At 45.5% G+C, this 144,179-nt stretch overlaps 1 protein-coding gene across 2 annotated transcripts; it reads right to left on the bottom strand.

Annotated features, from left to right (window-relative positions):
• Nucleotides 1–1,547: 1,547 nt before the first annotated feature.
• LOC138261693 (cathelicidin-related peptide Pt_CRAMP2-like) lies at nucleotides 1,548–119,931 on the bottom strand. Of its 2 annotated transcripts, none has more exons than XM_069210953.1 (4): nucleotides 119,730–119,931; nucleotides 79,283–79,405; nucleotides 76,985–77,068; nucleotides 1,548–4,085 (listed from the first exon to the last, which is right to left on the bottom strand). In XM_069210953.1, the coding sequence occupies exons 1-4, from the start codon at nucleotides 119,907–119,909 to the stop codon at nucleotides 3,915–3,917; spliced, it is 558 nt and encodes a 185-aa protein (XP_069067054.1). In that variant the 5' UTR covers nucleotides 119,910–119,931; the 3' UTR covers nucleotides 1,548–3,914. The 2 variants fall into 2 exon arrangements, with proteins under 2 accessions (XP_069067054.1, XP_069067055.1); XM_069210954.1 differs by lacking the exon at nucleotides 1,548–4,085 and adding an exon at nucleotides 45,588–45,817 and having other exon boundaries at nucleotides 119,730–119,920.
• Between the last annotated feature and the right edge of the window lie 24,248 nt (nucleotides 119,932–144,179).

Genomic DNA, 144,179 nt, shown 5'->3' on the forward strand with positions numbered 1-144,179 from the left:
GCCCGTTTGCAAATGCAAAAAGCCATGTCCGAATGTATGAAAGGCATTCTGAACGCAATTTTAAAGAATCGCTAAAATAGCGATTCTTTAAAATTGTGACCCTGTTTAGAGAGTCGCAAATTGCAACTCTCTAAATAAGAAATCGTAAATAAGGATTCCTCATTTGCTATTTCTAAGCACATCTAAGAAGCAATTCCTAAATGAGATTTGGGCATTTTGGAATCGCTATTTACCACCAGGTTGAACCTGGTGGAAACCATGTGCAAATTTTAAAAATGCATTTAATAATGCATTTTTAAAATTTACATGTAAAGCACACATGCACTTTTGGCATGTGTGCACCTTACATGTTGCAAAAAATTATTTTGGGGTGCAGCAAAGGGGGCCTTAGGCCCCCAGCACCCTGGGGTTTTGCATTTCTAAAATTGCGATTTCTGGTTAAGAAATCGCAATTTAGGAAATGCAATAAATTTGCAGATATGTGCCTACAGGCCCATAGGTGCGAATGGGCCCGGTATCGCAATTTGCGATTCGGTAATAGCATTTGCGATTTTTAAGAAATCGCTATTACCGATTCGCAAATGTGATACATGTCATTTTGCGAATCAGAAATAGCGATTTCCTAAAAATCCGACTCGCAAAAGGCCTCCTTGATACATCTGGCCCTCAGTCTCAAAATAAGAATATAGTTGGGAACTGAGAACTTTAGAGAGGTATTGTGTTCAAGGTGTCATTTTGCTCATGTGAAGATTTGCAATAGATACCATTCGTGACAGAACCTCAGTGATACGGGTGATATAAGCAGAATAAAAAATGTTGCACCCTCGGCTGGCTCTCTGTCTTACCTCTCTCTCTTCTTGAAGATGGACATGGGTGGAACCTCCTTCTCTGGTCTAATAGCAAAATTCTGGAACTTTCTTGCAGAGTTAAGGTACATCAAGATCATCTGGAATTCAGTCAGGCAGCAAAGATCTGACGATTCTCCAGCAGATCACACTCTACAGAAAGGAAATACCACGCCCACCCTATTCATCCACACACTGATGATAGGCCTGAAATTCTAAAAATGAATATCTCGCTTCTCTTAGCTCAACTTCATAATTAAGCCCAGAAATAAGAGCACCACCTCTTTATATCGGCATCCTTCCGGTCATTATGAAGGACACCAAAGTACTTCCTGCACAGTTCCACTTTATAACTCATGTTCTTGAACCCAAAACAAACTACCAGCATTTTGTGCTGCCTGTCCACTGAAATGTGCCCCAAGGCCTCTTTTTGGCTATGGTGTATGGATGCAGGGGTAACCACATTACAGTACGATATAAAAATTGAAAACCTGTGTTGTGTTTCTGGCCATTCTCTAAAGTTTTCCCTTTTCAGGACCTGGCCACCACATCCTTAGCGCTAGCAATTCTATTGGTGCACCCTCAGTGTATTATATTTCTTGGAGGCTTAGCAGTTAGGACAACACATTGGAAAGTGTTTTTCAAACAATTGAAAGAACACCTAACACCTTGCAAAAAAATGCTTCATTCAATTCCTTTCAATCAAAATAACTTTATTGGGAAGACAGATCCAACAGTGTAACCACATTTAGTATATGTCATTTAGCTAGGCATCAAAACAGCAAGATGAGCACAATGTTACATTTCTGTTTAATACAAAACAGACCTACAAGAAATTGGGCAGGGGTGCGTAAGACTGCATTTCCTGGGTAGCCTGGCACAGATATAATAAATGCTAGTAGCCATTATATTTCACTCTCTTATCTCCTACAACTTTGGACATTTTTTCTTCACTTTTTCTTGGGCACATTATTCTCAGACATATTTATCAGATACGTCTCTGATATCCATGTACCTTACCATGCAGGAGAAAATTAATCACAATTTATATTTCTCACATGTCAGACTCAGTGACTAGCACTGGGTTTCCACTTTTGTATGTGTCAAATTGTTGTGATATATGTTTTATTGTACCTTAACTCAAACCTAGTGAATGTCTATCATTCTTGCGTATCCCTGACAGAGATAAGGAGGTGTACAGGGCTGAAGATTCTGTGCTTTGATCTATAACTGCACATCCATGAGCTGACCAGAGAATAGTTTATTAACCTTCTAGTTCTTGCTCTAATTTCTTGAGTTTGGTTACCTCCTGTGCAGGCGTACTGATCTGATGGCACTGACTAGACATGTATTGTGACCTGCTTCCTAGTATATATGTCTCTAAATTGCTGATGTGAGTGTTTCTGTTTTAGTTCATTGAGTCCCTCTTTTTCTGTTGAGTTTATGTAATTTTACCTACATGGAACCAATATGTAATTGTCCACTTTCAGGATGTCTAACAAAAGGGGGTATGTCCCTAGTTCTGCACCATTTTTGGGCAAGTTCTAAAACACTTTCCTATGCTTTTGTAGAACTGCAGCTAAAATATTACAGTGGGTGTAGTCTATGTCTGGGTCTTTTTGGAAATGTAAGCATACATCAGGATTAACCAACTACAGAAAATTACTGCAAAGCTGAGGCTTTCTAAATGCAGATTTCACCAGGAAAAAAATTATTGCAGTTGCACTGTGAAAATTGATTTGAGAGTGCAAAACTGGCGATTGGATGCGCAAAACCTAATGCAATTAGCAGTACCTCATTTTAAGCTGTTAAACACAGAATGGGGTGATAATTCCAACACAAGGAAATAGCGTGCAGTGCATTATGAGTAATTTCCACAACAAAATTACCGACTGGAAAGTCCAGCAAAGTGAGGGTGATCCCTGTGCTAGGAGGCTGAGGTGTGCACTCTTTATATTGTGCTTAGGGCACAAGTCCTAAAAAAAGAAGTGGGGGGCTAATCAAGTTAGGGAGTACTCAAGTGGCATTATGGTACATGACTTCATGGCATGTGACATTGCATGTGGGATCACAAGAAGAGACATTACAGGAAGTAGCATTACAACCCATGACTTCACCGGAAGTGACAAGACAGAAAATGACATTAGATCTTAAGATCTCATACATATGTTTAGCAGGTCTATCATGATTACATCGTGAATACATTTAAGTGAATTATGAGATTTAGCATATAAGATTTTGTGTCAGGGTGGTGCCTGAAACGTGATACAACACAAAATCTAGGCCTCAGCACATATGGGTTGCTGGCCTCACAAAGATCTCTGCATTTGGTCCCTTAAAATCAAAAGATATTTTAAAATGCAAACTTTTCAACCAATTGATCAGAACAAATTTAGTGCCACGTTTCTACGTGTTGCAAATGACTTTGTGTCACAGTTTTTAAAATATATATACATACATGTAATATATATATTTTAAAAGCTGTGACACCTAGAAATTTGCAACAAGTAGAAACGTGGCACTAAATTGTACCATTGCAATTGCAAATAGGTGTGACCATCCAGAAAGCCAGGATACTCGAACAAAAGGAGGCGTGGGATAGCCCCTTAACCCCAACCTTTGTTTTGGGCCCAGGAGGAATTTAAATTAATAAAGACCCCCCTGGGTGCCTGCATGTTGATGCTCTGAATTAAAGCAGGCAAGGTTACACTGGGACGAATTCAGCATGTCAGTGAAGCCCAAATTCTTGGCAGGATGGACGGTGTCCACCGTGTGAACATAGTGGGTGGCCGACGTCTACCTTTGCATTATACCCCCAACTTGTGCCCTGACTGTGCTCTTTTTCTCCAGCAGGGAGTAAAAAATCGATTTTTTTTCTTTCATTTTGTTGCAAACTGACTTGTAAAACCCTTTTTTTTACAATCTAGGACAAGAAAATGGGGTATTTGTTTGAACTGAAATAGGACCAAAGGTCCGTGAAATGTCTGGAAAATTAGGTTAAAGCTGCTAAACCAAAGGAAAGTATAGCTTGAGAAAGGATGAGTCACTGCTAACGGCAACATTTTCATTTTAAATGATTCCAACGGAAGAACAAGCACCTGGCAGACGGCAACCTTTGTTACCACAGTTACCTCGTCCACCTTTTCCTTTGCAATTTCCTCTCCCACCACCTCTACCATTGCCACTCTTGCCCCCTCTTTGTACTTCTGCTTTGTTTCCAGACCGCTTCACACGTGATTGCTGAAGAAAAAAGTAAAAGAATACCTATTAGCAAATATCCCTTCCTTTTTGAGCATATATTTGTAATAATTTAATATACCAGAAGAAAGATTAAGGAAAACTGACACAATGAATTATCATTGCTGCTGGTCTTTAGGCTTTAAAAAATGTTTATTTTGTCAATGTTATTTTTCTTCTGAAGGCAGGCACTGAATGAAAGCAAACATTGCATAAAAGCCAAAATGTTCACCTTTTTTAAAGTAACCCAAAAGTTCCTAGCACTGAAGAGGACTACCTATTCTCTGCAAGTTCACATTGTGCAAGAGAAGAATGCCAGCACTCACAGTCACTTGAGAGATTAGCTGAAGTTTGGCGACGCTGTTTCCCATGTTATGCTGTTGTGGGTGGTAACACAATGTATATGACAATACAGCAGACCAATGGATGAAGAGGACTGGCTGAAATGTGGCAGTCCAAGTTGGGTTTTGGTCCCCCATATAATCTCACTTAAATTCCTCAAGCATCTCCAAGGAAGCCTTGTACAGTTCTGGATTCAATTAAGCACACTTTATTGGTAACACTCTGTGACAGAGTAAACCCTTGCGCCATTTTACGCCTGCACAAGGGCGGCGTTCCCATGCAGGGAGGCCTTTAAAAACGGAGCAGTGAAATTTACAAAATTTCACAGCAACATTTGTAGCGCCATTTGTAATGCCTGCTCAGAGAGGGCGCTAAAATGACGCGCATATTACATTCAATGGGCCTCTCTTTACCTTGCAGGATTTGCAGCACAAATTGGAGCTAATTCATAAATTATGACAATATTGTCCTAACGTGCACCATGATGCACCATATTGTAAATACAGTGCACACATGGTGTCATTAGGGGGCACAGAGGGGTGCAAGAAAAGTGGCTTATTACAGCTCATGCGTCACTTTTTTGTAAATCTGGCCCTACATGAGAACGTATACCAACCACATTTTGAAAAAACAAATCTTTTAATAAGCACACCCTGAAATTAGACAAATGTAGCACAGCTATAGTATTTAGCATGCAAACAAAGCAAAGGATTACCAAAAGCCCAATCTACTCCAATTAATTAATTGGAGGACATAAAAAGCACTTGAACCAGCATTTGGTCTTTTAGCAAGTGAAAATGGTTAAACCATCTCAATCCCATAAAATCCACTAACTGACATTAAGGGTTGTGATTGCTTTTGTGCTGGCAAAATGGCCTAGGGAGTTAAAAGCTTATGAGTCTCCTAGTAAGAGGGCTTTCAGGGCAACCATAGGTTTCCTGTGCTCCAATTGGGAGAACTGAGTCATTTAACAGTTGTGTTCTGTGGCTAGTGATAGAGATCACATTTTACTAACACATTAGTGGCATAGAAGTTAGCATATGGTGACTTACAGGTTTCATTTAAAAGCCTAACAGAGAAATTAACATGAAATGTAAAAATGTGCACGTTTGAAACAGGGTGGACATTGTGACCTCCATTCATTTTCGACATCACGTGTTGTCATGATAAATGATTTGCGTTTATATTTAACAGACTAATGATTAAAGTTTCTTTAATGGGTATAATATTTTATGAGAGGAAAAATATTTTATGAGTATTAAATGACCATGAATTAATCATACTTATATTAATTTAAATGAATTTATTCACAAGAGGTATATGTGTGCAGAAAAATAAATGCACATTGAAACTGTTCTAATGGTAGGCATAAATAATAATTACAACTGAATAACTTGCTTTGAATAATTCATTTAAATTGTAAGGTGTGCAATAGGATTTATATGTATTATTTTTCACTAATATGTATTTAGGCTGTCTTAGCTAGACTAGGCCTGAAAATTCATTTCTGCAACAGTAGTGGAAAAGTGCTAATTCATTATGCTTCCTTTGACCTGAATTATTTCCTAGGTTGCGGATGTGTTAGAGAGTGTCCTATTGTATTGACGACAGGAATGTTTTAACTAATAACAACTGTAACAGCATTTGTTCTAGCTGTCGAACAAGGTAGGAAGCATTATTTTATTTAGATGAGAGGTGTTAGAATCATCCTGTAAAAGCCTGGTAAAGGGATCCTATGTTTCAAAATCCTATAAATTGTTATACTGTGGGAATTCATCAAGATGACTTTTTATCTTCCCTGAGAAAATCCGAATAGTTGCTAACCTGATGGGCGTATATCATTCTCATTGGATATTGGTCAAGATGAGTCCACACAGATGACCAGTCAGACTTAAATGGACTTTTCCACATTAGGAAGAGAATTTTGAAACTTGTAGTGGAGTCGAGTCTTGCTTATGACCATTGCTGTGATGCTACTCTCTCTTTTCATGAATTTCTATGATCCTTAGATGTCTTCTGAAGAATTAAAGTCATCCTTTCTAATTGCCCCATTTGCTTATGCTGTTCAGTTCCAAAATGCCCAATACATTTCTGAACTGCTGACCTGCCCTATGTGCACTGCCCCTGATGCTGCTGTCTACTGATACTGAGAAACCGTGAGCGCTCTGGACCAAAAAATCTTTCATGTCTACTGTCCCATGAGGAGAGGTATATAGTTTGTAATGTGGTTTCTTGTTTCCTTTTCAGTTTAGATGATTACACCAGTGTACTTTTATAGTAACATACCCTAGTTAGATGATTTTACAAATTATGTTTGTCTTCTGTTTATGTTTTGCCCGGTCCCACACATGCAGGCCCAAATTTGTATTAGGGATAATGATGGCCCAGCCCAAAAACTGATTGTGATTAATTGAGTTTGATGATTTACTGATTACACCACCATCTGCTTTGAAATGTGGTTTTGATATAGATAATACAGTTCTGTTAATCAGTGTTATTCTTTTGGAGTGGTTAATCTTATTGATGTTTAGTAGGCTGGTTGTGTAGCCATTTTAGTCATAGCTCCATGCACGTTATTTTAGCAAAACTAGGCATGCAGCTGTGCACTTTAACTCAGATTTATTTTATTCAGCTTAGTTTATTATTTTAACAACAGCCACATTTGCGGTCTTGTTTTATTTCTCTCTATCTAGCTGTTCTTTGCCTAGACATTTCTTCACTCAGTGCCTTTCTCAAGGCTGCAGTAAGATAGGTTGCCGGTAAACGTGGTAACACTTTGTCCCTGGTATTCATAGAAACATACACATCCTTACGTAGGGATAGTTTCTCAGACCATCAGCTGTTTTATTATAAAAACACTTCCCTGTCCCATACATGTTAGAGGGAGATTCCATCCAGATGACCATGACTGTATGCTGATTGCTGAACGCTTCGCTACAGCTGCTTATGCGGACTTCAGGCCTTTGCTCAGTTATGGGGGATGATGTCTTCCCAGGGGAGACTGAAGGGCAGAACAAGAGCTTAACCTGCTGTGCTCTAATATAGCCTAGGTAGGAGTTAGTCTATTTGATTCTAGTGACAATATGGTAGCCTTATTTCTATGCTTTACTCTCCTTGTCACAATTTTATTCGTGTCATGCTTTATCATCCTGGTTATTGCAGTACATGCTTTATTATCTAAGATGCAGTTGCTTCATTAAAACCTTATTGAAACATATACTGCCTCTGCTGGTCCTTGTAGGAGTCAATTGTGGCATGCACTCGGCTGCCCAATCATCCCTGCTCTTGGGTACAGATGAGGCACTGCTAGTTAGCCGGTGCAAAAAACCCAGATTGGGCCGACGGGTGTCACCTGCAGTGGGTTAAACTCAGTCCCCCACACCGCAGGCTCAAATCCAGTAGTCTCATTAGAATAATGAGAGCCTACGAGACAGGCTAAATCGTTCTAGATGTTTTGGTCAGCCTTTGATTTTCATGTATGTTTATAACTTAGTTTCTAGGCACCATTTATATTATTTTGGCTTTGTGGTTGTAATAAAGCTTTGTAACTTTATTCAGTTTGGAGTCTTGTTTCCATTGTCAAATTAGTCATGATGGTTAAAATTATTTATGTTTCTCATGTTATTGGTTTATGTTGAATTAATCGGATTACCACATTCCTCACTGAATCAAAAGATTTCGTCAACCTCTAGTGCAGTTGGGACGAGTTGTGGTGTCTCACTAGAGCGCATGCAGTTTCTGATCCCTAGACAGGAAAACGACCTCTGTGTGTGCTCCAGCACTATCTTACTACGGGAAGCCAACTGTTATACTAAGTATTCCCTTCTAGCCCTTGCCTCTCTCTGGATATCAATGAAGTGCAGTCCAAGGCTTAGACATGGAGGTGGTGGGGCTATAAACACAAAACACAGTAAAACAGCCAAATACTCCTGGATGTAACGATAGCCAATCAGGGCTTTAAATTTTCTTTAAAAAAAAAAGGAACATACTTTTGTTGTAGTAAACTGGCCTGCTGTCTGGTGGGTACCTAAGGTACTTACACCTTATACCAGCTCCAGGTATCCCCTATTAGTGTAGTGTATGCAGTGTCTAGAAGCCAGCCTCTCAAGAGGTAGCTGTGGATAAGCATCCAAGGCTTATCTAGAAGACATGCAAAACTCATGCACTACCACTGTAGTCACACAGCACTTACACACATGAAAGAAAACACTCAGTGTTACAAAAACAAAGGTACTTTATTATGGTAACACAGCACCAACCATACTATATAGGCAATATATATACTAGTAGTCAGAAATAGGCATAAGAACAGTTAGAAAACAGTGCAAAACAGTAGAAAAACAATGGAGAATGGTGACCCTAGGGGGAGCACACCACATTCTAAAAAAATGGAATGCGAGAGTTGGACCCCCACCTAGGTAAGTGGAGTGTGTAGAGGGGCACTGGGGTTACCAGGAAAGCACAAAGGTAAGTGCTACAACACCCCGTGACCAGGAAAGCAGGAGCAAATCATTAAAATTTCCCAAAAACACCCACTAAGAAGAAAAGAAGAGAATTGCAAAACCCAGAGACAACTGCAAGAAGCCAACTGTGGATTCCTGAAGAAGAGGACCTGTGGAAAGAGGGGACCAAGTCCTGAAGACACAGCAGAGTCCAGTGGGGGCAGGAGCCCCTACCCACCAAGCTGAGGATAGAGAAGTTTGTCGACGGTGAGGAAGGAAGGTCAGCAGTGCAGCCCTGGAGTTGAGTTCCTGGAGGTTGCAGGTGATGTCCCACACTGGACGGAAGATTGCAGTCAGGTTTGCATGTTCGGATTCCACCAACAAGCTTTGGCACAGGCAAAACTCGCAGTTGGTGGAAAGTGGTGCTTCGGGGGCCAGAAAGGCCCAGGAGGACTCAACCCAGGAGGGGGATTCAGAGGGTGCACTCAGCTTCACAAAGAGCCCACAGAAGCACAGAGAGCACTCACAGGAGTCCCAAAGGACAGGGACCCAGAAGTTGCAAATGGAGCCCACAGCACTACAAAAAGGAGTCCCTAGCCACAGGAGAGTCACTCAGGGAGCTGTGATTTGCAGGAAGGAGTGCTGTGGGCTGGAGCTACACAATGCCTGAAGATCCCTTGGAAGAAGTGCCAACAGGCCTTGGCAGCTGCAAGGGATGCAGTACAAGGGCTTACCTCCACCTAAGTGGGACAGCTGGTAGAGAGGACCGACGGGATTACTTCTGACCACCACCTGTGATGCAGAATCCATGCAGCTCAGCTGGAGAGGGATTCGGCGCAGCCAGTCGTCATTGCTGTTGGTGCCTGCAGATGCAGGGGAGTGACTCTTCACTCCAAGGGAGATTCCTTCTTCTTTCCTGTGCAGACTAAAGACGGTCCATCCTCAGAGGATGCACAACTGGGGAATTGTTGCAGAAGCTGGAAGGAGCCGTGGAAACAATGTTGAAGGCAAAGTCTTCACCTTTGTTGCAGATTGGTGGGTTTTGGAGAGTCCAGATGCAGTTTCTCCAGTCAGAAGTTGAAGTGGAGATTGCAGAGGAATCCCACTGGAATCTTGCAAGCTGAATCTGAGGAACCACCCAAAAGAGAGACCCTAAATAACCCTGAAAAGGGGATTGGTCACCTAGCAGTGTGAGCACCTATCAGGAAGGGGCTCTTATGTAACCTGCCTGCCCTGGCCACTCAGATGCTCCAGGAGTTCCCTGCCAGCCTTGAATTCAAGATGACAAAACCCAGGGACCCTCTGGAGGAGCTCCGGGCACCACCCCTGTGGTGGTGATGAACAGGGGAGTGTTCACTCCCCTTTCCATTGTCCAGTTTCATGCCAGAGAAGGGATTGAAGGTCCCTGAAATGGTGTTGACTGGTTTATGCACGGAGCACACCGAATGTGCCCTTCAAAGCATACCATTGGCCTGCGGAGGCTACCCCTCCCAGGCCATGTAACACCTATTTCCAAAGGAAGGAAGGGTGTAACACCCCTCTCTCAAAGGAAATCCTTTGTTCTGCCTTCTTGGGCTTCAGCTCCTCAAGCAACAGGAGGGCAGAAGCCTGTCTGTGAGGTGGCAGCAGCTTGGGCTGCCTGGAAAACATCCTAAGGCTGTAGGAGCAATGGTGGGGGTCCTCTAAGGAGCTCCCAGAGTGCACTGGATCATACAACCAATATTGCAAAATTATTGGTGTATGATTTCAACATATTTGATACCAAACATGCCTATGTTCGGAGTTACCATTATGTAGCTGGACATAGGTGGTTGCCTATGTCCAGCACACGCATAAAATGGCATCCCTTCACTCACGAAGTCCTAGAAAATGAAACTGGAATTTGTGGGGGCACCTCTGCTAGTGCAGGGGTGCCCTCACTCACAGGCACTTGCACCCTGCCCTTGGGCTAGGAGGGCCTGCCATAGGGGTGACTTATGGTGACCTGGATGCAGTGATTTGGCAGTGAATGGGTGCATGGACCTTTTCCCGCATGCTGCAATGCCAGCCCTGTAGAACACTTTGTATGGGCTCCCTATGGGTGGCATAATATATTCTGCAGCCCATAGGAATCCCCTGGTACCCCAATGCCCTGGGTACCATATACTAAGGACTTATATGGGGGCACCAGTGTGCCAATTGTGGGATGGAATACAGAGTTTTGGCAGGGAAAGTATGATCACGTGGGTCCTGGTTAGCAGGATCCCAGTGAACACAGTCAAACACACTGGCATCAGGAAGAAACAGGGGTTACAAGGCCAATAAAGAGGGTACTTTCCTACATTTGTGCACACATGTTGCAATGATTATTAACACAGAAGACCAGCACTCTCATGCCACTTTGCGCCCTAATTTTAATGCCAAATGATTCAATCAGAAAAACGAGCTGGGACATAAATGTCACTCTAATGCCTTTACCTCTAAATAAAAAAAGTTTCATCCACACTGGGTTTTCCCTGTGGTCGAAGAAGAATCTGACATTTTAAAGCCACCCCTCCACTCCAATTGAAGCAAGGTGAAAAAGCAGGATTGAGACTCTGTCAAGCGCCATCGAAAGATCTAGCAAAATCAAGATGGCATTATGACCAGAATTAAGATTCAGCTTAATAGAATCTGTTATATCCAGAAGAACCATTTCTGTGCTATGTAATGCCCAAAGCCTGTATGTGTTGGGTGCAGAAGACTGAAAGTGCCCAAGAATTCTGATAGTTGTGTTTTGACAATCTTCTCAAGAAACACTGAGGCAGCTGGTAACAGGGAGATAAGTCTATAGTTTGAAAGAATTTCAGGATCAGCATTTAGCTTTTTAGGAGGGGAATGACATTTGCTCTCTTAGTTTTTTATTGTGGAGCCTCATTTTAACCAATTTGGAAGTATATTGCGAATGTTAGTATGCTTACACAGCTTCAAGTTGATTAAAAAAGGTCCATACCACCAATAGGGAAATATATTTGATGATTTTACAAAGCAATTCAGATTCAGATACCTGCGCTTCATCACAACCTAAAGCAGGCACTGTTTATTCTATCAACATGTCTACATTGATTAGACCCAGATGAAGAGGATAGAAGTAAACTGTGACAGTCCATGTGAAGTCAGAATTGAGCAAGTCACAAAATGAGTGTCTCAAAGTAACAAGGAGCCAGCTCTAACCCCAACCTCTATCACAGCAGAGAAAGGGGTCCAAGAACTGACAGTCACCTCCATGAGGCACCTTGGACAGACTGGACCACACAGTAATCTCCTCTCTCATTCAAACATCCTGCCATGAGACCACACTAGAGGTTTCAACTCCACCTGCTGCTGAACAGCACTGTGAGCTTATCACTAGGCCTGTGCATAATTTGGTTACACTGGAATAATTTGCTGCAATCTCTGTAATTACACATTGTGAACATTGTGCATAATACCAGAGTTTACAGCACTTTGCGGTCTAGCATAAATGAGATATCGTTTGGGGAAAAAACTATTGCAGGACTTAGACTGATGTGAACGTCCCAAGCAAATTGTCTATCAAAGTGGTGGTTACCCACGGCAATGGGAAAATGTTTGGCTCTCCTGGAGACCTTTTTGGGAGGGTTAAACGAGGGGGTATCTGGTGCATCAGAGTGGGGAAAGATCCTACTACTTTGTATTGTGGTAAACCCATGGATGCTGCCCATAAGCATGGAAGCACTGTCTTGAAAATACCAATGATTTCAAGTGTTTGATACTGCTGTAATCTGTTTTGGTCAAATGTATACAAGATGGTAGCTGAAACATGCCAACTTAATCCACTGTATGCTGAGGGTTGTTCAATAAAAATAATTTGTTTTAAATATTGCAGGAGCACAGGAAGAACATCGGTGGTTGCAAACAATGTGAGCGACCCAAATGTGCGAGGTATTTCTTTACTGTGAGTACCAATTAAATAAGACAAAAAGTAGGCCTGGGCAGAGCTCACTGAGTTCATCTCTGCGGAATTCTGTGGAGTGGATTGTAAACTTTGTGGAATTATATGGAGGTGGAGTTCCATGAACCACAGAGTGGCACCCTGTCCTGATCTCGGAAGCACTAAACATGCCCGACCCTGCTTAGTGGTTCCAAGATCAGATAAATCCAGAAGAGGGCTGTAGGCAGTGAAAGCTGCCATTGCAGGCCTCATGTGCACCGGCCTGCACCTTGTGCACTGCACATGGGAAAGGCCAGTGCACAAAAGGCCTGGGCAGATCTGAATTCAAGTCAGGGCCGTAGGCAGCAAATATTGTTGTTTCAGGCCTTTTGTGCACCAGTGTGCACATAAAAGAAAAATGAGGACTCACCTGGGTCCTTGTTGCCAACTGCTCGTACTCTGCCTCCCTCTGCCCCCGGGCCCAGCCTGGGCTGCTGACGGAGGGAGGCCTGCAATGACCAGACAGTCTGCACTTGTGCTGTGTGGCTCATTACTGGGCTGTAGTGCATGCGCAGTGAGCTCTGCTCCACTGGTGGGGCTAGCAGTTTTTGGACGAACTCTATGCTCCAAGCTGAGCGTGGAGTGCCAAAAACAATGGTAGCTCCACCAGCAGAGGGGAGACCGCCACCCACCCCTGACAAAATGTAATTTTGTGCTAATTGTTTTTTTGTTTTTTTTACCTAAGAATGAAATGCAGCTTTTTCTTTTCTTTTTGGTTTATACAGAGGAAGTGCAACTGAGAGTGAGGCTACTCCACATAAAGTATCAACTTCCCCAAATGGTCCCGGAGACCCCTTCCTGTAAATTGTCCAGCATTTAGCCATTTTGAATTTGGATTTTGGAGGGTTGTCATCACTCTTTCTTTTTTCATCAACCTCCCTTGGAAGTTAGAATAGTTCCTGTTTTTTTAAAGTAAAGGAAGTTGAGTGCTGTTCTTCGCAAAATGTTTGCGATGCGTACACCACTATTTTTTTCCTTTTTTCTTTTTGTATACTTATTGCTGATGGTCTGGACTTTAAAATAAGGGAGGGTTAGGGCAGGCCCATGTGAGATTAAGGACTAACATTTTTGTATAGTAGAGCCCTTCAGTTAATAAAATTTTCTCATTTTCCTGTTTTTTATCTTTAGTTTTGCCAAAGTTTGCATCTCTCAGCCCTGCAGTAACTACAGTCACAGATGTGAGCATTGAATCTGAAACTGAATTGTCCCAGCAGCAAATGGAATCTTCACAGAAAACTCAAAACAACCACATTCTGCTATACATGACTTTCAGGTGGGTTGGAGCAGAACAGGAAATTGAGCTTTCTGCTCATCAAGATGTTGTTGTGACTGCTCTTTTGCTGGACATATCAACGTCATGATCTTCTGCAAGCAAAAGAAAGAGCTCTGCCCCATCTTCTATAAACCCCCTTTCTAATGATCTTGAGATGGACTGGACCCCGACAGAGAACTGCCATGAGACAAGGCAAAAGGAAGGATTCCTAAAGCCAAACAAATAAGGAAGTTGATGGTTGTTTGTGTGGAGAGTAGCACAAAGAAAGTACAGTTCATTTGACCATTCTCTGAGTCATGCAGTACCACCAATACCACCTGCTTTCATCTTTTAAAAAATAAAAAAACTACAGCAACCAGCACCAACCCTACAGCAGTCACTGCCCACCCTAGAGAAAAGCCAGCAAAACTGCCTAGCATCACCTCAACAAGTTAAACAGGCATTGTCTCAATAAGAAGGCTCTCTTCCCCAATGTGATCCATAATAACAATTTGAAGAGACCAGTGCAGAATGCTCCCTTTGGCACAAACCAAAGTGTTGTGGTAAGTAACATGGACATTATGGTATCATGGCCCTACTGGCCCATCTGAAAACTCAAAATGCAACTGTATAAGAAGAGTACCACAGAAAGGTAGCTGCTAGTGACCGAAGAGAAGAAGTTGAACTGATGAACGGAGGTGGTGGTGAGGAAACAGATGTTGGTGTTATGTGAAGCAGCCATGTGATTGTTGCTCATAGTGTGCAAATATCAGCCACAGAAACCTTGGCATGGCACAAGTGAATGAGAGATACTGCTACCACAAGGCATCCAAGCAGCTAACCTCTACCCATAGGTACTTGTGGAGGCATCCTCACGAAGAATAAAGACCCTGATTTAGATGGTGACGGAAATGGTTCTCCACCTCAACAGGAATGGAGTACCCTTTCCACCAACCTGAAGATTCGCTGACTACTCCGCCACCGCTTACTACATACCCCCAGACAGCTGGACACTGTAAGATCTGTTGGATGTTAGGCCATGTGTCTGCCAGCCCAATTTAGACTAGTTAGACACAAAGCCTGTTTTTTACTTTTATAAATTGCCACCTAATATGTGGTAATATGTGAAAGTAAAAACGTTTCAATGACCTGAACACCATGGTGACAGTACTAACGCCATTCGTAAATATCTACATCAGCCCCATAGATCTAACTCACTGTCAAATTTATGTTTAGCAAGGAGGGCCTGCACCACTAAAACCATTAAAATGTCTATTGATACCACAGAATGCCTGCCAAAATGCTAGTGATTGGCCTCCTGTTTGGTGAAAGGAGAGAAGTGTCTGGATTTTGTGGAGGCCCACAGTCTAAAATGGAAGGCTTCAAGCTGGACCTATTTTTTTCACTGTTTCTGTGTTAGTTTTGTAGTATCAATTGTAGGGATGTGTTGGTGAAGGAATGAAGACCAGCACTGTATAGTCCATCCATCTCATGACAGACATGTGGACCAATGGCCACATACTACATGTTTATCACTTTACTTTACTTTGGGTATCTTGTAAGGGGGTTAAGCAAAAGCTAGCCCCACCCTCGGTATTAAAGGTACTTTTTGAGCCATTCAGTGGCATGCTACAGTTGTGATGTTCTCCATGGAGAAATCATAACACCTGCCAACAACTTAGAAGATTTTAATACGAAAGTCTGTGAATGGTTATAGCCCAGAGGTCTCAACACTGAATTTGTTACATCTGACAATGGCAGTAATGTGGTCTTAGCCTTAGCTGACAGAGGATACTTGTTAGACATATGTTTACTACACTGTATCTACCTAATTGTGAAGAAGTTCATAAAAAAGACACAGTAGTCAACAACACACTAGTCACCTGTCACCTGATTTTCACTCATTTCAGTTCCTTTTTCAGACTCCAGAAGCAGTTTAGGGTCATACAGCTTGCTAACATAGGGGGTTATTCTAACTTTGGAGGAGGTGTTAATCCGTCCCAAAAGTGACGGAAAAGTGACGGATTTACCACCAGCCGTATTACGAGTCCATTATATCCTATGGAACTCGTAATACGACTGGTGGTATATCCGTCACTTTACCGTCACTTTTGGGACGGATTAACACTCCTCCAAAGTTAGAATAACCCCCATAGTCATTGTAAAAGCCCTTAAACAAGAGGTGCCAACCTATTGGAACTCCACCGTCTTCTTGCTTTAACACCTATTTAAGCAGTAGAGGTCTCTCAGTGATTGTTTACTACAAAGAGGGGATGCAGCTGCCAAAGTTGTGGCAGTGGAGGTAGACAAAGGGGAGATAGTGGAGTGCCCGATCCAAATGTGAGTGCCTTTTGAGAGTTTGATTTGGGAAATCAAGTATAATAAGCCAAGCTTTTCTGTTTTCATATTGCAGGGACATCTGTAAAAGGTCAAACAAAGTTTTACCAATCTCAGTAAAGAAGCAGCTGCTTTAGTCAACTGATTAACTCTTAGTACTGACTGTAGGCATAGCAGTGAGCAATCAATGGTATCTAAGGCAGGAAAGGATGCCATCGGGCCATTGCCCAAAAAACAAGATGCCTACTTTCCATGACTAACCCAGCATTCCTACACTCATCTATAAGTAAACAGATTATGTATATTGCAAAGCATACATAGGTAGATGGGACACCACATTTAGAATAGGCAACTTGCATCAATAAATACCTAATGATGATTCAAGTGATGTGTCTGATGGCCTTAGCTTAGGTAAACTTGGTATTTTATGTTTTTGTGATCATTTGATTTAAGATAAACTCTGGGAGTGTTACGTTATTAGTACTTTGGAAATTTGCACACCAGAATCTCTTCCATGTTCTGAAACTTCTAAATGTACGTATACTTGGCTAAGAATAAAGTTATTTTTATTTTCTCATTTACCAGGCCTATCTGGGTTTGGAAAAAATACAATTTGCAAGCCTCAACTACAGCATACAGAAGAAGGACCAATACCCCTCTACTTCTATGGGCAACAAGAGGACTCGCCTCTGTGAATTAAAATGAGAAAGGGTTGAGTTGTTTATATTAATGTGGACTACTGGCTCAAGTGGCAAGTCCTAAGTGGCTATTAACTTGTGGTAGATATGATAATAAGTGATCAATCATTCAGGACATTTACCACTAGTTGTATGGGATTGTGGTACTCGATTGTCCCTTAAATGTATCCTAGCTTAAGCTTTGCAATCCTACTTTTCATGTGCCATAATTATCTTGACTTTCAAATATTGTCATATTCTTTTCTCATTCTACAGACAGATCTGTTCTGCATAGTGAAACCTGCATATTCATCCTGCTATGCGGTTCAAACCTGCTATTGCTCCATTTGTATTCAGCATCATTTTTATTAATTTTTTAAAACAAAAATGAACTGTGCATATTGTTGCCATTTTGGACTTCAGCCTAGATATCTATGACTAACTTGGGAGTTGGTTGGTCTCTAAAGATTGACTAGGTTAATTTGATTGTCATCTTCCTTTCATGAATCGTTGTGCTCATGAACTTGCTGAATGCTTTGAAAGTCTCTCTAAAGTTTTACATGATTTCCCTAGTTACTTACCTAAACCCAGTAATCCAAATATTTTGGAACTAAAAATGAATTTGTACTGTTTTTATAGATTTTTAACATTAATTTATTTCTATGTGTAAATATTTGATATATTAAAAAAATTAAATGTAATTTAACATTATTTCTTACGGTGTTTTTTTAAAAGTCCTACTTCTGTCATAATCTAGGGAAGGGTGTTGCATTAACAGTGGTTGTCCATGTGTAGTGCTGGACTTACTACTTTGTTTTGTAGGAACTTACACTCTGAGAACCTTTTTCACAAAGGTAAACTTACAATTTTCACAGATGTAATGATACTACACGTAAAACTACATTCATAGTTTGTGAATTGATTTTTTTTTTAAACTTACACCAAAACTGTAAGCTTACCTTTGTGAATAAGGCTCTGTGTTTGTGAATGCACAAAAACTAGTAAAATTACTCAAAAGTGTTAACTTACTCAAAAGTATAAGCTACCTTTCTGTTATATATATATATATATATAAAGAGATATATCACCTAGTGACAATCGCCTAGTTTCTATAGAAATTATTTTTTTTGCTTGCTATACCTTTGTTGCCGCTTGATGAATCCTCATGAAAAATCCCTGAAAAATGTGGCAGTAATGAGCTGCTGTCTGGAAAGTTGCGGGGTGATCCGGGAAGCGGGGCTGAGATTAAGGAGGGGTAGATTTTAGTGTGTTTCTAGTGTTAATTCCCATAGGAAAAAATGAACACCGATTGTGCCAAAACCACTGGATGAAATTACACCAAATTTGGCAGAAAGGTAGCTCTTGGTCCAGAAAGAGCTTTTTTGTTATTTGGTATAAATCTATTCAGTAGTTTTGAAAAATTAAAGGAAATCCAAATGTGTGTGTTTATATATATATATATATATATATATATATATATATATATATATATATATATATAGAGAGAGAGAGAGTACGTAGGATTCACAACCTCTTCCGATATCGTGCTGAGATCTGATTGGCTGCCAACTCTTCAAACAGGAAGCTATAAAACAAAACTAAAAAAAAAAGAAAAGAAAAAAAGAAAAGGGGCCAGGGAAAGGTCACCTTGACCCTTTAGCTCTGGCGATGGGGTGGTGTGGTCCCCCCGGGCCAACAAGCATTTTTTTTAATACATTTACTGCAAGATATATGTAGTGGATCCACAAATCCACTGCATATTTGAAAAAAAAGACAAAGCAGAGGCTCCCACATTTTATCTTTTTTAAGCCCCTGGGTGGGCCAAGTCCCGGGAGTATTTATATCATAATGCGAGGGGGCCACCTGACCCCCTCCCACTGCCCCAGGGACCACCATATTCCTGGGGCATTACACAAATATTATGCAGTGGGGTCGCGTGTCCCACCATACTGTCCTGGGGACCATCACATCCACAGGGCATTGAAGACAGGCAATGCGGGGGGTCGCATGGACCCCCACAGCTTGGGGTACCACCACCGCCCTGGGTCATTAAATAGGTCTGGTGCGTAGGGGTGTGCAGCATTCCCACAGCACGGGGGACCACCACCTCCCCTGGGCAAACAGTAAATAAAGTAGAGACAGACGTTTTGGACCCCCAGGCCATCAGACCACCACCTCCCATGGCTATCACATTGGAGGGGGCCCCGCTCAAGAAGCCACTGATGGCCCTGTTGATCGCCATCCCCCAGGGCTGTCTCTTGCTTTGTCCCAGGGTGCCCACACCCGGGACATAGCTGTTTGCTGTCGCTTGGCTGCAGCTTTGACAGCCAAGTCACAGCAGACACTCCGCATTCAAAGAGCAGAGTTTTCTTCTCTGCACATTGATATGTGCGCAGGGAACAGAGGTGAAAGCTTAGCTCCAGCAACCTGCTACTTAAAGCAGCTTCTTGGATGCTGGAGCAAATGCCAGCTCACGCGGGGAAGCCGTGAGGTATCCCCTTTGGTCCCAGATAGCCCATAATGGGCATATAATAAAATACATTTCAATAAATGTCAGGGACCGCGGGGGAGGACTTGAGGCTCCCCCCACAGTCCCATAAAAGGCTAAAAAATATATATTTTAAAAAAATGAATAGCTCAAGTGTGAAGATCACAGACTCTCACACTGAGGGTTGAGGGTTCGAGTCCGGGTGTATCCCGAGTCATTTCCTTCCTTTAATTTTTTTTGCAATTGCAAATGTTTAAGGATCATACCGAAATGTGCTCTTACTATTTTTAAATGACAAATACATTTTTCTTTTCAAATTGTGCACAAATATCTCATTCTAGGTATATCATACATCAAATCTTAAAAAACTCTCGCTCTATGACAATGTGTTAAAAAAAACATAGAAATTCATTGAAAAAACAACAAAGTTTACAGGGACTTTATAGGTAGGAAATAGCATTTAAAAAACCAGAAATTCACTGAAAAAACAAAGGTTACAGAAATGTTATAGTTAGGCACACATTATAAACATACAAAACCATACAAATTAACCAGTTACAGTTAGAGTTCTCTCAAGTAACTTTAACACTTGCCCTAAGGTAACTATAACTCGCGCCCTAAGGGAAGTCCCTCTGGGATCCCTACCACAACTAGGTCCAGGAGGTCAGGGTATGCCTACCGGGCCAACTTATACTTTATTTTGTTTTTAATTTTCAGGACACGGGGACTGAATCATTGTCTATAAGTAATATCACCTAATCCCAATGGATTAAAATGACAAAAATTGCAGCATTAAGTGCTACATCAGAAAACCTGTTATAATAAATGGATTTATGGAAGATGAAACACCAAAATCAATGGAAATTATTAAATCTATTTTTAACCATTGTGCAGTAGTTAGCTAACACAGATTTGTAAGAAACGTGGTTGTTATTTGAAGGGGTAACAGCCTACTCAAGCATCAGCCACAGTCCTGTCAGAAAGAGTCACCAAAAGTCACTAAATTAACATGTGCTTAACTGTCTGATAACTTGGCACAAAAGCAGTCTGGCTTAACCTATAGGCAATGTGTAAAGTATTTATGCAGCACACAACTAGCAATAAAATGAAAATACAACACAAGAAAAATCCCATAGCAATATACAAACACAGAGTAAAATTTAAAAAATGTATTTGACACCAAATTAACAAAAAGCTAATCAGGAGAACTGGAGATATTTCAACTATTTAATGTAAGTATAGTGCCTAAAAGAACAAAGCTCCACTTGTGGTTATCTGGTTGTGCATGAGAAGGTGAAGTCACAAGATCGTGATTGAATGCAGGCCAGATACAGGGACCACTCAAAAAGTTACCTTGAAAGTACAGTGCAAAGATTTCAGCTTGCGATGGAAATGGTCTCAATGAGCAGGAAGAGCATCCCGGATGGTTATTGCTGAAGTGCAAAGAACAGGCCAGGCATCACGGACGGTCGTCACTGTAGCGCAAAGATTCAGTCAGGTGTTGTGGACTGCCTTTGCTGAATATTTGCACTGGTTGTCACCGCAGACTGTCAATGCTGTAGCACAAAGTGGATAGGTCCCATTGCCAGCTGTCACTGTCGTTCTCAGTCGCACAAGAGTCTTGTTCACTGTAGCTTTGCATTGGCTGTAAGATGTTGGCACGAACATGCCCGTTCATGATCATAAAGAGCCCAAAACTTTAGAGTTTCTCCTTTTCTTCAAAGAGGAGTTCGCCTGACACCCACAATGGATCTAGGAGCTGAGAGGTAACTCTAGGGAATTAGGAAGAAACTCCAGCAGAGGCCAGCAGTGGTCAGACAGGTACACTTGCAGGTCCAGCAGGTCAAATGCAGCAGGTCAGCTAGGCAGTTGTAGGGAGTCATTGGAGCCTGTTGTGCCCCTTTAGCTCAGAAGAGGAGCTCTGTCAAATGACACTTCAAGTCACTTCAGCCTAGGATGAAGTGTGCAGGTCTAGTCTTCCTCCTCAGCAAGTTTGATAGTCCTCAAGGAGCAGGGTAGAAGGGTGTTTTTCTTCTGTAGTATCCACAGGTCCAGATGTCTACTGAAGAGTGAGTCCAATATTTATACCCAGTACCTACTTTGGAGTGGGAGACACTTTTGAAGTTTCCCCCTAGAGAGGTGTCTAGAATTTCCTGTCTCCCTGCCCCAGTCATAGTCAGGAGGAAGAGCAGACTGGTGTCAAGTGATTTGTGCATGAGCTGATCCAGTGCCTTTGAAGTGCAAATGTGATAGGTGACAGATACACCCCCCTAAATTAGAGATGGCCCATCCTGCCAACACCCAAACTGACCTTTGTGATACTGTCTAGGAGGAATACACAAAGGCAAACTGCCAGTTACAACTAATCATGTGACCCAGTAACAGGCTGTAGGCACCAAATAGAACAGGAAAATGCAAACATTCTAAAAGTGGTCTAAAAGTGTTTATAGCACGTCTATGTTGATGCATGGATAGACCTGTTTGATAGGAAATCTAGAAGACAGAACTGTTTTTTCTATCACTCCATATGGTTTGGAGGTTGTTGAACCACGTACTTCATATAGCAGGCACATATTCTAACTATTATTTTGCACTTGCGTATGGGGCATCATGAGTACTGTGTATGCTATCTAGTTGGGTACCCTCATAAATTTTGAATATTTAAAAGATTATGTTTCACATCCTAGGGCTGTACAATGGGCATAGTGAGTCCATGTTAACACATGGATATTCCTGGTCTTTAGACAATCAAGAAAATAGCAAGAAAATAGCACTGATTTCTGTAACGTTTTGCACAAATTAGAGATTGTTACACTGCATACTGCACACAGCAAAGTACATGTTTCTACTAGTATTGAGAACCTATGTGTGGGATATCATGAGCACTGTGTATGCCATCCAAATGGGTATCATGTTAGAAACATTGGATCTTTATGTGGACTCGGGATGTTGGGTATGGTTTACTAAAAGATCAAGATGTTAAGGTCCTGATTATGAGTTTGGCGGGCGGAAAAGCTCGCCCACCAAACTCCCACGGTCTGGTTACTGCCTATGCAGCAGCCCTCCCCGGCCCCTATCACGAGTTTCCCGCTTGCCCAGTGTGAAAGAGCCCACAACATTGACGCAGCTCATAATCGAGCCAGCAGCAATGTTGCGGTGCATCAGGTTCAACAGCACACATCACTCTTTTTACTGTTGGCTAAGCAGACAGTGAAAAGCACGAGGTGGCTGTCCATAGGGGCCCCTGCACTGCCCATGCCATGTAAAAGCCGGTGGGCGGTGAAAAAGTGGCAGTGCCGTCAGTCCGACCGTGGAGGCTGGACGGCCGCTGGTGGGTAGATGTATAAATTTGTACATAACATGGTTTGTAGCCCTGAAGAAGGTCTGTCAAAGGATTGCATGGTATAGGAAGAATTAATGCACCTTAAAGGCTTTTTTTTAAAAAAATTGTGAATTGAATAAAGTATGTATTTTAGTACAAGAAAGAAATGAACTGGAAGATTTTTTATTCTTCATATGACTCAGTTCAAGATTGTCCGTTTATGAAATAATTTTTGCTAAATATGGACTGTATGAACAAAAAAGGCCTTCCAGTGGTGACAAGCAAGTTTGAGAGTTTTTTTAATTAGCAGGATATGTAAAACTTAAATGTTCAACTATTTAAATAGACTGCACCCAGCCCTCTGGGTTGTTTAGACCGTACCCTGGGGATGGCTTATATCTATCGAAAAGGAAGGTTTAGGTCTGGCATAAGGTTTATTTTGACAGGTCAAAATGGCAGTTTAAAACTGTACACACAGGCTGCAATGAAAGGCCTGAGACATGTCTAAAGGGCTATTTAGGTGGGTGGCACAATGAGTGCTGTAGAACCACTAGTAGTATTTTAATTACAGGCCATGCAAACCCATGGTGCCACTTTACTAGGGACTTACAAGTAAACTATATGTGCCAATTGGTGAAAAATAGAAGGGGTATAGGCAAAAGGTTTGAAGGTGACCCTGCAGAGATGGGCAGATCCAACAATATTTAATTGTTATGAACTTCAATATTCCGTCACCTATATTGTCTTTGGAGTTGTTTTATTTTTGCAAAAATCAACATCCCAGCAGATTAAGCACTTGATTTGAAATGGTAAGATTTTTCAGTAGGCATGTATCCACCAGTTTTGCAGTTGTATACCACAATGACAGAGGAAGGTTTTGCCATTTTTAAGAACTGTGGTGGGTTTGGCACATACTTTGGCTTCCAGAGATAGGCCAGGACCCCTGCTCATCTCTTGCTTGGCTCACCTTAAGAACTTTCTGTCTTGCTTACCCCTAGATTTTCACAGTAATTAGACATGACAGACGTCTGCTGTGAGTCGTTTTTTATACAAATAAGTAATTAGTACAAAATACATAGGGCACATTTGGCTGTAACAAAATGCATTAGATCGTTTGATCTCAAGAGTGCCCACATACACTACTGCATACCAAATGAGCATAGATGCCAGGACTACAATCTCTAAAATACTACTGTTGTCTACGTGATGCATTCAGCTCCACATGCACAGTAGTCAAAATCACTTTTTGTGTCTGCATCCTCAAACACAGAGTAATTAATGCAGTCCATACCTTGCTGTGTACTATCCAGACTGCAGTAATCTTGCTTTTACTAAGATTGCAGACTTTACCTTCTCTCAGTACATAAACACTAAAGTGTTCTGGATACACTGTACAATTGTTTCGGGATTAATAAACTCCCTTCTCAGCTTCTCCTCTTCAAATTAGAATTTCCCTTTAGAAAGTAGGAATGATTTACCCACACCTTGGTTTTTTAGCAGTCTGGACCCCTTACGTAATACATCCCTTACATAACATGCACACTAATTGTTCATAATGATGTACATGACTTCCTAGTGTTAACTGATACGCTGCAAACTGCTTTGCCACTTTCATTTTTGTGCTGTGATCAATGGCTTCTTTAGCTATATTTGTACTATATAGCTACTTTCAGTGTCCTCCAAGCAGTACTGCATATAGCTTGGATGCTCAACAGTCTATCAGACATTGTGCTTCTATCTCTATTGGCTGGACTACGGCAGCATAGATGATATGTTGTTCAGTACTACCTTAGGAAACTCACCACTTCTATTTTGCACACTCTTTGCAACACTTTGAGCAGATTTTAGGAAAATGGGTTATTAGTTAGTTGGGGAGGATGTGAGTCCTTTTAGAGTAAAAAGCTCAAAAATCTTTAGGTGTGGGTGGAATTCGTGGAGTCTCATACTGTAGAAAATATTCAAATTCTGTGGAATTCTGCCAAGGGGCATAGTGGGCACCGCAATGTGCAGTGCATTCCCCTCTGTGCCCATACACAACTATATCAGGGGCACCGAGGGGTATACAGTGCACTGTAGTGCAGTGCATACCTCTTGGTGCCTTTACATAAGCGTGTAAGAGCACAAAGAGGTTATCACTCCACTCCACTCCATACATGTAGGTGCCCTTACATACTTATGTAATGATACCAAGAGGTATATGCACTGAACTGGTACTTAAAAAAGGATGGAAAGGGAGCAGTTGCTCTATGTTTAAAAGTCACTGCTGATTAAGGTTTAATCTGAGGTGTTTTTGTATAAATAGTAGGGCTGCTCCCTCTCAGCCCCTGTTTAAGTACCATTACAGTGCTGATTTAATTCTGCAGGTGGAATGGCAGAATTAATTAGCAATTTCAAATAACTCACGTTCCACGGGCAGAATTAAAAATTCCACTCACCCCTAGAAAACATGCCAGGTCCCACACACAAGTTAAATAAGTAAACCTGGGCTCATCCTCTGGAAGCTATGACACAGAGCTGCAAGTCTTCACTTAAAGAAACGTGTGTAAAGTATGTAACAGTGCCAATGTAGTTAAAAAATAAAAACAATACAAAAAAATCCTACAGGCAATTAGAAAAAAGACACTAAAATGAAGAAAATTCAATAAGTGGAAATACAAATATGATTTTTTAAGGTTTTATGCCAAATGATGCCAAGAAAAAGTAAGGCTCCAATCAGAAGTCACTGTTCTTAGTTGATTAAAATCTAGACACAATTTCAGGCTGACCATGACGGAGCACATGTTGGATGTACTTTTACTTTCTGACTTGGGGAGTCATTACGACCCCGGCGGTTGGTGTAATAGTGGCAGTAGTACCGCCAACAGGCTGGCGGTACATACCGCAACTATTATGACATTGGGGGTTTGGCCAAAGCCAAACCGCCAAGTTAATACACCGACCACCATGGGGGTAATGACCGCCGGGCTAGAGACTACAGTCTTCAGCCTGGCTGCTTTACTAGGCCGCTCATGGCATTTTGACCCCGCCAACCGCCATGGCTTCCGTGGTTTCTGTACCACCACGGAAACTATGGCAGTAGGGACTATTGTCGTAGTTTGGACTCTTGCCCTGGGCAAGACTGCTGGTTCAAGAATGACAGTGCTTATGTTTGTAGGTGACTATGCCTATCCTACAATAAATTGCAACTGTAGTCCCAACCCTTCCGGCTCGCTAGCAGTACCTCACCAACAACCCAAACAGTTAAAGGTGATTTGTGGCAGCCTTTGCGCATGGACTCAGAAGTATGACATCTCAGGGAGTGTTGTGGTTAAACGGAGATTACCCCTTTCTCACAGATAGATAATGTCTCAACCAAACACAGGCAATAGCGAAGATGCAGTAATGTTTCAATAGTTTTTAATGCAATGCGGTAAATCGTATTGGATGCAATGATTAAGATAATGAACAATACAAGAGATAGAATTGTAAAGACAGGGTCATGATTATGAAGACCCCCACCATCTTGTATTACCATAGAAAGACATAAAGTGTATCAGATGTCCGTGTACCCTATCATAATAGGCCTAACCTTCTGCCTAGAGGAGAGCTGGGTATGTTAAGCCTAATCTGCCAATGCCATGTCCCTGGAAGGAGCCCCCAACCCTGGTTACCTTGAATGAGGTCTCGAGCTCAGACCTGGGAAGAACACGAAGTCCGGGTCAGCGTCAATGCGACGTGCAGCATTGATAGCAGCGATGGTATCTTGTTGGAATCCCTCTGATTATCTGTCTAAAATGTGATGTATTTATACAGAACTACTTGGACCCCTGACGTAGTTGTTCCAAAACAATAGATTACGCTGCATGCTTGGGACGGTAATTTCTAATGTGAGCACCTACAGTTTGTTTGTCTTTGTTGCATGAGTTGACGCCTTAGCGCGGTGACTCTGATAACATAACTCTAAACAAAAAGGCCTAACTATAAACAAGGCAGCCATCTTAGAAGATTTAATTAAATAAATGGTCTAAGACAGAGCAAGCTAAGTAGGTTAAAAGTCACTAGGTGACGGGGCACGAGTCTGCAAGCCAAAGGCTACGCTAACTCCCGTTATCCCATTAAAACAAACTAGGATTCACTACACTATCAGTGCCATGGAATTCCTTCCCTGGCACTGATAGGGGTCTCCTCTGCCCCAGATTCCTCCCCCACTCTCCCCTTCCCGACCCCACAACATACACACACTTACACGCACATACATACACACTCATACACACATGCATTCCCACATTCACACACGCATGCATACATTCATACACACACACACACAGCAACACTCAATAACATACATCCAGGCACACACGCAATCACACGACACAACATGCATGTACACACACAAACATTACACACACATGGACAGATTCAAACACAGTCACACACACCCCCACACACGCACACAACTCCCACCCCTCTCCCCTGTCGGAGAACCTGACTTACCTACTTGCAGGGGGCCCTCCAGCAGGAGACGTGATGCGGCACTGCTACCAGAAGCAGCGTCCGTCAGCAGAACACCGCCAGGCCGTATGATGGCTCATGATACGGTCGGAGAGGTTTTGCTGGCGCGGCACTGCTGCTGGCAGCAGCGCCACCTTACCACCGTCTGCCGCCATGACCTTGGCCGGAATTCTGCCAGCCTTCTGGCAGAATTCCGGCTATGGTCATAATTCGGTGGATGGTCAGTAGCCACGGCGATGGTATGTTGGCGGCCGTCGCTGTGGCAGTAGGTGGCATTTGCCGCCAATCTTATAATGAGGGCCTTAGTCTCTGAAATGAAAGTCAACATTCTGCAGCAGGGCAAGGTTAAAGGCTATTTTCTGTGAAATCCTCTTGAAGTCAGCTAGGCTTTGTCTGTAGGTGGGGAAAGCTTTCAGCATGAAAATAAAAAATTTGTGTACCAGAAGATCTCTCTTTGGTGAGATACTTTGGTGAGATACTTACACCCTGTCAATATTTATACCTTCAAAATAAGAGCTTAATTTAGAGTTTGGTAGTTGGGATACTCTGTCACAAATGTGATGGCTATACCTTCCACTGTATTTCAAATGCCATAAGATGTAATGTATTTGTAATATGGAGGATCGACTATTTATAATGTTTGTAATGGAATATTCCATCCACCTAGTGCTAAATCAGGCCCTTAGCCTCTTTTTGGGGACTCAAAATCCTCCAGCAGAGTAAGCCTGAAGATGTAGCAGATGACGTCCTCACTAAATTGAAAACCTTTGTGGTGAGGTCCCACTGAAGCTCTGGAGGTCTTAGAAGATTGCAAATATTCCAACGTTTCAGACTTTCTGGAACAGTTTCTCTTGCTCACTCATAAGGCTCTGAGGACCTCAAGGAAAGCTCTTGGGAGCTCGGACTCTTTCCATCAGAGGCCAACAGCAGGAGCCATCCAGGGCCAGGTGCTACTGGTTAGCTGGACATTTTGGGAAAAGGGCCTCTTCAGTTTGTTGGGTCCCTGTAGCTAGAAAGGAGGTCTGCCAACTGATCCTTTCAGTCCACTTTTCAGTCATGGCTACAACTGATAGCAGATCAAGCCACTCAGGTCTTCACATAGTTCATAGACAAAATGTCCATTCCTCTTCTGTTCTTCCGCAAGTTCATAAATTGTTCTGAGAAGCAGGAGTGAGGTGCCATTTCAGTAGGATTTACTTGACAGTGGGTTGGGTAGCTTCTGGCCACTCGCTACAAAAATAGAAAACAGTTCCTTAAGGCAAATTTTCCAACTTGTGCAGCATATCATGTTTGCCTTACAGACACTATTTCACAGTGCACTCTTCTGAGTAAGACCCAACATGGCAGAGCTCTTCAGCCCTTGGAGAGGGCTGGTATTTCAGTTAGCAGTGGGTCTAGGGACATGAGCAGTCTCCTCATGCTCAACTGTACTGAACTTATTTTAGTAACAGCTCCCATCCCACTGGGATGGTGCCAAGCTAGTTACAGATGGCCCTGGGATCAAAAGACCTTTCCTCCCTCAGATCTCACTTTACACTTGAACATGAATGGAAATGCTTTATCCTGGTCCCTTTCAAGTTAATGAAGTTCTTCAAATCTCCCTAACTGCCAAGCTGAGTCACACCCAAGTCTACTTGCTAAAAGTCCCAAGTCCCTATTCCTGCTCTGGGAGAATTTTTCACACCTCATCAAGAGGGAACGCTGAAAGGGGAACATCTGCAGGCAGGTTAATGCCCCCAATGGATTTTCCAGACATGAAAAATTTAACTTTATAAATATTGCTTTTCAGGTATATTCATCAACAATCCCACTTCATCATTCAGTTAGATTTGTAATAAATATTAAAACAGAGGTAGAATTATTCATATAGCTTATCCCACACCAAAGATAGCAAAAATAATATTTATTTGTGTTTTAGTTTTTCTCATAGGATCATCTACAGCACTTTACAGTGAAAATTGCTTTTTCGGGCTAATCACTGTAGAAATTGCCAATATTAACTTTTTACATGTTCTATTTTTAAATACTAGGCACCCTACCTTGTGGGCTATAAGGCTTACTTAGGATGACTTACTTAATATTTAAGAGTAGGGTTCCCTCCTGATAAAAGGGATTATTTTGACAGGTTTGCCTTCAGATTTAAAAGTTGGAAGCTGTCACGCTACAAAGGTAGGCCTGAAGCCATGTTTTCCTTGTCAACCTAGTGAATGTCATAACGTGGTGAATTCTACAGGTGGCATTTAACATTTTGTGCCATTGGTGTATTTTCCTACACCATATACTATTGCTCTACTGGAAAGCTCAATTTGCCAATTGGTGATAAGCCAATTTGACTTTCTTTTATGGGTGACAGTGCATACAGTGGGGATTTGACAGCAGAGACCCAGTGTGCAATCTTCCAAAACCAGCAATATCAGTCATCAAAAAATAAGGGTGATCTCACAAACAGGGATTTTCTCACTCATGTGCAAAGGATTGTTTACCACAATATATTTAGGCATGCCTTATAATCTCACACACCTCACCCAACACTTCAGGCATGGGCCAAACTTCATTCAACACCATATCATCCATGAACCCCAACAGGTTGCCATGAACCCAAAGTAAATTGGAGGGCTTCATGGTCTGTATAAATGCTACGGTATGATAGAATATATTGTATTGCAGCAACCACTGTTCCAAGCCTTGGATTTCATCAGCTGACCTTTTCTGTTTGTTCCCCTAAGCCTAATATCATTCAGATTCTTTGCTAAGCAGAGGCCTAAAGGAATAATGTGCTATAGGGGTATCCATTTTACTTCTGGAACTCAATTTTATTCTCAGTTTGCTCTGACTCTATACATACATAGAAGAAGCAAATACAGAAAAAAATGTGATTGGCTCACTAGTTCGGTAAAGAACATTGCGTGTTACTTCAGGCTGGACCATAAACAATTTTTGACTGGTGCTATTACATGTTCTTTTTGATTTTCATTTTATTGAAATGGGTTGTTTTTATGATGCGTTACTAAATTATGTTATTGTTATTCTGTGATGGAATCATTTTTTTACCCTTTTTTTTGTCTGATGCCCTCTTATGATTTTCTGCTGCTGCTGCTTTCCAATGTGTTATGTTATTGTGTTGTGTTCTGTTGTGCTCTCTGATTATTTCAGAGATGTCAAATGCTTCTACATTTCCAGCCAAATGTATGATGTCCACTGAATGTCCAGTGACAAATAGTCATTTAGCTCTGTCTAATCTGGTAAAATACTGCTTCCCCACCTCTTCAGTTATTTAAGTGCATTATATACCTTTGCAGGCACAAAATCCATAATTAACAAAATCCCAGGGTTTGCAACTACAAAATTACTAATTGCAAACCTATCCAAGGGATGTCCCTCTCCAATTTCTAGTTTGAAGAGGAATGTAAGAATGGTTCTTGACTGCAATTGCAGACACAAGCCATTGATGAGTTATTACCCTTGAATTGGAATGGTAACTGATTACCAAATAGGAAAATCTGTCTTGGGAGTTAATGCCGATGGTACAGTAGATGGCTAGCTGCTTCTCTTTCCAGGAGGTTTCCCTGCCAGCAAAAACCAGCATTTACCTTTGGAAGACCTGGCTGGGGTGGGACTTTGTCCCACAGCTTCCCCTGCGCCTAGGAGGGGCCAGACTAGAACGTCATGCTTGTAAAGCTCAGGTAGCTTTACGCAGCACTGGTTTCTTTCCAGGTGGTATCCCTGACTGCAAGCACCAGCATTTCCCTTTGGAGGCCATGGCTAGGATGGGAATTCATCCCCAACCTCCCCTGCAACTAGGAGGGGCCAGACTAGAACGTTGCACTTGAAAGGTACAGGTGGCTTCCCACAATGTGGGACACACGTGCAAGACTTCCAAGACTTCCAGCCCAGCACCATTGGTGACTCTAAACTCAGATCTGAACCTGGTTTTGGAGTAGGCAGCCTGAGACTCTCTAAAGTCTTCACCATCTCTTGTAGGTGAGGAGGGATCCTCAAATCTGAGCTTGTGCTGTTTGGACCATGATATGGAGGGGTATTTCAAGAGATTTAAGGCACTGCTGAAGGCTGAGATCTCCCCTTTCATTTACCGTCTAGATCCCATCAAAGCCCAACTTGCATCATTGCTACCTCTGCCATCTTTGCCACTCTCAACAATTAACAGCAACGACTCCTGTGGCAGAGAGCCTATACAGTTGGCTGTTTTGCAGTCCTCTAGAATGATTCCCACCCCTGTAACTCACATTTCTCTGCTAGGGCTGGAGTAATGTTCAATCAATCAATTAATCAATCACAGACATTTATAGAGCGCGCTACTTACCCGTTAGGGTTCCAAGGCGCTGAGGGAGGGGGGGAGGGGGAGACTGCTACTGCTCGAAGAGCCAGGTTTTGAGGAGTTTTCTGAAGGCGAGTAGGTCTTGAGTCTGTCGGAGGTAGGTAGGGAGCGTGTTCCAGGTCTTGGCGGCGAGGTAGGTGAAGGATCTGCCGCTGGAGGAGGTTTGTTGGATGCGGGGGACGGTGGCGAGGGCGAGGCTCGCGGATCGCAGTTGGCGGGTCGGGGTGTAGAAGTTGAGTCTGTCATTGAGGTAGGAGGGGCCGGCGTTGTGGAGTGCTTTGTGTGCGTGGGTGAGGAGCTTGAAGGTCACCCTTTTGTCGACGGGGAGCCAGTGGAGTCCTTCGAGGTGAGGGGTGATGTGGCTGTGGCGGGGTGCGTTGGTGATGAGTCGGGCTGAGGCGTTTTAAATGCATTGGAGTCGCTGGAGGTGTTTTGCTGGGATTCCTGCATAGAGTGCCTTGCCGTTGTCCAGTCTGCTGCTGACGAGGGCGTGGGTCACTGTCTTCCTGGTGTCGGTCGGGATCCACTTGTAAATCCTGCGGAGGGTGTTGTAGCAGGAGGAGGTGACGGCACTGACTTGTCTGTCCATGGAGAGTGCGGAGTCGAGGATGAATCCCAAGTTGCGGGCGTGGTCGGTGGGCGTCGGGGCAGTTCCAAGGGTGGTGGGCCACCACGAGTCGTCCCAGGCGGAGGGAGATGTCCTGAGGATGAGGCACAGACACCAACCAACCCAGTCAAGCCACTTTGCAACAATATCCAGACCAGCTACTAGGGTGTCTCTCTGCGCTGCTGGTCTGGAAAATGGCACTGCCACAGGGAATCTATGTAGCAGCAGGCTCCCAATTGGTAACCCACTCCCTACTCACAGTTAGGTTGTAGTCAACCTTCCCCTGGCCGCTTGCCTTATGTGGTAGTTCTTATTGGGGTGCCCCCTGTGCATAGTGGGTTAAACAAATCTAATGATGAGCTATTCAACAAGACCTTAGGCTGCCTTGTCCTTAACAAAGGGATGCCTATTTATAATGCAAAAGATATATTGTTGAATTGGAGATGTGATTGGATCGGTCTGGGCTAGTCAATACCTCAGGAGATTTTATCATAGTGAATTTCAGATTCCCTCTTTTGGTGCATAATTTACTATTTCGATCTGGAAGTTCTACCACAAGGGGGAGTGACATTATATTAGTCCCTGTAGGATATTTACATAAACTTCTTGTTCTCCATCCTCAGAAAAATACCCACTCTTTAGAATTTCAAACAACCCGGTTTAATAATATTCTTGGTGCTTGGCAGCAGTTTCCATCTCATTTGCCTCAAGTCCTGCCAAACATGATGTTTGTTCAAGAGCCGACAGTTCCTCCACCTAGTCAAGAAGCTAATTTTTCTATCCCTACTGGCAATAGATATGAAGCTCTTTCTAGCCCAGATTGACTTTCTGACCAGACTAAACAGGCCACTCCACTTGTCACTAACTTGAAAGCCCTCCCTCCAATAGATGGACTCTGGGGGAATGGTACGCCTTAACACTTCACTGTACTCAGCTGGAACATTGCACGTCTAAAAGACAAAATTAACAACCACGCCTGGCTCACTTTAATTACCAAGTTTGACTTTGTAGCCCCACAAGAAACCAGGAGACCTTCTCTTGCGACTCTTTCACATGTTATTCTTGTCCTGCCATTCCTACCCCCCAGGGCAGAGATGGGAGAGGGCTCTCTATCTGGATTAACCTCAGTCTCCATGTGTAAGTAACTGTTAATGACTCTGGGAGTCCTGCTTTCCTAGTCTTATTGATTCAGGATAAATTATCCTGTTTTTCGTTTTATACAATTAATTTAACTTTCATAATAATGATTTCATTAACAGTGTTTGTGTCCATTTTACTCACTTGTTTAATTTCCTTTTAGGGACAAGCGCTCAAGCGCTCTAGACCATGTTGTAATCTCTCTGTGGGTTTCTAACCACGCCCATGTCACACCCATCACTTTCATTAGTTCATGGGCTTTCCTTTTTAAAAACAATTGATTCTGTTTGTGAAAACTATGCCTACGTCATGCCTTTTCTGGTGTTTAGCCCTCCTCGAGCGCATCGGTAAACTACTGAAAGCATACGAGGCTCCGTGTTTTCAGCTGGTTTCTGGACCACTTCATCTTTTCATTTCCTGCGCAGCGCGATCTCGCTGGGCAGAAGTAGAGCGCTTTGCATGACATCCACCCTGTTGGATTGATAATTGTACTTTTGCTGGTAACATGGATAGTTGCACTTTTGCCGATAAGTTTCCCTTGGAGTGAACTTCTGTTTCCTTTTCTGTGTCTGCTTCAAGCTCATGGTGACCATAGGCTTGCATATGTGAAACTGTTTTACTTGTCATTATTAATCTATGTGGCAAGAAAAGTACGGTTAGGAGTTTACAACGCTAATAGCTCTAACATGAGCAAACGTGAGACCCGTTGCATTGCGAATAGTTTGATTAACCTGCAGGGACCTGTGTAACGTCCCAGCCATTTTACTTTTTGTGTGGGGATTTTTTAACAAAATTAGCAAATCACATGAGGGCAGTAGGGGTTCCATCGGAGGCGCTGTGTGGGGGGATTCTGATAGCAGGAGTGAAGAGCTGACTAGGCATTTAGTTGCACATGACCTGGCTGACCTTGTTGATCTACTTAGTGGAGACGGATGTCCCTGCCATCTTTCAGCGTGTTTGGTCATGCTTCAACCATTGACTATATGTTTTTGACAAAGAACCTCCTGCCCTGGTTTTCTAAGGAGTAGGTTGTGAAGACCGAGTGCAGGGACAATAACGCCCTTTTAGCCACAGGCCACCTGCCGGCGATCAGATATAGCTGTCCTACTAAAGTAAGTTCTATCACCCAACATTCCCCTGAGAGCCTTCGGCTAATTTTGCATCTTAAGGATCCAGGTGATACTTTGCCCCCATTAATGAAGTGACAACTGGGATGGTTCCTTAATTGCTTGGCAGATGTAAGGGGGGATGACATGTTAGCCCACTATTACAGCTTAAGCCAGGGTATTAGGCACTCCTCGTTTAAACTCTCCTCATTACACGTGGGAGGGTCTCAATGGTTTGGTTGACACTTCTCGGCAGCCAATCATAGACTAAGGGTGCCAATGATCACTTGCCCCAGAGACTGCACAGAGATCCAGGCAACTCACATGTTTTATAAATGTACCCTTAAATAAAGGAAGGATGCCTTATATAAGAGGGATTGGGAGTTCTTGGAACATGCTGAGGTAGGGAAAATAGTAAGGTCTTTTGGGACACAGTCAAGAAGATCAGGCATAGGAAAGCACCTGAGAGGCCACTTCTAAATTGTAGTACCTTGGGCATTGCACATTAGTTCCATCTACTCATTGTGGAGAATGTAGATTTGGACAAATGTTTGCAAAGTACCTTATAACACTCAACACCTTTCTTGGTGTCCTTGCCAGAAGTGGAGATGGCGATCTGTCAGAGCTCAGACAGGAAAACCCAGGAACAGAAGGGGTACTGATCGTTCTCATAAAGTATAGAATCAATGAGGGGAGTACTCTGATCACTAATGTTTTCAGTCTTTCACTGTCAACAAACAATCTCTGCTCTTGGACCTTGTCCATTGTCATACACATCTTTAGAAAGGGATACCATATGACTCCAAAATTTTATTAGCTAATTTCCCTCATTGACAATGCATTAAAAATAATAGGCAGGGTGGTTTTCAATTGTCTCACCAAATGGTCCCAGGAACACAATATCCTCTCCCCATTTTAATGTGGCTTCCGTCTTGTGCTGGGTACAGCGGAGCACTGCCTAAATTTCAATTTGAGAGTCAAATTTATTAAGTGATGCTCACTGTTCTTGGCCTTTATGGGCCTCTCACAGCTTCTGACTGTCTTAATTTAACTAAGTTATGGTTAGTGCAATTGGATATTGGAGTGGAAGTGTCTTTAGTGAGCTTTTTGCACTGGTTACATGTTGACCTAGCAGCGAAAGTGCGCTTGTCAAAAATAGGGAAATCTCAACTGAATTCTCCCTTAAGCGAGGTGTCAGCATCTTGGCACCTCTACTCTTTATCATTTATATAAACAGCCTGAGTTTCCACTTGACCTCGACTCCTGTAGACAGCCCGAGGATTGCCAATAACCTGGTGCCGGCATTATTGTATGCTGACGATGCGGTCTTCCTGGTGCAAAGTCTTAACACTCTACGTGTGCTTGTGTACCACTTTGGAAAGTCACACATCATGGCATGTGGGCCTGGCAAAATTAACATTTTCAGGTTTTCAATCACTCAGAAGTGTGAATGATTTCTGCTACTTTTAGTTTTCATTCCATGGGTTCATGGCAACTGCAGCTAAGTAGTTCACGGCGTGGGCTTAGCAGAGCAGCTGGTGCAGTTTTTAATTTACGAAGAGCCATGGGGAAATGGACTATCTCTCCTCTTTTAAATGTTTATAATGCTCAGTTCATACCTGCAGCCCTATATGGTTCTCGGGTTATCATACCATTTCCCTCCTTCCTCCACCTTCAAGCTGAGGAAAATCGTGTATGTCATAGGCTTCTGTATCTCCCTTTAGCTCAAGCTTCATCATGCACCCACACCTACATTTATAGTACATATAGGACAAAGTAAACATGGCTCCCCTGTTATTGTGGGTTAGTGTGTGGCTCAACCCAGAGGCCACTTTATGCAGAGATATTAATGCTGATTACCTCAGTTTGGACAAGGGCTGTACAATCCCATACAATCCCATGGCTAGATTATATCTCAAAAACATTTTGCATATTGGGATTGTCTGCCCTGTTCAGGACCCCTTTAAGCATCACAAGGATGACAAGCTAAGGGTTAAGCACCACTTCTCAGAGTTTTGCACGTCAAGAATGCTGCATACTGAATTAATGAAGAGTTCTGTGCTGGGTTTATATTGATCTTTAGCATCTGCTGAACCAGTTCTGTATGTGGCCATAGACTTCATGCATTGGGAGAGAGATCCCTTCTCTTCTATTTTAGAGGAGGAACAGTCTGCTGGCTCTTGTGCTTTTGGGAGGACTACAACACTTTAGGGGAAAGGGGCGGGGGCTGCTCTGTCCTGCCCATGTGATGGTTTAGCAAAACAAATTTTGCTGCACTTTATGTTCTTTTGCAAATTCTTTAACCCTTTGTTTCAACACTTTCTTAAACCTTTATTCAACAATTTGGGTCACCAGAGAGGCAGAGAAGTGCTATTCCACCAGCAACTGTAGAACAACCACAAGGTTAGTTTGTCCCTTAAAACAACAAGGAGATGCAGAAAACCCATGGAAGTTTAGTTCTCTGGTGCAGCGTACCCTCGCTTGTCATTATAATCAAAGAAATCACTTCTATTGTTAGGTTCTGGGAGTGTTTTCTAGCTGATCCTTACTTGTATGCTAATTTATTTATAGATGTTGCTATTCCAACTTAATAGATTTTATTGGTTTTATGTGGTTTTTGCTGCTTACTTTTATTAATTGGATTTTTTTTATCATGCCTCCTTCTTTTATGGCCAAATCTGGCCGAATAGAGATCTTTTGACTTGACTCCCTGCTCCTCCTGTTGTTTTTCCAAATGGTAACCTTTTTTATTTGAAACAGAAATGTTTTTTTGAAGGAACACAGGCTGCTTAAAACAAAAGCCTTACCCCTTGGGAAAGCAAACACAGCTTTTAGGCAACATCCCAGTACTTGTAGCCAATTGGGGTGTCAAATATAGTGACTTGCCTATTTAAATATTAGTAGGCAGGTCATTCTGCGACCCCACTCGACTGGAGATTTTGTGACGTGAGTATTAGTACATAACTTGCACAGCAAAATCAGACACAGGTCACAAAGAGTTGATGTGAAATTTGCAAGCAATATTTGTGACCTGTCTCCTTGCATACCAAGCCACTGGTCACTAGTTAGCCCAAAGCAATGGCAGAGACAGCACCTTAGAAATCACACTTTATATTAAATGGCCCCTAGTCTTGCGCATCTACAAACACTGAAGCTTCATCTAGAACTTGTACTTCCCACTCCTCCTCTTTCGACAGGACACATGAAAAGTTTCTGGCTTGATTAGAGTAATTGATATTGTGCTCACTCCTGGTGGCAAGGACTCCAGCTCCCACAATATTGCTGAAGGAGTGAGGGCGGTCTGGCCATCCATGTGTTGTGCAGGCATGTAAATGAGCTGCAGGAAGCCCATGACATGGAATATTGAAGTCTCACTCTCTACAGGCAAGGACTCCAATGCCCAGAATACAGGCTGCAGGAGCTGAGGCAGAGCTAGCCATCTAAGTACCATGCAGGCATGTAAATGAGCTGCAGTAAGCCCTCAGCACGGGATAAGCACAGGTCTTGCCAAGGAGAAGACCGGGCCAAGAGTCGAACTGTTTGGCGCCTCCATGTCTGCACAAGGGTGGGATCGGTCCCCCTTCTTTTACCTTCACTCCTAAATTCTTCACCTCTTTGGATGTAGACAAGCATAAAATTACAGGTAATTCAAGTATATCCATCAATGGAACCACTATTGACAACTTTTTTGCTCTTGCAGTCAAGGTCATTTAGAAGCAAATGGAGTTGATGGAAAGAAGGTTTCCTTTTGATGGTAACATTTCTTCTGAAACATCTCCCTCCATCTATTGCCTCAGCCATCACGGAGCCTTTAGAAGTTAATGGGCAGAGCCATTCCCAGTCTGTTCTGAATGGGTCTATTGGTTCCCCAAATATCAAACCTGTGGTTAAGTGTAAAAGGAAGGCTGCTCGTCTGCTTAAATTTCAGGATAAAGGTGTGTATACTCACACAGCCCAACCTTGCACAATTACTTAATTACTTTGGAGGAATCTCTGTTGAATGAACTTTGTTCCAGGATTTCCTTTGCCCTTAAGGAGCTTCTACTCCCACTACCTGACAGGCTGGAGAAGATTGAATCAAAACTTTAGTGGTAAGGGAAAGGCGTTAGGATTAAAGCAATTGATTATTCTGTGGGAACTTGATTGCACAAAGTCATTTTTGACTATTTGAGGTCCCATTAGCCTGCTACATGTCCATACTTGGTTTTTATCTTCTGCGGCTCTTATGAACGTTAACGCAAGTGTTTGTGTTAATGCCTCTGCACATATTACTCCTTCTGTTCATTTGGATATTGACCCTTGAAAGGTTAATAATGGTTTAATACCAAAGTCTGCCCCTGGACTACGCCTGTGTACTCCCCCTAACAAGTTGCTGGGGTTCATTATGACTTTGGTGGACGGTTTACACTGTTCACCAAACTCCTGAGGGTCCGGTTGCTGCCAGTGCGACGGCCTTCCCGTGGGCCCCATTAAGAGTTCCCTGCTGGGTTAGTGGGCGGAAATTGTGTATCTGCCCGCTGTGTCAGTGGGAAACGGTTTACAACATTGACGCCAGCTCAGAATAGAGCTGGCAGCAATGCTGTAGTGCATAGGATGCAGCAACACACATGGTGATGTTCACTGTCTGCAAAGCAGACAGTGGACTTCGTGATGAAGCTGGCCGGGGGGGGGCCTGCACTACCCATGGCAAGGGCATGGCAGTACAGGGGCCCCCCTGGGGCACCCAGCACCCCGTCTCCAACAGCCTCTACATGGCGGTGCTACCGCCATATAAAAGGTGGCAGAGAGAAGGGCCTTAATCCCCAGGGTGATGCTGCTTTCAGCGCTGCCCTGGTAGATTAGAACTGCCAGTACCTTCTTTTTTGAGGAGAACTGGTGGTGCTGGCAGTCCCACCGTGGCACGACCGCCACAGTCATACTGTGGCAGTATAGTCAGACCACTCCCAAAGCGGTCAGACCACCACTTTGGTGCTGGTCAGACTGCCTCCGCGACCCTGTCGTATTCAGGCCCTGAGTCTCCCTCCTGAAGCCTGCCCATATGTACTTCTGCTTGAAAATGTACCTGCTTTGTCTGCTGATACAGTTGAAAATGGGGAAAAGTTCAAGCATAAGTTTGTTCATTGGTTGTCAGATAATTTAAATTTTAATGGATATCATTCCAATCAAATTTTGTTCACTGGAACAGTGTCTTCGATGGGATCATTGCATAAATTCAGAGAAGGTGTGTTTTTAAATTTTGTATGCCAGTTCTTGTGCATGATTTACTAGCATAGACCAGGCATCCCCAAAGGTCAATCTCATGCATAGAGCTTTAGCCAGTTGGTAAATATTTTAGGCAACCAAGAGGTTTGCATAATGTGAGAGAGATCCTTATCCACAGTGAGGCAATCTATCTAGTTGAGAGTGCCGTCACTACACAAAACAGATTCATTAACTTGTTGAGTTTAGACCATCTGGACTGACCAGACTTAAGGCCTGATTTAGATCTCTGCGGAGGGAATACTCCATCACAGACGCGATGGATGTCCGGTCTGCCGTATTATGATCTCCATAGGATAAAATGGGATCTTAATACGGTTGACGGAATACCTGTCATGTTTGTGGCAGAGTAATACCCTCCACTGAGATCTTAATAATGACCTTAGTGTCACCAGGTAATATATCCTAGGCTAGTCATGGTTGTGTATCTGTGAGAGACCATACTAATAAGCCCTTTAGGTTGTCTAATACATCTTCTTCTCTGAGTATTTTAAGTAGGAACATTGCAGGGCTAAAATAAAAAAATGTACTTCATGAACTGGCTGTTTTTATAGGCTTGAATGACTTGCCCTTATTCAGGAAACCGGGGCTGTTTCAAACCTACTGTGTGATGGGTTCAACAGGCACCCTATCAGAGCTGTTCCTTCATGTGCTGGCATGGCTAAGGGTGGTGTGCCAACATGGTTCTAGTTATCATTGAATATTACGGTCTCATTCTTGAACCCCCACTGTCATTTCATTCAGGAGATTTGGGCTAAATGGTCTGGGGGGGTTTGTATTTATTTAATACGTTTTTATAATGATGATTGCCAGGGCAACTTTTGTCTTTTATTTAAATTAGTTGATTATCTATATAAATTCAAGCGTCAAACCAGAATAGGGTACATTTTGGTATTTGTGGCTACTTTCATGCTAAACTATAGGTGGGGATTTCCATTGTTAACAAAATTGGCCCACTAGGTATTAAAGGCCTGATCCAAGACTCTCATGATTCTAGAGGTCAGGAACTTTTGAAATATATTTTTAAGCATGACTTGGTTAACATTCATGTGGTAGCAGCTCTATACTTACTTAACATTGGCCAATGGTGTAGTGCAGTAATTTATTATATTTTCCCTTCCAAGAAAATGTTAAACTATTTATTGTCCTGTGATATTTTCGAGATACCTTATGGGGATCACAATCCTCTTACCAATGTTATTTTCACCACTTTGCCAAATTTGGGTTGTCTATCAAAGGATAAATATGGCCTTGTTTCATCCCTAGATGGGCTTATGTTGAATTGGAGATTAAAGGACATGTATTGTTTCTTGAAGTTGTTACTTCTCAATCATCTTGATCTTTAATCTTTATCTGAAGGCTTAATGAGGACTTAATCGTATCCACATTTGCTGACATCTATAAGGAATAAAATCACTGATGCTTAAAACTGCGCATAACAGCATATTCTCCCACTGAGTGGTTTGATGCTTTTTGTTCAATTGCCAGGAGGCATCTGTGGGCTGCGCTGTCAGCTAGACTTAGGGACTCAATGGCGATTACAGCCTGTCAAGTATCCTACAAAGCCGCTTTAAAAAACAGGAAACATTAAACTGAAAAAACAAGCATGGGATCACCTTACGCTCGGTGGTGAAACTAAGAACTCTGAAACCTTCGGAGCTCTGTTAGACCTTTAATATCTAGTGGTAGCAATTTAACAAAATGCATTATCTACTCTTCCAACATTTACTGATTGGGCTGTTGTTTCAATGATGGTTGGGCTGACTCTCCCCAACTTGATTTTGGACAAGTTCTTTTTATTGAGTTATGGGTGGTCATAAGTGCCTTATAAGAGAGTCTAACAGGCAAGGCGCCATGGCCTAATGGGGCTCCCTTGGATTTAAACAAGTGTAATATTGACTACGGGGTCTCCTACTTACCAATGTTTTCAATACATTTAAAAAAATCATATTTCGAGATCCTGGTCTTCATCCACTTTTGTATCATTTTTTTAAAAAAAGGGAACCAGCAGCAACCCAGTTGTTACAGGTCAATATCACTCATGAACTCTGTCTTTACAATTCTTAGTAGATTCTTTTTTTGATAGGATTAGATCATGGGCGGAGAAGAATGACATTATTACCCCATGACAGTATGGGTTTCACGAGGGCCTAGGTACTTTGTAGCAGTGATTGCATCTTTATTTGATCATTGGTAAAAAAAAACTGTAGCCAAGCACTGCCCTATGTACATGGCCTTTATGGATTTCTTATGTGCATTCTTCTGAGTCAACTGGTCAAATCTTTGGCAAATCCTCATGGATTTGGGCCTAGATGGTCCTATGGTGAAATTATTGTGTTGATCTGCATATGAATCTGGAAGCACACGGCATTTTGGCCCTGATGGGGAGCACTCGTCCCCATTAACCTTGAACGTGGATTGTGGCAGGACTGAGTCCCAATGCCCATCTTGTTTATTTTTTATCTAAACAATTTGAATAAGTGTCTGACACTACGTGGCCTGGATGTGCTCATTATTAAATTAACACTGGTTCCAGCTTTACTATACACGGGTAATGCAGTATTACTGGCCCGTGCCCTGAGGAGTTTGGAGAAATTGGCGGCAGTGTTCTCTGACTTTATGACTGTATTAGATCTGAAGACCAATTTTAGAACATTTCAGATTATGGCATGTGGGCTCCATAGTGTAGTGTCTTGCATGCTATGGCCCTCACGGTCCTCAGTGGACTCTAGACAGGAACTATGTACTTAAGGTGTTAAGGTGTGGTTATAACAGTTATGATGCCGTGTGCGGAGAGCCCAATACTATGTGGAAAAATAAAGACGTCTGTTACAGAACACTATGTGTGGTTTATTAAATAACCTACTCCTTGGACACTACAGCTGGCTATGAGGAAGAGATACATGCCTGAAGAAACAAAGCTGCTCTCCCTGAGAGCTTGCAAAGATGCAGGAAACTCCTAGTGCATGCCAAGTGCGTCCCAAATCTATGCATAGCAGTCTGCAATAGGCGTTTGTGGAATCAAAGCCCCACTCGATCCCCTACACAGTCATTGAAGGAGCTGAAGGCCATTATTGGACCTGTCCCTTTTTAACATGGTCATCTCTAAACTTTTTGCCTCCTTCCTCCTATTTTGTCTGACCTGTTTTGTTGACTTTAGGACTCTGGGCACTTTACCACTGCTAACTAGTGCTAAAGTACATGTGCTCTCTGTCTAAATTGTATTGGTGATGGGTTTCTCCACAATTGGCATATTTGATTTACTAGAAATCCCTAGTAAAGTGTACTAGAGGTGTCCAGGGTCTTTAAATTAAATGCTACTAGTGGGCCTGCAGCACTGATTGTGCCACCGACATGAATAGCCCTGTAAACATGTCTTAGACCTGCCACTGCAGTGCTTGTGTGTGCAGTTTTGCACTGCCAATTTGACCTGATAAGTGTACCCACATGGCAGGCCCAAAGCTTTCCATTAACTAAATGTAGGCCACCCCTAAGGTAGGCCCAAGGCAGCCCCATGGGCAGAGTGCAGTGTATTTAATAGGTCTGACATGTACTGTTGTGGTTTACATCTCCTGAAATACTGCTAAACTATTATTTTAACTATTGCAAGGCCTGTCTCTTTCATAGGTTAACATGGGGATTGCCTTCAAAATATCTTTTTAAGTGTAATTTCCCATTGGGAGCAGATAGACATATGGAGTTTGAAGCTTCTGAACTCACAATTTAAAAATATATCTTTTGGTAAAGTTGTTTTTTAGATTGTAAGTTTGAAAATGCCACTTTTAGAAAGTGGGCATTTACTTGCTTAATCATTTTATGCCTCTGCCTGGCTGCTGAATATACGTCTGGGTCAGACTGACAGTTGGGCTGTTTGTGAATTCACTCTAGGCAGTAACACAAACGGAGTGGAGATGTGTCCTGCATATCCAGATGAGTCTTCCTGGGCTGGAGTGGGAGGGAGGAGCTGCCACCTACACTTGAAAAAGCTGTGTCTGTCCCCTCACAATACAGTCTCCAACCCTCTGGTGTGTGTCTGGGGCAGAACAAAGAAGAGGCAGGGTCTTGTGTACCACAACGACTTTCCTAGTTTGCCTACTTTAGAGGCAGAAATGAGTATAAGTATTGGACTGCTGACCCCACAATTTATAAATTACTTCTGGATCAAGAGGAACCTTTGCCAAGGAGAAGAGCTTGATTCTTGAGGAGGAACTGCCACTCTGCCAGTTGCTTTGCTGTGCTGACCTGCTGAGGCTCCTGCCAGAAGAGGTAAAGAACTGGATCTTGCTTTCTGAAATCCTACTTGTGAAGTTTCTCCAAGGGCTTAAACTGAGCTTTCCCCATGTTGTGAAGCCTCACCTACATCAAAGACTGGGTTCTTCTGCTGAGAGTCCTGACTTGCTAAGTGGTGACAAATCCAGTACCTGGGCCCTTAGAAGTGCAAGCTGATAACCTGTGGGGGGAAATTCACGCACCACCGTGTGCGCATCAGAAAAATCGACACAGTGCCTGTCCCGTGGCTGAAAATTCAATGCAGCATCTGCCTCGCGTCTGGAGAATCAACGCAGTGCCTATTCTCAATGTGAACCCTTTGCACAGCACATTGGAATTTTCCATGCATCGACCCTAGGCATCAAAATGTTCAACCTCCACCGCACGGACCTGAGGCTGCTTGTCCTAAAATTGATTCATCCCTTCACTAAAGGGAAAGATTCAATGCATTGCTTAGACAGAGAATAAAGAATCTACACACTGCCTCACTAGGCAAGTAAGAAATCAATGTATCACTTGCTTTTCCAAAGCATGCTTGCCTGTGCAGCTTTATTTTCAACGCCTACCAGGTACTTTGTGCTAAGACAACGCATCCATCAATTTCTATGGATTAAGACCCTATTTTCTTTTGTATGTTGGATTTTTGACATTTTGGTCTTGTTTGATTTAGATAAATATTGGCTATTTTTCAAAACTAGTGTGGAGTACTTTTGTGGTGTTTCCACTGTGTTACTGTGTGTGTCTGTACAAATACTTTACACATTGCCCCTGAGATAAGCCTGCTTGCTTGTGCCAAGCTACCAAGGGGGTGAGCAGGGTTATATGAGCTGTGTATCTCCCTTACCCTGACTAGAGTGAGAGTCCCTACTTGGACAGGTTGTAAACTGACTGCCAACTAGAGACCACATTTCTAACAGCCATGTAGAGAAGCACATTCGAAAATCCCACTAAAACCCATTAGTAAGGCTGAAAGGAGAGATACTGCAGTGTGCCATAACACAAAGTCATCTTCAATATGAAGCAAACTTCAGAGGCTGTGAGGTGTACAAAAACAGAAACATAGTTATTGGCACATGTGTGTGAAGTGCTATGTGACCTCAAAAATTGAGCGTGATGATCAGGCCTAGGCAATGAGGTGTTGGGTTGAGAGGTTGCCATTCCTGCTTTGCAAGAAGAACAATGCACATGCTCTCAATGAGGACAGAAGGAAGCAAAAAGTATGACGCAGCTGCATTCCTAAAGGAACCACCTTTGTTTGAGACCACAAAGAAACAGAACATTGGTGTCAGGTGCACTGCATTGATCAAAACACTCAATGACTTTATAGATGCAGGGAGAGGAAGATGATAAGGAAATCATTAAATATTTGAAAAACATTGCTGGTTATAGAGTGAAAGAAGTGCTAAAGAAAGTATCATAAATGGATGCAACATCATACCAAATGCTAAAAGAAGCGTTGGCCAAGTTCAATCCGAAGTCAAATGTCGATTATGAGTGATACATCTTCTACTAAGCACACCATGCTGGTGAAATTAAGGATGAATTTGTTGATAGACTTGACGCACTTCTCAAACACTGTAAGTTCTGTTACTTTAATGATGAAGAAGCCATGCGCCTCCAATTCATTGATGGCTGCCTTTCAGATTCCTTCAGAAGATGCATGTTGAGAGAGCCATTCAGTTTAGAGAAAATGCCAATAGCTAAAAAGGCCAAAAGAATGAGCAGATTGTCAAGCTGCTGATATGGAAGCAGGAACAGCCGTAATAAATCAACATTGAAAAGCAGGTAATAGATACACATAAGTCGAAGTCTCAGAAGAAGAAAAAGTTATGCTTTCAATGTGGGTTTTCATTTCCCAATGAAGGTAAATGTCCAGCCCTAGGACAGATGGGCAAAGGCTGCAGGAAAGAAACCACTTCATAATGGTCTGCAAAGTGAAAGAGAAACTAAATGTGTCACAGTGAGAAAAGAAATTGAACACCAGAAGGCTCCAGAAGCATTCTTGTCACTCCCACAAGGCCAAAAGGCAACATCAGTTAAGACAGTAGAAACCAGGCACAGTGGTTCATTGTCAAGTTTATCATATAAAAGCTCTTCAACGTCATTGTCATGCATTAGCAAATGAAGATGGATGTGGTTGATGATATCAACTAAAGAGTGCCATGCACATATAGGGTTAGCTGTTTGCAAAGAAGATCAAAAGTCAAAAGAGAATCATCAAACAAAGCAATGAAATTAATTTGGACAATGTCCTAAATCACATTAAAACTGAATGCGGACAGCAGTGCGTTGATTAAGATCATGTCAGCAGAAAAGTTCAGACTGTCTCCTGTGCCTTGCCTTACTCTGTCAAAACCAAAGCGATATATGTCCCCGAATGTTAGAGTGTTAAGGGTCATTTACAGTAACCTTGCGATACAACACTGAGGCCCTCATTACAAGATTGGAGGTAATGACTGCCTACCGCCACGGTGACAGCCACCAACATACCACCACCGTGGCTACCAGCCAGCAACGCGTATTATGACTGCCGACAGTATACCGCCAAGGATCTGGCGGAACACCAATGACTGCCATGGCGACGGTCGGCAGTAAGGCGGCGCTGCTGACAGCAGCACCGCCACGCCAGCAAAACACCGCCGACTGTATCATTAGCAATGATACGGCCTGGCGATGTTCTGCTGGCGGACCGCGGACCCTCTCCAGCCGGACCACCCCTTGCAAGCAGGTAAGTCGGCTTCTCCGACTGGAGAGGGGGGTGTTGTGTGTATGTGGGGGGGTGTATGTTTTGGGATGCATGCGTGCTTGTGTGAGTCGCGGTGCATGCATGCATGAATGAGTGAGTGTGAGTGTTGTCGATGCATGTGTGTGTCAAGGTCTGTTGGTGTATGTTGTGGCATGTGGGTCTGTATGTGTGCATGCGTGGGTGGTGGTGGGTATGCGTGTGTGCATGTGAGTATATGGGTGCGTGCGTTGGTGTGTACATGTGCGGGGGCAGGAGCGGGTGGGGGAGGACTCTGGGGACAGGGGGCGGGTGAGACCGCTATCAGTGCCAGGGAACGGATTCCCTGGCTCTGATAGTGCCTACAGCCATGGTTTTGTTTTCGTGGTGGTACAGAAACCACGGATCCCATGGTGGTAGGCTAAGTCGTAATCCGGAGGGTGGGAATGTGCTGGCCGCCAGGCTGGAGACCAAAGTCTCCAGCCCAGCTGCAGTTACCACCCTGGCAGTCGGTGTGTTAAAATGGTGGATTTGGATGGTGGTAACCACCATGGTCCAAATCCTGTTTTTTTTACCGCTGGCCTGTTGGCGGTATTACCGCTGCTTTAACACCGACCGCCAGGGTTGTAATGAGGGCCTAAGTAAGTGCAATGTCCTTCAGGAAAATAATCTAGTGCATGTCTACTTAGCTTCGCCACTGCTGCTGACATGGGACTGATATCTCTCAACTACAACATCCATATTCAGGCTGAAACTTTGAGTTAGTTACCTCCATTGTTTCATGGCTTAGGATGACTCAGGAAGATGAAAATGCAACTTAATATTACTGAGGACATTTGCCTGTTGCCCAGCGACACAGAAGAGTCACTTTTTACTTACAAGCAGCCATTGAGAAAGAACTAGAAACACTGTTGAAACATGACCTAATTGAACACTCCACTGGTCCTACACTGTGGGTTTCACCCATAGTTTTGGTGCCAAAAAAGGATAGTGGAGGTGCAATGCACATTTGTGTTAATATGTGCCAGGCCAACAAAGCAGATGAGAGAGAAAGACATCCTGGTCCCCTCAGAGCGGACATGATCATGTAACGGAGCGGAGCTAAAATCTTCTCCCATCTTGACCTCAACAAAGGATATCATCAGCTCGAGTTGAAAGAGAACTGGAGGTACATTACTACTTTTTTGACTAATGTTGGTTTGTTCAGATACAAAAGACTGAGAGCCTGATTTAGGGTCTGCCGTATTTCAATCTCATTGTAGCCTATGGAGATTGTAATACTGCGGCCAGGATAGCCATTACATGCGTGACAGAATAATTTATCCGCCAAACTCTAGATCAGGGCATGAATTTTGGAACATCTTTGGCTGAGGAGATATTTCAGGATGTTAGTTGCTGAATTATTCAACTTGTTACACATGTGTCAATTAGTGAGAACATATTGGTAATTAGGGCAACAAAAAGCAGCATGACAAGGCTATTACGCAAGTGTGTCAAGTACTTGCTGATCAATCAATCAATCATGGATTTATAGAGCTCACTACTCACCTGGTAGGGTCTCAAGGCACTGGGGGGGGAGAGCTACTGTTCGAAAAGCCAAGTCTTGAGGTGTTTCCTGAATGATAGAAGGTCTTGGGTCAGGCAGAGGTGGGGAGGTAGGGAGTTCCAGGTCTTGGCAGCTAGGTGAGAGAATGATCTTCCTCTGGCAGTGGTGCGACGGATACGGGGAACGTAGGCGAGGGCACGGTTGGGGGAGCAAAGGTTGCGGGTGGGAGTGTGAAAGGTGAGTCTGTCGTTAAGGTAGGCGGGACCTGTGTTGTGGAGGGCCTTGTGTGCGTGGATGGGGATTTTGAAGGTGATCCTCTTTGATACTGGTAGCCAGTGTAGGTCTCTGAGGTGGGGTGAGATGTGGTCACAGCATGGGATGTCTAGAATGAGGCGGGCGGATGCGTTCTGGATTCTTTGCAGCTTTGTTTGGAGTTTATTTGTTATTCCTGCATATAGGGCATTTCCGTAGTCCAATCGGCTACTGACCAAGGCGTGGGTGACGGTTTTCCTGGTTTCGATGGGAATCCACTTGAAAATTTTGCAGAGCAGGCAGAGGGTGTTGTAGCAGGAAGAGTAGATGGCATTGACCTGATGAGTCATGCTGAGTGTGGAATCCAAGATGAAGCCCAAGTTGCGTGCGTGGGTGGTGGGTGAGGGTGCGGATCCTAGGGAGGTGGGTCACCAGGAGTCGTTCCAGGCTGAAGGGTTGGTGCTGAAGATGAGTACTTCTGTCTTGTCTATGTTTAACCTGAGGTGGCTTGATTCCATCCAGCTGGCGAAGGCTTGGAGTCCATTGTGGATGTTGTCCTTTGCAGTAGTGGTGTCTTTTGTGAGGGAGATGATGAACTGAGTGTTGTCAGCGTAGGAGACTATGTTGATGTGGTATGTTCGTGCGATGCTGGTGAGGGGGGCCATGTACACGTTGAAGAGTGTGGGGCTGAGTGAAGATCCTTGAGGGACGCCACAGGTGAATCCGGAGGCTTCTGACCGGAACGGCGGGAGGCGGACATGCTGGGTTCTGCTGATGTAGGTAACTGTGAATGCAGCAAAGTGTGAGTTTTACAAAACCAAACTTAAATTATTTTGGCACATATTCTCTGATGGGAGAATGCTTCTTGACCTGGATAAGATCTATGCACCTACCTGCCCCCCACAAAATGTAACCACGCTACAACTCTCCCTAGGTATGGCCTGTTATTGGTCAAGGTACATTCTTGACTTTACTACAGTGTGCCCCATTAAGTGACTTAAAGAAACAGAATGTCCCATTTCAGTGGTCTCCTGAATGCAATCACAGTTTCAAAGAAATAAAACATGAGTCTGAGGACGCAAATGAAAAGGCCTATTTTGACCCCAAGTTACACACTGAGATCTCAGGGGGTGGGGGGGCTGGGGGCAATTGTTGCTCAACACAATGGCCATCTGAATGCCCGCAGACATATTTTGCCCTATGCCAGTAGAAGCCTGTCTGAAACAGAACATGCCTATTCTCAGCTGGAGGAGGAGAGTACAGCTGTAGTGTGGGCCTGCAAACATTTTAATGTGTTTTTATATGGGAAATGTTTCACTATCATCACAGTCCACCAGGCGTTGCTCAGTAGTTTTGGAAACACAAAAGCTAAGATGCCCCCTCATATCTAGAGGTTGTGGTTGTGACTACAAGAGTATAACTATGAGATTGTACAGACGCTGAGAAAAGACAAAAACCCTGCAGATTACTTTTCATGAGTGCTGCTTTTTCGTCACAGTTCAACATCCAAAGTGGCTGAAGAGTACCTCAATATCATTGTGATGTCCAACATACCAGTAGCTCTGTCCCTTGACCAGATTATTGCCAGATTATTGCTGCTACCAAGTTAGATAAAGTCATGCTCATCCTCAAAGATCTCATTACAGCACAATCTTGGTAAACACATGTTCATCCTTTTGCTGATGATGTTGAAATCCAAATATGCAAAAATTTACAGGATGAACTAACTGTCACCCAAGATCATAACATATTGAGAAGCTTGAGAGTCGCCGTACCTCATAGCCTGAGACAGCTGGTCATTGAGCTAGCCCATGAAGGACATCACAGCATTGTAACCACCAAAAGAGCCCTAAGAGACTGAGGCCCTCATTACGACCCCGGCAGTCGGTGATAAAATGGCGGTAATACCGCCAACAGGCTGGTGGTAAGTACCGCCAAATTATGACCATCCCGTTAGATCTCCAAAAGACAGCCAATGTACCACACTGACCACCAGGGCAGAAACAACTGTCAACAAGCGGTAGCCACCTACAGCCTGGCGGAAGACAAAGTTCCATCCGCCATATAATGACATGGCAATCCGCCACCTTTTCTGGGGCGGTACCAACGCCATCAAAAGCCTGGCAGAAAACACATCACAGAAGTGAAAGGACTCACCAATGGAAACACACTGAAGAACCATGCTGCCATGGAACCAGAACACCAAGAATTCCCGATGATCTTCTACATTATGCTCCACCACGAACACCAACGCCAGTGAAGACGATGATGGTGAGCACAGCCGCCTAGAACACGAGAGAAGGGGGGAGGAAAACGAGAGTGACACACATATACACACACACCAAACACACCACATACACACACACCATGCACACAACCAGCTGCACAAGAAAACAATTTATCCCCGGCCGACTATTACAAGAACAACAGGAATTAACTAAAGTGATTGTAATAAGATCAACACAAAATTAATAATTCGATTTGGCAATGCAACAGATCTGTACAAATGTACAAAAAAGGGACACTGCCTAGTCCTCAGTTCACCGGGGCCACATGGCCACAGGGCAAAGTCCAAGGCTCCACTCAATCCCTACACCATTACGGAGAGAACACTGCAGGGGCATCAGTTGGCCAATAGGCAGGCACCTCGGGGGGGCACCTCAGCTGGATGCGGAAACAAGACCACTGGTTCTGGAGGGGGCAACATGCCCAGTGCTTGATCCTGGGGAGTGCAAGGCCACAGTATTTCAAGTGGGTGACTTGCCCACTGGTTCTGGAGGGGGCCACATACCCTGTGCTTGGTCCTGGGGAGTGCAAGGACACAGTCTCTTAAGTGGCTGACATGCCCACTGGTTCTGGAGGGGGCAACATGCCCTGTGCTTGGTCATGAGGAGTGCGAGGCCACAGTCTCTAGAAGTGGGTGAATACCCTACTGGTTTTGGAGGGGGCAACATGCCCTGTGCTTGGTCCTGGGGAGTGCACGGCCACAGTCTCTCAAGTGGGTGAATATCCCACTGGTTCTGGAGGGGGCAACATGCCATCTGCTTGGTCATGGGGAGTGCAAGGCCAGAGTCTCTCTTGGTCCTGGAGAGTGCAAGGCCACAGTCTCTCGAGTGGGTGAATAACCCACTGGTTCTGGATGGGGCAACATGCTCTGTGCTTGGTCCTGGGGAGTGCAAGGCCACAGTCTCTCGAGTGGGTGAATACCCCACTGGTTCCGGAGGGTGCAACATGCCCTATGCTGGGTCCTGGGGAGTGCAAGGCCACAGTCTCTCAAGTGGGTGAATACCCCACTGGTTCTGGAGGGGACAGGTTGCACAGCAGCCCATGGAGGCTGGATCATATGGCGTCCGCTGTCAGTGACAACTGCACTGTGGAGGTGATGGTAGTGGGAGGCTCTTGCTCAGCCCCTGGACCCTCTGATGGCTGCACTGTGGTGGGGGTGGTAGTGGGAGGTTCCTGCTCAGCCCCTGCACCCTGTGATGGCTGCACTGTGGTGGTAGTGGGAGTGTCCTGCTCAGCCCCTGCACGCACAACCACAGCTGGCGGTGGGGGCTCTGTGACAGCTGCTGGTGCAGGCTCCTTGCCCTTTCTGCTGGCTGGTGCAGGCTACTTCTCTTTTCTGCTGCCTGTTTCAGGCTCCTTTCCCTTTCTGCTGGCTGGAGCAGGCTCCTTCCCCTTCTTGCTGGCTGGTGCAGGCTCATTCCCCTTTCTGCTGGCTGGTGCAGGCTCCTTCCTCTTCAGTATTTGTGGACTGGAATTCTTTCCAAAACAAGTAGGTGCAGACAGAACTGGGCTCGTGGACTGTTTAGCTGAGGTGCTTGGCTCTTGATACCCTAGCCATACCTGCAGGACGGGGGGAGGAGTAGGGAAGATGTCAATGGTGGAAAGGAAAAGCTTTTTAGGGACATTGGGGTGGGAAAAGGGAGAAGAAATGGGAGGGGCTGATGAGAGAGTTGTTGTTGGAGGTGTTTGCTGGATTTGGGTGCAGGTGCATGGGTTGTATGCTGTTGCGAGGTGGATGGCTGTTGGGTTTTTGAGTGCTTGTGTTTGTGTACTTTAGGAGGTGGGACAGACACGCTGGGAGAGGACACAGGGGCTGTGCGCATGGATGTAGTGGAGCCCTCTGCCAGTGAGGTGTGTGTTCTGCTTGGTGTGGTGATGATGCAGGTAGTGGATGATGATGTAGTGCATGCAGGTGAGTGTGGATGTAACTGGGTGGGAGGTGGAGGAAGAGAAGGGAATACTGTGGAAATAGTGGATGTTGTGTTTGCAATTGAATGGTGTTTGTGTGAGTGCCTGTGGGATGAAGTGTGGTGCTAGTGTTTGCCTGTGACACTTTTCGGAGTTGTCCTGTGTGCATGTTTGTCTGGTTGTGTGCTTGGGATGGGTTGGGGTTGAGGAGAATGGGACTGGGAAGTGGTAGTTGGAGGGGGGACAGTTGAAACAGGGACAATGGCTTCCATCAGAGAGGAGGCCAGAGCCTGGATCGATCTCTGTTGGGCCACCAATCCACTGTGAATGCCCTCCAGAAATGCATTAGATTGCTGCATCTAGGCTGCAAGTCCCTGGATGGCATTCACAATGGTTGATTGTCCTTCAGAGATGGATCTCAGGAGGTCAATAGCCTCCTCCCTCACTCAGGGCAGCAGGGCTCACTGGGCCAGGGCCTGAGGTGGCTGGGGTGAAGGAGATGCCCACCCTCCTGGGTGAGTGGGCATGGGCAACTCGCTGAGGGGTTGCTGGGAGGGCGGTGCCGGTATGGGGGATGGCTGCTGTACCTGTAGCTGGGGTGGTCACAGAGGTGTCCGCCACCACCAGGGAGCTTCCATCAGAGGAGGTATCGGAGTCAGTATTCTCTCCTCCAGTCTCCGCCATGGTGCTCCCCTCACCCTCTGTCCCACTTGTACCCTCAGCATCAGTGGACTCTGACACCTGGGTCCTGTGAGATGCAGCTTCCTCCGTCGCTGGTGCCTCTGCTCCTCCACCAGATGATGCTAATGCACATAAGGACAGGATGACAAAACAAGAAAGGGGGGAGAGAGACAAAGTATATGCTGGGTCAATGACTGCACCAACACCACAGTTGGCATACACAGCTCCCTCACACACAGGGTACAGGCCTGTGCACTATGCATTGCACTACCAGTGATATTGCTAGCCACCAAGGCATGAGGCACACACCGCCAACTGCAGCACACCAGGGACCCACACAGCCCTGACCAGTAGTGAATGCTAACAAGCTAGGTAGGCAGTATTTTCCCTTCAGACCCTTAGCCACCAGAGGACCTACACTGCCATGACTGGCCTGGCCTAGGGGCACCCACTGACACAAACCTACCACCCAGATACCACCCCACCAGCCGTAAGTTGTAATGATAGCCACTGTGCTCACCCCCTTGTGGCTGCTGTGCTGCCCTCAAGCGCCCATCCAGCTGTGGATAGGCCACCACCAGTATGCGGACCATCAGGGGGGTCAGAGTTTGACGGGCACCCCTTCCCGCATTGGGAGACTATCCCCAGCTGGGCCTCCACGGTCTTCTGTGTGCAGCATCTCAAGTCCTCCCACTGTTTCGACAGTGGATGCTCCGCCTGCCATAGAACCCCAGGGTCCGCATGTCCTTGGCGATGGCACACCATATACCCTTCTTTTGATGAGCGCTGACCTGCAGAGGCAATACAGACAGGGGAACACCATTAGACAAACAGTCCAGCCAGTTACACAAATGGCCCACCGTACCCATTTACAGCACTATTGACACAAACATAGCCCAACACTCAATGTGTACCCATCCAGGAGGTCATTCCTCCCCCCCTTACACAATGCCTTCAAACACACATCCAAACATGCATTCCACATGCATTGTGCCCACAGTGTACCCTCATGTTTGTCTGGAGGCCCATTCAGCAGTCTGCACTGAGATAGGACCCCATCCACCAGTCTCTCCAGCTCCTCTGAAGTGAAGGCTGGGGCCCTTTCCCTGATCACACGGGCCATGGTAGGTTCCAGACACAGGTCACAGCAGCACATGCAGTGTAGGTCCTGTACTATGAAAGGTCAGGAAACAAGTGAGGAATCAGATAGATAATGGCGGTCATGTCCGCGGCGGTGCATACCATCAGTACAGGCATAGATCACCATCGGCCACTGTACCCCACAGGGCCCAATATTAACCAATGAGGAATAACACGGCGGTTCCCGACCGACTCCTGCCACAGCGCACGTCAGCGGCATTACCTCACTTCCACTTGTCCCTTCACACAGGACAGGCGGACACCATTTCAGGGGGGGCAGGCCTATGGAATAATGTTACATCACAGGAGAAATAGCCACGTCCCGAACAGATTACACTGACCCATTACATGTATACAGATTGCACACTACTATTGTGGCTCCATTGTTCAGCTTGTGACAGACTCCTCACTCTTTTGTCCCTTAATATCCTACCGCTGCAGATGCATAGGAGATGGAGACATACCCCCATGTACAGACCTCTTGTGGACTTGGCTACACTGAAGGACAGGCACATAATACTCACCTATAGACTGGACAGGGCCAAAATCACAGAGTTGTGTGCCGAATTGGAGCCTGACCTGATATCTGCTATCCGTCATCCCACTGGGATCCCCCCTCTTGGACAAGTTCTATTAGTGCTCCATTTCCTGGCAACTGGTTCTTTCCAAGTGACTGTGGGCTTGCCAGCAGGAATGTCACATCCAACATTCTCAATAGTGCTGACAAGAGTATTGCCTGCCCTGATAAAATACATGTGCAGCTATATTGCATTCCCCCAGGTTGAGGATTTGGCCTATGTGAAGGCCGAGTTTTATGCAATGGAACATATCCCTAATATAACTGGGGTGACTGACGGAACACATATTGCATTTGTTCCCCCCAGGCAGAATGAACAGGTGTTCAAGAATCGTAAGAGTTTCCACTCTATGAATGTGCAGATGGTGTGGTTGGCAGACCAGTACATCTCCCACGTCAATGCTAAGTACCCTGGGTTGGTGCATGATGTCTTTGTCCTGAGGAATAGCAGCAACCCAAATGTGATGGGCCAACTACAGAGGCACAGGGTGTGGCTAATAGGTGAGCCCTGGTTCCCACCCAGTATATGTTGGTGTATGGGTATGGTGTGGGCCACATAGGATAGTGTGTGGCTAGTGTTGTCCCTCAATATTTGCAGGTGGCTCTGGTTACCCAAACCTATCATGGCTGTTGAACCCTGTAAGGAAGGCCAGGACAAGGGCAGAAGAACATAATGAGGCACATGGGCAGAAGGATAATTGAGAGATCCTTTGGCCTCCTGAAAGCTAGGTTCCGGTGCCTCTGTCTAACAGGTGGATCCCTGTACTACTCAGCCAAGAAGGTCTGCCAGATAGTAGTGGCACGCTGCATGTTGCACAACCTGGCTCTCAGACGCCATGTCCCTTTTCTGCAGGAGGAGGAGTCTGGAGATGCCTCTGTGGCAGCAGTTGACCCTGTGGACAGTGAGGATGAGGAGGCAGAGGATGAGAACAACAGAACAACTATAATCCGTCAGTACTTCCAATGACACACAGGTGAGACAGTGTAACTTTACATTTTAATGACTTTGGTTGTATTCTGTGTGGCATTGGTATTCTGGCATTTCCCACTTCAACGCCCACTTACTGTTGCCTCTGGCTATTCATTTTGCAGATGTTGGTGATTTGACAAATACTCCTGGTGTGATCACAACAACCAGCTACAGGTCAGTCATTAATTCTATGCTCATTCTATTTACAGTTTGTTTGCACTGGTTCTACCTGTTTCAATCAATACATATTTGAAATACAAGACATACTCAAAATCGATTTTTATCAAAGGGTGTTTATTGAAGTGCTAACATATAGGGGGAAGTGCAATGGGGTGGGATGATGATGGAGGAAAGTCCAGGGTATTGTTCCAATCTGTTTGTAGCACAGGTGCATTGTCCAAGGGGATATAGGAAGGGGAGCAATGGCAGTTCAAGGTGGACAGGGTGACTGAGTGGGACACAAGGGGGACAATCAGGAGAGTCTGATTTCCTGGTGGTGGTCTTGGCAAGTGTCTCTGGCTTTTTTCTGGATCACAGGGAACATTTGTGAGATGGTTCACCTTCTGCAGGGGGAGGGGTGCTGTTGGCCTGTGGGTCCTGTGATGGGGCCTCCTGGCCACTAGCGGCAGCAGAAGTGGAAGGCTGTTCAGATGACTGGCTAGTGGCAGGGGCCCACTGGTGTGAGACTGCCTCCCTCATAATGTTGGCCATGTCTGCCAGAACCCCTGCTATGGAAATCAGGGTGTCGTTGACAGCCTGCAAGTCCTACCTGATCCCCTGGTACTGTCCCTCCTGCAGCCGCCTGTTCTCCTGCACGTCGTCCAGGATCTGGCCCATCGTGTCCTGGGAATGTTACGAGGCTCCCAGGATCTCGGAGAGTGCTTTCTGGAGAGTTGGTTCCCTGGGCCTGTCCTCCCCCTGGCACACAGCAGTCTTCCCAGTTTCCCTAGTGGCCTGTGCCTCTGTCCCCTGAACCATGTGCCCACTGCCACTGACCCCAGGTCCCTGATTTTCTTGGGTGCGAGGTGTAGCCTGGGGTCCCTGTACAGGTGGGTACACGGCTGATTGATGTGTCCTGGGGACAGAGGTTTGGGGATGATGGGTGGGTGCTGTGGTGTTGGATACTGAGGGGGGAGGCTCTGTGGTGGTGTGTGACTGGCCTTGGGTAACCGGCTGTCCAGTGGTCCCTGATGAGCCAGGAAGATCATCCAGATCCTGAAGTCCAGAGTTACTGTCATCACTGTGGGCCTCTTCTGTTGGGGGACTGGATAGTGCTAGCACCTCCTCGCCTGTGACATTGGCTGGGGTATCTGTGGGGATGTAAATGATGTGTTATGCTTCATGTGCATGGCGTATTGTACATCCCGTTTTTTCCCTCTATGTTTGGTGTTGCCCTGCCAGCTTTTACTTGTGTATGTTGGTGTATGGTGGGATTGATAGTTCTCTCTGCTATGCATGCTTTAGTGATGAGTGTCCATGTAGGGCTGTGAGGGGTGTCCATTCATTGGTACAGCATGCAGGCTTGGCATTGGTATTGGTGCGATGTGATGGTGGGGTGTACGGGATGTACTGGAGTGATGGAGTGAGGGTGAAGGTATGTGATCTCATGCAGGTATGGGGGTGATAATTGTTGAAAGTTGACTTACCAGAGTCCAGTCCTCCTCCGACTCCAGCCAGGCCCTCAGGATGCAGTATTGCCAAGACTTGTTCCTCCCATGCTGTGAGTTGTGGGGGAGGAGGTGGGGGTCCACCGCCAGTCCACTGTATAGCAAGCTGGTGTCTTGCTGCTATGGAACGTACCTTCCCCCATAGGTCATTCCACCTCTTCCTGATGTCGTACCTTGTTCTGGGGTGCTGTCCCACTGCTCTGACCCTGTCCACGATTCTCCGCCATAGCTCCATCTTCCTTGCAATGGATATCTGCTGCACCTGTGCTCCAAATAGCTGTGGCTCTACCCTGAAAATTTCCTCCACCATGACCCTTAACTCCTCCTCTCGAAACGCGGGTGCCTTTGTGGTGCCATGGGTATTATGTGATGTCTGTTGGTGAGGGTTTGTTGGGTAATGTGTTGGGATATGTGAAGTGGGGTGCATGAGGGATGTATGGGTGTATGTGGTGTGTGTATGTAGTTGTGTCAGTGGTCTTGGTGTAAGTCTCATGCTAATGAATTGTAATCATGGAGGGTTGTGGATAATGTGGGTGTGTGTTTTATAGTGGTGTGGGTATGGTGTGTGTATGGGTGTCAGGTGTGTGTTGTTTGAATTGGCCAATGTGATGTTCTTTTGTCTGAGGGTGTCCATTGTGAGCGCGGCAGTAGGTACCGCCAATGGTTTACCGCCGTTGAATGCTGCTGTAATCCTTTTTCTAATTTACCCATAAATGCCATTCTCCTATCATCCGTGTGATCTAAAAAGCGTTTCTCTACAGGTGTGACCAACCCTGTCAAGTTATTGCGGTGAGCATAAGATGTACTCATTTCCAATGTCGGCTCAAAGAATCCTTTAAGTAACTTTATACTATAGTATCTAGCTACATCACTCAAATCCTCTATTAAAGGCACATAAGAAAACTCAAAGTCATGATTGGAATAAAAGTACTGGACTTCCTCCTGGATATCGTCTCGACATATTCACTCAGCAGGCGATAGAAAACGTTAGTAGAAAGTTCACTTTTGGATTAGTTCCCTCATGTAAGTATCTCTCATCCAGCTCAAACGTCTCCAAAGCAGTTAGTGCAGCAGTAGTTTCAGGAACTGAAGCTGACCCCTCCCCCCCTCCTACCTCATATGGCGGCCGCTGCGCGACAGTGGTAGCGACCCTTGACCCAAGGGTAGGTCGCTCCCCCTGCCGCTGCAGCTCCTCCAGGTTCCTGAGTTCCTGAGACCCACCCCACAGTAAGTACCCCCCACCTCCCAGCCCCTCGTTCTGCCCTGCGCTACTCACCCTCTCTCCTGCTCCTGCTTCTTTTCCTCTTTCCTTCTTCTCTGTTCTTCCTCCTCGCTCCTCGTCTGTATTCTTCTTCTGTACTCCTCTTCTCCCCGTCTTCTCTCCTCTTCTCTTCTTCCTCATCTTCTGCTGTGGTATTCTGCACTCTGTTTCTTCGTTTTTTGTATCTCCCTCCGTGTTCTTCTGTGTTCTTCTGTGTTCCTCTGTCTTCCTCTGTCTTCCTCTGTCTTCCTCTGTCTTCCTCTGTCTTCCTCTGTGTTCTTCTGTCTCCCTCTGTGTTCTTCTGTCTCCCTCTGTGTTCTTCTGTATTCTTCTCTGTTCTTCTGTCTTCCTCTGTCTTCTTCTGTCTTCCTCTGTGTTCTTCTGTATTCTTCTCTGTTCTTCTGTACTCCTCTCTGTTCTTCTGTGTTCTTCTGTGTGTCTTCTGCTCTTCCGGTCTTCTGCTCTTCCGGTCTTCAGTCCTTCCAGTCTTCTGCTCTTCTGTTCTTCTTTTCTTCTTGTCTTCTGCCTTCGGCTCTTCTGCCTCCTCCGTCCTCTTCTCCCCGCGCCTGCCCTCCTGCCTCATCCCCCTCCCCCACTCGCATCCCCCCCTCTATCTCCCCTATCTAACCCGTTCACTTTCTACCTCCCTCACTCCTCCTATCTACCTATCTCTCCATCTCTCTATCCCACTATCCAACTCCCTCACTCTCCACCTCCTCCTATCTTCCTATCTCTCTATCTTTTTCCCTATCTATCAATTTCTCTATCTACCTTTTCTCTCTACCTATTTCTCTATCTCTCCCCCCCTCCCGCCACCCCCTCTATTACCTATCTTCCTATCCCCTCACTCTACCTCTCACTCTCACCCACCTCTACAACCCCCCTCCCCTATCTTCACAACCCTACACCTATCTTTCTCCCTAATCTCCTAAACCTCCTAACACTCTCCCCCCTCCACCCTTAAACCCCCCTCCCCCAGCTCTTCTCACTCTACCTGTCCCCCCCCTCCCTCGCACTTTCCCGCCGCGACCTCCTGCACGCCCCCGCCCCCCAGCTCCCATTCGCCTCCAGCTGACCCCTCCCCCCCCTCCTACCTCATATGGCGGCCGCTGCGCGACAGTGGTAGCGACCCTTGACCCAAGGGTAGGTCGCTCCCCCTGCCGCTGCAGCTCCTCCAGGTTCCTGAGTTCCTGAGACCCACCCCACAGTAAGTACCCCCCACCTCCCAGCCCCTCGTTCTGCCCCGCGCTACTCACCCTCTCTCCTGCTCCCGCTTCTTTTCCTCTTTCCTTCTTCTCTGTTCTTCCTCCTCGCTCCTCGTCTGTATTCTTCTTCTGTACTCTTCTTCTGTACTCCTCTTCTCCCCGTCTTCTCTCCTCCCTCATCTTCTGCTGTGGTATTCTGCACTCTGTTTCTTCGTTTTTTGTATCTCCCTCCGTGTTCTTCTGTGTTCTTCTGTGTTCCTCTGTCTTCTTCTGTCTTCCTCTGTCTTCTTCTGTCTTCCTCTGTGTTTTTCTGTCTTCCTCGGTGTTCTTCTGTCTTCCTCTGTGTTCTTCTGTCTCCCTCTGTGTTCTTCTGTCTCCCTCTGTGTTCTTCTGTATTCTTCTCTGTTCTTCTGTCTTCCTCTGTCTTCTTCTGTCTTCCTCTGTGTTCTTCTGTATTCTTCTGTGTTCTTCTGTGTTCTTCTGTGTTCTTCTGTACTCCTCTCTGTTCTTCTGTGTTCTTCTGTGTTCTTCTGTGTGTCTTCTGCTCTTCCGGTCTTCTGCTCTTCCGGTCTTCTGCTCTTCTGTTCTTCTTTTCTTCTTGTCTTCTTGTCTTCTGCCTTCGGCTCTTCTGCCTCCTCCGTCCTCTTCTCCCCGCGCCTGCCCTCCTGCTCCTGCCTCATCCCCCTCCCCCACTCGCATCCCCCCTCTATCTCCCCTATCTAACCCGTTCACTTTCTACCTCCCTCACTCCTCCTATCTACCTATCTCTCCATCTCTCTATCCCACTATCCAACTCCCTCACTCTCCACCTCCTCCTATCTTCCTATCTCTCTATCTTTTTCCCTATCAATCGATTTCTCTATCTACCTTTTCTCTCTACCTATTTCTCTATCTCTCCCCCCCTCCCGCCACCCCCTCTATTACCTATCTTCCTATCCCCTCACTCTACCTCTCACCCTCACCCACCTCTACAACCCCCCCTCCCCCATCTTCACAACCCTACACCTATCTTTCTCCCTAATCTCCTAAACCTCCTAACACTCTCCCCCCTCCACCCTTAAACCCCCCTCCCCCAGCTCTTCTCACTCTACCTGTCCCCCCTCCCTCGCGCTTTCCCGCCGCGACCTCCTGCACGCCCCCGCCCCCCAGCTCCCATTCGCCCCCAGCTGACCCCTCCCCCCCCTCCTACCTCATATGGCGGCCGCTGCGCGACAGTGGTAGCGACCCTTGACCCAAGGGTAGGTCGCTCCCCCAGCCGCTGCAGCTCCTCCAGGTTCCTGAGTTCCTGAGACCCACCCCACAGTAAGTACCCCCCACCTCCCAGCCCCTCGTTCTGCCCCGCGCTACTCACCCTCTCTCCTGCTCCTGCTTCTTTTCCTCTTTCCTTCTTCTCTGTTCTTCCTCCTCGCTCCTCGTCTGTATTCTTCTTCTGTACTCCTCTTCTCCCCGTCTTCTCTCCTCTTCTCTTCTTCCTCATCTTCTGCTGTGGTATTCTGCACTCTGTTTCTTCGTTTTCTGTATCTCCCTCCGTGTTCTTCTGTGTTCTTCTGTCTTCCTCTGTCTTCTTCTGTCTTCCTCTGTGTTTTTCTGTCTTCCTCGGTGTTCTTCTGTCTCCCTCGGTGTTCTTCTGTATTCTTCTCTGTTCTTCTGTCTTCCTCTGTCTTCTTCTGTCTTCCTCTGTCTTCTTCTGTCTTCCTCTGTCTTCTTCTGTATTCTTCTCTGTTCTTCTGTACTCCTCTCTGTTCTTCTGTGTTCTTCTGTGTTCGTCTGTGTTCTTCTGTGTGTCTTCTGCTCTTCCGGTCTTCTGCTCTTCCGGTCTTCAGTCCTTCCGGTCTTCTGCTCTTCTGTTCTTCTTTTATTCTGTTCTTCTTTTCTTCTTGTCTTCTTGTCTTCTGCCTTCGGCTCTTATGCCTCCTCCGTCCTCTTCTCCCCGCGCCTGCCCTCCTGCTCCTGCCTCATCCCCCTCCCCCACTCGCATCCCCCCCTCTATCTCCCCTATCTAACCCGTTCACTTTCTACCTCCCTCACTCCTCCTATCTACCTATCTCTCTATCTCTCTATCCCACTATCCAACTCCCTCACTCTCCACCTCCTCCTATCTTCCTAGCTACCTTTCCCTATCTATCGATTTCTCTATCTACTTTTTCTCTCTACCTATTTCTCTGTCTCTCCCCCCTCCCGCCACCCCCTCTATTACCTATCTTCCTATCCCCTCACTCTACCTCTCACCCTCACCCACCTCTACAACCCCCCCTCCCCTATCTTCACAACCCTACACCTATCTTTCTCCCTAATCTCCTAAACCTCCTAACACTCTCCCCCCTCCACCCTTAAACCCCCCTCCCCCAGCTCTTCTCACTCTACCTGTCCCCCCCCTCCCTCGCACCTTCCCGCCGCGACCTCCTGCACGCCCCCGCCCCCCAGCTCCCATTCGCCCCCAGCTGACCCCTCCCCCCCTCCTACCTCATATGGCGGCCGCTGCGCGACTGCGCCCCTGGCGCACCGGAGGCGCGCCAGAGGCAAGCCCGTCCGCGCCCGTCCGCGCCTGGCCCGCGCCCAGCGCCATGACCCCTGGTCCCCAGCGCTCCCAAGCCCCGATGATCCGCTATGACCCCACCACCCTCCATGCCCTCAACCCAGGACGCTCCAACACCTGCTTCCAAGCTCACCCCAAACGCACCCATGGACCCTTCGCCTGCAACTCCTGCAAACGCATCTTCCACCACGCAACAACTACGACCACAAGCCCACGCGCCATCAACCACCTCAAGTGCATCCTAGTCAACGCTCGCTCCGTTCACAAACACGCCGTTGAACTCTGGGACCTCCTAGACTCCACAGCACCGGATGTCGCCTTCATCACGGAGACCTGGATGAACGCCTCCTCTGCTCCAGACATCGCCACCGCCATCCCCGAAGGCTACAAGATCTCCAGGAAAGACCGCACCAACCAAGTAGGAGGAGGTATCGCCATCGTCTTCAAAGACTCCATCAGCGTCACCACCTCCACTGAAGACTCCCCTCTTGCCGCTGAACACCTGCATTTTCAGATTCGCACCGACCCGAGGACCACCCTCAGAGGATCCCTCGTCTACCGTCCTCCCGGACCTCGCGCCCCTTTCAGCGACACCATCGCCGACTTCATCTCCCCGCACGCCCTCGCCTCACCGGACTACATCCTCCTAGGCGACCTCAACTTCCATCTGGAACAAAACAACGACCCCAACACCACCACCCTGCTCGACAACCTCGCCAACCTCGTCCTCAAACAACTGGTGAACACTGCCACCCACATCGCCGGACACACACTCGACCCTATCTTCTCCGCCAGCAAACACGTCTTCTTCAGCCACGCCTCCACCCTTCATTGGACCGACCACAGCTGCGTCCACTTCACATTCCGACGCGAGACCCGCCACCTCCGCACTCAACCCATCCCTCGCCGACAGTGGAACAAGATCCCTGAAGAGCAACTCTTCGCCGCACTCGCCGCCAACCAACCCACCCTCACCACCGACCCCAACGTCGCAGCCCTCAACCTCACAAACTGGATCTCCAACTGCGCAGACAACCTTGCTCCCCTCAAACGCTTGCAGCGACAGAACAACACCAAGAAACCCCTCTGGTTCTCTGACACCCTCAAAGAATCAAAGAAAACTTGTCGCGCACTTGAGAAAGCCTGGCGCAAGGACCGCACCGCTGACAACATGACCGCCCTCAAGAACGCTACCCGCAAACACCACCACCTGATCCGCACTGCCAAAAGGAATTTTTTCACCGACAGACTGGACAAAAACAGCCACAACAGCAGAGAACTCTTCAGCATCGTCAAGGAGTTCTCCAACCCCAGCGCCAACGCCAACGCCGTCACGCCCTCACAGGATCTATGCGAATCCCTCGCCACTTTCTTCCATCGCAAGATCAGCGACCTCCACGACAGCTTCGGACACCAGACCCAACCTAACACCACCGAACCCACATCCCCGACCATCACCCTCAACAACTGGACCCACATCAGCACGGAAGAAACCAAATCCATCATGAACTCTATCCACTCCGGCGCCCCTTCGGACCCCTGCCCGCACTTCATCTTTAACAAAGCCGACAACATCATCTCCCCGCACCTTCAGACCGTCATCAACTCTTCTTTTTCTTCTGCTACCTTCCCCGAATGCTGGAAACACGCCGAAGTCAACGCCCTACTAAAGAAACCTACGGCTGACCCGAGCGACCTGAAAAACTTCCGCCCCATCTCCCTTCTGCCTTTCCCAGCCAAAGTAATAGAGAAGACCGTCAACAAACAGCTGACCACCTTCCTGGAAGACAACAACCTGCTCGACCCCTCACAGACCGGATTCCGAACCAACCACAGCACTGAAACCGCCCTCATCTCAGTCACAGACGACATCAGAACCCTGATGGACAACAGTGAAACAGTCGCCCTCATTCTTCTCGACCTCTCGGCTGCCTTTGACACCGTCTGTCACCGCACCCTAACCACCCGCCTCCGCTCCACCGGGATCCAAGACCAGGCCCTGGACTGGGTCGCCTCCTTCCTCGTAAACCGCTCCCAAAGAGTCTACCTCCCTCCGTTTCGCTCAGAACCCACTGAGATCATCTGCGGCGTACCTCAAGGCTCATCACTCAGCCCGACACTCTTCAATGTCTACATGAGCCCCCTCGCTAACATCGTACGCAAGCACGACATCATCATCACCTCCTACGCCGACGACACCCAACTTATACTCTCCCTCACCAAGGACCCCGCCAAGACCAACCTACAAGAGGGTATGAAGGACGTCGCAGATTGGATGAGGCTCAGCCGCCTAAAGCTGAACTCTGAAAAAACTGAAGTCCTCATCCTCAGCAACACCCCGTCCGCCTGGGACGACTCCTGGTGGCCCACGGCCCTCGGCACCGCACCGACCCCCGCAGACCACGCCCGCAACCTCGGCTTCATCTTGGACCCCCTTCTCACCATGACCAAGCAAGTCAACGCCGTGTCCTCCGCCTGCTTCCTCACCCTCCGCATGCTCCGCAAGGTCTTCCGCTGGATCCCCGCCGACACCAGAAAAACCGTGACCCACGCCCTCGTCACGAGCCGCCTGGACTACGGCAACACCCTCTACGCTGGGACCACCGCCAAACTCCAAAATCGCCTGCAACGCATTCAAAACGCCTCAGCCCGCCTCATCCTCGACGTACCCCGCAACAGCCACATCTCCGCACACCTGAGACACCTGCATTGGCTCCCAGTCAGCAAAAGGATCACCTTCCGACTTCTCACCCACGCACACAAAGCCCTCCACGACAAGGGACCGGAATACCTCAACAGACGCCTCAACTTCAACGTCCCCACCCGCCCCCTCCGCTCCTCTGGCCTCGCACTCGCCGCCGTCCCTCGTATCCGACGCTCCACGGCGGGTGGGAGATCTTTCTCCTTCCTGGCGGCCAAGACCTGGAACTCCCTCCCCACCAGCCTCAGGACCACCCAGGACCACTCCGCTTTCCGGAGACTCCTAAAGACCTGGCTGTTCGAGCAGCGATAACCACCCCCTTTGTCCCTAGCGCCTTGAGACCCGCACGGGTGAGTAGCGCGCTTTATAAATGCTAATGATTTGATTTGATTGTTAGTCCCACTCTTATCCATTAGTGTCATACCCACAATCACAACCACAATGAAAATCACACACACAACGCCTAAACCAACACCCAAGTATTTACAACGCCTACTCCCTCTATTCTCCTGACTAGTATTAGCCATGATCTGTAAAGAATCATAAAGTGAAGAGTGGTTATTTAAAACAACAACAGAGGATAGTAATTAATTCTCTTCCACAGCAAAGTCAAAACAAGCTACATCTTCTTTCAACAATTATTTACAGCCTTCAATCTCACTCCCAGGATCCCTTGTCAATTCAGGTTAGCAGCTTGTCAAAAATCGGTTTCCAAAAGTCAATTCAAGTTCTCAAAGTCTCATCCGGTAAATTCCAAGTCTCTTTTCTCAGTTTCAATTTTTATCTCACATCTTCACACCCAATTTCAATTTCAGTTTCCTACAGCCAGACTCAGGTGCCAAAGTATTGACCTGGGACTTTTGATCAAAACAAAACGCCAAGAACTCCTGTTGACATTCGGCTGTAGTTGCATAAGCCCATTCAGGACCTGCGGACCTTCTATTCGCTACTCTCTTCCTTTTCAACTTGCAATCACCTTGCAACTCTCCTTCACTTAGATCTTCTCTCCTTGTCGTGTCTACTTCTTCCTCTATGGCATCTTCGACAACCACTTCTCTCCTCTTCACTTGTAACTCTGGCCACTTGTCTCCTTTCAGTGTCTCTTTAGTCTTTGGTCTTTCCTGTGGCACCCCTTCTTTCTCTCTCTGCTCTATGGTGTTTTCGCTTGATGGACCTGCAATCTGCTCAGGAGGAGTCTGGACACTCTGACTCTCCTCCGCCTCAACTCCTTCGTCTTCTGGGTCTGTCAAATGCTCTGGCTCATTCTCATAATCGTCTACTTCTGGGAGAACCTTCCTATGACTAAGCTCCCCTGCTGCCCTCAGTTGAGATAGGCTCACCATCACCCCTTCGTCTCTTACTGGAGTGACCAAGCCATCCTCAACGGGCTCTCCTTCTGTCTCAGTTCCCCTTCGATCACTCTCCGGCCCTGAGGCTTCCCTGTCAGTTGTTGGTACTTTCAACAACTCAACTTCCTCATCAGTTGGACACGTCACCTTTTTCGTGTGACTGGCATGGATCCAGTTCGGAACTCCTGCACACTTCACAGCAGTGGTAGTCGTTAGTATCACTTGGTAAGGTCCTGTCCAACGTGGCTCCAAGCAAGTCTTCCTTACGTGTTCCTTGATGACGACCCAGTCACCAGCTTTCAGGTTGTGTCCGGGATCATGAATCGGTGTTAGGGTGGTAGCTTCCACCTGGCAGAAAAAGAGCGGACCACATCAGCCAGACCCTTGCAGTAGTCCAACACCATATCATCTTTGATTTTCACAAGAGCATTCGCAGGCACTGCGGGCAATCTCATAGCTCATAGCTCGACCCATGAGAATCTCATGCGGAGAAAGTCCTGTCTTCTTGTTAGGTGTATTTCTCATTGACATTGACACTAAAGGTAATGCGTCGGGCCATTTCAAATTCGTGGCTGCACACATTTTCGCCATTCTCAACTTTAGGGTACCATTCATCTGTTCCACTAGTCCTGATGCTTCAGGGCGGTAGCTACAATGCAACTTCTGCTCAATGTTCAATGCTGCACACAGTAACTTAACCACCTCATTGTTGAAGTGCCTTCCCCTATCTGATTCTAAAGAGATCGGGAAACCGAAACGCGGTATCAGTTCCCTAAGCAACAATTCTGCTACGTGTAGGGTAATCTTCAATCCAATGGCTAAAGACACATACAATCACCAACACATACCTCAAACCTCCACACACAGGCATTCCAATTAAATCCAATTGCATTCTGCTAATTGGATCTCCAGCTCTTCCAATGTGGCTCAAGTTCACCACTGCCCCTTTCCCTGCGTTCATCTGTTGGCAGATGACGCAATGATGCCAAATCACCTCTGCAGCGTGTCTAAACTTTGGGTTAAACCAGTCAACCTTGAACAACCTGATCATGGCATCCCTCCTACTGTGTGCTTGGCCATGCTAAAACCTTGTAAACTGTGACAAAAGACTGTTCAGCAAGACCATTTTCCCTTCGTCTGAAACCCACAAATCACCTGGTCTTTGTATGCATTGCATCCTAACCCAAGAACGTTTCTCATTTTTGCTGGCACAGACCTGCAACAATCACCCTCAATGCATAACCTGTGCATTTCTCATTTTCTTTTTCAGGTAACAATTCCCATTGATCCTTGAACGATATACAGTTCAATGCACAAAACCTTGCGACTTGATCCTCATATCCATTTCCCATTGAAACAAAGTCTTGTGACTTCAGGTGTGCACTGCATTTCACCACTGCAATTTGATGAGGTAACTGAATCGCATGCAACAACTCCTTAATTTTTTCACCATTTTTCACTGGCGAACCAGAAGAGGTCAAATAACCCCTCTGTGACTATAGTTAGCCAAAATAATGAACAATTCCAAATCCATATCGACTATCAGTATAGATAGTGACTCCCATCTGAGCAGAGACATGGCAAGCCCTGGTAAGAGCTACCAACTCAGCTATTTGAGCGGAAAACACTCCTTGAAGCCAGGATGCTTCCAGGATACCGGAAATTGTGCATACAGCATATCCGGCACTCAGCACTCCTACAGAGTCTCTCAAATATGAGCCATCAACAAAGATAATTTGGTCATTTTCTCAGAATTGGGCACCTTTAATATTAGGTTTTGGTTTGGTGCACATTTCTGTTACCTCAAGACAATCATGGTCTACATCTTCCAGATTTTCAACCTCTGTATTTTCACTTGGAAGCAAAGTTGACGGGTTCAACACTGTACATCTCTTTAACATTACATTTGGTGACCCCAATATAATCGTTTCATATTTGGTCAAGCTTGCATTAATCATATGCTGTGTCTTCGTTCGGGTTAGAAGGATCTCAACTGAGTGAGGGACCATGACAGTTAAAGGATGTCCCATCACTATGCCTTCACACTGTGTGAGGCTTTCTCCAACTGCTGCTACTGTACCCAGACAACCCGGTAAGGTTGCTGCAACTGGGCCCAAAGTAGCTGAAAAATATGCTACTGGTCGGTTTACACCTCCATGGACCTGTGTCAAGACAGACAAACAACATGCATCACGTTCATGACAAAACAGAACAAAAGACTTTGTGTAATCAGGCACACCTAAAGCTGGAGCCCTGCACATGCTCTCCCTTAACTCAGCTCTCATTTCCTTCTCTCCCAAAACTGTAGCATCCTGACCCTCTTTGCCCGTCAGCCTCTGCGATGGCTTGGAAATAACTGAGAAATTTGGGATCCACTGGCAACAGCATCCCACCATTCCTAGAAACATATCAACATCTCTCTGTGTCGTTGGGGGATTCATCTGTAACACTGCAGTTATTCTTTCTCTGGATAACTTCCTTGACCTCTTCTCAATTTGATGACCCAAATACTTCACTTCTTCCTGACAATATTGCAATTTCTTTGGGGATACCTTGTGTCCATTCTTCCCCATGTGATTCAGTAAGGCAATCGAATCATACTTGCACTCGTCCCTTGTTTTGGATGCAATCAACAAATCATCAATGTACTGTACTAGAGTCGATTGGAAAGATAGCTCCAATTACTCCAAATTCTTCTTCAGTATCTGATTGAATATAGAAGGTGATTCCGAAAACCCTTGAGAAATTCGACACCAACTGTAGACCTTGTCCAAGAATTTAAAACAGAAGAGAAATTGGCTGTCCTCATAAAGAGGCACAGAAAAGAACGCATGGGACAGATCAATTATTATGAACCATTCCGCATCTGAAACATAATCAGACCCATAACCTTCCCCTGAACATAGGGTCCTCTTTGATCTACCTCTAAGGATGCTGCAAGCCTGCACTCTTCTCTGTCTGAAGTCTCAGCCGACCATTCATCCTTTGTTCCATTCTCACCACGCAATGGGTATTGTTGCACTGTGTGATTCTGACTCATTCTTTGACCCGTGACCTGTTGAGGAAGCATTACCTGTTGCTATTCCACTGGAGCTAGAGGCACTTGCATTTGCTGTCTAGGCACCATGGGGACCTGCTGTTGCATTTGTTGTAACTATATTGGCTGTATACGTGGCATCTGCACCTGCTGCATGGATTGAAAACCTTGCATTTGAATCAGATTATTCTGAAAATTTGGATTTGGACCTCTCGATCTTGGTCCTCTCATTTTTTAAATAAACTGACATCATTGCTTTGTTGAATAACACCATCCTGCACCATCATTGGGCACTCCAGCTTCCAGTGTCCAACAGCCCTGCAAGCATGACAAGGTAACAGCTTCTTCATTCCCTGTGCATCGTTTTGAACAGTGTTCAAGTCTGGACAGCGGTTCACAATACCTCCTCGACCTCTACCTCTCACTTGTGCCTGAAACATCCTGTTTCCCTGCGGCTGCTGTATCATCTGCTGTAGAAAACCTCCCTGCATCCCTGGCTGTGCTGCCTTAATTTGCATCAGCATCCCTTTCTCTTTCAACTTTCTCTTCTTCAACTCAATCTCATCGCTGCAGTACTTTGAATACTGCAACACCTCATCAATCGGCTATGGTTGCCAGCAAATCAAATGATTCATAATTATCTGGCCAATCTCAGGTCTCAACCCTTCCACGAATCTAAACACAAGGTGGTTCATGTCCTTTGCCTCAATAACCTCTGTGCCACTGTAATGTTTAAACGCCTTCAACAACCTCTCATAATAGGCATGTATCAACTCCTTGACTTCCTGAGCCGTTTGATCAATCCTTTGCCAATCAATATTCTTAGATGAAACTCTTGTTTTCAGAAACTCAATCACCTTAAATAATACTTCATCACATCAGGAGATGGCGCACCTGTGCTTCTGTCCCTTTCTGATTCCTCAGTCGGCCAATCTATGCTCCTTTTTCACTCAATCCACAAATCAGCTGGAACTATGATCTCAAAGAGAGTATTCTGGTCTTCCCAAAGACACTTCACAAGCTTCACAATCCTGTCTGTCTGCTGATACCACTCTATTGGTTTCTCCCTCAGCCTGGGGAAATCATTCGTAAATGACAGAATATCACCTCTAGTCCACGGTACATGGACAAGAACCCCTCCAGCAGTCTCTCTCATTGGTAACATCTTTATCGTACTTGTGTCTGGTAATGTTTTAGCTGACTGCTCTATGCAATCACTCTTCCTCTTGTCTCTTTTCTTCGCCCATCTGCCTTCCCACTTCTCTAAGACTCCCTAAACGTGTGCACTTTCTAGTATTTCCTTGACGTGCGCCTTCATTCCAGTAGACCTCATGTGTTCAAAATCCTTTGGCTTAAAATCTAATCTGTAACTTCTCTTGAAATGTTTGGTATTTTCTAAATCTATACAGTATTTGCCAACCTCTGGTGTACCTTGCTCACTTTTCTAGTTATCTTTGGGCACAAGTACCTCAATTCTGCTTCCATGTATGACTCTAGCCTTTTCACACCCATGCTCCCTTCAACAAGTTCATTGGCTTCCATACCCAACCTCACATGGCTCAGGTACTCCTCTCCTTCTGCTCTCCCTGCTGCTACAGGTGCAGTCTGTGGAGTATTAAGCTTGTCTAACCAGTCGGTCAGCTATTTTGCTGTGAAACCTTGCAATGAGATATTCCCAGCTTGCACTAAAGGTGTCTGTGGTACATTCGCATTCGAGGCCTACAGTGTCAGCAGTCTCAAGCCTGACTGTCTCATGGCATCTGGAGGAGCCCCAATCGGACTGAAATCTAACAAGGATCTAGATTCTTCAAGTGTCTGTTCCACTGGAATCGTCGCTTGGGAGCTTCCTACAAACCCTCCTCTTGTATCTTGTGTCATTACCCCTTGATCGCATACTCTAGGCTTTGCCTGCGCATACAATGGTACTGGTGGACCAACTGTAATAGGCAAAGATATGGCATCTGGTGTCTGTCTGTTTCCAAAATCCTGTGGAAGACTAACTCCCATATTCTGGCTCATCACTGGTGCCATGTCAGATGGTGGTCCTGTGACAGAAGCATATCTCGGGATTATTTGCGGCTGCACATGGGGCAGTAAAAGTGGAGTCGTTTCAGTCTGAATCAACTTTGGTCTCACTATGCCGGCTCTGTCGGCACCATCAGATTAGTGGCAGTCTCCAAAATGGGTACATCAGGGTAAAGCCTCTGAAACTGTGGCGGTTGCAACTGAAGTTGAATAACCTGGGGGGTGGGCATGCCAAAACTACTCTGCATCTGGACTTGTGTCGAGACAGGACTAACCTGTGCCAGATTCATTGTCGCCTTCTCTTGTATTGAACCTATAGGAAATGCACTGGTAATCGGGCCATTTTTTGTCTACCACATATGGTGGTGGACTATCATTTAGTAACTGATTAAGGAATTCATCATCGTCTGAGTCCTCTGTCCCTATCGAGGATTTTCTAGCCTCTTTGTCTCTGGAAGGACTTTTGACAGTCTTACGAGTAGCTTTCCTACCTTTGCCTTCACCCTCTTGGTCTATCGCTGGAAACAGCTTAACCCCATCTAATGTCTCTCTTCTCCAAACTCTCTCTACACAATCCCATCTAGCCTCCGCTAGTGTCTTTTCTGCTCTCCTCATTCTCCTCTGAAATTTCTGTTGCTGTTGCTGTTGCTGTCTTGCCATTAGCTCCCAGATTGCTAACACTTCAAACTGTGCTGGTCTCGGAGGTGGTTTCAAACCATATAGCACCATGTGCAAATTTTCCAAAGTCCTCAAATTGAACGTCCCATTTATAGGAAACACTAGGCTCCCACTTTTCTCCGTCGCTTTGCACCATTGCTTTAGCCAAAGACATGGCACGACACCCTTTTCCTCCATTACAATATAAGCCGGTGTACCCTCGGGTGGTGTAACCTCCCCTACACTCGCGGTAATATATAGGTCTCCCCTCAAAGCGCTCTTTAAACCCTTGAAAAATGTCCTCTTTTCGTTTTTTATTTTGTTCACAGTCAGATCAGGAAGTGACTTTAATTCCCAGAATTCTCTTTGCCTACCTTCTCGACCAATTGCCTCTCACGGACGGCTGCCAATCCATGTGCGACCCTTCTCACTAACCAACCTATCCCAGCGCGGCTCCAATGACGTCACACTCACACGCACTGCAGCTGACAAACTCTTGCGGCTTTTCTTCCCACTCTCGATTCACGCAAAACAAATGCAATAAATTGCGAGCACCAACCAAAATAAAACTCAAATTTTCCGGTTTACTACAGGAAGGGTAACACAATCGCTTCAGAACTTTACAGAGATTTCGCTTAGCCTCGGCCACTACTCTCTCCTTCTCAGATCTTGCACTCGCAAGCAAAATTCGACCCGCAAATTCCACTCTCGACTTGTCAATGGTTTATTGTTTTAGTGCACTTTAGAACTCACCAAATCTCCATCGAAGTTTTCATTCACTCACTTTGACTCAAGCTCGACCCATCGACTTCACTATCGACCTATTAAACCGCGCAAATTTCAACATAAACCAAGTGTCCCATACACTTATCAATATACTCCGGAGTCTTAGACCACGCAGGGTCCGTACATCATCAACAACCACGTGGACAATTCTGAGTACAAAGCGCCACACTCACATGAAGTTCGCCGACTTCCCTACTCCCATACTGCGGAGTACACCCACTCCTACTAAAACATCATCATCTGGCCTAAAATCCTCACAAACAGCACAATTCACCTGCGATACGCATAAGCTGTGCAAGCGCAAAGCCTACTTCTATCACACTATCACTAGAATGCTGAGAACTTACTCAAACTCCCTTTAGCAAGCTACGAGATTCCGGGAAATCCATTTGGGACTTAGGGACACATCATCCCTCCAATTTGCATCATTGAAAAAGAAAAACCCCACAAAACCCAACTTATTCGGTACATCATGGCTACCACCAAACCCACCGTACCGGGACCTCAAAGGACCAACCCCATCAATCTCTACCAAACTGTTGACCTTTCGTACCAGGGCCATACTGCTACAAAACTGCTAATTCTTGTACACCGTCATCCTTCGTACTGGGGCCCCAAAGGGCCAAACCATCACCTCTGCTACCAAAAACTGTTAGCGTGTCAGAGCCTTAATAAGTAACCTTACAAGGAGATGAGACTAGGTCGACAAACCTTTGGACCGTGTTTGGAGAATTCCCAGAACGAAGTATTTTCTTTACAGTCATCAACCAACAATATCAATAAGTAATCAATAAAGACAATCACTAATCAATGAACAATCAATAGGAATCGAAAGTTTGAACACACCATGACCTTTCAGTCATTAATAACCACACCAGTTTAATTTAGTGTTAGGATATTTATTTCCCCATTAGGTACAATCTAATATTATGTCTATTAATCTCAACAGCAATAAACTTGTCAGAAAACACTACAGATTAGCAATCAGAGCACAACTTAATCAATGCATAGACTATATTCATTCAATATTTATGCACATCATTAATCGGAATCATTTTAGCAGAGTCTCATTAGTACATGAATCAACAAAACAAGATCTCAATCATTTGTCTATTTGCACAAGGTATTAGTGAACGCCTTAACTAACCTCAAATTAGCATTAGCATGTTGGGCTTCATGCAAAACATTTAATGAACACAAATTTGGAAAACATCTAAACTAAGGCCTCCATCAAAATAGCAGTTGGTACCTAGAAAGAAAACAGACAATCACAATTTGCATCAGATAGTTACCAATCCAACAGATCAGCAAGCAGCGTCAGTCTTCGTCCTCAGGACATCAGTCGATTCACCATCAGCAGAGATAGGATGGAGCAAAGTCTCAAGATAGCATAGCTAAGGAGTGGATTACTTCCCTCAGATGGAGAAGAAGTTAGCATCAGGCAAGTATGGGGTAGAGGATGGTTTAAAGTGACAGGACAACTAAACTAAAATATGGCAACTCGCAAAAGTCACTCTAGCAAAAGTTTCATAGCAAAAGGAATGGCAATTGGCAAAGGTAGAAGTCAAAGTTAAAAAGTGTTCCCGTTTTTCCTCGAGTCACGCCGTTAAATCAAAACTCTCTAACTATTCCGTAATTCCTCATTGGATAAAGTTTGGTGCATTATTATCTCTGACCAATAATGTGGTAAGCACCTTGCTAGAATTTTCCACAGTTCACAGTTCCCACATCACAGATTGATCCACGTTATTGACTTCTTTAGCGGTTGGAATGTCAGGAAGAAAATGTTACACTTTGCGCTCCAGTCAGAGTCTTCATTGTCTTCTCTTAGGAGAGTAACCTTGCACCTGTTACAAATTACACTGTTGCATCTAGCAGGAACATCGCCTTGAGCAAGGCGGTTCTCATGAGAAAGAATTTACTACGGCTACGCACACACATATAGGTCCTTGAAAAGTACAGCTTTGTGTCCTTCAGGAAAAACAGCACACTACACGTTAGAAGATGCAATTCACTATGAGGCCAGGCAGCTAGGCCCAAGCCCTTGCTAAGTTAATGAAGCAAATTCTGAACACATAACCCTAATTATGATATACTGATACAATTTCAAACATTATCGCATAAAAAATTCAGAATTAACAAGCCTTTTCATAAGTCTTCGTATACATTGGTGACCACATTTCAATCCTGTGCATTATTTTCTATGTTAACACATTTTCTATGCAACTTCATCACACAATATATTGCAAGCTTCGTATTAACATTTCTTTTAAAAGGTCACACTTCAACAGAAGCAAGCCACTTTCCCCCTCAATAAAAACATATAAAAGACAATGTGTGCCTGTAGCACTTTATGGTGCTGAAGTTTGGGGCTATGCAAACACAGCTAGAGGAGAATCGAGGTCTGCACGCTCTTTTGTGTCTACCCCCCTTGACGTCTAGCTTTATGCGTCACAAGTAACTGGGATTTGAGATTTAATTAAACTTACCTCACTCACTCTTTGGTTCAACGTTTGTTTAATTCAACATGTGAACTTTAATTGACTCCTCACAAGTGATTGTCTAACCTGTGATAAGGCTTTAAAATATAATCACTCTCATATTTAAAGGTGACCTTGAAAATTTTGGAGATGCCTCTTTTTTAATCATCCATCCATTATCTGTAACACTGACAGGTCGAAAGTAAAGTTATTGTTTTTGGACAAAAAGTGAAAGGACGGTGAGGGGGACAAAATATTAAAACATGCAGTTGGGGACAATGTTGTGCTTCAACAGACCACAAATTCCACTTAACTTAGATCCCCTCCCTAAATGGGGATTAGAACAACTTCAGGATCACAAAGTGAAGCCAAATCAAAAATATTTTTGTTTAATTAAGATTTTCATGATGATGCGAGAAGGAGGTGGGCAACATTTCATGCATAAAAGAATCAGTGTAGTATTTCAAGCTTTCTAAACAAGGAGAGCAAAGTAATCATTTGTAATGAAAATTTACTTCTGCCAGGTAGGATTTTTGCTGAAAGACCAAATTCAAAAATGTTTTCTGAATATTTTTCAAATTAGTTCAACATTGTTAATGCTCATAAATGGCTCTTTTTTTTTTTAAGTTGGTGTTGTTTGTTAAAATAAAGCTGTAAATAATGTTTAAGAGATTTGAAACAGTTTGTGAAAGAAATGTCATTACTTTCCACTGCATTAAACTTGATAGTTAAGAGAAACTACTAAATGTAAATGTTGATCAAAACATTGTGGTTTGTGATAAATAGATTTAACTCACTTTTTACTTTAAAATGCTCAATAATTCATAATATGCAGGAATCATTTTTGCATATAGAAATGATATCTACTAGAGGTGTAACTGGAAGGATGCCTCTATCTTTGTAAATGTCAAAAGATTCAACTATCTTTTCTAAATAATGCAAACTTGGAGTTATGCTTGCGCCCATTCCGAATTATTGCTCAGGGTTATTTCAATGGGTTTACCTTTACCAGGATAAGTTCTTGATTTCCCTTTATAACCAGTGCAAATAAATGTAGAGAACAGAAACGTGAAAATCATACCTTTTGCTGCAAAGTGTTGCAATTAATGACTGGGGCTTCCGTTCCCTGGTCGATTAAGAAATACACAGAGCACTCTTTCACAATCTGTAGGAGTAAGAAGATCAATCCCTCTGATTAAGTGTACCCGTTTGACTCAACAAAGACTTTACAAAGCATTTATCAATTAATTAAAATTTTCTTGTATCGCTATAAGGATTAAGGACCTCATTTAGAGTATGGTGAAGTGTTACTCTGTCACAAATATCAGATATCTCGACCACCTTATTACAAGTGCCATACGATGTAAGGCACCTCTAATAAAGTGGACTGTATTTATCAAGAAGTAACGTAGCCACCAAACTCTAAATTAGGCCATAATTCATGTCACATTACATTATCAAAAGACTTCATATATCATTGACAGCTGACAAAGGGCCTGATTTAGATGTTGGCATAAGTGGTCCCACCATCATTTTTCTGACTGAAAATCCGCCCAGCACCTTGATGGTCTGTCAGATTTAGATGTTGTTGGTCCCATAGGCAAAAGCCTGCCCAAGTCCTGCAGACTCTGCCGAGGAATCCCATCTGCTGTTGATGGCGCCATAGGAAAGAGTGGCTGATAGGGGGACTAAAGCTAACCTTACCACCAAGCAAATTTGGAACTGCCTTTCTGCCTGGAAATAAAAATGTTATGTCCGACCTCCAAGTCTGACTTGGTTGATTGGTGGGGGGGGAGGAGAGGAGGATGAAAATGCACCTTTTTTCTCTATTCCACTCCTGTTTTCCGCTGGACACAACTGGACAACAACCCCCGTCACTGTTGCCAAGGGGCCACAAAGGGAAACAAGACCCCCCCAAACACTGGGCATGAATGTGGGGAACTCGCATTGGCAGTGCACATTGGGGGGGCACTGCACATGAGCACTGGGCCAGTGAAGACATATACATCTAGCAGTAGTTTTTTTAAAGTAACTGTGACATTTATATGTCAGAGACATGAGTGGGCCAGACACTGGTGGGGACACACTGGTACACAACACATCACACCGATACATAAGTGTCATTATGGTACCTATGTTGATTGACAAATGAATGCTGGCATCACAATGATGGTACAGTCACACCTGTCAACTGTGCCCATGTGTGCACATTGCCAGGGGACCGATACCTGTCATATTGTGCTGTGAGTTGTTTGTGTGAGTCAGTACGTTTATGTGTATGTGTGATATGATTGGCTGGGTGAGGAGGATGGAACTGGAGTGGGTGATGTGGTTGTGTCAAAATGTGTGCTACCTGCATATGGCATTGATGTTGTGGTGTATGTTGTGTTGTGTGTTGTGTTGCTGCATGCAACATTCAGGTGAGTGTTGTGCTGGTTTGTGTAGATGAGTTTGTAGTTGTGTTGGTTGTTGTGGTTGTGTTGTGTGTGGCACAGTGTCAATGTTGTGTGTATGTTGTGCCATGGATATTGGCAATTTGTTTTTGTGGCATGTCAATGTTGTGTTGTGGTGGAATGGCAATTGATACATGTGTGTATGAAGGGTGTTGTGTCATGTGTGATGCAGGGGGACACATGTAGCAAAGGTAGAGTTTGTGTGTGTGACTTAACTCTATTCCACAGCCACTGCCATTGTATAATGTCTATTGAGTCCCACAATTTCCTCCCTCCATCACCGAACCGCCACCAGTATGCTGCCCTAAATACTGTGGGCAGAGAACCGTTGACTTGCTGGTCTTCTCAGGTCCACCACCAACGCGTCTTGGCGGTGTGACCGCCAAGATCTAAATCAAGCCCAAAGTGTCTTTTTGTCTGGAAACAACATTAATATTGATCCAGGCAGGCATAAAATTTGTCTTTCAATTACATTTTGCTTCACATCTTTCAATAGTCCTCATTTCTGTACAAGACTCTCTGGGATCAATGGGTCTCTGCTATACTGCTTCACGAATCACTTCGGTTGACACACCAGAAGAAATAGAAAAGTCTGTCTCCCATTGTTTTGCTTATCCCCAAGGACATTGGGATCTAATTGGGGCTGTACAAAATAATTTGGTACCAAACTACCTCTTCCATGTGTTGTCCATCCCCCTTTCTCAGCCCCTAAACTGTATCCGGATTGGGGAGATGAGGTGGCTTTTTTATAGTAAGAAATCTTGGGATGTTGCATTGTAGCTGATAAACTTTAGAGCCATACAGTGACAATTTACTCTCAAGAAGCTGATCAAAAAAACCATGACAGCCAATAGGTCTAGTTGATTTGCTATCTTTAATTTGCTAGTGACAATGCTACTGTCTACATCAGGTGCATTCCTACTTACACCTCCATCTTTGAAGTCACATTTCTCAAGGTTTTCCCTCTCAGACTCCTCTCCTATGAAGCACTCTGTCTCTTTGATGGTGAAGTTAAGCTGTTGGAGACTTCTTGTTGCGTGATCTGCGACCTGAGGCAGTAGAGAGTAAATCACAGACAGACTGTTAACACCATTCTAAATATCCATCCACTAAAAATGAGCATATTCAAGCTAGACAGCTTCTTACATTTAGATATGGTCAGTTATGATATATTTTAGTACGATGATGTTGGACAACACAGAAGGGTGAAGTGAATCTCAGTGGGAGTAGGTGTTGACGAATTGTCACTTGTATAGGCTACTCTGCTTAAGTAAATTTTGGGCTTAACCAAACCTAAAAAAAGAGGGGCAACCCGTTCAGTCCTCTACAGACTTCGGGTCATTAACCAAATATAACTAAATCACTAGACTCCAGAGGGATGAATTCCACAACTTATACCTCTCCAATAATCACTTATTTATTATTGGAGCAGTGTATAAAAGTTATATCGACCTCACTTTATTATGCATCAAACAAATTTAAACATTTCTTATGTGGAAAAGAAACAAACCTGCTGTCTCATGTAGCATGTACAGTCATTACAAAACACCACCAAAACATATAAATGTCCATACACATATGAACACCAGTTCTTATATATCAACTTTTCGAAAACAAGCACCCTATATATGTAGTCCAATCATCTAGGGTCCATCAAGGAAAAGTAGTCTTTTTGGAAAAAAAACTAGTGCCTATGTCCCATTCTTGTATAACAGGAATTGTGGCTGTCAAGTTTACTATTTGCTTTTTTATTTAATACTTCCTGCTTTAAATGATGAACTCCTTAAGCAAAAACAAAAATGTTGATGCGTTTTGGCCAGCTCATTGATGGCCTCTTCAGGACAATATAAGGCGTTTGTGTTCCCAAAGTTCCAGCTAAAATAAACAAAACATATATAGACCTGAATCGATATAATTTCCTACAAGACATCACTACAACATCACTGAAGATGTCAAAAACAAACAAAAAGTGCACTTGATTGTATAAAAAACGATTAAAATGGTTAAAATAAAACAGATCCTTCATGTACTGTACATCAGTGGTCTCCAAACTTTTTAATACTGTGCCCCCCAGTTCAAATATAAAAATTACTGGGCCCCCCATCAGAATGTTTCACAATTTTTTTTATAAAGATGGCAAGTTTGAAATATGTGTAGAACTATTTAAACATTGCAGTTAAGTACTGGTACCTTTTTAAAAATTCAATAACATGCTTCTGCTTAAAACAAAGCCCTCTTATCTGTATAATGCTTCTTTTGGCCAGAGCCTGGCGCCCCCCCTGGGATCACTTGAGGCCCCCCTAAGGGGGCCTGCCCCCCAGTTTGAAGACCTCTGCTGTACCTGCTTCAATCCCTGTTAAACCCTTACGAAAAAACTATTATGACAAATGTTGTGCTGTACCATGTACATGAAACATGCGATTACACCAAGCACAAATTGTGATGATTATGTAGCACCCTCTACATCTCCCAAGAGCAGCCCTGAGTCCCACAGCATAGATTTTTTGATTCTATCAAGTGCACTTTTTTATTGCTGATGCATAATAGAGTAAGGTTGATACACATTTTATACACTACTCCAATAATAATTCAATTATTATTGTAGAGGTATAAGTTGTTGAATTCATCCCTCTGGGGTCCATTGATTTAGTTATATTTAAGTAAATGTTGGAAGCATGGGCAAATCAGGCTAAGGGATAAAATATAAAAATAGATATACGTATATTGATGGCTGCTTAAGAATCCTAAAGACGAAGCACTTTAACAGTGGTATAATCCTACATACTCACCATAAAATAATATAATGTCTCAATTTGCTATTTGATCAAAGCTTAGGGACCTGAGAGCCTTTATATAATGTAAATATATCTGCAAAGAATGACAAAGAAGTCTAAAAAACCGAACTCCCCTGCTGCCTCTTACTGTCCCCGAATACAGCGCCGAGGAAACATTTGATTCAGGCACCCCCAATATATAACAGCCCTTCTGCGTCTCATGTAGGCTTCAGAAACTGATTTTGAAAGAGAATCTCACATCACAGAAATGATTGCTGGCTTTCAGATCATTTCCAAATTTGGCAGGGGCAACAAACTAATTTACTCTGTCGCCCTGATGGAGCAATCTCTATCTGCGAGACCCTAAGTATAGTACTTACTAGGTTCATACATGACATGTTGATTTGATTTGTGCTTGGCAAATCCTCTAGGAATCACCTTTGCGTATTGGCTAATGTTCTATGGCAGGTTAGAGACCAACCTGAGAAGGAGTTTCACAGTATTGATGGGGGGTACTTATTCAGAACACTGGAGAGAGTAGAAATTGGCCAAGACTTCCACCAGAAGGTCGATTGGCTATGTGATGACACTACCACTCACACTGATAGTGGGGGCAGGTTACTTCAGAAATAACACACATATATCCCTAGAAGAATTATGTAGGGCTGCACTTTTGGAACCGCTGGTAGTAGCCATCAGACAGAATCAAGGGGACAGACACCACAATGAGTAAAAAAAAAATCATGTTGTCTGGGAACATCATTCTCACCCTTAAAATCCCCTTCACCTCCATACCTGCAGTGATCTCCCTAATTGATGCATTCCCAGTGTTCTCTGGATACACAATCAGCTGGGCCAAGTGTAAAATGCTACTCAGAGGGTATTGGTAGTGGAGTATGGCTTCGAATGGCTGACATCAAACATGAAATATCCTGGTGTGGTAATCAAGATATGACTAGAGGGTATAGTAATAGACAAACATCGACCACTCATTACCAAAATGGAGCATTACTTTACCCATTGGTCAGCACTGCAGCTATTCTTATGGGGTACAGTACAGGTGATAAAAATAGTGTTGCTCCTTGGTACACTTATTAGTTAGGGATGCTGTCCATCCCTATTTCTGAAACATTACTAAAACAATAATGGCATCAAAAGATTTGTGCTTCCACCACAGCAGGAGAATTACAACTCCCCGACATGCACCTGTGTCACTTGCACTCTAATTCTCACAAGTCGCGTACGTGACACCTGAATATACTTATCCACCAATGTATGTAGTCATTGAAAGGGACACTTTACAATCATCCATAGGGCTTCAAGGCTTAGACTTTGAAAAAGCACAAGATCTGACTAATACATCTCATGAATAAGGTAAGGTAAAGGTGTAATTTCTGGATGTAAAATGTACACCTAACTTCGTTCACCTCGAAGAAGCTTTGCAAGGTATAGAATACGCTGGTTTGCCATACTGGGAAAAGACTAATCAGAAGATGACTGGGATTCCCTCTTTGTGTTACATGACAGAAAACATCCATTTTTTTTATAGTATTAAACTACTTCTGCTGTTTTCTTGTGAAGCTTATTTTTCACAAAACGTTCCATTTCTGACAAATTCTGGAAATGTAGCTGGATGTAGACACGTGTCTCTGGCTATTGAATGGAGATCTGGAAAACACTGAAATATATTAATGAATGTCGATTCACATTATCAGCCAGGCTAGCTCTTATTCATGACACTCTAGGCATAGACAACACCTCAACACATTGGAGTAGAAGGCTGGCCACCGCATGATCTACATCCAAAATATATATCTTTAAAAACTGGCAAACAACTACATTGCCCACAAGGCAAAGTGACTATCAGAACCTTTCTGCCTCCCCGCACATGAATGAATCATTTATAAGTTGCAGGAGCAGATTTTCTTTATGGTAGCAGCTATTTACCCAGCCTCTGTGTAAATAAGGAATTTCTGCTGATATTTATAAGGCTGGTGTCTAAATAGCAGAGGTTATGCACTATTTTACTGGCGATGAACAAAACAGGCAGCAAATTTAATTATTTACCCAGCCGCTGACTAAACAGCAAAGTTTGTGTTTTATTTGGCCTGTGGTCATGCAAACAGCAAAGAAACTTCACTAATTACCTGGTCGCTGAGTAGATAGCAAAGAACATGTACTATTTGGGGTGCAGGTTAGATAGCAGTCATTTACTAGTTAGTCAGCAACCATGCAAACAAAGAGACTTCACTATTTATTCATCTGCTTACTAAATATACACTGAAGAAGCATCACTACTCACCTGGCCGTGGACTACATAGCAGAGATCATGTACTATTCGTCTGGCAACTGCGCAAACAGCAAAGATGCTTGACTAATTAACCAGCTGCCAACTAGATAGAAGGGATCATGTACTATTTGGCTGGCAGTCATGCAAATAAGGAAGTAAAATTCACTATTTTCCCAGTTGCTGAAAAATTGGCAGAAATCATGTAGTATTTGCCCAGCGTCCATGCAAATATCAAAGAAGCTTAACTATTTACCCGGACACTGACAAGATCAAGTGCTGTTTGGTGAAGAAACTTTACAGTTTATGCTGTAGCAAATTAAATAGACATGCTGAACTAGCAGGCCTGCTGTCAGAAAATGAATGAAGTTTCATAGTAGATTAGGTGCACTTGTTGACTACAGTGGTAGTAACTGGGTGGGGGAAGGTTGTTGTGGAATTCACACGGGAATGGTCTTTACGTGCTGGGGCATGATGCGCCTAACTGGCAGCCTTGAGCTCTTCATTCCTATTTGAGTCTCTGCTCTTCCTCTGCGGGCCTTTGTCTGTCTCAGCACCAAACATCCTCTAGCCAACCCTGCACATCTTTGCGATGTCTCAATCTTTCTATGACAGTCTTTTGTTTATATTTCTCCTATTGTCCTGTACAGTCTGTGCCCTATGAATTCCTCAGTGTTTGTTCACTTTAAATATTCTGAGTTTTTGACTCCTTCTTGCTCCTTGCCATCCCAGGCTGTCCCTCACAGTCTCTGCATAAGATGTTTTATTAGGAAGCACAGGATACCTCTGATCACCTTCAGTTTTGTAAATGTTCCAGATTTTACCTGCTCTCATACCTTATACTTGGAGTCCTTGTCTTTGTGCTGAGCGTGAGACACCCAGTCACAGGATATGCCTATTACTGCAGGTCAATTGATGGCAAAACAAAGTTGCTTCAGCCTTTCATTCTTCACTGAATGTTTAATTGAGTTTGGTAGTAATATTGATTATAGAAATCATTTGGTAGAAGTTAGCCAGTGATCAGATAAAAAGTGAATTTTCTCATCTAATTTACATGACCACCGGCTAAGTAGTAGACATTAGTTACTATCTGGTTGGCAGCCTTGACAATAGCTAGGAAACTTTGCTATTTACCTTGCCACTGGCTAAATAATAAGAGATTCTGCACTGCTTGGCCAATGATTGTGCAATCTACGGAAAAGTTTCTATTTACCAGACCGCTAGCTAAATGAAAAACTCTACTGTGTTTGGCAGGGCAGCCAATGCAAATAACAAGAAAGCTTCACTATTTACCTGGCTAATCATCAGATGTTTATGTACTATTTGGCCAGCAGTCAAGCAAACAGCAAGAAGCTTTACTCATTACCTGGCTGCTAGCAAAACTGCAGACATCATTTAGAATTTGGCCAGCAGCCATACAAATATCAAATAAGCCTAATTTTTTTCTTGGCTGCTGGTTACATTTGAGATTATTATATATTTTTCACTGGAAGCCTGGCAAATAGCAAAGAAAAAGAAAAATGTAACCTGCTGCTGGCTAAATAGTTGAGCTGATGCACTGTTGGACAGTAGTCTTGTAAGTAGAAAAGAAAGTTCATTATTCACCTGGTGGCTAATTAAAAACAGACAGAATGCACCTCTTTGCCGGTAGCCTCACAGATAACAGAGGAACTGCACTCTTTATATGGCTTGAATTTATATAATTTAAATAATGCAATATTGTGCCTTATCCAGATTTCTGTAGGTGGTTACAACTAAATGTAACTGCAAACAAGGAATGAATATAATTGGCATCCATCTCCTTATGAGAGCTAGGGTCCTGATATAATATTATTTAATTTGCAAAACATGGTCGCAAATTGCACACACACTTTATGAGAATTGAATAGTATTTTACAAACTGACCTATGAACGTTTAGGTACTCCACAAAATAATTAGATGCAGGGGATTACAGAATGACCTGCCTAATTATTATCCAATAGGCAAGTGTACATTTGGCTGTAATCACAGGAATGGCGGCTGCTAGAAATGGGGTCTTTGGTTGGCAGTCAGGTTACCCCCTGTCCAAGCAAGGACCCTCACTCTGGTTAGGGTAAAAGAGAATCACCCTGAGCTCACCCCTTGGTAGCTTGGCAGGAGCAGCAGGCTTCACTTCAGAGTGCTAGGTGTAAAGTATTTGTACCAACACACACAGTAACAATGAAAACCCTACAAAATGACACAGGTTTAGAAGAATAGAAAATATTTATCTAAACAAAACAAGACCAAAATGACAAAAATCCACAATATACTAGTCATCAATTAAAAACCAAAAAGAGCCTTCATGTAATTTTAAACACAACGCTAACACTGTGAATGTGCGCAAAAGGGGCTTCTGATGCGTCAAATCAGTCACGAGCGAGACCATGCGTTGTTTCTCCTTCAGTTGGGTTGGCATGCGGCGTTTCTTCTCTCCGCAGGAGAGCGATGCGTCGATCCCAACAGCACTAGCACTTTTGGGTCCGGGCAGGCTTTGCGTCGTTTTTACACGCCCAGTAATGTTTGCGTCGGAAATCCTGCCGCACGATGATTAAAAAACCACTGCAGCACAGGTTGCGATCTCACCAGCCTCCGTCAACGATGCTGCGCATCGTTTCTCCAGCTCCGTGCGTCGTTCTTTCATCCACCCTGCAGGCAAGCATCGATTTTAGCTGCGAAGCCGGCGGTGCGCCAATTTTTCAACCGCGTGTCGGAGTTGCGTCAATCTTTTCGCCGCACGGCGGTCTGTGCGTGGATTTCTTACACTTGTTCTGCCAGCTTCTCCTTTCATGGTCACAGGAACTGGATGGGCACCACTTGGCAGGGTAGGAGTCTCAGCAGAGGCTCCTGGTGCTGGCAGAGATAAGTCTTTGCTGTCCGTGAGACTTCAACAACAGGAGGCAAGCTCTATTTCAAGCCCTTGGAGAGTTCTTCACAAGTAGGGAGGCACACAAAGTCCAGTCTTTGTTGTCTTGAACAGGCAGACGCAGCACTGCAGGATATCTCTACAAAGCACAGTCACAGGCAGGGCAGCTCTTCTTTCTCAGCTCTTCAGCTGTTTTCCAGGCAGAGGTTCCTCTTGGTTTCCAGAAGTGATCTAAAGTCTGTGGTTTTGGGTGCCCTTCTTATACCCATTTTGCCCTTTGAAGTAGGCTTACTTCAAAGAAAAGTCTCTCTTGTTTGTGAGATCCTGCCTTGCCCAGGCCAGGCCGCAGACACACACAAGGGGGTTGGAGATTGCATTGTGTGAGGACAGGCACAGCCCTTTCAGCTGTGAGTGACCACTCCTCCCCTCCCTCCTAGCACAGATGGCTCATCAGGTTATGCAGGCTACATCCTAGCTCCTTTTGTGTCACTGTCTAGAGAGAAGTGCAAACAGCCCAACTGTCAAACTGACCCAGACAGGGAATCCACAAACATGCGGAGTCACAGAATGGTTTAAGCAAGAAATTGCTCACTTTCTAAAGGTGGCATTTTCAAACACATAGGCCCTCATTCTGACCTTGGCGGTCGGCGGAGAGGCGGCGGTCGGACCGCGAACAGACCGGCGGTATTAAAAATGGCATTCTGACCGCGGCGGTCACCGCCGCGACCGACCGCCACTTCCCCACTCCGACAGCCACGGCGGTCATGACCGACGGGCTGGAGTCTGCGCACTCCGGTCCGGCGGTCGACCCAAGACCGCCAACGGTATCATGACCCTGCTTACCGCCGCGGTTTCTGGCGTTCGGGAACCGCCATGCGAACCATGGCGGTAGACACTATCGGGGCCAGGGAATTCCTTCCCTGGCACTGATAGGGGATCTACACTTTAATCATATTTAAAGGTAGCCCCCATGTTAACCTATGGGAGAGACAGGCCTTGCAACAGTGAAAAACTAATTTGGCAGTATTTCACTGTTAGGACATATAAAACACATTACTATGGTGGTTATTCCAACCTCAGCGGTCTTTTTTCCAGACCGCCGAGGCCGGGGGAGACAGAATACCGCCATTACCGGCGGAATTCATGCCTCCCTATTCCGACATTTCCGCTGGCCCAGCGGAAATGGCACATCAACATTGCCGCCGGCTCGTAATAGAGCCGGCGGCAATGTTGATGTGCAGCAGGTGCAGTAGCACCCGTCGCACATTCCACTGCCCGAAATTCGGGCAGTGAAATGCGCGACGGGGCTACGCCTGGGGGCCCCTGCACTGCCCATGCCAAGTGCATGGGCAGTGCAGGGGCCCCATGCGTCCCCTTACTGCCAGCCTTTCCATGGCAGTGTCTACTGCCACGGACAGGCTGGCGGTCGGGGACTCATAATCCCCAGGGCAGTGGTGCTTGCACCGCTGCCCTGGGGATTATGACCGCCAGGCGGAAACCTGGCGGGTAAATGGAGGGGCCGGCGGTATGGCTGTGGCTTTTGCGCCACGGTCATACTTGCTGGCGGAACACCGCCAGCTTGTTGGCGGTGTTCCCGCCAGCAAACCGCCGGCCGCCAGGGTCGGAATGACCCCCTATATGTCCTACCTTAACCATACACTGCACCCTGCCCTTGGGGCTACCTAGGGCCTACCTTAGGGGTGCCTTACATGTAAGAAAAGTGAAAGTTTAGGCCTGGCCAGTGGGTACAAGTGCCAAGTCAAATTTACAGTTTAAAACTGCACACACAGACACTGCAGTGGCAGATCTGAGACATGATTACAGGGCTACTTATGTGGGTGGCACACCCAGTGCTGCAGGCCCACCAGTAACATTTGATTTACAGGCCCTGGGCACCTCTAGTGCACTGTACTAAGGACTTACCAGTAAATCAAATATGCCAATCATGGATGAACCAATTACATACACATTTTGTGTAGGAACACTTGCACTTTAGCACTGGTTAGCAGTGGTGAAGTGCCCAGAGTAACAAAAAGAGCAAACACAGAGTCCAGCACACATCAACAACCTGGGAAACAGAGGCAAAAAGTTAAAGGAGACCACACCAAGGATGAAAAGTCTAACACGTGTCCCTCCCAGCTGAAAGTGGGGAGCAACTACCCAATCTCATGGGAGTTCTTATCACTAAGATGGAAGAATCTGAACAGACCATCAGCATTGGCGTGTTCTGTACCAGGGCGGTGTTCCACCATAAAGTCCATCCCCTGTAGGGAAATGGACCACCTCAACAGGTTTGGATTCTCACCCCTCATCTGCATTAACCATCTGAGGGGACTGTAGTCGGTCTGAACCCGGAAGTGAGTTCCAAACAAGTAGGGTCTTAGCTTCTTTAGCGCCCAGACAACAGCAAACGCTTCAAGTTCTATGGCACTCCACCTACGTTCCTTGGGAAGTAACCTCCTTCTAATGAAGGCTGCGGGTTGATCTAGGCCCTCTTCATTAAGCTGTGAGAGTACTGCTCCAATACAATGCTCTGAGGCATCTGTTTGCACAGCAAACTCCTTGGAGTAGTCAGGTGCCTTCAGCACAGGTGCTGTGCACATGGCAGCGTTCAGGGCATCAAAAGCGGTCTGGCAAGTCTCTGTCCAGATCACCTTCTTTGGTTGCTTCTTAGAAGTCAACTCAGTCAAGGGGGTAACAATGGTACCATATCCCTTGACAAAACTCCTGTAGTAGCCAATGAGACCTAAAAAGCCTCTCACCTCAGTCTGTGTTTTGGGAGGCTCCCAAGCCAGAATGGTGTCAATTTTGGCTCTAGGGGTGCCAACTGGCCACTCCCTACCTGGTGTCCCAAGTACACCAAAGAATCCTGCCCTATTTGGCACTTGCTTGCCTTAATAGTGAGGCCTGCCTTCTGCAGGGCCTCCAACACTCTGCAGAGGTGTTAAAGATGTTCCTCCCATTAGGAACTGCAAACAGCAATGTCATCCAGGTAGGCGGCACTGAACTCATCCAGCCCAGCCAACACCTGGTTGACCAACCTCTGAAAGGTGGCAGGGGCATTCTTCAACCCAAATGGCATCACTTTAAATTGAAAGTGCCCATCTGGGGTAGAAAATGCAGACTTCTCCTTGGCCCCCTCAGTTAAGGCAATCTGCCAGTACCCAGATGTTAAGTCAAACGTACTGAGGTACTGGGCAGCTCCCAACCAGTCAATGAGCTCATCAGCTCGGTGGATGAGTGTGCGTCAGTCTTGCTGACTGCATTGAGTCCCCGGTGGTCCACACAGAACATGAGTTCTGGAGTGGCACCAGTTGCAGCAGCCTTTGGGACCAGTACCACTGGGCTGGCCCAAAGACTGCTGGAATGCTCAATAACCCCTAGGGTTTACATTTTGGATACCTCATCTCTAATGCTAGCCCATACCCTGTCAGTCACCCTGTAAACTTTCTGTTTAATGGGTGGACTGTCCCCAGTGTGCGCATCATATCTGCACAAGTGTGTGACCCCTGGGATCAGTGAAAACAGTGAGGCGAACTGTCCCAACACCTGGCGACAGTCCCTCTGCTGCTCTTCAGTCAGGGAGGGGGAGAGGATCCCTCCCTCCACAGACCCATCTTTTTCTCCTGTAGATAGGAGGCCAGGAAGAGGCGCACTCTCCTCCTCCACCCCATCATCTGTTGCAAGGAGCATGGACAGTTCAGTCTGCTCAAAGTGGGGTTTGAGGCGGTTAATATGAACTACCATTAAAGGGTTCCTGGGAGTCTGCAAGTCCACCAGATAGGTGACTTCACTTTTGCGCTCCACCACCTCATAAGGCCAAGTCCACTTGTCTTGGAGCGCCCTAGGCTCCACTGGTGCCATCACCCACACTTTTTGACCAGGTTGAAACTCGACCAGAGTGGCATTCCGGTCATACCACTGTTTCATGTCCTCCTGGCTTGCTTCCAGGTTGTCCTGTGCGAGACTCCTGAAATGGGCAGTCTGATTTCTCAGAGCCAGCATGTAGCTAAATGCATCCTTGGTGGGTTTACTAGGAGCTTTTTCCAAAGCCTCCTTCACCAGACTCAAAGGTCCCCTCACAGGGTGGCCATAGATCAGCTCAAAGGGACTAAACCCAAGTCCCTTTTGAGGCACCTCTTTGTAAGCGAACAGAAGAAGGCATGACAAGAGGACGTCCCACTTCTGCCTCAAGGGCTCTGACAAGCCCTTAATCATGCCTTTCAAGGTGCGGTTGAATCTCTCAACCAGACCATTACTTTGGGGGTGGTAAGGGGTGGTGAACTTGTAGGTTACCCCACACTCCTTCCACAGAGACTTCACATACGTGGATATGAAGTTGGTAACCCTATCTGATACCACTTCCTTGGGGAACCCCATGTGGGTAAACCCCCCCAATCAAAGCATGACCCACCACAGGGGAAGTGATTGACCTCAGAGGAATAGCTTCTAGGTACCGGGTGGCATGTTCCACCAAGACCAGGATGAACCTGTTGCCCATGGGGTCTTGGGATCCAGAGGCACCACAAAGTCCATGTCAACCCTTTCAAAGGGGATACTGACAAGAGGAAAAGGTTGGAGGGGAGCCTTACATTTCCCCCCCACTCTTGCCACTTGACTGACAAGTTTGACAAGACCTGCAATGTGCATCTGTGTGTCTGAGCATTAGGGGCCAGTGAAAGTGGGTGACAAGCGTCTCAAAGGTCTTGTCCAGCCCAAATGTCCAGCTAAAGGCACATCATGAGCCAACCCCAGTAGGAAGGCCCTGAGCCACTGGGGTACCACCAGCACACGGGCTGACCCAGGCTCAGGAACCTTAGGATCACTATATGGGAGGTCATCCTCCCAATAGATCAGGTGAGATCCTGGCTCCTTGTCAGCCACCTGGTCTGCAACCTGCTGCCACAAACCCTCCAGAGTAGGGCATGTCTTCTGTGCTGCACAGAATGCTTCCATGGTGGGCCCCCCTTCCTGCTGCCACTGCGACAGCTCAGGGACCTCCCCCAGTTCAGCCACCTGTTCCCCTTTAGGCTCCGGAGCATCACCCTCAGGCTGTGCCTCCTCCAGGACCGTGGGAACTTCTGGGGCCTGTTTCCCATGGCCCCTGCCCTTTCTCTTTTTGGCTGTCCCCTGGGCCACTTTTTCATGCTCTAGGGGCTCTTGACCACCCCGACAGGCTGCCATTGGCCTGGTGGATACGCATACCCAACCAGGCAGACTCAACATCTCCAAGTGTGACCGGTGTTTCACCTCCTTCCAAGGGGAATCCTCCAGGTCATTGCCAAGCAAAGAACATACAGGCATGGTTAGATTTGCAGCTACTTTCAAGGAACCTGAGACCCCCCCCTCCTATTCAAAGCGAACCTGTGCCGTTCTGCATAGGCGCTCTGAGTTGTCTACTGCAACAACTTGGTGAAGTACCTGGGGATCAATCTCCTCTTCACACTGGCTTCTGTGTCTCTCAGAGCCTCCACCCTCTGTACATTGATGGTCACCCACTGCCTGTACTTTTTAGTGTTCTCAGGCACAAGGGTTCTCTGGACCATACCACTGTCTCATAGTGAGACAAGGGTCTTCTCAGCTGGCTCCCACCTACACTAGCCAAACCCTGGGACTGCGCACCAGTGGGTGCCGGAGCACTCTTTGGGCATTTGGGTTCCCCCTCACATGACCCACCTGGTCACATGCATAGCACTTATGTGGGGGTCCCCCTGCCACTGGCTTCCCTTTGGAGAACCATGGCTTCTTCTCAATGGGGGCTGGGAATCCTTACCCTGGGAATTAGTTTGGGGCCCTTTAGAGAACTCCCCCTATTTACCCCTACCCTCCTTTCTTCTAAGCGGGACCCTGCCCACCCTTGGTGTGGTCTCCCCATACCTCTTTTGGTCCCTGGTGCTCTCCCAGCAGTCAGTTTCCTGCTCAAGCTTCCTGGGGTCAGTCAGTTTTCAGTAAATCAGGTGCTGGCGCAGCTCTGGAAAACATAAACTATACAAGTGCTCCCAAACAATCAAATTGTAAAGCCCCTCATACGTTGTTACCTTACTACCCTTCACCCAACCATCCAGTGAACTGCAAAACGAATCAACACATTTCAACCATTTTTGGGATTCCTTCTTCTTATAGGACCTAAACTTGTCCTTATACTGCTCAGGGGTGAGACCTTATCTTGTGAGTAGGGCATCCTTTATGATACTGTAGGTGAGATTCTGGGTATCTCCGAAGGCTGTCAGTGTATCCCTCCCCTTTACCTCAAAGTGCTTCCACAGACCCGCCCCCCAATGAGCTTCAGGGACCAGATTCATGTGGAGAGCAGACTCATACACTTTGAACCACAAGTATATATCATCCTCCCTCTTGTAGTCCTTCTCAAGGTCTTTAGGAATGTGGAGCCTCCTCTCAGGCTGCACTGTGCTGTTGCTGCCTCCATCTCTACTAGACTGGCTCCTCTGATCTATCTTCTTTAAGCTAAGCTCATGAGCCAGCAGTATCTTCTTTTCCTCAGTGGCTATCCTTCTCTCTTCCATCTCTAGGCTGAGCTTTTTCAGCTCCAATTGCCTGTCTGTCCTGTAACTCTTCAGGAGTCAGACCCATGGATCACACACTGCTAGCTGCCCTGGAGACTCTCTCCCTGGACATAACAGGCCCATCCACTACATCATTATGAGTGACTTGCACCCCTTCTTCCCCGTCCTGCTTCTCCTCTATGTGCCCCTCTGCTTGTTTGGCTGTCACCCAGGCCCTCAGCGCCTTTTGCAGCTCCTCCATTTGGATGAGATCTTAATGGGACAGGCAAAATCCTTACAGAACTGCTTCAACTGAGCCACTGTGTAGCTCTCCAATTTATCTATATCAAAAGCAGCTCCAACTGATGCATCTCCAGATTGAGACATGATGAAGAGTTAAAAAAGTACAAAGTTCCAAAGGTAGAAAAACAAGTTCCCAAATGAAGCTTAAAAAAAAAAGTCAATCAAGGGATCAGCAAGAAGTAGAACAAAAAGAAGTCCCAAAGGGAAAAACTAAAATCACAAGACAAATAGTATGTGGTCACTTAGTGGTCTGAAGTCAAAACATTAGTGTACACTTAATCACTGTGTATCAAGGAGAAATACAAGTCCAATTCCAACCGCTGATCACCAATGTTAGAAATGGGGTCTGTGGTTGGCAGTCAGGTTACCCCTTGTCCAAGCAAGGACCCTCACTCGAGTCAGGGCGAAAGGAATCACCCTCAGCTAACCCCCGCTCACCCCCTTGGTAGCTTGCCACGAGCAGCAGGTCTAAGACATGATTACAGGGTTACTTATGTGGGTGGCACACCCAGTGCTGCAGGCACACTAGTAACATTTGATTTGTCGGCCCTGGGGACCTCTCGTGCACTGTACTAGGGACTTACTAATAAATCAAATATGACATTCATGGATGAATCAATTACATACACATTTTGTGTAGGAGTACTTGCACTTTAGCACTAGTTAGCAAGGGTAAAGCGGCAAGAGTAACAAAAACAGCAAAAACAGAGTCCAGCACACATCAACAACCTGGGAAACAGAGGCAAAAGGTTAAGGGAGACCAGTGGCCTGCAAGCAAAATAAAAAATAAAGCTTTCAGTTTTGGAAAACCTTTTCCTCCTGGGTTTGCCAATATGATTCCTAAGCAGAAAGATCTTGGGTGTCTAGCTCTTTAACGGCTTGTGACAGAAATTAATGTTGTAAACTATCAATAAAGTCCTTTTCAAAGTGGAAAGGATTGGAAACCTCTTTCATGACCCCTCCAATTTGTAATTCAGAAACAATCACAAAAGTCCTTTTATGAGTCAAAAGAATTTTCATATTCATAAAATGGGTTTTGTGAGTATTGATAAGCACTTTTGTGGTCCCAAATCTTGTGATTTTGTAATGTGAGAGGTGCATTTTGACCTATGAAAATAGCTCTAAGTGTTGGGTTACACTACTTATGTAATTCAACGTTATTGTAATTATGCTACTGCAAAATATGCAAGTTATGCCTATTCTAAAGATCTAAAAAGCTTGATGTTTTGAAGGTATTTTGACAGATATGGCATAGAGTGCCATGCTATTGCACCATGGGCCAAAACACAGTGGGTTGGGAGGCTCTTCATAAAGCAGTCTCTTTGTCCAATCATGCTCCTTCTCATTTAAGTTTACTTAAAGTCACCAACACTGTATAGTTGAGAACCCTCATTACAATCTCATGACAGAAGGAAGAAAAACATGAGTCTGATTTAGAGTTTGGGGGATGGAATTAACTTTAGGGTTGTCTATCAGCCCTGTTGACAGCTATCTACATTGACTGGAACTGTTGTCATGGTAGTTGCTGTCCATGCAGAAAAAGTACCACAGACAATAACATCAGACATGAGAGCGAGCCAGCACACTGTTCAAATGTTTTTCTGTTTTTCAAACAAAAAAACTCCAAAATGTGAGTTTGTTTTGCTAAACAAAAAAAATAAGGGCCCCCGCACACTGAGGCGGTCATTCTGACCCTGGCGGTCAAAGACCGCCAGGGCGGAGGACCGCGGGAGCACCGCCGACAGGCCGGCGGTGCTCCAATGGGGATTCCGACCGCGGCGGTAAAGCCGCGGTCGGACTGGCAACACTGGCGGTCTCCCGCCAGTGTACCGCCGCCCCATTGAATCCTCCAATTCCGACCCCCCCTACCGCCATCCAGATCCCAGCGGTCCGACCGCCGGGAACCGGTTGGCGGTAGGGGGGGTGGCGGGGCCCCTGGGGGCCCCTGCAGTGCCCATGCCACTGGCATGGGCATTGCAGGGGCCCCCGTAAGAGGGCCCCTACAAGTATTTCACTGTCTGCTTGGCAGACAGTGAAATACGCGACGGGTGCTACTGCACCCGTCGCACAGCTTCCACTCCGCCGGCTCGATTCCGAGCCGGCTTCATCGTGGAAGCCTCTTTCCCGCTGGGCTGGCGGGCGGCCTGAAGGCAGCCGCCCGCCAGCCCAGCGGGAATGTCAGAATTACCGCCGCGGTCTTTCGACCGCGGAACGGTAACCTGACGGCGGGACTTTGGCGGGCGGCCTCCGCCGCCCGCCAAGGTCAGAATGAGGGCCTGAGTGTTTTCTCCCAGAGTGTCAGGGTCATTGTCTTTTTCTGTGCTTCATAGCTAGGTTTTACCTTAAATAAGATGGACTGTGTAGAGTTTGTACTCGGATCACCCCAATTTTCTCAGGCTGCCAGAGGAAGTATTCCATCAAGGAGCCACGAGCAAAGGAAAGGTGATATAAATAATTGTACTGAATGTCACTGGAATATGAATGTATATTCCAAATAAATCAGAGTAAGATGTATAAGCATCAATGCCACAAAAGAAAAGAAACGTACAGAGGTGTTTTAATCATTGACTTTGTTACAAATACTCTAAGAAATAAGTCACTGAATAAGCAGAGACACTTTGTTACCTCTAGTCTTGTGACCTTCAGATCGATAATTTCACTGTTCCACTGTTATGCTTATTTTTCATACAGTGGATGTGTACCCAGTGTTAAGTTTTCAAAAATGATTTGGGGTGATTGTCTTGTAAATGCCATTTTGTATCTGTAGCTCATACACAGCCTTTGTGCTAGGTGATGACTCTCACAGAAGTAGCAACAAAGCTGGCTCTAAACAGGAGTATCCAAAACAAAAACACATTGAAGTGTGAGACCTCGGCATCTGGCTGTCTCCAACTTTCCTGAGTAGTGATTAGCCACAGACAAAAGGGAAACCCTGCTTAGAAACTTTGTTACCTTTCACAAGAGAAACATCTGATATATCCCTTACTCCTAACATCTACCCTATATCACCACTCAAGAAGAACTAATCAGCAGCCCTTTGCTAACATGGACCTCATATAATTTCTGTGGGTAGCCTTTTATCCATCATCCATCAATTCAATCTTTAGGTCTCCACCATCCAGCTACAAAGAGGCAATGAGTACACTTCTACTGTCTAGGAAAGCTGTATTTACTCTCTATCACGCTATGCAAAATGTATCTCAGTGGTCAATGAACATATACTTTCACCAGGCAGGGAGTCTTTTCACTACACACTTGCTCCATATCTCCATATCTGCTCACATACACACATATTGAATGTCAACTCAAAAGTTCTGGGAATCACACAGACTATTCTACAGGTCTTGACACTCATTGCCTCTTGTTGGCATTCTGAACAGTTAAGCTGCATATGTATCTCCAACACCCATCATCTGGCCCTTAGAGGTTAACAGCCAATGTGTCTGGTGCTGAAGCCAGCACTACAGGCCTTGGTTCCCTTTGCTATCACAAGTGGCAATCAGAGCACTTTGTTACTCAGAAACCCTTTTTAGGCCATCTGGAATAATCTAGCTGGAACTTCCATCAACCCTTCTTATGCTCATCTGAACTTTCTTACAACCTGAGGCCCCCTTTGCTTTTTGCCATACCCCTTGGGCACCCTTTATTAATCATTATCCATTGTTGTAGACTTCAGCTTTCTGACGTCTGTAACAAAGGGTTTCTTAAACCCTTTCTGCCATTCCTCACAGACCAAGCTTCTTTTCACCACTCACATTTTGACCCTCGTTGCCAAGTTTCGGTCCCTCTCCCACCTGATTAATCTTAACAGTACTGTGACAGCATCATACAGCAAGTACTATCAATCAGAGGTCAAGGTGTAACAGCCCTGGCTTTTTATTCCCTTTGATGATTTAATTTTTCACCAAGTACTCACCAGTTTTATATGCGGGCTAAAAAAGGTGGAGGTTTATTGATCTATTTGGCCATAAGCAATCTGGGATCAACCGGATTCTCCAGGAGGATTCCAATCCCCATAATGTTATTAAGGCTTTTACTTTGCTTAAAGACTATATGGCAGATAAACTGACTAGAATACCTAGAAGTGAAAGGATCAGTCTGAGGTAGTTTGATGGTGCTTGTACTAAAGCCCATAAAGCATTAAAGTCGGCCCTAAAGAAACATCCCACAGACAGACCTATTATAGTGGAGGACAGGAAAACGTATAAGTAAGTGATATCAAGAAGAAAAGCAGAGATAAAAGAAAAGGCTCTCTCATGTGATTTAATCCTAAAGGTTGAGTGTCTGGTCTCTAAGAAGGACTGGGTGAATAACTTTTCAATGATTTTTGGGATGAAGGCGCAGTATGATATTTCTAGCGATAAGGTTGTAGGTGTCATTGATCTTCTTGCTAATTTGGACCTAAGCACTTCAATCAGCCTAGCTGATGTTACTACAGCAATTGATAGCTGCCCTACTGAGAAGGCTCCAGGTGCAGACCAAATCCCTGTGGATGTTTTTAACTTCAATCCACAATTTTGGGGACCCTTGATTACTAAGGTGTCAAGAAGCGTCATTTGCAGTCCCTTTGTCCAAACGTGGGAGGAGGCCACAATTGTGCCAATTTTCAAAAAGAGAGATAAAAGGCAATTCAAATCGGCCAATTTTGTTTTTGGATAGCACAGTGAATATTCTGGGGAGGGTTCTGTTGGCAAAGTTGGGTGGCAGAGAACTGTGGGCTCTCAGATCTTCAGTTAAGATTTCACCCAGGTCTCAGCACAATTGAACTGGCCCTAAACCTGGTTGTTAAAATTCCAAAAGTACACCAGGGTTAAAAAGGTAGTGTGCACCTTGCATTTATGTACTTGAACTGCGCATTTGATTCAGTAGAATGCTCCAAGTTATGTGGGATAATGTCACAAATGGGCATTGATAATGCAATTATTTCCCTGTTCCAAAGATTAAATGCACATACCACTGCTAGAGTGCTTTACATAAGGCAGGAAAACCTCACTGAAGATTTTCCAACAGTAGCCAGGATAAGACAGGGTTATGTCCTGGCTCCATTTCTCTTTTTGATTTACATCAGTGGTCTTGGGGATCACTTGATCGGGTCGGGGCGATGTCCCCAAACTCGGCACCCAGGAGAAACCAGTCCTAATCTATGCGGATGACACTGTTTTACTAGCTCGAACAGCCAATGGTCCCCAATCCCTGATGAATACTTTCCATTCTTTCATGGGGAATTTAGGCCTAGCAGATAATCGCACTCAGGCCCTCATTACAAGCTTGGCGGTATTTGGGCAAGACTGCCGTGTGAAATGGCACTACTATACCGGCAGCGGTGGTGGAATAGCGACCACTGGATTACGAGTTACAAAACACAATCTGCCAAAATACAGACACAAAACCAATACTTCCAGGCCAACCCACGGTGAATGACTGACTGATCAATTGCCATGCCCGCCACGCAGACACCATTCCAAACGTCATATTATGAATCAACCTGCAGCACAGTGGAACATGCATGGCGGACACCATAGGCGGTTCGTACCGAGGCAGAACAAAAAGGCATTGCGGAAAGTAGCTAACAGCACATTGGCTAGTTCAAATATCCCACACCAGATAACCATACACACACCACACACACCTGACCAGCCACCAAATTACCCCCTCCCCAACAATCAATAGTAACAAACCCGTGTATCCACAGCCACACCCGAGACCAAGCACACATGAAGCACAGCAAAGATCACACAGCACACATAGCACAAAGCAACACCGCATCTCACCAGCACTCACAGCCATACTCTCCCACATCACCACACACCCCTTACTCCACCAGACACGCACAACACATTCACACCCTACAACATGTCACGCCAGAAGCACCCACGGTTCACTGACAATGAATTCCAGGTCATGGTGGATGAGATCATCAGAGTAGTGCCATAGCTCATGGGAGTCCAGGTTCAACAGACATCAATAGCCAAAAAAAAAGGGAGTTATGGCAGAGGATCGTCCACAGGGTCAATGCAGTTGGCACATACCCACGCACAAGATAGGACATCAGAAAGAGGTGGAATGACCTCAGGGGGAAGGTCCGGTCCATGGCCTCCAGTCAGAGGATAGTCAGTAACAAGACCGGCAGTGGGCCCCCACCACCTCCCCTCCAGCTGACAACTTGGAAGGAGAAGGTCCTAGACATCATGTTTCCCGAGGGCAAGACTGGCATAAGCAGAGGGCTCGACACTAGTAAGTCAGCAATACTCCCCAAGCATCAACCAAACATGCGCAGCATGCAAACCCTATATTGCAACCCACCCCACTGGCCTTGTCCCAAACACCCCACGCTCCTCTTCTGCATGCCACACCACTCCAACTATCCCTGCTCACACACCCCGAATGCACAGATGTCAACCACAATGTGAAGAACCACAACTCCCACAATCCAATCCAAACCAACCCAATGTCTGCAGTGCAGTAGATGTTATTGTTAACACAGGGAAACATGTCGAGCCACTGCATGCCTACACAACAGGGACACAACAACAACAGTCACTCAACTAAAATCTACTGTATCCATCCACAGGTACCCTTGCTACTGACACCCTGCAGAGGATTCCAGGCTCAGACAGCCCTGCCCAGGATGAAGGCCCCACAGGATGACTGGATGAGGAGGATTTGCCTGGGCCATCTGGAGCCACTGGGTAGTCCACCAATGGCACACCCGCCCTGGACACACCAGAAGACCCTACCCATGTGGCAACAACACCACACCCAGACCCTGAACCCCAAATCTGTGCCCCAGGGACCCAACAATCAGAGGTGTACCCCATAGTACAGTGACCAGGGTCAATGGCACCCACCCCAGACAATGCTGGCCCTGCTGATACTGTTAGTGGGCACAGTGTGCCAGGGTACAGGCACAGAGGGCCAGGGCTAGTGGGAGGGGAACAGTGACCCACGGGTTGGGACAGCCACACCAAATGACTGCCCAGGAGGGCCTCAACCAAGTCCTGGGTGTGTACCAGCACAACCAGGATATAGTGGCCCAGATCCTCGCCACCGTGCAGGAGACACAGCAGCTGCAGGTGCAATACCATCAGGAGGCCATGCAACAGTGGCAGGCCCACAATGCCACCATAGCCTCCATTGTAGGGGTGCTCAACAACCTGACCACTGTCATGTGTGAGTCCACCACCCACCAGTAGGCCCCTACCACTGGCAACATCCCATCACAGCCCTCCACGTCAGCGGCAGCCAGTGGCATGGAGGTCCCGCCACAGGTCTCGCAGGACATCAGCATCCCTACCCCTATAGATGAGGAATCCCCATGCAAGCGAGGATGTCCAAGTAGACACCTAGTTGGACATGATGCCCAGACCAAGACCACTGCCAGGAAGTGACCCTCTCCTGAACATTCTCCCTTATGTATGACACCCTGTCAACTGCCCACTCCCATATCTCTCTCTACCCATGGCCAGCAGACTGGACCTGGACTTCCTACAGCTGGCCTTAACATTCGGATGGTCACTGTCACCACGACCCCAATCATCACCCCTCACAATTGTACATCACAAATAAACTATAACTGAGCACAGTCCATGTCTACGTGCTTGTTTGCCATGAGTGTGTATGGAACTGCCAATACATGTACAAGCGGCAACCCATCATCCAGAACATACATGGGAGGGTGACAGCAGGGGCAGCGAAATGCCAGGAGGTTAATCGTGGAGCAGGGACAACAATCACTGTAGGAGTCATAGATGCCAACTCCACACAAATGCACTATAGGAACAGGTATCCAGGGCAGATGTGCCAGACAGGTCCACAACCATATGGCCAATACCAACACACATTCACAACACATACCAACCCAATGGTCCCACCATCACAATGCCCAGTGCCAGACCTGGATCCATACCCACTGCCACCAACGACACTGTTGCCCTGCCACCCAATGTTGACTTCCATGATGGATACTTCACACATGCAACATCCCTGTATGGCACACATAGCGCTTGCAGTGGCATCTCAGGGAACTTTCCACTTACGCATTGATGACACTAGTGCACCAGCACAACACCTGCCTGACCATGGGCCTGACCTGTATACTGGGACTACCTCAGTCATGGGTACATGTGACACCCTCCCCCAACCCACCCAGAGTCTTACCTGCAACCAACACTGCCAGTGGTCACAGACAACAGGTGTCATCAGAGAGAAGGCAAACAGTTGTAGAGGACACATTCCACACAGTTTGCACATACCTGCATCTCAGCCGAAATAATTGTGAATCAGCTAAACCCCAGAGTCAGCTGCATCCTCATCATCTTCCTCTTCATCACTCCCTATGTTCCCTTCATCAGCCACTGATACAACCACCCCCTCCTCTGCATCCAGCAATGGGGTGTGATGCCTCAGGGCCAGATTGTGCAGCCACAATGATCTGGCACACGTTCTGTGGGTTGTAGAGTAGGGCACCCCCGTAGACATGCAAACACCGGAACCTGGCCTTCAGCATACTAAAGCATCTCTCAATGACCCATCAGGTACGACCGTGGGCCTCATTGTAACTGTCCTCTGCAGCTGAGGTTGGATGCCTTATGCGTGTCAGGAGCCAGTGCAGGTTGGGATAGCCAGAGTCACCTGTGTGCATAGTAGGAAGATGTATATCAGAACCAGGAGGGCAGTAAGGCAAGGACACAAGGGTGCAGTGAGCTGAGGGGCACACATATGAAGGGCTACATACCAATGAGCCGGGCCCGGTCCCTTTGGAGTGGTGCCATAAAGTGTGGGACGCTGCAGTTCCACAGGATGGAGGAATAATGCACAGAGCTTCGGTCCTTTTCTATCACCTGGGAAATGTACTCGTCTGCGAGACAAACCACCTGCACATTGACTGAATGAACGTTTTCGCGGTTTCTGTATATCTGTTCATTCCTCCTGTGTGGCACAAGAGCTAAGTGGATGCCATCAATGGCCCCAGTAACACGAGGGACTTGTGCCACAGCGAAGAATGCAGCCTTGACAGTGGGCAAATCTGCGAGTCGGGGGAACCGATGTAGTTGCACATATGTTTAATCTGGGCACACAGTACATCCCTCAAGACGGAGCTGAACATGGGCTGCGACATTCCACTTGCGATTCCCAATGTGACCTGGAAGGAGGCTGAGGCAAGGTAGTGGAGGACTGACAACAATTGCACTGTGGTAGAGATGGCATTGGGATTGCGTATGGCAGGCACCAGATCTGGATCCAACTGGGCCTCTAGTTCTATTATGGTCACACGGTTCAGGTGATAGGTCTGGATGATGTGACGCTCGTCCAGGGTGGCAAGATCAACTAGGGACCTGAACACCAGTGAATTCCTCATCCTCAACCGTGTATAGTACCTGGGAACAGGGGAGAGGGGTGTTAACATGTCATGCAGGATAGACATTTGATGCATTACATTTCACATACATCACACATTCTAAATGTGAAATGGTTGCTGCCTGTCTGCATGCATGGGACAGATGGAAGTGAGATCATCCTGCCAGTGTAACACATCATGGCAGTAGGCGGTCACGACCACCATGCTACTCACCATTGGCAGGTGAGACAGGGCCCCAGCCTTCACCCAGGAGGAGTTGGAGGGGCTTGTGGACGGGGTCCTGCCCCTCTAAGACAGTTGTATGGGGCACCAGAGCACCAGGTGAGCCCATTGTCATTGTCCTGTATGTGAGCTGCATGCATGGGGATGGGGCCCTTGGACGGTGGCAGTGCGACTGGAGCATAGACATGGGTGAGGGGTCGAGGGCTACGTTGGCCCGACGACATGTGGCTGTGGAAGTGTGATGTGAGCTGTCCACTACTGCTCCAGGAATGCCACCCTACATGACTGTGTTCTTCTGTCTGTGTCATCTATTCAGGTCAACACCCATCAGCAGAAGGGGATTTGGCGTGCCATCGCAAAGCAAATGTGGACCCTGGGGGTCCATGCCAGGCAGAGCACCCACTGCAGAAAGTGGTGGGAGGACCTGAGATGCTGGGCACAGAAGACCGCTGAGGCCCAGCTGGGGATGTCCTCCAAACGAGGGAGAGGTGCCCGTCGGACCCTGATCCCCCTAATGGCCTGCATATTGGCAGTTGCCTACCCTGAGGTGGGTGGGCGCTTGAGGGCAGCACAGCAGCCACATGGATCAGCATACCTCAACAGGCGGCTCTCCTTCTACACCCCGACCCGACAGCTTCGCTCCGCTGACCTTGCCCTAGCCACCTTCTGACCCATCCACAGAACAACCGCTGGCAGCAGATCATTCTCCCACCTCACCGACAAGACGTGGAAGACTCTTACAACCCACCTACGACAGACACAGGACCTACTTACCTTCAGGAGACACCTCAAGGCCTGTCTGTTTGATCAGTAGCAGCCCCCCCATCAGCGCCTTGAGACCCTCACAGGTGAGTAGTGTGCTTTACAAATGCTTTGATTGATTGATTGATTGTTTGAATGGGGTGAGTACTCACTGTCACTTGTGACATGTGTTACCATGAGTAGCTGTGGTGTGTGTGCTAGGTACACTGTCCATCATGGGTTGTGTCAATCTGGACAGGATTTACATCACAGGTGTAAGTGATGCCATGGTGTCAGTGGCAGTGGGCCAGACTGCTTAAATCAAAACTGTGTGGCCATCCACTTGCTATACCTTCTTACCAGCACATGGCAACTGGATCTTCTGAGCTGGGGTGTCAGGGCATTGTCATTGGTCCTAACAAACCACTGTGCCAGGGGTGTATCCATGTCCACAATCAGCTGACAGGCACTGCATGTATGGTGGGGTGGGTGCACGAAGTGGTGACAGTGCTTCTTGACATAAGCCTAGGTGGCCTGCCAACTAGCCGTGCAGGATCCTCTGGGTGTCCAGTCCTTTGCATGCCTGTATCAACAGCCACAGGTGTAGGCAGGTGCTGTGCCATAAGTGTGGGCAGGTGCTGGGTAGGTGTGGAGGGTATGACACTCGTCATGTAGAGAATTGGCTCATTCAGACCATCAGCAGTTGACATGTGCATTGTTGCAGTTTTGCCCATGGTATCACCAAGTAGTAGGATGTTTAGAGGTGGGCATCATATATAATGTAATGGCATCAAATGCTGTTTTTCTACCCTGTGTGACGGTTGTGCTGGCCATGACCAATTGTACCCTGTCTCTCCCTCCCTGTCCTCCTCTGTCTTTGTGTTTATCGGCATCATCTGGCAAAGGAGAAGGGGCACCGGTGAATGTGGTAGCTGCAGCCCACATGACCCAGGAGGCTGACACCAGCGGAGCCAAGGGGATGAATGTGACAGAGGGCTAGGGGAGTGCCATGGGGTAGACAGGATCGACAACTGCATCTTCAGATTCCTTCTCCGATGGCAGCTCCCTGGTGTTGGGGGACCCATTCTGGGACCACCCCAGCACCATCCTTGTCCGCCACCCCATACCAGCACCGCCCTCCTTGTAGCTCCCCACCCAGTTGCCCGTGCTCATTCACCCAAGAGGGTAGGTATCTCCTACGCCGCAGGCACCTCTGCTCCTGCCCCAGTCAGCCCTGCTGCCCTCAATGAGGAGGCTATTGACCTCCTGAGGTCCATCTCTGTGGGGCAGACAGCTATTGTGAATGCCATCCAGGGAGTGGCATCCCAGATGCAACAGACAAATGCGTTCCTGGCAGGAATTCACGGTGCCTTGTCTGGCCTACAGAGATCGTTTCAGCCTCTTGCCTCCTTGTTGACGGTAGCCAGTGTCCCTTCTTCTTCCGTTCCTCCTCCAGCTATCTGTCCCCACATCCCTCTCCTCTCATCCATCCAAGGCACACCTACTGACTCACACGCATCCACATCAACAGACACGGTATGCATGGACAAACATAAGCACCACAGATGCCACCACCGTCATGCACACACTCAACAAACCCTGCACAGACTCCCCACCCACCTCCCCCTCACAGTCGACACACCACTCACACCTACAGTCAGCATGATATCAGTCACTCTTCCTGCCACATGTGCCCTCACTGCCACGGTCAACACATCTTCTAACCCTCATCCATGCACCCCGTAGACCACTGGCGCAGACACCACAATTGTCAACACGCCCACATGCAGCACATCCACCATACCTGCAGACACCACCCCAACATTCACTCACACTTCCCTCGTGCCATCTCCCTTCATCTCCTCTCCACACCTCCTTCCAGTACATCTCATTGCACACACTCACCCAGCCAACAGTCCCCCAGCACACACATTTCATCCACCCAGGCACTTGCATCCATGGCACATACACACCTCACAACCATTCCCACTCCCTCCTCTCCCAAACTTTTTTCCAGTGATCTCCCATGTGTACCCAAAAAACATTTCCTGCACAAGTTTTCCATCACTGACACAGTCCCTATTCACCCAAGTGCCCTGCTACCCTTCCTATGCCCCTGCCTTCCACATCCCAATCTGCCGCTGCCCATGCCCCTCCACCACCTGCCACTTCTGCCCGTCACATCCAGTGCTCGTGCAACCGTACCCAAACACAAGCCCACTCCCTCCTTATCCCAGGCCAAGCCCACTCCCTCCACTTCCATGGCCAAGCCCATGTTCACACCCCTTGTTAAGCCCCCACCATCCAAGGGCAAGCCCAAAATGCAGCCCACTACTAAGCCCACTCCATCCATGGGCAAGCCCAGGGACCCCCCCATCTAAGGGCACCCCTAAGGGCCACCCCTCCAGGCCCAGACAAAAGGACCCGTCCTCCAAGCCAAGGACCCTCCCCACCCCCATCTCACCCCTGAGGTGCCTGCATTCCCCAATGATGCCCCTGCCCAGTGAAGGACTGCACTTTTCAATCAGAAATCAAGTTGGGCATCATCTTGTGCCCAGTGTGCTCGGGACAATAAGGATTTTGGACAGGCCCTTAGCCCTATATGTACATACATTTTATAGCTTTCCTTTTTAATATATGGTTATCATGCGGCACTACACCGTTTGTGTAGCTGTTTCCTACCTAGTCCTGGCTTTCATTCATCACGTATGTGTGGGGTTGGTGGGTATTGGTGTGTGTGTGTTGGTACCGGTGTGTGTGAGGGCACGGCTTCGCGTGTCGTGTGAGTGCTGTGTGTGTATGTACTAATGTCGTTCCCTCCAATGTGTGCTAGGCTGGTGTACTTACGGTTGGTGCCTTGGTCGCTGTTCTGGGCCTTGCAGGGCCAGGTAGAGTACCGGAAGGAGTTGCATTTCACATGCCATGGTGCCAACGAACGTGCCTGTGTACCTGAAGGTAGGTGTTTCCTTTATATTTTCATTTCGGCCAGGCTTTTGGTGGCGGTGGTTCTGCCCCGGAAATCCTGGCGGTGTGCAACCTCACAATATGGACGTGGGATGCTGCCTATCTACCAGGCTGGAGATGGGTGCTGCCTGGCGCACCAACACTTTCAATGTGGCAGGCCGAACGGTGACTTGGCTGTACTCTGCAGGTACCTTTACAGGATTGTAATATGGTGGTCTTCACTGCCGGGCCAGCGGCGGTGCAGCCACCAAATCCACCGCAGAGGTATGCTGACTGCCAAACTTGTAATGAGGGCCTAAGTCTTTTATTATGAAATGTGGACCTAAATTGATTAAGATGAGGACATTTTTACTTAAAGGGGTAGAAATTAAGAAAAAAAAACATTTTACTTACTTAAGCATTCTGGCCCTCATTAGGAGTGTGGTAGTCTCAAGACCGCCACACTTGCGATGGAAGTCAGACCGCTGCAGACAGGGTGGCCCAACCACCATATTATGACTGTGGCAGATGGGCCACAGTCCTACCGTCAGCACCGCCAGGTTGCCTCTGGTCAACAGCCTGGCGATCTCGGCGGTCGCAATCTGCCAGGGAAGCGCTGCCCTGGGGATTATGAGTCCCCTTTCTGCCAGCCTTTGCATGGTGGTGTCACCACCATGCAGAGGCTGGTGGAAAGATGGCATCCGGCCCCATGGGGGCTCCTGCGCCACCCATGCACTTAGCATGAGCAGTGCAGGGTCCCCTATGGACAGCCCAATCACCCTATTCACTGCCCAAATTACAGACAGTGAAATGTATGATGGATGCTGTGGCACCCGACGCACCACAACATTGCCGCCTGCTCGATTATGAGCCAGCGCCAATGTTGTGGTAAGTTCGCCGCTAGGCCAGCAGAAGGAAATGCTGTTTTCTCCCGCTGGCCCAGCAGAAAACTCCTACTAGAGAGGCCAGCATACTGCCAACACTGGTGGTATGCTGGCTAAAGCGGCTTTGGTGGTCTTTAAAAAAGACCGCTGAAGCCGTAATGAGGGTCACGGTTTGATATTGATCTTAACTTGAGGTATTTATTGAAGATAAGGGTAATGCAGTTTCAGAAGTGCATAGATTCTGTTTTTAGGTTTTTAAAAAGGTTGGGCCACAAACCTGTAAGAGAATTACTGTGTATATATATATATATATATATATGTATATATGTATATATATATATATATATATATATATGAGCATGTTTGTGTCCATTGCTTCATTTGGAGCGGTATTAGACCTGACAGCCTTAGGGTGGTCACCCCTAACTTTTTATCTGCCTCCCTCCACTTTTTGGACACTGTTTTTGCTGGTTTTGGGACTCTGCACACTTAACCACTGCTAACGATTGCTAAAGTGCATATGCTTTCTCCCTTAAAACATGATGACATTGGATCATACCCAATTGGTTTAATTAATTTACTTATAAGTCCCTAGTAAAGTGCACTATATGTGCCATGGGCCTGTAGATTAAATCCTGCTAGTGGGCCTGCAGCACTGCTTGTGCCACCCACATAAGTAGCCCCTTAACCATGTCTCAGGCCTACCATTGCAAGGCCTGTGTGTGCAGTTTCACTGCCAATTTGAATTGGCATTTAAAAGTACTTGCCAAGCCTACAACTACCCTTTTTCTACATATAAGTCACCCCTAAGGTAGGTCCTAGGTAACCCTTAGGGCAGGGTGCTGTGTAGACAAAAGGCAGGACATGTGCCTGTGTAGTTTGCATGTCCTGGTAGTGTAAAACTCCTAAATTCGTTTTGCACTGCTGTGAGGCCTGCTGCTTTCAGAGGCTAATATTAGGGCTACCCTCATATACTGTTTAAGTGGCAGCTTCTGATCTGAAAGGAGTAACATGGTCATATTTAATATGGCCAGAATGGTAATTCAAAATCCTGCTGACTGGTGAAGATTGATTTAATATTAGTATTTCAGAAATGCCACTTTTAGAAAGTGAGCATTTCTCTGCACTTAATTCCTTCTCTGCCTTACAATCCACGTCTGGCTAGGTTTAGTTTACAGCTCCCTTGTGCATTCACTCATACAAACCCCAAACACAGGAGGCTCAGTCACACTTGCATACATCTGCATTTTGAATGGGTCTTCCTGGGCTGGGAGGGTGGAGGGCCTGAAACTTACATGTCAAAGGAAAGTAGCCTGCCGTCACACAAAGGACTGCCACACCTCCTACTGGGACCCTGGCAGACAGGATGGAACTAAAAGGGGACCTTGTGCACATCTAAGCCACTCTTTGAAGTCCCCCCCACTTCAAAGGCACATTTGGGTATTTAAACAGGGCTTCTGCCCCTACCAACTCAGACACTTCCTGGAGAAGAAACCCTGAACCAGAACCTGCAACCTTCGAAGAAGAACTGCCTGGATGCCCAAAGGACTCACCTGACTGCTTGCTGAGAAGGATTGCTGCCTTGCTATTGCCCTGCTGCCTTGTTGCTCTCTGGCTGTGCTGACAAGTGCTCTCCAAGGGTTTGGATAGAGCTTGCCTCCTGTTCCCGGAAGTCTCAGAACCAAAAAGACTTCATTCCTGTGAGAAGAACTCCCTGTGCGGCGAAAATTGACGTGCAGCCTGCAAGGAACGTCGCATAGCCTGCTTTGCAGACAGTAAATCACTGCACACTGAACCGTAATGATGCAGCCCGACTTCTCAAGGAGAACACAGCACCAGCGCAACGACTGAAATTCGACGCACAACCCACTTGATCGAAGCAAAGCCTAGCCGGAACAACGCAGCCCGACTTCCTTAGAGGAATCGACACAGTGCCTGCTGTGCTGTAGAAATTTCCACACAATGCCTACCGGATCGATGCAGCCCCTGTGACTTCGTCCTGTAAGCCCCGGATTTCAAAGCATCGTCCCCAGGTTGTCAAAAAAAACCACAACCCGAAGAGGATCCAAGTCCGATGGCCAGAAATCTATACAAAGCCTTCCCTGCATGAAAAATAAATGTCGCATCGTCGTGTTCGGCAGTAGAAATCAACGCACACCTCCCTGTTTTCCACGCATCTCCTCATCTGCGGTTCCTTGTGAAGATTTTGAACGCAAACCAGGTACTTTGTGCTTGCAAGAGACATTTGTTGCTTTTAAGAGACTAAAGACACTTTACATCATTTTCACAGTGATATTTCAAAATATACTCATTGCATCTCAATTGTTTTGACCTGCATCTTACTAGATAAATATTATGTATTTTTCTAAACACTGTGTGGTGTATTTTTGTAGTGTTGTACTGTGTTATTGCATGATTTATTGCATAAATACTTTACACATTGCCTTCTAAATTAAGGCTGACTGCTCAGTGCCAAGCTACCAGAGGGTGGGCATAGGATAATTTGGATTGTGTGTGACTTACCCTGACTAGAGTGAGGGTCCTTGCGAGGACAGGGAGTAACCTGACTGCCACCCAAAGACCCCATTTCTAACAAGCGGGTATCTGGGGTTATATTAATTGCACTCCTTTGAAGACTGTACAGAACAGTGAGCCGGGGAGTGGTACTAAACCTGAGACAATATCAGCAGCATTTCCAGCAACCCCAAATATTTTTGTTGTTCTTTGGTCAGTACTGTCTGCGCTAACTTTAGTGAAATACTACAGATTTTTTCAAGCAAGCGTTAATGGTTCAAACTGCATGTACCAGGATGCAAGGGGCGAACTCGACTGGAATGTTAGGCAGTGTGCTCCCAATCGGACTTCAAGAACAAGTTTAAATGAAGGTGGTTGGAAACCTTGCAGTCTACAGCTATATCATTCTGCCATAATGAGGTGCGGTTGACCCTTTTAGAGGATCTTATTAAAATGCAGCCTCTTCTGTTATGGTCATGAATCTGGAAGAATCCAGAGGTCCATCTGAGAAAACTTATTCTGGAAGATTGTATGAAGTTGGACGATGCTTCAGAAATTCTGTGGTTAGATTCTGTCGGGACGTGTTTTTGAGAGGCTGGGGACCCCTGCAGGTTATCTCAAGCCCCATGGCCTTCTGTATAGCCCCACAAGCAAATTGAAAGGGCTCTTTTCAAAATTGATGTGTAGGACACACAGGTAAGTTGGTAGTGAGGGAGGGTGAGGTCAAACTGGGGTTATGTCAGCATGACCTGCACTTTATTTGCAAGTTGTTGGAAATTAATGCCACAAGTTTCTATTAACAAGAATCCGACTCAATACACTACATTTCTTATTGGCTTTCTCTAATAGAGTGACGTGGTTTTTAAACTTGACCCCTTGTCACTGTGAAGTCACACCCGATCAATCTACTCTCCATTTAACTTTATTCTGCACTTTTTATTCATTTGAAAGAAGGCATTTTTTTGCACCCTCAATAGCAGGAAGTTGGCCTCTGATCTCACACAGTCGCTTTTGACTACTTGCAGGGATTGAGCAACGAGGATGTAATTGTGGCAGTTTTCAATTTTATTATAAGTATTTTAAGAATCAGCTCTATTTATTATTAATTTTGCACCATGTAAGTTTTTAAGGTTTCATTGTCTGACAGTTGTTTTGTTTTAATGTAACTTTTTTATGGCTTATTATAGCCACATAAAGTATATTTGCTTGATTGATTGCTAATGCTGATGTAATGCAAGGTTTGAAATAGTAATCAAGCACAACCCACTTAAAATGAATCCAAAAGCTAGCAAAAAGCGTTATATGAGAAGCACAATAAATGAGCCCAGCTCTGAAAAATCATGAAAGGGAGGATCATGAAGATTGAAAACACAATGTATTTCCATGAGTGAATAAAACATGTATGTAACATGATTTAAAACTATACTCATTATTCTTTGCAAACCAACCACATACTTCTAGACTACAGAGCAAAATAGCTGTGTGCCGTACCTGGAAGCTCCTAACATAGAGGTTTACTTCCTAAACGTATCTGAATATTACAAAATACATTGTTTTTATTCAAACCTGTTTTTGTAATCTAGCAATAGCTCAGCTTAATTCATGTACTTGTCATTATACACATTTTTATACATTTCTACATGAACTTTCAAATGCATTTCACATATTGCATTCCCATTACAAGATGGCCACCACCCGCAGCTGGCTTTAGTGCTGGTGGCGCCCTGTGTGACAGTATTTTATGGTGCCCCCTACCCCATAATCTTCTCCTCTGATTCCCGCAGTACCACCTTGCAAATGTGCCCTTCATCTCTCCATAGCCCCCTTTCCATATACATTCATTTGTTTTAAATCGCTTGTAAAGGCTGGCTTAATATATCCACTCAGCTATCAACAGAAAATATAGTTCTGTTCTTTGCAGCAGGCATCTACTCTACTTTATGGCGAGTCAAAGCTGCTGCTAGACAAAACTCGCATCTCTCGCCCTAGCAGGAACATTTATCACAAAGAGGTATCTTGACACTTTATTTTTTTCATGAAGGCTGGACACACAAGGAACTTTTCAGTAGGTGCTTTTAAATCGCAAGTTCCATAAGTCATTGCTGAACACAGCGCCCCCAAATCCAGGTCAGCTCCCCATGCATCAGCACTATTCGCACCACCCTAAAGCCGGCCCTGCCACCACCCTACCATTGCTTGATATCCCTTTTTTCTGCATGGCTGACTAAATAAAGACCTTCTTCACACTATTTATCCAGCTGCCTGTCAAACTGTATATCATCTCTACTATTCACTCTGTGGCCAGCTAAACAGCAGAGACTATATCCCATTATGCCTGTCGCCAGGAAATAGCGGAAATGATGTACTATTTGGCAGCTGGTTGGGTAATTAGCCACTTCCTTTCTTTATACAGCAGCACCTGGAACCATTTCCCTGAATCATTATGCCACACATTCCTACTAGGTAACAGCCCTAGATTGGCATTTGCTGCTCACATAGTATATATTTTGTGTCATATAGGAGTTAGTTTATCCAGCCTCTTCAGATTCTCATCTCTTTTCTCTGTGTCCCCGTAGCCTTTACAAGAGACTTCCCACTATCCTACATGCCTTTAATTTATACATTTTTATACTACTTTCACTTTAGCTACCGTAATACCTGCAAAGAACCATGGCTGCCCATAACTTATGTTAAAGAGTCTTATTCCCTTACTAGTGCTGCAATCCTTTTCTGACCTCCTTTAGAATTTTTATTGCTTGCATCCATTTAATAATTAGTGATAAAGGTGTATCCCTTCAATCTCGGTGATAATTGAAAATGCACTGTGAAGTTTCTAACGTTGCAAAAGAACAGTAAAGAGAATTCAAAAAAATATACAACTAGTTGCAGACCAACTTAGTTTTTCTACAAATCAAGAGTGTTCTTGTAAATTCTCACTGTTTAGAGTACACAAACCTCGCACCACTGAAAATTATTCAATCGCCTCAAGTGCCCCAAATAATCCAGTCATCAACTGCCAAGGAAAACGAATCACCACTGCTGGGAGCAAATAAATACGGAGCGCAGATCTATGTTTCTAGTGGGAGCCACAGAATGTAAGAGACAGATAGCATTATGGGACTTGTGGTCCTGAAAATGCTTTCCAGACGTTCTAGTCAGTGTGTCCATCACTCAGCACAGGACCAATCTAATGGAGTAATCTGTGCCACTAGGGGCTATGACAATCAATTTTACAACAGTGCCCATGCAATGGGGTGAATGTTCTGCCGTTGGCTTGTGGAATTGGACCGCAATTAGCATAGGCCACGACAACACTGCATTCTAGGAGAACTATCCCATTTCAGTCTGTCCAAGGCATACTAAGCAACGCCTTTGCGCTGCATCAGATGGGCACAACCTCAAAAGATTGCTTCACAGTGACACTGGAATACCACAATGCACCATATACCCTAGAAACTATGCCAACAGGGATGCCGAGTCATAGTGGGGTATGCCCCTTCCTATTTAAGAGATGCGACCATCACTACCTATTCCTCTGCCAGGATCGCAATGCAAGGCCACCAAAAGGGATAGTAATCCTTCACATTTCATTGCTGTAGGAGGCTGGCCTGGCTTGTAGTGGGTACCAAGGTACTAACACCTCATACCTGGTCCCGTTAACCTTTATTAGTAGAGTGTAGTAGTGTTCTAGCAGCTTAGGCTGATAGAGGTAGCTATATATCATAGCAGCCAAGGCTGAACTAGGAGACATGCAAAGCTCATGCAATACCACTTGTTTCAAATAGGTACCATATCATAAGAAAGACAATACTCATAGTTACTAAAAATAAAGGTACTTTATTTTAGTGACATTGTGCTAAACATATCTCAGAGGATATACTCCCTTAGGAGGTACGTAAAATACACAAAATATAAACAAATAACCAAATCAGGTAAGTAAAACAGTCAGAAAGTAGTGCAAACACTGTAGAATACAATAGGATGCAATAGGCCTAGTGGCAACACAAACCATATACTAAGAAAGTGAAATGCGAACCACAAATGGACCCCTAACCTAGTGTAGTGTGTAGAGGGTTGCTGGGAGTGTAAGAAAACACTAAGAGTGTAAAAGGTACCCCACCCCAAGACCCTTGAAAGTAGGAGTAAAGTACTACTATTTCCCCATAAACATACTAAAGTTGTGATAAAGGATTTTGCAAAGACCACAACAGGCTGCAAGCCACTGAAGACGGATTCCTGGACCTGAAGACATGCAAAGGAAGGGGACCAAGTCCAAGAGTCGCTAAAGTGTCCAGGGAGGGCAGGAGCCCACTAAACCCTGGATGAAGGTGCAAAATGGCTGCCTCCGGTTGGAAGAAGCTGCATGTTTTTAAACAACGAAAGGAGTTAGGAATTTCTTCTTTGTGCAGAAGATGTCCCACGGCGTGCTGGAGGTTGCAGAGTTGTTTCCTTGGCAAAATACCACAAACAAGCCTTGCTAGCTGCAAGAGTCACGTTTAAAGAAAAAGGGTGCTACCTGGGCCCAGGAAGGACCAGAATGTTGCCACTTGGGAGAGGAGACAAAGGGAGCCCTCAGCAATGTAGAGAGCCCTAGGACAGGAGGGAAGCACCCGCAGAAGCCCTTGAACATGGGTTCAAGAAGTCTGAATACGGTGGTCGTCTTGACACTTCAAAAGAAGGTCCCACGACACCGGAGATCATCTCAGGGAGCTGAGCATCAAACGACGGAGTGCTGGGGACCTGACTCAGCTGTGCATGCAAGATTTCTTGGAAATTTGCACAGAAACCCTTGTAGCTGCAGATCACGCGGTGCACAGGATTACTGTCTGGAGAGGGGAGGCAAGGACTTACCTTCTCCAAATTTGGAAAATTGGACCATTGGACCGTCTGGGTCACTTGGGTCCACCACCTGTGTTCCAGGGGCCACGCTTGTCTCTATGAGAGGGGACCCAGAGTACCAGTGAAGCTGAAGTTTGGTGCCTGCTGAAGCAGGGGGAAGATTCCGTCGACCCACAGGAGATTTCTTCGTGGTTTCCAGTGCAGGGTAAAGGCAGGCAGCCCCCAGAGCATGCACCACCAGGAAACAGTCGAGAAAGCCGGCAGGATTAGGCTCTACAATGTCCCTGGTAGTCTTCTGGCTACTTTGTTGCAGTTTTGCAGGCATCCTGGAGCAGTCAGCGGTCAATCCTTGACAGAAGTCGAAGAGAGAGGAACCCTGATGAATTCTTGCAAGTCGTAATCTGAGGAAAAGCCCACAGGAGAGACCCTAAATAGCCCTCATAGGAGGATTGGCCACCTAGTCAGGTATGCACCTATCAGGAGGGGTCTCTGACATCACCTGCTGGCACTGGCCACTCCGATGCCTCCAGAGTGTATGCACACCTCTGGAAACAAGATGGCAGAGGTCTGGGACACACTGGAAGAGCTCTGGGCATGGTGATGGACAGAGGAGTGGTCACTCCCCTTTCCTTTGTTCAGTTTCGTGCCAGAGCAGGGACTGGGGTTCCCGGAACTGGTGTAGACTGGCGTATGCAAGGAGGGCACCATCTGTGCACTTCAAAGCATTTCCAGAGGCTGGGGGAGGCTACCCCTCCCCAGCCTGTAACACCTATTTCCAAAGGGAGAGGGTGTAACACCCTCTCTCAGAGGAAATTCTTTGTTATGCCTTCCTGGGACTGGGCTGCCCATACCCCAGGAGGGCAGAATTCTGTCTGTGGGGTGGCAGCAGCTGTAGCTGCAGAGAAAACCCCAGAGAGCTGGTTTGGCAGTTCTGGGGGGGGTCCATAGTGGAGACCCCAGGATGCATGGAATTTGCTCCCCAATACTAGATTTGGAATGGGGAACAATTCCATGATCTTAAACATGTTACATGGCCATATTCGGAGTTACCTTTGTGAAGCTACATATAGGTATTTACCTATATGAAGTGCACACATGTAATGGTTTCCCCGCACTCACAAAGTTCGGAGAAATGGCCCTGAACTATGTGGGGGCACCTTTGCTAGTGCATGGGTGCCCACACACTTAGTAACTTTGCACCTAACCTTCAGCAAGTGAAAGTTAGACATATAGGTGACTTATAAGTTACTTAAGTGCAGTGCAAAATGGCTGTGAAGTAATGTGTGCGTTATTTCACTGAGGCTGCAATGGCAGTCCTGTGTAAAGGTTTGTCTGAGCTCCCTATGGGCGGCAAAAGAAATGCTGCAGCCCATATGGATCTCCTGGAATCCCAGTACTCTGGGTACCTAGGTACAATATACTAGGGAATTATAAGAGTGTTCCAGTATGCCAATTGAAATTGGTAAATGTAGTCACTAGCCTATAGTGACAAATTTAAAGGCAGAGAGAGCATGAGCACTGAGGTTCTGATTAGCAGAGCCTCGGTGACACAGTTAGGCACTACACAGGTATACACATTCAGGCCACAAATTATGAGCACTGGGGTCCTGGCTAGCAGGATCTCAGTGACACAGTAAAAACACACTGACACACACTCTAAAACAGGCTAAAAGTGGGGGTAACAATGCTAGAAAGAGGCTACCTTCCCACAATTGCACACTGGTAAAACTACCACATCACAATGGTCAGTCGTCTGCATGCTTTGGAATTCATCCCAGCTCACTATACTACAACCTATGGAGACCAACTAAGCACACTTTATGGAATCCTCACGGCACTAATCATCCACGCTGCACTGCTTCTTTTGAGGCACTACCAGTCATGCCCTTTTGCATCATAGAGACCATAATCCAACAATAAGTGGTGAATCCTCCAAACATGCGTCCACTGAACAGCAGCTTCAAGGTAGTTACCATTCGCACCGCCCTATACTTTAGTCACCAACCCATCACAGGTGTCTCTGATGTGTTAATTTACATACTGGAGACAGTAACCCACTATATTGCCTCATTTCAGAAGTCAGGGCAGAGCTGAAATGAGATATGAACGTGATGCACTTCATGAAGCAATGGAGGCATACAATATTCTCCATATAGTTGAACGAACTGCACTTAAAAGAAGTGCCATCATATTTTCTAAAAATGTGCTGCAGCATGTTATTAGAAAGGTAGATGGAGTATCAGAAGAGGATTAATAGGACCCTGAAATTTTTGGTTCAGTTAGACCCCTTGTATTTTACAGAATAATGTCTCCTGAATGCGCAATATAGTGAACAACTCCTACTGCATGTGCAATGTATATCATCTATCGTATGATACTCAAATTAGTTATGCCCTATCCTTCGTATACAGCAACAGACTATCATTTTTCAGGTTCTAATACCTTAGTGACGTAGATAATATATTACTGTCCAACACAATATAAAAACTAGACACAGGCGAAATGTAATTTGCGCTGGCATAATCTCTTGTCATTTCTGGCATTTCACTTGACAATTCCTACAAGAAATGTCTGATGTTATGCCATTACCCAATGTTGCATAATTGAGACTTCATTCGAATAAAAATCCTATTGTGGGAACAGAGGAAGAACACAACAACCGTAGTGCGAGCGACTGTTTTTTGGACATGAGGACACATTTTGCACTAATGTCGAACCGACATTTCACGTAATAACACAGAATTTTGGGTATTTTTTGGCCATTTTGCATAATTTCAACAATTAATTTTGCTCAGGCCTCATTTTTACAATATATTTATACGGGTGCTCGATCAAAAAATGGTGTTGCAAAGTGGTTTTAGCAGTGCTAATTACTCTCAATGCAAAAACTATTTGTTTTGTGCCAAAAGTAGAAGTGAGCAAGTGCCAGTCACCAACAATATAAGCAAAAGGGGCGTAACAGGCAAGGGGACAGAAAAAAGCAAATCCTCATAAATTTGTATCCAAAGTCAGCTCTACTAAAATAGGGTGACAGGAATTTGCCTGAAAAACTGATGCCTAATGAGACCAGACACACAAAAGGGGTTAGAAGAATATTGTATAGTATCCCTAGGTGCAAAATGTGTAAGTAGTGCAAAATCTATGCACTTAGGGCCAGATGTAGGAAGCCTTTTGCACCTCACAAACTGCGAAAAATGCAATTTGCGAGGCGCAAAAGGCCAAACGCGATGCACAACCACAAATTGCAAGTCAGTACCGACTCGCAATTTGAGGCTGCGACTCGCAAATAGGAAGAGGTGTTCCCTTCCTATTTGCGACCGCATCGCCATGCTGAGTTGCTTTGGGTCCGCGAATGCAGTCACAAACCAACTCGCAGTTACCATCCACTTGAAGTGGATGGTAACTCATTCGCAAAAGGGAAGGGATCCCTATGGGACCCCTCCCCCTTTGTGAATGCCAATAAAAATATTTTTTCAGAGCAGGCAGTGGTCCTATGGACCACTGCCTACTCTGAAAAAACTGAAACCAAATGGTTTTGGATTTTTTTCTTTTTGCAGCTCGTTTAAGGAAAACGGGCTGCAAAAAGAAAAAAAAAATGCTTTATTAAAAAAGCAGTCACGGACATGGTGGTCTGCTGTCTCCAGCAGGCCACCATCCCTGTGAGTGCATGGACTCGCTATGGGGTCGCAAACTGCGACCCACCTCATTAATATTCATGAGGTGGGTCTTTGTGACCCCATAGCGAGTCGCAGAAGGTGTCTGAGACACCTTTCTGCATTACATTTTGCGAGTTGCAAATTGCGAGTCGCTATTACTCGCAATTTGCAACTCGCAAAATGTTTTTTTGCTACATCTGGCCCATAGTCTCTGGAACAACATCTCCATACCCATCCGCACCACCACAGTGCTGCTTCATTTCAAGAAAGAGCTGATGAATCACCTCTTCAAAGAGCACTACATCACAATGTATTAACACTCCACAATCCAGCTTTGTCTCCGATTTCATGCATGTTTTTGACTCTGTAGAACACTCTTCTGCCATTTAGCTCGGTCCCCACTGTAGAAATACCATAGCCATACAGACATATAAAATTACACATTTTATGCATGTTAGCCTTAAGCAGCTTTCCCCTGAAGGTTTTGGGGAAAGTTGTACCTTTTGTACAAATGTTTTCCAGGGGTCCACCTCTTTGCCTTTGTAGGTTGTCCCTTAGCTCAATGCCAAAGCCTACTTTTACAAATATTTTGCATCAGGATTGAGTCACTTTTTTTAAACTGCCCGATGCTAAATCCTTTTTGGTTATTTTAAATCAACGCAGATGTCGGTTAAGTTGCTTTAAAAAAAGTGTTGTGTTGCCCTGTGTTACCTTGTGTGAGTGATGCATTCTTTAGGTCGGGCATGGATTTTGAAGCAAACCAATGTGTTCAAATATGGCTTTGCCCAAAACGGTGCACCTACCCGCCGTTGCTTGTGTAATGAGGGGAAATATCTTTATTTCTCATTGTTATTTCCTCTTTGCATGTGAGCTGCATTCTGAAACACACATACAAAGAGAAAAAGGTCTCAAAGAATAGTTTTTGTGCAGGAAGTTACTCCGTCCTATGCAGAAAACTATAATTACCATAAAGCACTCAGCACTGCACTATGGCTGCCTGGATTGGGGCCAGGCAGCCATAAGTGCACCAGTGCAAAGAGAGAGCAGAGGTGCCCCATTTCTTTGAAGATACGTCACAGTTCTGTTCTAACCCTTTCCCTCAACGCAGTGCAGTAAACACTTTCTGCGCTGCCTTGTATGACATCTTGGTAAATATGCCCTAAAGGTCTGCTCTTTTGGCGCAGGTGTGGCCAATTACATCATCGCTACATGAATCTTGCTACATTTGGCGCTTCTTTATTTTTTACGATTTACACAGTGTAGAGCTACTCATGTTCACGCAAGCGGCACTGAGTACATTTAAATCTGGGCATAAATCATTAGCCACCCCTTTTATGGATAGCAAAATATCTTATAGTATGCTTGTCGCTAAACATGAAGGTCTATATTAAATAATGAATATTTGAATTTTTTTGTAATGTGCCAAAGGCATCAAGTTTCCTAAACTCATTTACATTTTCTTACCAGCCAGACTTCAGGAAAAAGGAGTCTGAAAACTGACCCTTTGGCAGAAAAGTTTAGAAGTTCAATAGCGTCAGAGATCAGCTGAAACTGTTTGCTGGTAACGGGATGCGTCGGAAGGGGCACAGAGGAGTCAGGTAACACCACGCAGAGCAGCAACGTGAGTTTCAGCCAACCGTCCATCTCTGCCAGTCTTTCTTTCTTTCTGCTTGTTAACAATTTGGAGAGCGCGTTTTATGCACTGACCGATTTCTCTTTTTTGAAAAAAAATCTTGCTCAATAATGTTTCACGTTGTGTCACCAACCGAAAAGAAACATTGTTTGATTTTTTTTTCTTCAGGTTAATAGTCTGTAGAAATTCCAGTTTCAGGGGAAGGCTGATTTTGTGCCCGAAAAGAGTAAAGGGTAAAGAATGACCATTCACCTACTCCTTGAGTGACAACTTAATTCCAGGTCATTATGGACACTGTCTCGAGTGCTGAATGTTTCATCTACTAATTATTGTTTTCAGATGTGGGAGAGTTCAATATAAGCAAAATAACACTACACATCCCAGAATGCATTGTTATCACCCAAATGTTGAGGACATGATATGGTGTCATTAATAACCAGGATGACGGTAAAAATTCTGGTGTTCTGGATGCCATGCTCTTCAATTAAACCACTTATGAGAGTATTTCTAGTACATCTGGCCTTTCTTAAAATAGGTTTTGGGGATCTTCGTAGATTTCTGCTTTCAGTACTCATGTAGTTTAATTCGTTTAAAAAGGACTAGTAGGTTATTCTTCTGGGTCTTTTTTATTAGAGTTGGTGTCTTGGTGCTTTTGAGTACTTCATTCCTAGATGACACTCTCACTCTCCCATTCTCTCTACTTCTCATGAACACACTTGCAAGCGCCAGGCACAGTTCAGTTGCGGAATACAACCAGAGGATGCAACTTATTCCTGCTTTGACACAGGACACTTTAGAGCTCAAGGTGGGTAGTGGTAAAGGTAATATTAGGATGTAACGTAGTAAGGGTAATTTTAGGGCTCAGGGGTGGGTACTGGTAAAGGGTGTCAAAGGTCATTTTAGGGATTAGGGGTGGGTAATTGCAGGAAATTGTGTTACTGGTTGAAGGAGTTAAACCTTACTCAATCAGCAACCACAATTCCTGTCAGGGTGAACTCATAAGCAACTCCAAATTAACTTGTGCTCAACCCTCTGGTAGCTTGGCACAAAGCAGTCAGACTTAACTTAGAGCAAATCTGTAAAATATGTAGGCAGCATTTTGAACAGAGACTAAAATGCAATGCATTATTTGAGACCAAAGTAAAACAAAATCCAGTCACTAGGAACGGAGCTATTCAATGTAAAAGATGTAAATAAAAAATAGTGCCTAAAAGCACAAAACACCAACTGTGGTTATATGTAAGGGTGCAAAGAATTGGTGCAGTTTAATTCCCAAGAATTCCATGGAATTACATAAAATGTTCACAGAATTCCATCAAGGGGTAAATTTGAAGTGTGCACCACTCAGTACTATTACATAACTATGTAAGTGCACCCAGGGGTATCTACACCAGTGCTAACCCCTCAGTGCCCTTACATACTTATGTGAGGGCACTGAAGGGTATGCAGTACTCCTTGGTGCCCTTATGTATGTATGGAGGGGCATCAAGGGGTATCCACTCCAGTGCATACGCCTCTGTGCCCTTGCATATATATGCAAGTGCACCAAGGCATATGCACTGCAGTGCAGTGCATACCCCTCGGTCCCCGTACATAAGCATGTAAGGGGATCAAGGGGTATCCACTCCAGTACATACCACTCAGTGCCCTTACATACCCCTTGGCACCTTTACATAAGTATGTAAGGGCCTGAGGTGTATTCACTGATGTGGAGTGGTCCTTAAACAGGACTGGAGAAGGGAGCAGGCCCTCTGTGTTTAAAAGCCACTGCAGATTAAACTTTTTCTGCAGTGGTTTTTAAACATATTGGGTTAACAATATGCAGCAGAGTGGCAGAATTTAATCAGTAATTCTTCGGTACAAGAGTCATGTGGAATTACAAACTACTTCCAATTCTCGCTGTGGAAATAATTTTTCCTCCCAGGCCTAGCTATCATGTTGTTACAGACTGGGACAAACTCACAAGCTCAGGTCGACCGCCATGGAGCATGGGCCTGGTACAGGGAGCACGTTAGGCTCGTTTAATAAAGTACCTTAAATCCTGGTTTGCGGACCATTGCAAGATCCATTGTCAATGATGTGTTGGTCAGAATCTTACATCATTGTCGAGCATGCAGTCAACGAGGGGCTTGCAATGAGAAGTCCTGCATGTAGGATGCATTGTGCAGCAGTGCTTCAGAGGAAGTTGAAGGGTTGTGATGCAAAGTGCTGTGTCATTGTTGAGGGTGACATCAACAGTGGCATGCGATACGAAGAAATGCCTCAAGGATGCAGCACATAGTGGTGGTTCTGAGCAGGCTGCGATGCGGGATCCTGTATCAGGGATACATCGAAAAGCGGTGGTCCCAATGTGGTTGCAAGAAGATGTATTGTGCTGCTGTGAGAAAGGGCCTCTTTTGACATGGTAAACCCACATGTTTTTCGTGGAAAATAATGTGGTTTCAAACTGTAAGTGTGCTGGACCCCTGCTAAACAGGCTCCCAGGGCCAGATCTCTTTCCCCAAAACGGTACTGTTTGGCACTTCAGCCACCTTTGTAAGTACCTAGCAAATGGTACCCTTGGTACCTAGGGCATGGTTACTGAAGAGGGCTCCCCAGAGCTGCAGTACCAATTGTGCCACTCTGAGAGGCTCCACACCAGTCTCATGAATATGCCATTGCAAGTGCATGACAAGGTGTATCCAAAGTTACAAACTCGACTTGGCACTCACCAAGAGTACCATCCACTAGCACTGCATGCAATATAGGTAAGTCACCCCTCTGGCAGGCCTTACAGCCCTAAGGTCGGGTGCACTATTATGCATGTAAGGGCATACGTGTGCGTCAGCAAATATGTCCCTACTGTGTCTTTGCTAATTCTTAGACATAGTAAGTGTACAGGGAAGCCAATGCATGTGCTGGACACTGGTCATTACGAGCTCCCCGCCTACATGACGGCCCCTCTGAACCCTGGGTTGTTTGGTATTAAACAAATCAGAAAAATAAACTCTGATTCCAGTGCTGGTTTTATTATAAAATGTACCCAGAGGGCACCTTAGAGTTGCCCCCCCTGCACAAACTAACGGCCATGGCATGATTGCTGACTGGTCCTAACCAGACTGCCACCACAAGACACGAGTCTGGGCTCCTGGGGGTGAGAGTATTTTGCTTTCAGGAACCAGGAAGAAAAGCCTTTCCTGGGTGGAGGTGTTATACCTCCTCCCCCAGGCAGGCACCCTGCACCAGCGTTCAGCTTCAAAGGCTTTTCCGCAGTCAAATGGTTTTGTCTCCACTTTAGGAGGGAAAACTGTTGGGGAACCTAGCAAGGACAGTAGGATTGGCCATCCCCAGCATCGTGCATGGGAGGAAAATAGCCAATCAGGGTTAAGGATGTGAACCCTTCCCACAGGAAGTAGTCACCTAGTGGGTGTAGGCACTCTAAGGTAGGTGGCCCATTGGCCACTACCAGATACCCCCCAATGCCCCCTTAATTCAGTATGCAGAAGTCATCCCTAGACCAAGAGATTAGATTTAATGGACACAATGAAGATTAGGACAAACAAGATCTAAGGCATGAGAACCGAAGCCATGCTGCAGAAAGAAAAAGGCGTCAAACCAGGCCTGCTGCTCCAAGGACTCATCAATCATCATGGAGGTGTGGCCTAGAAACCTGAAGGACTCTACAAAACCCCAGAACACTTCCAGCCTTCTAAAAATCACAAAGAAGCTACCATTGAGTAAAGGTATCACTCCGTGCGCCCAGCAGGCAAGGAACCCACAAAGTCTGGTAAAGTGACCAGCTGCTGACCAATGACCTGGGTGCAGCAGCCCAGCTAAATTCCATACAACAGCCCTTAAGGACAAGACCCACCACTGAGCCAAGTTTGTTGGCATTATGACTTTCCAGGGCTGTGGCATACTACTACTGTGGGGTACAGGACCCCCAATGTCAGACACCCAGAAGCAAAGTCCACTTTGTATATCCAAAAACCCAGAAGCAAGCACTAGTCAAAGGACTTTAGGACACCCAAGAACCATCCCCAGAGTGGCCCTGCTGACCTGCAATCCACCCTCCAAGATGCTTGCTCCTGACTCCCTGGGCTCCAAAACACACAACTCCTGGCTGACCTATCTGTGTTGCACCTGGCCGTCCTGGTCCCTGCAATGACCAACCAGCTGTGCTGTAGAGGTCCCTAACCCCTTGCAATCTCCACCCTCCAAGAGAACCCACTGGACCTACCTTTACAGTGTGTTTCCAAGTGGTCCCCTTCTCCTTTGGGCACTAGCTCCAAAACCTTCATCCGCTGCTCCTGATTGAACTAGGAATCGCCCAATGTTCTCCAGCTGGCCCATTAACCACTTCGATAACCTCAACCTAAAAATAAAAGGTGCCATTTGTAAGAGCATTTCCTGTTTTTATATGCATTTTTAAAGATTTTTGCATTGATTCCTATTGTGCGTAATTCTTCACAGAAAAGCAATTGTTTCTAAAGTTTGAAAAATCATAACTAAAAAAGTACTTACTATATATTGATGATCTTGGTGTTTAAACTTTTATAAAAATCTGAAGTATTTTTATAAATTGTTTTTGAGTTATCCTTCCGACTGTGTATGCACATTTATTGATAATGTGAATACAACAAATGCTTAGCACATCCCCTGGATAGGCCTAACTGCTCGCCCACACTTCCACCAGAACAGAGCATTAGGTGGTCTGCTTTTTACCCCCGGATACCAATATGGGGTTGCACGGACTCTCTGCACAGTGCATATCATTTTTATACACCATATAGAGAGCCAGCCTCCTACAGCTGCATCCATTCTGCTCATAGCGTCACAGCTGGGCTGGCAGAGCACCTTCAGGCCCACTTCCAAGTGTCCAAGGCTAGGGTGATATCACACAACTTGTCTGGTAGGACTCACCACAGACAGAGTCCAGGTGCTGGGCTTGAAGGGGTTGGAGCCATTTCTGTCCCTGAGGCACTGATCAGTAGGCCAGTCAATTAGTCCTTGGAGTCACTTGTGTGGTTGTGGGTTCAAGATGTAGGTCAAGGCCTTTTCAACCAGGCAGCAGGGCAGCAGGGCAACAGACTAGCAGTCTATTAGACCTGGTATCCTTGGCGTGGTCTCCCCTGTCTTTTTTGCCTCTGCTTTCTATGTTTGGACTGTGTGCTGGACTTTGTCTTTGCTGGTTTTGGAACTCTGGGCACTTTAACTCTACTGACCAGTGCTAAAGTGCAAGTGATCCCTGTGTAAAATATATGTGTAATTGGCTTTTCCATGATTGTAACATTTAATGTACTAGTACATCCCCACTAGAGTGCCCTAGAGGTGCCCAGGGCCTGTACATCAAATGCTACTAGTGGGCCTGCAGTACTGATTGTGCTACCCACATGATTAGCCCTGTAAACATGGCTCAGACCTGCCACTGCAGTGTCTGTGTGTGCAGTTTTAAACTGCCAATTTGACCTGCCAAGTGTACTCACTTGCCAGACCCAAACCTCCCCTTTCTCTGCATGTAAGGCAGCCCTAAGGTAGCCCCTAGTTAGTCCCATGGGCAGGGTTCAGTATATGTTATAGGTGGAACATGTGCTGATGTGTTATACAGGTCCTAAAAGTGAAATACTGCCAAATTCGTTTTTCACTGTTGCAAGGCCTGTCTCTCTCATTGGTTAACATGGGAGCCGCTTTTAAATATTTTTAAGTGCATTTTCCCTTTGGAGGTTTGGAGTTTGGTGTCTCTGAACTCACAATTTAAGAATACATCTTTTAGTAAAGTTGTTTTTTAAATTGTCAGTTTGAAAATACCACTTTTAGAAAGTGTGCATTTTCTTGCTTAAGCTATTCAGTGACTCTGCCTGCTTGTGTATTCCCTGTCTGGGTCAGATTGACAGTTGGGCTGTTTCTGAATCTCCCCTAGACAGTGACACTAAGGGAGCTGGGGTGTAGCCTGGATATCCTGATGGGCCATCTGGACTAGAGTGGAAGGAGGAGTGGTTGCTTACCCCTGAGTGTGCTGTGCATGCCCTCACACAATGCATTCTCCAACCCCCTGTTGTTAGTCTCGAGCCATGCCTGGGAAGGGTAGGGTCTTGTGAACAACAGAGACTTTTCTTTGGAGTTTGCCTACTTCAACGGCAGAAAGGGATACAAGTAGTGGACCCAAAACCCCAAATTTTCAGATTACTTCTGGAACCTAGAGGAAACTCTGCCATGGAGAAGAGCTGAAGAGCAGGAGGAGGGGAACTGCCCCTTTGCTTTGCTGGGTTGGCCTGCGGTTGCTGCTTCTGCCCTAAAGAGGACAAAGACTGGACTCTGTTGTACATTCCTGCTTGTGAAGTGTCTCCAAGGGCTTGGACTGAGCTTGTCTCCTGTTTTGAAGTTTCATGTGCATCAAAGACTTTCTCTGCCAGCACTTGGACCCTCTGCTGAGACTCCTGAACTGCCAAGTTGTGGCCTATCCGGTGCCTGGCTATTGAAAGGTGAAGCTGGTGGGAAAAGGACTGAAATCCATGCACAGGAAGCTGTGCAGGGAAAATGTTGAACACTACCTGAAACATGGTGGTAAAAATAACGCAACCCCTCGCAGCGCGGTTTTTCCATCATCGTGCAGCTGAATTTCACATGCATCGCTCTCTTGTGGTAAAGAAAAACGACGCATCGTCTACCCGACCGGAGAATAAATGACACACGACCTCACTTGCGAGTAAGGAATTGACGCATCGCTGACTTTTCCGATGCACGCTCGCCTGTGCGGCTTTATTATGGGCGCAAACCAGGTACTTTGTGCAACAACAAAGTTTCCATTGTGTTTTATGGAGGAAGACTCTTTTTACTTTAAAAATTAATAACTTTACTTATGTATGTTGGATATTCGTCATTTTGGTCGTGTTTGATTTAGATAAGTACTGGCTATTTTTCTAAACTGGTGTGGTGTGTATTTTGTGAAGATTTCACTGTATTGCTGTGTGTGTTTTTGGTACAAATACTTTACACATTGCCTTTGTGATAAGCCTGTCTGCTTGTGCCAAGCTACCAAGGGGGTGAGCAGGGGTTATCTTAAGTATGTATCTCCATTGCCCTGACCAAAGTGAGCATCCCTGCTTGGGCACAGTACAAACTGACTTCCAACCAGAGACCCCATTTCTAACACAGTCCTTCTAGCAGAGCAGCACAGCAGTCCTTCTGAGTCTCCCTTGGGTCCAGGTCTCTACTGGAGATTTGGGTTTGAGCATCCTCTATTTATACCTGAGGTACACTGTAGGAAAGTACCATCTTGCCTGGAATGTTCCCCCATATTTCACTGTATATATGTTGTTTTAGTTGTATGTGTCACTGGGACTCTGCCAGCCAGGGCCCCAGTGCTCATAAGTGTGCCCTGTATGTGTTACCTGTGTTATGACTAACTGTCTCACTGAGGCTCTGCTATCCAGAACCTCAGTGGTTATGCTCTCTCATTTCTTTCAAAATTGTCACTAACAGGCTAGTGACCAATTTTACCAATCTACATTGGCATACTGGAACACCCTTATAATTCCCTAGTATATGGTACTGAGGTACCCAGGGTATTGGGGTTCCAGGAGATCCCTATGGGCTGCAGCATTTCTTTTGCCACCCATAGGGAGCTCTGACAATTCTTCCACAGGCCTGCCACTGCAGCCTGAGTGAAATAATGTCCACGTTATTTCACAGCCATTTACCACTGCACTTAAGTAACTTATAAGTCACCTATATGTCTAACCTTTACCTGGTAAAGGTTAGGTGCTAAGTTACTTAGTGTGTGGGCACCCTGGCACTAGCCAAGGTGCTCCCACATTGTTCAGGACAAATTCCCCGGACTTTGTGAGTGCGGGGACACCATTACACGCGTGCACTACACATAGGCCACTACCTATGTGTAGCTTCACAATGGTAACTCCGAATATGGCCATGTAACATGTCTAAGATCATGGAATTGCCCCACCAATGCCATCCTGGTTTTGGGGAGACAATCCCATGATTCCCCGGGTCTCTAGCACAGACCCGGGTACTGCCAAACTGCCTTTTCAGGGGTTTCACTGCAGCTGCTGCTGCTGCCAACCCCTCAGACAGGTTTCTGCCCTCTTGGGGTCCAGCCAGGCTTGGCCCAGGAAGGCAGAACAAAGGACTTCCTCAGAGAGAGGGTGTTACACCCTCTCCCTTTGGAAAAAGGTGTTAAGGCAGGGGAGGAGTAGCCTCCCCCAGCCTCTGGAAATGCTTTCATGGGCACAGAGGGTACCCATTTCTGCATATGCCAGTCTACACCGGTTCAGGGACCCCTCAGCCCTGCTCTGGCGCGAAACTGGACAAAGGAAAGGGGAGTGACCACTCCCCTGACCTGCACCTCCCCTGGGAGGTGCCCAGAGCTCCTCCAGTGTGCTCCAGACCTCTGCCATCTTGGAAACAGAGGTGCTGCTGGCACACTGGACTGCTCTGAGTGGCCAGGGCCAGCAGGTAACGTCAGAGACTCCTTCTGATAGGCTCCTTCAGGTGTTGCTAGCCTATCCTCTCTCCTAAGTAGCCAAACCCTCTTTTCTGGCTAGTTAGGGTCTCTGCTCTGGGGAATTCCTTAGATAACGAATGCAAGAGCTCATCATAGTTCCTCTGCATCTCTCTCTTCACCTTCTGCCAAGGAATCGACTGCTGACGGCGCTGGAAGCCTGCAAAACTGCAACAAAGTAGCAAAGACGACTACTGTGACACTGTAACGCTGATCCGGCTGCCTTCTCAACTGTTTTCCTGGTGGTGCATGCTGTGGGGGTAGTCTGCCTCCTTTCTGCACTAGAAGCTCTGAAGAAATCTCCCGTGGGTCGACGGAATCTTCCCCCTGCAACCGCAGGCACCAAAGAACTGCAACACCGGTCCTCTGGGTCTCCTCTCAGCACGACGAGCGAGGTCCCTTGAACTCAGCAACTCTGTCCAAGTGACTCCCACAGTCCAGTGACTCTTCAGTCCAAGTTTGTTGGAGGTAAGTCCTTGCCTCCCCACGCCAGACTGCATTGCTGGGAACCACGTGTTTTGCAGCTACTCCGTCTCCTGTGCACTTTTCCAGGATTTCCTTTGTGCACAGCCAAGCCTGCATCCACAGCACTCTAACCTGCATTGCACGACCTCCTGAGTTGTCCTCCGGTGGCATGGGACTCTCTTGTGCAACTTCGGGTGAGCACCGTTTCACTCCAATTCGTAGTGCCTGTTCCAGCACTTCTGCGGGTGCTGCTTGCTTCTGAGAGGGCTCCTTGTCTTGCTGGACACCCCCTCTGTCCCCTCACGCAATTGGCAACATCCTGATCCCTCCTGGGCCACAGCAGCATCCAAAAACCCAAACCACAAGCTTTGCAGCTAGCAAGACTTGTTTGCGGTCTTTCTGCTGGAAATTACTTCTGCACAACTCATCACGACGTGGGACATCCACTCTGCAAAGGGGAAGTTTCTAGCCCTTGTCGTTCTTTCAGAATCCTCAGCTTCTACCATCTGGTGGCAGCTTCTTTGCACCCACAGCTGGCATTTCCTGGGCATCTGCCCACTCTCGACTTGATCGTGACTTTTGGACTTGGTCCCCTTGTTCCACAGGTACTCTCGTCTGGAAATCCATTGTTGTTGCATTGCTGGTGTTGGTCTTTCCTGCAGAATTCCCCTATCACGACTTCTGTGCTCTTTGGGGAACTTCAGTGCACTTTGCACTCACTTTTCAGGGTCTTGGGGTGGGCTATGTTTCTAACCCTCACTGTTTTCTTACAGTCCCAGCGACCCTCTACAAGGTCACATATGTTTTGGGTCCATTCGTGGTTCTCATTCCACTTCTAGAGTATATGGTTTGTATTGCCCCTATCCCTATGTGCCCCCATTGCATTCTATTGTGACTATACATTGTTTGCACTGTTTTCTATTGCTATTACTGCATATTTTGGTATTGTGTATATTTGCTATCCTCATACTGAGGGTACTCACTGAGATACTTTGGCATATTGTCATAAAAATAAAGTACCTTTATTTTTAGTATATCTGTGTATTGTGTTTTCTTATGATATTTTGCAAGTGACACTAGTGGAACTGTAGGAGCTTCACTCGTCTCCTAGTTCAGCCTAAGCTGCTCCACTAAGCTACCATTTTCTATCAGCCTAAGCTGCTAGACACCACTATACACTAATAAGGGATACCTGGGCCTGGTGCAAGGTGTAAGTACCCCTTGGTACTCACTACAAGCCAGTCCAGCCTCCTACATTGGTTGTGCAGCAGTGAGATAAGTACTTTGCAACTACTTACCACTTTTGTCATTGTACTTTTCATATGAGAAAAATATACAAAACAAGTTCAGTGTATGTACACCTAACCAAAAAGTTTTGCTTTTCTTCTCTCACTTCTTTACTAAGTGCTGAAAAGTACCTCTAAACTTTCTAAAAAGTTCTTTAAAAGTTTAAAAAGTTTTTTTTCTGTCTTTTAAAAAGTTCTGAAAAACTTTTTCTCACTTTTTCTATCCCTTAAACACTGTCTAAAATGTCTGGTACAGGCCAAACTCTTGATCTGTCGAACATAGCTTATGACAACCTTAGCTCGAAGGAAGCAAGGAGTCTCTGTATAGATAGAGGTTTAGGGGTAGGGAAGAATCCCTCAAGACAACTGTTGGTTAATATGCTCATTGAACAAGATAAGACCTTAGGTGGCACTTCTGGTGAGAAATTAGCTGATGGTTCCCACTCTGGGGCACCCCTAGCAAAAGATGTGGGAGGGAAGCTTTCAAACCTGCCCCCTAGCAAGCCACCTAGCATAGCTGGTACTGATGTGAATTCACATCACAGTAATAGTGTTGTTTCTCATCACAGTCATAGTGTTGTTTCTCATCACAGTAAAAGTGTTACTTCTGTAGGCCAGAATGTTAGAGTGTCATCTGTTAGGGCCAGGTCTCCTTCTGTTCAGTCTCAGCATACTTCTGTTTCTAGACATGCCTCACCCACCCACCCTGATGACAGAATGTTAGAAAGGGAGCTTAATAGATTGAGAGTGGAACAATCCAGGCTGAAGCTCAAGAGGCAACAGCTGGATTTAGATAGGCAGTCCTTGGAGATAGAAAGAGAAAGACAGAAACTCGGTTTTGAAACCCATGGTGGAATCAGCAGTATTCCAAATAGTCATCCTGCAAAAGAGCATGATTCTAGGAATCTGCACAAGATAGTTCCCCCTTACAAGGAGGGGGATGACATTAACAAGTGGTTTGCTGCACTTGAGAGGGCCTGTGTTGTACAGGATGTCCCTCAAAGGCAGTGGGCTGCTATCCTATGGCTATCATTTAGTGGAAAGGGTAGGGATAGGCTCCTTACTGTGAAAGAAAGTGATGACAATAATTTTACAGTTCTTAAGAATGCACTCCTAGATGATTTATGGCTTAACCACTGAACAGTACAGGATGAAGTTCAGAGAAACCAAAAAGGAGTCTTCACAAGACTGGGTAGACTTTGTTGACCATTCAGTGAAGGCCTTGGACGGGTGGTTACATGGCAGTAAAGCTACTGATTATGAAAGCCTGTATAACTTAATCCCGAGAGAGAATATTCTTAATAATTGTGTGTCTGATTTGTTGCACCAGTACCTGGTGGATTCTGATCTGACCTCTCCCCAACAATTGGGAAAGAAGGCAGACAAATGCGTCAGAACAAGGGTGAACAGAAAAGTTCATACAGGGGGTGACAAAGATGGCAAGAAGAAGGATGGTAAGTCTTCTGACAAGGGTGGGGACAAATCTAAAAATGAGTCTTCATCAGGCCCACAAAAACACTCTGGTGGGGGTGGTGGGCCCAAATCCTCTTCAAATCAAAACAAAGAAAAGAAACCATGGTGCTATTTATGTAAAATAAAAGGCCATTGGACAACAGATCCCAGTTGTCCAAAGAAAAGCACCAAACCTCCTACCACTACAACCCCTGCTGCTACACCTAGTGCCCCTAGTAATAGCAGTGGTGGTGGGAGCAAACCTACTAATAGCCAATCCAAGGGAGTAGCTGGGCTCACTTTTGGTAACTTAGTTGGGTTGGTCTGATTAGGGAGACCACAGAGGCTGTGTTAGTCTCTGAGGGGGCTATTGATTTAGCCACCTTGGTTGCTTGTCCCCTTAACATGGACAAGTACAAGCAACTACCCCTAATAAATGGTGTTGAGGTTCAGGCCTACAGGGACACAGGTGCCAGTGTTACAATGGTAATAGAGAAACTGGTCCACCCTGAACAACACCTACTTGGTCACCAGTACCAAGTAACCGATGCTCATAACAACACTCTAAGCCACCCCATGTCTGTTGTGAATCTCAACTGGGGGGGGTTACTGGTCCAAAGAAAGTTGTGGTTGCCTCAGATTTATCTGTAGACTGTCTATTAGGGAATAATTTAGAGACATCAGCTTGGGCAGAAGTGGAGTTGGAGGCTCATGCAGCAATGCTGGGCATTCCAGGGCATATTTTTGCTTTGACCAGGGCTCAGGCCAAAAAGCAAAAAGGACAGGGTGACTTGGATCCTGGAAGAATGGACCAAGTGCTCCCTAAAGCTAGGGTTAGTAAAGGTAAAACACTACCTACTATCACTCCCTCTACAGTGGATTCTACTTCTGAGGAAGAAGAATTTCCACCCTGTGCAGAACCTACACCAGAGGAGCTGGAAGCAGACACTGCTGAGCTTTTGGGTGAAGGGGGCCTGCCAGGGAGGAGCTGAGTGTGGCACAGCATACCTGTCCCACACTGGAGGGTCTAAGGCAGCAAGCTGTCAAACAAGCAAATGGGGATGTCAGTGACTCTCACAGAGTTTACTGGGAGGACAACCTCTTGTACAATGAAGCAAGGGATCCAAAACCTGGAGCTGCCAGGAGATTGGTGATTCCTCAGGAGTACAGAAAGTTCCTCCTAACTCTAGCCCACGACATTCCCTTAGCTGGACATTTGCGGCAAATGAAAACTTGGGACAGGCTTGTCCCCTTGTTTAATTGGCCTAGAATGTCAGAGGACACAAAGGAATTTTGTAAGTCCTGTGAAACCTGTCAAGCCAGTGGCAAGACAGGTGGCGCTCCAAAGGCACCCCTTATTCCACTGCCTGTGGTTGGGGTTCCTTTTGAAAGGGTAGGGGTTGACATAGTTGGCCCCCTTGACCCTCCTACTGCTTCAGGCAATAGGTTTATCTTGGTGGTAGTGGACCATGCCCCAAGATATCCTGAAGCAATTCCTCTAAGGACCACTACAGCTCCTGCAGTGGCAAAGGCCCTCCTGGGAATCTTTTCCAGGGTGGGCTTCCCAAAAGAGGTGGTATCAGACAGAGGAAGCAATTTCATGTCTGCTTACTTAAAGGCCATGTGGAAGGAATGTGGTGTGACATACAAGTTCACCACACCCTATCATCCACAAACAAATGGACTGGTGGAGAGATTTAACAAAACTCTCAAAGGCATGATTATGGTACTCCCTGAAAAACTCCGCAGGAGATGGGATATCCTGTTACCTTGCCTCCTTTTTGCTTACAGGGAGGTACCCTAAAAAGGAGTGGGCTTCAGCCCCTTTGAACTCCTATTTGGTCACCCTGTGAGAGGTCCTCTAACACTTGTTAAGGAGGGTTGGGAACAACCTTTAAAAGCTCCAAAGCAAGACATAGTGGACTATGTACTTGGCCTCAGATCTAGGATGGCTGAGTACATAAAAAAGGCCAGTAAAAACCTTCAGGACAGCCAAGCGCTCCAAAAGCAATGGCATGACCAGAAGGCTGTTTTGGTTCAGTACCAACCAGGGCAGAAAGTGTGGGTCTTGGAGCCTGTGGCCCCAAGAGCACTCCAAGACAAATGGAGTGGACCCCACATAATTGTTGAAAAGAAGGGTGAAGTCACCTACTTAGTTGACTTAGGCACTGCCAGGAGTCCCCTTAGGGTGCTCCATGTCAATCGCCTAAAACCCTACTATGACAGGGCTGATCTGACCCTGCTCATGGCAGCAGATGAGGGACAGGAAGAAGAGAATGACCCTCTCCCTGATCTCTTCTCTTCCACAGAACAAGATGCTCTAGTGGAAGGTGTAGTTTTGGCAGATTGTCTTACTGCTGAGCAGAAAGACCACTGCATAAATCTCCTGGGTCAGTTTTCTGAACTCTTCTCTACTGTGCCAGGCACCACTTCTTGGTGTGAGCACACTATAGATACTGGAGACAGCTTGCCTGTCAAAAGTAAGATCTACAGGCAGCCTGACCATGTCCGAGACTCTGTAAAGCAAGAGGTGAAGAAAATGCTTGAACTGGGAGTGGTTGAGCACTCTGAAAGTCCATGGGCCTCTCCTGTGGTACTTGTTTCAAAACCTCATTCCAAGGATGGAAAGAAGGAAATGCGGTTTTGTGTAGACTACAGAGGTCTCAACCAAGTAACCAAAACTGATGCTCACCCTATACCCAGGGCAGATGAGCTAATAGATACACTGGCATCTGCCAAGTATCTAAGCACTTTTGATTTGACTGCAGGGTATTGGCAGATCAAGTTATCAGAAGATGCAAAAGCAAAAACTGCATTTTCAACCATTGGAGGCAATTACCAATTCACAGTAATGCCTTTTGGATTGAAAAATGCACCTGCCACTTTTCAAAGGTTGGTGAATACAGTCCTGCAAGGGCTGGAAGCTTTTAGTGCAGCATATCTAGATAATATAGCTGTCTTTAGCTCCAGCTGGGATGATCACCTGGTCCACCTATGGAAAGTTTTGGAGGCCCTGCAAAAGGCATGCCTCACTATCAAGGCTTCAAAGTGCCAGATAGGTCAGGGGGAAGTGGTTTATCTGGGACACCTGGTAGGTGGAGAACAGATTGCACCACTTCAGGGGAAAATCCAAACTATTATAGATTGGGTTCCCCCTACAACTCAGACTCAGGTGAGAGCCTTTTTAGGCCTCACTGGGTACTATAGGAGGTTCATAAAGAACTATGGCTCCATTGCAGTCCCTCTTAATGACCTCACATCTAAAAAATGCCTAAAAAGGTATTATGGACAGCAAACTGTCAGAAAGCTTTTGAGGAGCTGAAGCAGGCCATGTGCTCTGCACCTGTCCTGAAAAGCCCCTGTTACTCCAAAAAATTCATTGTCCAAACTGAAGCATCTGAATTAGGGGTAGGGGCAGTCTTATCACAACTTAATTCTGAGGGCCAGGATCAACCTGTTGCTTTTATCAGCAGGAGGTTGACCCCTAGAGAAAAGCTTTGGTCTGCCATAGAGAGGGAGGCCTTTGCTGTGGTCTGGGCACTGAAGAAGTTGAGTCCATACCTGTTTGGCAATTACTTCATTGTTCAGACAGACCACAAACCTCTACTTTGGCTAAAACAAATGAAAGGTGAAAACCCTAAATTGTTGAGGTGGTCCATATCCCTACAGGGAATGGACTATATAGCTGGCAGTTGGGCTTTCAACATCACTGTGGCTAAGGCTGTTACCCAAGCAGTGGCAACACCCCTTCTGTATATCAGCAGTTGCAAAAAAATGTAGCTAGCAAGCAGTGCTTAATTTGAGCTGTTAGTTGCAGGTAGGGCCTACCTGCACTCTTGTTTGAGAGAACAGGACTTTTTTTAAATCATCAGACCTTGAACAAGTACAAGAGAGAGAAAGGCAGTAAAGAGTGAAAAGAGGGGGAATAAAAAGCTGGAAAATATGACGAAGGAAGAAAGCAAAGATGAAAAATACCGTTAAAGAATTGGATAACAATTCACAGAGAATATGTTAGTAGGATAAATAAGCATAAAGTGAAAACAAGACCATACAATATTTGACTTCAGCAGTCATGACATTTAGTAGCAGCTCTGGGAAGCTTTTGAGAATAATGTGGGCCCAAACGTATTCTTTTACAAACATTTGTAACTTGAATGTCATAGGTTTCTGTGCCAATAAGATAGGTTAGTGGGATACTGCATCTGCTGCGCAAACCTTGGAAATGACACCACAAGGTCATAGGCTCTGAATCAAATTAACTTGATTAGCAGGCTCAGTGTCTGGTAGAGCGATTCGTTTTGTAAAGTGCAAGTCACCAGATGCAAAGCTAGTATGCTAGTTTGGTGGGTTCACACACACTGTTGCGGCTGATGACACTTTAAAGTCGCAGGGCATAATCATTTGCTTGAATTCAGTGACTGAAACCCACTTCTTCATGGTGAATTCAAGTGTTTTGCTCACACCCACTTGCACTCGGTCTTACTCCCTCACTTAATCTCATTTGTTCCCTCTCATTTCTATTTACATTCACTATTACTTACTCTGACTCACTCTGAGTCACTGACTTATGCAGTATCACATATTCCCACTCTGACTCACTCAGTCACACTCATTCTCACTCATTCTGACTCACTCAATCTCACTGTGACACATTCAATTTCACTCAACTTCACAGTCACTCAGACTCACTCAATACCACTGACTCTCACTCAGCCTTTTTCTAACTTACCTGTTCTCACAGATTCACTCAGCCTCACTCATTCCGATTCACTCATTCTCAGTCATTTGTACTCAGTTTGACTCATTCAGGCTCACTCTATCTCACTCTGACTCACTCAGTCTCAATCATTTACAGTTAATCTCAGTCATTCTCACTCAGCCTTACTCTGACTTATTTTCACAGATTCACTGACTTTGACTCATTCTAGGTCACTTAGGCCCACATTTATACTTTTTTAGCTCCGCATTTGCTCCGCTTTTTGACGCAAAATCGGTGCAAACTTACAAAATACGATGTAAGTTTGCTCCGATTTTGCGTCAAAAAGTGGCACAAATGCGGCACTAAAACAGTATAAATATGGGCCTTCATATCACCCTGACTCTCTCATCCTCACTCATTCTTACTTAGCCACACTCATTATCACTCATTCTCACCCACTGAATCTTTCTCAATCTCACTCTGCTTCACCTAGTTTCACTCAGTCTCATTCTTTCTCACTCAGTCTGACACAATCATTCTCACTCATTGCCACTTTGACCCATTGTCTCTCTCATTCTTTGACTCACTAAGACTCACTCAGAATGGTGTGCTGTGTTTTCACTCTATTACTGTTTGAAGGATTGCACAAATACATTGCACATTGCCTCTGAGTTAAGCCTTGCTGCTCTGTGCCCCCCTGAGGATTGAGCACAGGTTGATTTAGGGGCTGCTTCTGACTTCACTGTACAGTATTGATTCATACATTGCACATTTTATAGCACATATTTTCAGTTTGAGATACAGCAAGAGACATTTTTACCACAATTACAAATATTGACACTGGGATTGTAACCACTGTATTCAAGTTACAAAAGCAAAATAATTATATTAAACTATAATAATATTAACAATCTCGCTCATTCTTGGACTCACTAAGACTCACTCAGAATGTGACATACACAGTCTCACACAGAGTAACACTCAGTGAACCTCACATCATTCTCCCCCACTCTCATTCATTCATACTTATACTCTCTTTTGCTATAACTCATTGTCACTCACTATGACTCACTCCCTCTCTGACACCCTCTCACTTTCAGCCACCCACACACACACAAAGACATAAAGACATGCTCACACAGTAGCCCTGTCACAGAACAAAGTGCCTGATTTAGAGTTTGGTGGACAGGTCTGATCTCATTTGTGTTGCCCTTAATTCTTGGAGCACTTTATGACTGCTAAGCAGTGCTAAGCTGTGTGTGTTCATTGCTTAAAACATGGTACTAGTGGCTTGTCTCCAATTGACATATTTAGTTTACTTATAAACCTTTAGTAAAGTGGTATTGCATGTGCCAAGGGGCTGTAAATTGAATGCTACTTGTAGGTCTGTGGTACTGATTGTGCCACACACTTAAGTAGCCCTTTTAACCATGTAGAAGGCTTGCCATGTCAGCCTCTGCATCCAGTTGTGAGTTGCCATTTCAACCTGGCACAATTAGCCTTTTGCTAGTCCTAAACCTTCCTTTTTAGATATATTTGTATCCCAAGGGGTAGGCCCCAAATAGCCCACAGGGCAGGTTGCAATGTATTTAAAAATTAGGACATGTAGTTTTAAGGTTTGAATGTACTGGTAGTGAAAAACTCTTACATTCTTTTTTCACTACTGCAAGGCCTATATCTTCCATAGGATTAGATTGGTGTTACCTTTTTACATCTAATAAGCTGTAATTTGTTAATGGCAGCAGCTAACCATTTCATGTTGGTGTCTTTGGAATTGTAATTAAAAATGTTCTCTTATGGTAAAGTCAAACTTTAAATCACAATTTTGAACGTGTCACTTTTAGAAAGTTGGCATTTTCCTGCTTAGCCATTTAGTGCATGTAGAGTGTCTCTGAGTCACATGACTGGATGTAGTTGCCAGTTAGGCATTGTGCATTCCTCCAAGACAGCCACATACAATAAAGATCTTTGGTGTGTCTTGATAGGCCATCACTGTCAGAATGGGAGGGCAGAGCTGGGCACAGCCCCAACTACACTTGAATAGGCTGTGTCCTGTCATCATACAAAGGATTGCATACCCCCTGTACTTAACTTGGAACCAGGACAGGGAAGGCAGGAAGCCTGTGCACTTCAGAAGGAAACATCTAGAAGCTTCTCCCACTAGAAAGGAGGCATAATATATATATATACTAGCCCTCAGACACCAACTCTTCAATACACTTCTGTATCAGTGGAAGACATTGCCAGGGCTGCCACCCTGTTGGACTGATGCCTGCTGTGCGGACCTGCTTCCCGGTTGCCTGGGTGAGAAGGACTGGACCTGCAAACTTTACCCAGGATCACCAGTGTGACTTCAAGGGCCAAGTCAATTGTAATCACCATCTGGACTCTGCAACTGTGAGTTCTACCCTTCCGAATTATGCCACCCCAGTCCTATACTATTGTAGGTGGGCCAGAAGGTGCTCTGCCAGTCCATCTGTGGATCCGCAGGAACCAACGCTTTAGCTCTGCTGAACTCTGCATCCCCAAGCTGAATCAACGCATCACCTCTGGTGCATGGACATTCCATTGGCAGGACTTTGCATTGCAAACCCTCATCAATTGGGTACCATGAAAAAGATGCAGGACCCTGCATCACAGCCTCATGGCTGCTCAGAACTGATTCATCACCTTGGCTGCGCAACACATTCAACACACAATGCTTTGCAACCAGAATGCAAGGCACTCTTGTTCAGTGGGTCTAACTGGGTCATTGTAGCCAGCCTGTGCTCCATCGCCGTTGGCCTGAATTTGTGACTTTGTCCAGGTTCATGACAACCAAATATCCACAGTTGGCGGTTTGTGCTTTTTGGCAATATTTTCATTTAAATCTTTAAAATTGCATATTTCTGATTATACTGATTGGATGTTTTGTGGTTTTAGACTTGTTTTATTTATTAACATTTACTCTATTTTTCTAATCTGGTGAGGATTCCCTTTTTTGAAGTCTTTTCACTCCATTATTGTTTGAAGGATTGCACAAATACTTTGTAAATTCCCTCTGAGTTAAGCCTGGCTGCTCTGTGCCTCGCCCCTGAGGGTTGAGCAAAAGTTGATTTAAGGGTTGCTTCTGACTTCACTGTGCCAAGGATCGTGGTTCCCATTTGAGTAATGATCCACTCCCCTCAACCAGTAATCCAGTTTCATACACATGGGAACTTGTATTTTATATTTGGTATTTGATATTGCATGATACAAACTCCATGTAGCAGTGGAGGGTATAATAGAGAACATTTTTACATAAACAAGAACTTCCCAGACTTGAGGAGCTGTTATAAGAGCAGCATTGTGTTGCCTTGAGTTTGGTTAAAACTAGATTTAAAAAAATAGAACATGATGAGGATGTTAGGAATAGCAGCATGTTAATTGAACTCTACTAAAATACACTGATAAATTATTGATTATACATTGCACATTTTATAGCACAAATTTTCAATTTGAGATACAGCGAGAGACAGCATTTTTACCACAATTACAAATGCTGACACAGGGATTGTAACCACGGTATCCATGTTATAAAAGCAAAATAAGTATATTAAACCATAACAATATTAACAATAATAATAATACTAAAGTGGGACATAGGGTGCATCAGTCTGTGCCCTATTGACATGTTAACTATTTCTTTTGGTGCACTCTCTGACAGTAAATAAAGTGCATTCCTATATCAGTAAAATGAATTTTAACCACATGAGTGTAGGCATCGGCCAATGGCCGATACCCACACTCCCTCCCCAGTAATTCTGACAGCCAGTGGCTGTCACTGGGGAGGGTTTGAAAGGACGAGGGATCCTTTTTTTTAGTTTTGTACTCAAAAACCTCAGGAAGGAGTCTGAGATTGTTTCGTTTTCTTTTTATATAAAATGATAACCAGCGCGGAATGTGCTGACATCATTACATATTAGTGAAAGTAAAACAAGCCAGTGGGCTCATTTTACTATCACTGCATCAGTTATCAGGGGCATATTTCAGTCCTTGAGCATTGATTGAGAGAGGAGAGGTATTATTGGATAATGAAATCTCTTCTTAGTGGATTCCTGCTCTGAAATCTCCACAAGAGATTGATCCGCAAGCAGGGATCCACCCCTAGGCACCAGGGATTTCATTTGCCAACAAGAGGGGTTCATTGGAAGAGGCATTTGATTCCCACAAGCCCCTCCTAACAATGCAAGTCTTCCTGTCCTCCTTGGGGGGCAGATGGGGGTGATTACCCCCAATCTCCCCTGGGGGCAAAAAGCTCACCAGACACCATGGCACAATATTTAACAAAAAACATGAGATTGGGGGCTGCCCACCATGGACATGCCCCCAGCCCAAAAAGGAGCGAACAGTCTTTTAGATAGTTGCCCAATCTACCTCCCTCGGGGGCAGAAAGCCCATTAGAAGCCAGAAAAATGTAGGCAAAAAATTAAGGGTGGGGGCTGCCCAGCAAGGGCATGGCAATGCCTCTCACTCCAAAAAAGTGCTTCAGTCTTTCTGCCACCCTGGGGGCAGATGGAAGCAATCATCCCCAATCTCGCTTCTGGGTAGGGGGCAAGAAACCCAGAGTTCAAAAATTGTAGAAAAAGGAGATGTGGAGGTAGCCCGCCATGAGCATGGCGATGTCCCTACAACAAACAGGGGCAAACAGCCTTTCTGTCCTCCCTAGGGGGCAAATTAGAGGGTTCCCCAATCTGTTTCTTCCCAGGGAAGCAGAAAGCCCAATGGACACCAGGTAAAGTTAGAAAAATACTAAGGGGTTTGGCTGCCCAACATTGTCATTGACATGTCCTCACCACAAAAAAAGGGTTCAACAGTCTTTCTGTCTCCTCTGGGGACTGGCAGGGGCAATTACACCAATCTGCCCCCAAAGGAGGTAGAAAGCCCACTAGACACCAGTGATAAATATAGTAATTAGAAAAAATGGGTTGGGGCTGGGTAGTAGGTGAAAACATAGAAAAACAAAAACAAAGAAAGCATACTGGAGGGAACAAAGTAATGGAAATCCTTATTTAAGGAAAGTAATTTATAAGGAAACATCAAAACATTGAAAATTATAGGAAACATTTAAATGGAAATGCATTTAAATCAAAAGTGTAAGGGAACATATAAGTGTAAGCACAATTTATTCAAAACTAAAATGTGGCCGTTTTACACAGATTTGTTTTCGTTTTTAAGATATTCTGTTGTGTTTTTGATGGATTTTCTAGTGACAAGAAACTTGTGACTGAATGGTATACCAGGTAAGAGTTCATCTGAATGCTATGCCTCCAAGAAAATCTTGTTTGCTGCATGTTTCAATATTGCTGTCGACAAAAAACAGCTTTTTGTTTATTCCTTTGTGCTTTCTGGATTGTTTCAAAACATCTTCACCAGCAAAAGATTGAGATAGACTGTGTTCCTGAAATGCTTGTTCTTCCTTGATCATTGCTAAAAATGTTCCAACTCTGGGTTTTTAACACCAATTGAGAGTTCAAATATTTAACCTTATCTTTTCTCTCGCTGATGAAGCAAATAGAAGTAATGTGGTTCTTCTCCCTCTGCTGCCTTCCAGTTAGAATGACAGTTGATTGGATGAAAGATCAACATTCTAAAATGCTGCCCCAGAAGCAGGAGCATAAAATATTTTGAAAAAAAAGTGTTTAAAATGTGAAAAAAATAGCCTTTTTTGAGAAAAAAGATATTCCTCTGAAATGTTTTGCTAAAACAAACAAACAAACAAACCAATGCTACAATAATTTGATAAAAATATTTCCATTATAATGTAACAATGACTATGTGATTCGAGGAAAAAAAAAAATGTGTTCACTATGATCATGGCCATGTTCCCAATCCAAAAAGGGTGCCCCAGGGGGCAGATTGAAGAATTGCCCCATTCTGCCCCCCCCAGAGGGTGCAGAAATCCCACTAGATAGCAAGGAATTCTAAATGGCACCAAACAAACAAGAGGAGGGTGTTGCCTACCCTGCCAAAGAGCAATAGTCCAGGCCTAGAAGGGGAAATAGTGTTTTTATGCCCCTCCAGGGGTCAGAAAGAGATTTGTTCTGATTAGGGAGGTTGCTCAAATCTGCACCTGGGGTTAGAAAGCCAACTAGACCCCTAGATGTTGCATTTGGGGCACGAAAAGGGGTGCTGGTATTGCCCTCTGACATTGGTCACACCCTGCCCCAAAATTTAAAAAACAGTTCCCCCGCTCCAGGCTCCGCTGCTCCTCTGCAGACTAAAATATCATCATCCGACTGGTAAGTGAGAAGACATTGGGGCCATATTTATACTTTTTGACACAAAACTGCGCTGACGCAGTTTTGCATAACATTTTTTAATGCTGGCTAACACCATTTCTTTGCGCCGCTTGGGCGTCAAATGTACACGTTGACGGTCGGCGGCGCAAACCACTGGTCAGAGTAATTTTTTTTACTGAAACCAATGCGCCACGTCATAAAGAAAAACAACGTTAACACGGCGAAAATGACTTTTATCCGGTTTACGACGTCACAAACCTGATAGGCGCCTTTTTTTGCCGCAATTGCATCAAAAAGCGGCGCAAACACAGCAAAATGTGCAAAGGAGAGCCAAATGGATCCCAGAAGCTAGGAGAGACCCCAGGAAGATGACAACTGACCAGGAACCAGACAGGGGGACCCACACAAGACCCAGGAGAGGGAGAAGAAGAAAAGGAAGTGTCGGTTCAGTGCAGAGGAGCATTAAATACTGGTGAAAGAGGTGACAGAACACCAGCACCAACTTTTTGTCACCTCTAAATTGCCAATTAGTAGGAGAGAGGCAATTTGGCAGAAAATTGTCGACAAGATAGACAGTGTGGCAGAAGTACAGAGAACAGTCATCGAGTGCAAGAAGTGCTGGTATGACTGCAAGCGCAGGACCAAGGAAAAGATGGCAAGGAACAGGAAGGCAGCACTGCAGACTGGAGGTGGGAGATCAGCACCGCAGGAGGCCCTGAACCACATGGAGGAGAAGGTGGTAGCTGTCATCCCTGAGGAAATCATCATAGGGATTCAAGGACAGGACAGTGCAGACTACCAGGAGACAACACAGTAAGTGGCATGGGGAACTAAAATGCCTCATTGTTAACTGCAAGCGGGGGGCATAACTACTACACAATGCATGTAAGTCATGATAATCAGGGAGTGGAAAGGGCAAAGGGGCACGGCACGGGGGCATCGGCTGTGCAGGGCAAACCTGGGGCACAGGACAACACTACACCAACAACCTGTGCATTGGGGTATGATGACATGCCAAGGATGTTGGAAAAGCAAAGCCAGTCCAGGAGGGTAGGGTACAACGTAAAACTGGCATGCTGTCACATGACAGCTGGTATTCTTGCTACCTGAATTAGGGCTCAATTAACAGTCTCAGGCCATATTTACAAGTGGAATTTAACATTGAAAATAGTTGCCACTACCACCTCTGCTGTGTGTGTAGGTTAAGTTGCTACTGGCAGTTACATGCCCATAGATCAAACACGCCATAATTAGAGGGTTCAGGATGACAACGTTACCAATCCCCTGTAATTCCTAACAAAGTGCAAATCCTGGCAAATGCTAATGTCCATAGTCCCTGCAAACATCAGCCATTTTCAAAAACATTATGAGGTACACAGCAGTAATGTCATACCCATGCTGAACATGTCAGGGTCTACCCTGTGCCTGGGTCACAATAGCTGCAATGCCACCATGCAACATCCCACCTGTCATACTGCTAAGACAACAGCACTGATGGGGAGGACATATGTTTACAGCTAGTGAAACACACCCGCACAGTCAGAAGAGGAAATGGAACACTGCTAGGACCATCAGTGCAATCCAATGTATCACACATTCCCCAACATCAACATTACACACAA

Source organism: Pleurodeles waltl, chromosome 10 (assembly GCF_031143425.1).
Source record: "Pleurodeles waltl isolate 20211129_DDA chromosome 10, aPleWal1.hap1.20221129, whole genome shotgun sequence".
Lineage (NCBI taxonomy): Eukaryota > Metazoa > Chordata > Amphibia > Caudata > Salamandridae > Pleurodeles > Pleurodeles waltl.

Bases quoted from the DNA above. Each gene is read 5' to 3' on its own strand.
- LOC138261693 (XM_069210953.1), bottom strand. From the start codon at position 119,909: ATGGACGGTTGGCTGAAACTCACGTTGCTGCTCTGCGTGGTGTTACCT. The intron at 79,406-119,729 runs GTAAGAAAATGT...CTACTGCCTCAG, and splicing joins TTTTTCCTGAAGTCTGGCTG to GTCGCAGATCACGCAACAAG. The intron at 77,069-79,282 runs GTAAGTAGGAAT...TTACTCCTACAG, and splicing joins GTGACTTCAAAGATGGAGGT to ATTGTGAAAGAGTGCTCTGT.